At 44.9% G+C, this 144,179-nt stretch overlaps 1 protein-coding gene across 1 annotated transcript; it reads left to right on the top strand.

Moving 5' to 3' along the window:
* The first annotated feature begins 66,167 nt into the window (after positions 1–66,167).
* Positions 66,168–116,676, top strand: LOC146184095 (uncharacterized). The gene is made up of 5 exons (XM_084608787.1): positions 66,168–66,353; positions 85,181–85,242; positions 90,424–90,537; positions 106,557–106,664; positions 116,298–116,676. The coding sequence occupies exons 1-5, from the start codon at positions 66,265–66,267 to the stop codon at positions 116,405–116,407; spliced, it is 483 nt and encodes a 160-aa protein (XP_084464913.1). The 5' UTR covers positions 66,168–66,264; the 3' UTR covers positions 116,408–116,676.
* Positions 116,677–144,179: the final 27,503 nt, after the last annotated feature.

Raw genomic sequence — 144,179 nt, 5'->3', positions numbered from 1 at the left:
TGATCAAAGCAGTCGATCGATACTAGCATATCTGTGGCGGGCGAGAGTGGGTAAAAAGTTGGTCTCAGTGGTTTAAAAGTTACTCTTCTAAAATTCGTTCATATGGTTCAACAGTTAATCTTAAGGCAGTAATATTTGTCCACCCAAGAATAATTTCTCAGGAATAACTGTTAATTCCGAGGGAGTAACATGTGCTCTCCTTAGGATCATTTTCAAGGATCACCTGTTAGTCACTTGGAGAGCCTCTGCAAGAAGCTACCTGTAAGGCCCGAGCTCTGTTTGGCCTCCGCGGTTGTTGGGTTGTCTGTGAAAGTTTCTATGCCAGACCCTCATGTATGTGTTGATGCATATCTGTACTTGTGTTTTGGGAGAATTACTCAGCTGGGTGTCTTGTGTTGAACTGCGCGTCGCGTTCTGGTTCCTAGAAGGAGAGAATTAGCTCTAAAATGCGAGCTCTTCCTTCGGACCTTCTCTGAGTTTACTTTCCCTTTGCTATTGGAGACGGGAGAAGCGCCCCTTTTGCCTCGTCTCGGACCTCATTAGCGCGGTCCCCCGCTGTCCCGTCGCACGAGTGGGAGAGACCAGAGGCCATAAAACCCGCGTAGGGGGGTCAGGCTTTCTTCGCGCTGCACTGCGATGTGCAGCGCATCTGGTGCGCTTTGCGAAGGTTGCCGAGGAGACAGCTTGCAGTGATTGTTTTATTTTGACTTATGGAAAGGGGGAATGCTCTCGACTCATCTCAGGAGCGCGGGAATGCGCTCGAGCCTCTTTTACTGGAGCTACTCCTTGCGATAGGGCGCTCGCGCTGGCGAGCGCTGGGAGTAGCGGTTGCTTTGGAGCTGGGGCAAGAGGAGCCAGCTCGACTGCGGGGACGCGGAGTCCCTTGTTGCTCTGCTTTAGCGGTCGGCGCAGCCGGCACGGCTGTTGCCGTTCGTCTCTGATTATTGCTCTCTTGGGGAAGCAAATCCGGCTTGACTTTTGTATCATCTCTTGTATATAGTCTGTATAAAGTTATCCGGTGCATTAAGAAGCTGCTCCACCAAGTGTCAATAATCTCGGACGGATTCACTGCTGGGAAGCCCGTTTTATCTTTACTCTACCGTTCTTCCTCCTACAGGTTGTCCTTTGGAGACGAAGTGTTTATCTCCTTGATGTTGGTCCCCAAAACGATTAATGGTTGTGGCAAGCCAGTTGGTCCTCGAGAGCACTAATCTCCCTACCCCTTTTATTCCTGATATTGCGAAAGCAATACTACGCCAGATTTCGGCCCCTCGCGTAGTCCGTGGTCGCAGTCACGAATGACCTTGAACAGCCGCGAATAAGACTAAGATGAAGAAGACGAAGAAGGAGAAGAAGTACAAGAAGAGAAGAAAACACTCGGTCACCCGCAGCTAATGTTTTCGCTCTATATTCGGTTTAGCAGCGTTGAAACCTTCTCATTTTTTTTAGAGTGTGAAACACGTCTCAAAAGCAATACATGAATTGCGCAGTGTATAGAGTGCCGAAATTGTGCTAACTGCGCAAAATAGTAGGACAGCAGGAAGAAACACATACCCTAAATACCCCTTCCCTTCTTAGCAGTAACATTTGTGATGCTCGTTGTGCAGCTACGTCTGGCCCCAGCCGCATCATGTAAGTAGACTATAAGCTCATGAGGCTTAGGGGTTTTAGCAAACCTTTCTAACACGGGCGTAAGGGATAAGTCGTATCGCTGCAGCATCGCTGACAGGACGAAGTGCTGCCGGCGCGGAGGTGTTTACGGTGGTTGGTGCAATGCTGTCATCGGACAATGACAGCGGATGCTCCGAAAATGGACGTATGGGCAACTGGTAAATTGCGTTACACTGCAGTGCGTGGTTTGTTTTCAGAAACATGCCGAGTACGGTCATTGCGCTGTTTTTTTTTTGAGTAACTGCGAACACAGTAGTGGGTATCGGACATTTACAGGAGCCGTCCGACGATGCTTTAGTACAGTCTGAGTACCACCCGACGGTGCAGTAGCATAGTGCGGCGCACTGCAAATCACACCAATGAACCTAAATACCCCGTCCCGTATTAGCAGTATCATTTTTAATGCTCGATGTGCAGACGCACGCCTGGGCCGAGCCACATCATGTAAGTAAACTATAAGTTCATGAGGCGTAGAGCACCGGATGCCGCAAGCTTACCGCAATGGTGCAGCCTGCGAATGCGGTAGACGACGGTGCGGTGGCTGTGTCTCCTTATCGTCGCTAGGTTTAGATTGGATCGCATCGAAGTCACGGCGGAGGGCAGTTTGTAATTGATAAGAAAGGCGTTATAGTAAATTTCCCACTCCATCATGAAACTGCCTTACTTTCAACCGCATGTTTCATAGAAAAAGAAATCATTATTTTCGGCGACGCCTAAGCGTATAAGAATATGGGTCGCGCACCACAGGAAGTTGTTATGGGGCTGGGAGGAAAACTTCCCGCCGTATGCGTAGGCATTTCTCAAGAAGCATTTGTTTTTGAAATTCCTTTCTGCAAGGCCTATTGTTACTGCGAGAGAAACAGGTTTTAGCAAACTTTTCTAATACGGACGCAAGAGATCCATCGTATCGCTGGCATCGCTGACACGACGGAGTGCGGCCGGCGCGGAGGTGTTTACGGTGGTTGGTGCAATGCTGCCATCGGACAATGACGGCGGGTGCTCCGAAAATGGACGTGTGGGCAACAGCTAAATTGCGTTACACTGCAGTGCTTGTTTTGTTTTCAGAAACATGTCGAGTACGGTCATTGTGAACCATGCTGTTTTTCTAGTAACCGTGAACACAGTAGTAGGTATCGGCCTTTTACCGGAGCCGGCATAGCAGGAGACGATGCGGTGGCCGGTGCCTGTCTATAAGAGCGAGTTGGCGGGCTAGTTGGTTTTGCATGGGAAAGGAACAGCACAAGGGACGGGACAAAGTGGCACGAGGAACTGTGTCCCGTGAACCGTGACATCGTGACACTGTGTCCCGTCCGTTGTGCGGTTCCTTCACGGTGTCTGTCTGTGACGTCACCAATTATTTCATAATGGCGATCGATGTTGGTGGGAGCAGCTTTGCAGTCTCAACTTTAGTCATTTATTTTGAAGTAAATGATGCGTCTAGGGCGCTCAAATTTCGGAAATGATATAACAGGGCCTACTACCCTAGTGAATAATCCCGTATCACGACAAACGAGTTTGAACAAGTCCTGTATTATCCCGTATAAAATTCATACCGGTGTGACCAGTCCTGTAAGAAGCTTAAACGGGTTTATATCGGACAGGTCATGTCCGGTATGAATCTCAAATCGGACGGTCCAGTCCAGTATAGAGTAAATGAGGGCAGACCATTTCCAGTATGCATCTTATACATGACATCCCAGTCCGGTATGGATATGAAACAGGGCGGACCAGTCCTGTATTGAGCTCATATACAGGACAGGTCATGTCCGGTTTAACAGAAACCGGACAAACTCGATATGAATGAAACTGATAAGGCACAGAGTATTTCCGCTTCTCAATACAGTTCTGGCGGATCGTGAAGCTCAACCAGGTTGACCACATCGGAACATGCCTTCGTGCTAAATAAGCATGAAAGCATGCATATTATGCGCTACAACGTTTCTGTATATCTGGAGTACGCGCTGTTTCGCAGATACCTAGAAGATATGAAGCCGTGGATGTGTGCGCTAGCAAGTACAGGTGCCCCAAAAGTAATACGGAGCACGCGAGCGGTGGCCGAAATGAAAACAACTGCATATCAGCGCGCTCTACCAGCAGATGCGCGGCAAAGAGCAAGGGGGCGTCGGCCCACCCGGCTGACCCATCTCGATAACTTGATGCTCGCGTTATTGCCAGGCGTTATCGCCTCAAAGTGCGAAGCTGCGCTTCTACCATCCCTGCCCACCAGAGGCGCTTTCAATACCGCATGGTTTGTTGTTCGTCCGGGCCGTGCAGAAATGTTTGCCATCGGCACTGTGCGCTTTATGCTTCGTCGAGAACTGCATTATCTTTGTCTATGTAACTGCCAATCTTTGCGCCTCACTTGGCTGCTAGTTTGTGCGCTGACGAGTATAAAGGTTCGTGGAATGCTTTAGGAAGTGCGGTGAAATTTTGTTTCGTTTTAGGCAACGCATGAAAAACAAAACATAATAGCATGCATTTGCGGTCTTTAATACAAATATGTCATCAACGGCATAGCAAGTGCGCTTATATTTCAAGACGAATTTCTTCAACGCAAATTCATTTTGTTACACTGGAGAATAAAAAGTCAAGCATGTAAAGGTAGAAATGAGGAGCAGAAAGGAAACAGTTTTAAAAATACCATTGAAATGTGTCATTTTATGCAAACTCAACTTTCATAACCGGTAAAGCCCCCAATGGGTTTACGACATAAACGAAGAGCCTAAAAGGAGATTCCCAAGAGAAGTCGACGTAGCTTTCGGAGGTTGTTCTACATCCTCTTGATAACCTCCCACCCAAAGGTCATATGGACGAGTTCTACGGCTGATACGAGGTAGATTGCTTGCCAAAGTTCACCAAATGACCTCACTTATGTTCATATCGGCGTCCTTTGGCGTTCACTCCAACAGCATCACAGCCCGTTCTTCCAGCAAAACTTTGATGACTCGCGCAATGTGGACGGGACCGCAGTGTTACTGCTAGAAGAATACATCATCGGTGAACGGGTCATCCAAGTCATATGGGATGAGATAGCAGACGAGCGCCTCGCAGTAGCTGGTTTCGTTCAGGTGTCACCTTGATAATTGATGAGAAGGCTAGACGCCTTTTGCAAAAAACGCCCACACGCACGTATTTATAAACGAACGTTGTGGAAATTCCCATTCCACGAAAACTGTCGCCCAGAGTTCCACTGAATAATAGACGCGAAATTGTTCTATACGCTCGGGATGTACCGCAACGAGAAATATGCCGCAGGACTTGAAGGTCGATGACTACAATGAATTGGATAATCCACGCTTACAGGGATGAAGGCGGCCGCCTTGGCGATGCTTTACGTCCAGGTCACGAGTGGTGCACTTCGGCTGAGGCTGACCAACTGATCGTTGCTGCTGCCGTGCGGATCCTTTTCAGAGCGCAAACAAAATTCTAGATGTCCTCGGCCTAGACAACAGTCTGGGCCCATTCATAACTGTCTCCAGCAAGCCGGATTAAGTAGATGTGTGGTGGCGCAGAAGCCGTATTGGACGGCAAGACAGAAGGCACAGCACCTAGCATTTGCTCGCGCCCACGAGCAGTGAACTGTGGATGACTGGCGACAAATCATATTTACAGATGAACGAACTTCTTAAGATGGGACCAGCAGCGGCGCGTTTGGTGTCCTTCTTATTGCAGGCATGCCCGAATAAGATTGATTTGTGTGAAGTAAAGAGCACAGCGTTCTAAAGAACAGTAATGCATGGACAAGTAAAAGTACAGAAATGAAACTGTTTTTCTTCGCTGGTCCTCTTGCAGCAATTACTTATGTTCTATAAGCCGAAACGTTTTTTTTCCTATCTGGCCTGACAATCATGGTTTTGAGGAAAATGCGTTTTTTTTTATATCACGATACGTAGGAGCTGATCAATGCATTATGATTTCGCACATAGATACCTGTCCGACTTCGCGACGCAAATAATCAGCAGTGGTCGTTATGCCGTGAACGTCTTGGGAGCTGTCAGTGGAGAAAGTATCCGCCCTCTTATTAGATTGCTATCAAAGTTTAACGGAGCCAGCTACTCCGATCTCCTCGACCACTGTCTCGTCCCGTGATAGCTAGACAGGCCATTTAAAAATGGACCTATCCTGCTGCAACAAGACTATAGCCCCATCCACACTGAGCGAGTTATGAAAGCCTTGCTTGAAAAATAGGCTGCGCAGCTATTCGAGTGGATTCTAAAATGTGCCAATATGAACACCATTGACAACGTTTGGGGAACTTTGAAAAGTAATCTGTCTCGTGTCAATCACCACATGGGTCCAGATGACCTCTGGGAGGTGAGAGTAACGGGTACGTCGACTCTTTATGTGAGTCCCTTCCTTGGCGTATGACCGATGTCATTAACGTTAGCGAGAACTTCACGTGTTATTAAACTTTGAGTTTGCATAAAAAGTGCCTGTAGAAGTTTTTTAATCGTCTCCACCCTGTTGCCCTATTCTCCTTGCATGTTTGCAGATTATAGCCGATCGCAGACGACTAAAAGAGAGAGAACTTCGTTTTTTGTTTGTCTTCTTTTCCTCCAATGTAATAAAGCAAATTTGTGCCGAGGGAAGTGATCCTTAATTAACTCCTATCTTTAAAGGCGACACCGGCATGCTATTTTTTTAATGCGCTTCCTTGAGCCAAGGAAACGTTGACATCACTTGCCAAAGCGGTGGATGAGCGTTTGTATTCTATAGCTCACGCACAAACTCGCATAACACATCATGAGCTAGTTGATTGTTCATCAGAATAAAAAAGCGCGAACTCCATGACGGACGCAGAAAGGGAAGACGATCAGAGGACGAAGACCCGTTGTTGGATCAACGCCTGTGTCTCGTTTTCCCATTCTGCATCCTTCGTGAATTTTACTCGGTTTTATTGTCACAAACTCGTCGAGAAGTGAAGAGCGAACCACGGCAGTTACGCAGGCTACAAATCATGGCATTCCTGAGAAAGCAAAAAGCGCGAGCTGTCGAATGCCAACTTTCTGCACGTCGCGGACAAGCAAACAAACCCATGCATGATGTATTGAATGTGCCCCTGGCGAGCATTGATGGTAGCAGCGCAGCTTCGCTTGTGGCGGCGATAACGCGAGCATCAAGTTATCGAGATGGGTCAGCCGGATGTGCCGGCGTAGCCTCGCTCTTTGCCGCGCATCTGCTGATAGAGGGTGTTGGCATGCAGTTTTTTCCAGTTCGGCCACAGCTCGCGTGCTCCGTATTACATTTAGGGCATCCGTACATATACACGCATCGTGGTTTGCTTTTACGTGTGCAACAGTCGCTGCAGCTTGTTCGATCTTGCGGTGCATCTTCATATCTGCGACTGAAGATATGTCACCTTCAACGTGAAAGTGCAAGCAAGAACGTAGCGTTTCGTTAGCGAGGATAACATATGCTCGAGAATAAATGGAACACATCGCTGACCATCGAAATATGCACAGGTCAGCCGGACATCGGGAGTCGTTTCCTCGAATGTTTACGTATGCAAAACACTTATTCCGAAGTAAATTCATTGACGTCGCGGCTCCGTTGGCAGCAGGTGAAGCTAAAACAAGCAGTATTACAAGCGTTGGTGCACCGCATATATCTATATGTAGCAAAAATTGCATGCGTTCGAAGACGATGACAAAACACATCACACTAGTAAATTGTGGCATTCTGAGGTTTGTCTGCAAGAAAACGATACATTGTAAAGATGCGAGACACTGATAACCCTTTGTGATAGCCAGGAAAACGATTCAGCGTGTTTAAAGGGCGATCCTTCAATTACGGCCACAAATTCTACACCCTACAGAAATACAGAAACTACAAAAGCGCAATGTCAACTACATGAGCAAAATATAACCTCTCCAACCGTATCCTGCAGTGGTGTAGTGTCAGAGTGTACACATATAGAAGTACAGCACCTTATGCTGTCAAGGCCCAGGGAAAGACGTGCTCAGCGAGTCAAAAACATGACTGTTGCACCGGGCGTAAAAACATTCTTTTTTTAAATTGCATACAGGCACCCTCCCAATCAAAACATGGATGGAAAAAAAGGGCCTTTTTGTACCTTGGGGCTCAAACTGTCTGCTGTGTAGGAAACCTGAAACAGTTGAGCACGTGTTCCTGGATTGTTGGGAGGCGGTGTTTTACTGGGATGTGTTACAAAGGACACTTAAAAAAGACCTGCCATTGACGCCACGGTGAATTCGGTACTTGACAACTGTTAATGATGATTTTCAGTATGACCTCATCATGCTATTTGGCCTTCACAGTACTTGGAGGAGTAGGATGGCTTATAGACACTGTGATGTCGATGCACGATCTGTATGTGATTATCTTGTTGAACAAGTGTATAAACTAAAAGAAATTATGAAGCAGCAAGACGCTGCGGAGGAGGTCTTGAGTCTGATGGGCGAACTTGTGGTAATGAAAGTCTATTAGACACGGTTTTCAGCCAAGGAGCATGGCAACCACGATCTTTTACTGATGTATTTGTACCAATTCATGCAATAATGAAAAAAATGGAAGTGGTGTAGTCACTGCATAGGCCTTCCGGGAACGACGACGAGGGCCAGCTCATCTGCTACCCTTATTTGATGGGGCAGGTCGTCCGCCTTCATCCCGGCCTTCAACTTGAGAAGTACTGACCTCGTTGTCGAGCCTTTCTCGCTGGCGCCCTGGACGCGCCACCGTTCTCGAGTGACCTCCGTCACCTTCCCGAATGCGGCGAAAGCCGTGCGAATGTCCTCATCTGCGACACCGTGTATCATCCAATGTAGTCTGACTCGGACTTGCTGGTCTTGAGGGTCGATAAAAACACACCGTGGTCCCTTCACTTTCAGCTCTTTCAAAGCCACAACACGCTTCGTGGCTTCAGCAGTCTTGAAGGTGACAGCCCACACGTGATTAACTTGATACGCCCCCAAGGCTACAACCTCGGCGAGCGCGTCGGTCTCGGCGAGTGCATCCCGAAAGTCTTCTACGCGGTAGGGCCTAGCTCGAACGTCACCATGCAAAACAACCGTGTTTAAAGCAACAAGTCCTGTGGGCAGCTGCGGCAAAACAATCTCATATTCACTATCTTCACTTACATCGGACCTGTTACCGCGGCCAGCCTGGGCCGCTATCGCTGCTCCGGTGGAGCCCATGATCCTGCGTCCGAACACGCCGGTGGCCGGAAGTAGAACGGCCATGGTTGTGGCCATGTACGACGCGAGTGCAAAGTACCGCGTTGTTCTCGCTGCCGACGCTTTGGACACACGGAAGTTGATTGTGTCCGCACCTACGCTGCGGCAGCAGTGCCCGCTCTCAGAGAGGAGACGCCTGAAGAAGTAATGGATGTTGTCGAGGCTGAGGAAGCAGCAAAGGGAAGCGAAGACGTGGGAACCTCTGCGGCATCGGTCAACGTGGAAGCACCGACCATCACCGTCAAAGAGGCGGGTGATGACACAGGAAAACAACAAGAGTCGGCAACCTGGGTGCCAGCGGCGTCTGCGAACGAGAAAGCACCCGTTCAAAACGCAGGTTCTTTGGAGCCTGCAACGAAGGTGACCATTGTTTCGGGAAACGGCGTTCGGTCAACGAGCGCCGGCAGCGCACCTAAACGCTAGCATACAAAGGAAGGAGAAGGGAGCGAACAGCAGACCCTTACGAACGACGATGAGCCGCCTATGAAAGCGGCCCTGAACCGGCGACCTCCTTTCAAGCCACAGCCCAACATCGCGGCGGACAGGAGGGCCGAGGAAAAGCCACCCTCGCAGCAAGTCGATCCCGTAAAAGATAATGGAGGTGGGCATTCTGGAAACGTAGCGCCATGCTAGACGTGAAAGGTAAGCGTCATGCTCCCGGCCTCCTTCTAATGCATGACTGCGCGACCGCGATGGCTGTGCGACCGCGCTCAACAATTACTTTACGTCAGTTTTTTCCGCTGCTAACGTTACTGCTAATGAACACATTCCAGAAATCTCACTCTCAAAAATGCCTAAAATCGAAATTAACCCTGATGGTGTATCAAAGCTTATTGCCTCCCTGAAAATATCTACATCTGCCGGCTGCGATCAAATTAACAGCAAGCTACTAAAAAATACCATTTCATTGTCTAGCCAGGTACTGCATCTAATTTTTACGCAATCCTTAGATACCGGGGTTGTCCCTGACGATTGGAAAAAAGCTCAAATTACACCCATATTTAAAGCGGATGACCGCACGAGCCCTAACAACTATCGTCCCATTTCCCTCACTAGTATACCGTCTAAACTACTTGAGCACATTATTTTTTCCAATCTTATGACCCACCTAGAATCAATGAACGTTTTCTATCCGAATCAACACGGCTTCCGGAAGCAGCTGTCATGTGAGACTCAGCTCGCCGAATTCACCCACGACATTTTACAATACTTAGATAACCTTGTCCAGATCGACGCTATCTTTCTCGACTTTTCAAAAGCATTTGATCGTGTTTCCCATAACCTTCTTCTTTTTAAGTTGTCATCGCTCGGCATTCCACAAACCTTGCTCTCCTGGCTAGAGCTGTTCCTTAAACGACGTAAGCAGTTCACCTGTGTTAATAACTGTCGCTCAGCTTTTTCCGACGTAACATCCGGCGTACCTCAAGGTGCAGGCTTATCACCTCTTTTATTCCTCATCTACATCAATGACCTACCGATCAACATAAAATCAACGCTACGTTTATTCGCAGATGACTGCGTAATTTACAGCCCCATCCACGGCGCTAGCGACATTGCCGCTCTTCAACAGGATCTAACCACTATCTCAGCGTGGTGTGACAAATGGCACATGCCTCTTAATCTAAATAAATGCCAATACATATCATTCTCCCGCAAAAACACAGTTATTGATAGCACTTACAACATAAAATCGGTCGCCGTCACGAGAACATCATCTTATAAATACCTAGGAGTACACATCACATCATCGCTGTCATGGACAACACACATTCAGACCATCTGTTCCAAAGCATCATGCACACTTGGTTTTCTCCGGCGCAATCTAAAATCTGCATCACCTGAAGTAAAAAAGCTGGCATACATAACATTCGTACGTCCTAAATTGGAGTACGCATCAGCTGTCTGGCATCCATCACAATCGTATCTCATCTCAGACCTTGAAGCCATTCAAAACCGCGCCGCCCGTTTTATTACATCGCAGTACTCAAGAAATACCAGCGTGACATTACTAAAATAATCCCTCGGCCTTCAAACACTAGCAACTCGCCGTGTTAATTCCCGGCTATGCCTCTTTCACTCTTTCTTTTATCGCTCACCAAGACATTTGTTGCTGCAGCCACCCCCACGTACGTCATCCCGCCTAAACCCCAGTAACCCAATCACACGCATTAAAACCCGCACCTCCGCAATGAGCAGTTCATTTTTTCCCGACGCCATAGTGCTCTGGAATGGCCTTCCCGACAACGTAATTACATGCTCCGATCGCCGCCTTTTCCGCGAGAAACTGGCTAATCACTTCTCATAAACATATTCATACTGCGACACCAAAGTGCCAACTGTTCCTTGTTTTTCTTTTTGTATGTTTATTTCTTGCTTTTAGTTTGTATATTATTTTACACTTTTTTGGTACCCCGTGTATTTTCCCCCTTTCTTTCTTTTGTGTTCTCTGCTACTACCCTCCAACCTGTATGTACGCCCCCCCCCCCCCCCCCCCCCCTTATGTAATGCCTTCGGGCCTTTAAGGGACAAATAAATGAAATGCATGATTATGGCGATGGATCAGTGTCTGAACGTTGCAACGTTCAACGTCCGAGGGTTGGCTGGTAGAAGGAAGCGAAGCCAAGTAATTCGCCTTTTAACAGAGCAAAACATTTACGTTCTAGCAGTACAGGAAACTAAAGTGGAGGGAGAGGAGGAGACAGGGAGCATGGCGCAGCGTTTCACGGCGCGGTACGAAGTGGCTGTTAGTCATGCAGTGGGCACGTCGGCTGGGTGCCTTCTTGTCGAACGGTTGCCAGGACTTATAGTGCAGGCCGTGATTTCGTCTACGTGCAGAAGGTTGATCGTTTGTGACCTGGGTTTGCTTAACAGTGAATGGCGCTTTCTCTTCGTTTATGCACCGAATGCAGCTGAAGACAGGCTCATTTTCTTTAAAAACATCGAACGAGACTTAGATTCAACAAGGCAGCTGATAATTATGGGTGACTTCAACTGTGTTTTAAGCACCCGAGACAAAACCTCTAACCGTCCCTTTAAAGATGCAAGCACCGATTGTTTGTTGCAGATGATTGCAGAGTTTTCATTAGAGGATGTTGCTGAGTGCTTGGAGGGAGCACGCAGCGTGCAATACACCCATTTTCAGAGTTCTAGTCATGCTCGACTTGACCGAATTTATTTATCGTTGGATGTGATACCGAAGTGTTAAAATTATTCTGTTATCCCAATGTCCTTCTCCGATCATTGTCTGGTAAAATGCACTATAGGAGCTAGAAGCCCAAGCAAAAGTTTTGTGTGGGACCTTTGGAAGCTGAATTCCAAACTTTTAGAAGACGATAACTTAATCGAAATTATTGTACAGAAGCTAAATGAAATAAATAAACGACCTACCAGCAGCATTGGGGAGCAATGGGAACTGTGCAAGCAAGAAATTAAAATGAAAGCGATAGAAAGAGCCAGCTGTATTCGCGAGAAGCGAATACAGCGAATACAGAAGGAGCGCTCGTTCGCGCCAGGGCCGAAAGATGGGACGCCGGCGAGACGCCCACTAAGCGCGCTCTGGGTCTTGAAAAAGCCCAGGCTCATCGAAATGACATAACCGAAGTAGAATGGAACGGAAGCCTCGTGACAGATAAAAACGACATTGCACGTGCGTTCTTCGACTATTATCAGGAGCTGTTTGCTTTTCGAGACATGAAGTTGGAGACGTTTAAGCAGGTGTTTCTTTCCTCGTTGCCACGACTGGATGCTACCACAACAGAAAAGTTAGAGCAGCCGATTTCCGAGGACGAGGTTGAATGCGCCATTGATAATCTGAACCCAGGAAAGTCGCCTGGGCCGGATGGTTTGAGCGCAGCCTTTTATAAAGCATTTAAGCTAGATCTGTCCCCATTGTTAGCTGCAGTATTTAACGATGCCTATGAACTTGGTGCACTCCCTCCTTCGTTCGCATCCTCACACACAGTGTTAATTCCTAAGTCAAACCAAACAGAGAAACTAAAATTTGTGACGTCATACAGGCCTATTTCTTTAAGAAATGTGGATTACAAAATACTGATGAAAGTTCTGGCAGCCAGGCTACAGACAGTGATAAAACATATAGTTGGCTCCCACCAGACGTGTGGTATAAAGGGCCGGTCCATTACAACAAATATTCATAAAGCGAGGTGCGTGCTGGAATGTTGTGACGTTGCTTTCGCGAGGGTCGCGCTTCTTCAGCTCGACCTAAAAAAGGCGTTTGACTGTGTTCCACATGATGTATTGTTTGCACTATTGGATTATATCAATGTCGGTTCTATTATCAGAGAGGACGTAGCCCTGGGGTACCGAAACTGCACAACGCGATTGATTGTTAATAAAGTATTAGGGGAACCCATAAATGTGCGGCGTTCGGTACGTCAGGGTTGTCCCCTCAGCCCTCTTCTATTCTGCATTTATATCGAAACTTTATGCCTATCTATTATGCAAAATCCATTTGTTCAGGGCTTTCAACTGTACATGTCTGAGGTCGAACTTGTGGCGTACGCTGATGATGTGGCAGTGTTTTGTGCGAACAAAGAAAGTATTTGCGCCGCAGTTGAAGTTGTGAAAGATTTTAGTGCGACCACAGGAAGTTCAGTAAACTGGGGAAAGTGTCTTGGCTTCTGGCACGGGGCGTGGACATCAACGCCTGACTTTTTTGCCAACGTTACATGGGTTACAACACCCGTGAAGTATTTGGGCGTACCTCTAGAATTCTATGAAGACAGCAAGCCATTTTGGCGCGCCCAAGTTCAGGAAATACGGGAGAAGGCTGACAAGTGGAAAGGAGTGCCGCTGTCTATCTTTGCACGAGCCACTGTGTGTGATCTATTTTTTGTTGCCAAGGTGTGGTACGTCATGCAAGCACTTCATTGCTCTAGGTTGAGTGTTCAAAAGCTACACCGAATCTTTGCTGTGTTTGTATGGGCATCAAGTTGGGAAAGATGTAGTCGGGATAACCTGTTCCGGCCAATTAAAGACGGAGGTCACGGGCTTGCTCACATATTTGTGCGCCAGCTTGTAAACAGATTTATTTTCTTTCGCGATGTTACCGACTCCTTTTTGCGCACTGTGTGCCAAGTGAGGCTCGCGCGGGCGTTGCCCAATTTCGTTGTTGCTACGGAAAGCATTACAGGGTGTCTTTCTAGTTTTTTCAGAGGTTGTCAGCAGTGTTCGAATTCTGTCAGCTCGCTTCTCGACAGAATACTTAAGTTCAGTGAAAAAAAAGAACCTGTATAAAGCTGTTCGTGACGACTTCTTCTCTGTTCCTGTGTACAGAGCCTTGTATAGCGGCCGTCTAGGTCAAGACGTACTGAAGCGTGTCAAAAGAATGCCAGTTTCTCCTGGGGTAAAGACGTTTTTCTTTAAGTTACATACAGGAACGTTATCGGTACAAACGTTTTTTGAAAGCAAGGGCTTTTGTCTGCCATGGGGTTCACTTTGCTTAATATGTAAACAGCCAGAGACAATAGACCATGTATTTCTGCACTGTTGGGAGGGCGTCTATTTTTGGGATGTGCTGCAACGAACTGTTAAAAAAGAATTACCATTAGACTCATTCGGGATTAGATTCCTGCCAACTGAAAATAATGATGGGATTCCACTTGATACGGTTATGCTAATAGGCCTGCACAGTCTATGGCGGTCCAGAATAGCGGGTTTTCACTGTGACCCTGACACCCGCCCTGCAAGGCTCTACTTTCGCGAGAGTACACACGCATTGGTTGAAATGCACAAATTGAAGACCACTGTGCCAGACTGGATTTCAAGAGTCGAACCACTATGCGAACTGAAGGAATTTTAACTTGACAAAGACAACTCGTATAAGCCTGCCGGCTTCTGTATTAAGTGTCATGCTTGTGGTAACCGCTCTGCTGTGAGCATTCTGTTTGTAGCGCGTTTTTTTTGGTTTTGTTTTGTGTTGGTGATGACCGGCAATAAAGAAAAAAAAAGGAAGTGGTGTAGTGGTTAAAGTGCGTGTTTGTTGGCTGAAAGGACCGAAGTTCGAATCACATGTCAAATGTTTTCTTTGTCTTTCTTTCTCTTTTTTTTTCTTTTCTTTTTCTTTTTCAAATGTAGTGGTGTTATTTTATAGCTCTGCATGCTTTTTCCAGCCTGGCGTCCAGTTTTTTTCTGAAACAAGGGCCACGGACCATACACGAATTTCCGGAATGAGAGCTCTGCGCGGTTTCATTTCGGTTGAGCCTGTATCAATTAACCAGAAACCGCACGAACACGTCATTTCTGGAACTGATACCGGGCAGAGTATTCCGCTTCTGAAAAGAAGCCGGGCCGATCGACGAAGCTCCACCAGAAGGACCATGCCGGATACGCCAGCGCACTAAATAAGCATGATACCAAACATATTATACAACTATTCTTTCTATAAAGAGCACGCTTCGTTTCCCAAATACCTCGAAAACACGAAGCCGTCGAAGTGTGCGCTAGCAAGCATATATGCGCTTCGCGTCGCTTTTGCGCGTACAACAGTCGCTGCAGCTCGTACGATCTTGTGGTGCGTCTTCATATCTGCGACTGAAGATTTGCCGCCTTCAACGCGAAAGTGGAAGCACGAACGTTTCGTTTCGCTAGCAATGACAAAAAACTGTTCGAGAAAAAATCAATAAACATCGCTGACCATCGAAAGATGCGCAGATAGCCGCACACCGGGCGACGCGTTCTCGAATGTTTACATATTGAAACCGCTCAGTCGGAAGTGTATTCATTAACATCGATGCTTGTATGTAGGAAAACTTAGAAGCGTTCGTAGACGATGAAAAACAAATCAGCACTAGGAAATTATGATATCTTGAGGTTTGCCTTCAATAAAGCGACGCATTATAAAGATACGGCACATTTGTGAACCCTCGTGATAGCCTGGAAAATATTCAGCGTGTTTAAAGGGCGATAGGTGAATTACGGCCACAAATTCTACAGCTATGAAAAATATACAAAGTACGAAAGAGCAAAAGTAGCTACATATACAGAATAATAACTAGTGCAACCATAACTCTGCGTTGTGTGAAGTTCACACATTTCCAGCGGTCAAGCCATGCGCGGCTGGATCGCATTTATGTGTCTACGGACGTCATATCAAAATGCAGTAGTTAAAATGTAGTACCGATTTCATTTTCTGATCATTGTTTAGTGGAGTGCGGGATAGGGACAAAAAATCGAGGCAGTCAGTTTTCATGGGAGACGTGGAAATTAAATAATAAGCTCATTACAGACGATATCTTTAGTAGGAAAGTAAGCGAAGAAATTGACAAAATAGAGTCTAGGGGGGAGATGAAAATATGGCAGCAGTAGGAACTTTGCAAAGAGCAAATAAAGATAGCAGCAATCGAACGGTCAAGCTGTATACGACAAGAAGAGAAGCGTGAGGAGGACAATTTAAGATCCTTGCTAGCTAGACTACTTGAAAAAGAAAGCGAAGAGCTTGGTAAATGGATGGACGATATTAGGAAAATAAAAAACAGGATTGAACTGTTCGAAGAAGAGCGCTATCGTGGTGCGCTTGTGCGGGCGAAGGCGCAAGATATAGCTGCTGGGGAGACACCGTCGAAACGAGCACGTACTGGAGGGCACAGACTCAAGCCACGCGGGAAAAGGTGGAGAGGTGGAAAGGGTAAGAATTGTCAGTTTTCGCCAGGGCCACAGTGCAATATCTTTTTATGTCGAAGCTGTGGTACGTGATGCAAGTGTTGCATTGTGCATGGATGAACGTACAGAGACTGCACCGGATATTTGCCAGTTTTGTGTGGGCAGCAGAATGGGAACGATGTAGTCGGACCAGTTTGTTTAGGCGGGTGAAGGACGGTGGACTCGGTATGGGGCATTTATTTCTACGACAGATTGTTAGCAGATTTCTTTTTGTTCGCGATGTAAGAGATCCATTTTTGCGTAATGTGTGCCAATTAAGGCTCGGAAATGCACTAATGGACTTTGTTGTCTCGACCGAAAGTGTATCGGGACGCATTTTTGGTTATTTTAGAGAGGTTGTCGCGAGTGTGCGATTCCTGTCTGTTCGATTTTCTTATGAATATTTATGTTGTGTTGGCAGGAAGAAGCTGTACAAGGATTTGTGTGACGTAGTTCTTCCCGTACCAATGTACAGGGTCTTATACAGTAGAGGACCAGGAAGCGACGTACTTAAGCGGGTGAAGGCGATGCAGGTGCCGTCAAATGCAAAAACTTTTTTCTTTAAGTTACACACGGAAACACTGCCAGTAAAGAAGTTCTTGGAAGGAAAGAAGTTATTTTTACCTTGGGGTTCGCATTGCTTAATTTGTAAACAGCCAGACACTATAGACCACGTTTTCTTACATTGTTGGGAAGGGGTATACGTTTGGGATATTTTATAAAGGACTTTAAAAAAGGAATTTCCATTAGACTCGCATGGTATTAGGTACTTGCCAGTAGAGAATGGGGATTGGGTGCCATTTGACCGTATTATGCTAATGGCCCTCCACTGTATTTGGCTCTCGAGAATGGCATTATATCATTGCGATCCTGACGCACGGCCAGCACGGATCTATTTTCGGGAAGGCATGAATCGATATATTGAAATTCAGAAACTTGCTCCTGAAGCTTCCGAGTGGCTCGGCAGATTGGAGCCATTAGTGACACTAAGAGAATTTTTAGCATGACGACGCCGCAACCCACCTGGCTGATTGTTGTATAATTGATTGCTCATTGTGCCCTATAAGTGGTTTTGTGTATTATGGTTCGTGCCGAAGTCAGGCAATAAAGAAAAAAAACCTGCCGTAGAGTAGTGGTTAAGGTGCCCGTCTGAGGACTATGAGAACCGGGGTTCGATTCCATGCGTGGTAGTAAGAGCTGTTTTTTTATTTTATTCATTATTTTTATGTAGTCGTGTTATTTAATACAGTTGCATGCTTTTTCCACCCTGGCGACGCGTTTCTTTCCGGAAACGAGGGCCATCAATCATACAGGCCATTCCGGTATCAGAGCTCCGCACGGTTTTATTCCGGACTTTCCAGGGCAGTACAGGAATTTCCTGAAATAGCCCACAGTCCTGTATCCCAGGTCCTGCACAGTAAACCTGTATACGATTTCCTGTACGAATTTTCTACAGGATTTTTCAGTAGGGTATTATCTGCAACAATACAAAACTGTAATATAATGGTTGATGTGCAGCTTATATATTATTTTCCCTTTTAAGACGTGCCGCATATATTATTTCTGGGCGCACGCATCGCCGTAGGGTGTAATCAGTGGCCATAATGATCCATTTGTCGCCCCTTGAGGAATTCTGGAAAGGACCAAGGATATCCCCTGGTAGCACAAAGTGGGCTATGAAGGTAGGGCCCCGGTGGGTCCGGTGTAGGCAATGCAGGACAGCCCCGGTGGGCTCAGTGTGGGTGCTGCAAGGGTGGCCGACGTAGGCCTGAAGGAGGCTGTCGACAAAGTCCCGATGGGCCCCACAAGGGACCGATGCAGGCAGCCCTTGCGGGGCTGCTCACATTTTTCCCGCATTGCCAAAAGGGCACAACCCGCCAACCCCCTCTGATGGTCCTACTTTGGACAGATTCAGGCAGCCGCTCTGGATGAACATTTATTTTTTATTGTGGTTAGCCCCTCAGATAATGACATAGGACCATGCAGGTTCTATAACGCAAGCCGCACTTGGGCTTGCCCACATTATTCTCATAGGGGACCGACGCAGGTAATTGATGGGAAGCCCCAGTCCAAGTTCTCCCAATCAATATGTATGCACATAATTAAGTAATTATTTTATAGATGTTCACCCTTTCTAAACAGCCACAATATTAAATTTTACAATAAATTATAACATTATTTTAGCCTAAACGACGTCATGTACATCTTGTTCAGGCTATAGAGATGTGTGTTCTGAACAGCGATATTGTGCTGAGATTTGCAGGCTGTCCACAGCAACCGCATAAAGAGCAGCAGTTAGCAATCAGCATCTTTTATTATTTTTAGCGCAACTTGCATGATCGCGAGAACAAAAGCCATGTAATAACTTTAACGACAAAAATGGCAACAACTCTTATACAAATCATCTATAATAGTAACTTAGGGAAGCATCTATTACAAATAAAGGTTAGAAAGAATGATTGCAGAATTGCACGCACGCCTTTTAGCCCCATTACGGCCAATGTGGGACCTACAGTGGTTTTGTGTGGGCAGCCCTAATTTGGCTGGGTGTTTTTGTTTTTGAAAATTAAGCCCACTTGCTGTTGCACGTGCCTTCAATTTGCCCACAAGGAACCGATTTTGGCACCATGAGGGCACGCCCGCCTTCTTGCCCCATTACAGGTGATGTGGGGCCTAAAGCGGTTTAGCTAAGGCTGCCTCATTTGGGCTTCACGAGGGCTTGCAACAATTCAGCTCTTATTTATATTTCACCTGCCCTCAAGTAAACTGCAATGGGCCGTTTGGGGCAGTATGTGGTCACGTCCGTATTTTTGCCCCACTACGGCCAATGTAGGTCCCAAAAAGATTTATTGGGGGCGGCCTCATTAAGGATATATGAGGGCTTTTCCATAAAGAGCCCACATTTAGGTTGGATTGCCCTCAAATATCCTACAAGGGACCCTTGTGGTCTGGATGCAGGATGTGCTCTGCATTTGCCCGCGCAACGCCGCTATGGGACGCACGCAGCAGGAACAGGGGCAAGCCCAAATGGAGCTTGCCCCACTTTTGCCCCGTCGCGAACCGATGCAGGTTTTTGTGATGGCTGCCCCAGACCCACTTGCCTATATCGGACTTACTAGGACCCCACATTCCGTGCTACCTGGGTCCATCCCAATTTGTAGCTGGGGCTGTATGAGTTTCAGTAGGCCAGCTGATCGGAAGGCGCTTTGCGTCGCTGATATTCAATGCACGTTTTCACGTGACTTGCAACTTCGATATCTGAAGGCGACCAATGAGACTTCTCTTGAATACGGCGCAATGTGTGTGCAAACCCGAGATGCCCTGCTGTAGGTTCATCGTGGAATGCTTGCAGAATTTCCTCTCTGAGGTATTTAGGAACTACAAGATGCTTAGTGGCCCTATTCGGTGCAAAGTTCTTCTAAACGAGGATGTCATTGTAACACGCGAAGGAAGACAGCTGACGCCTGAAGAAAGGCGGAGGTAGAACGGTCTTGCTTTCAAGGCAATCTACTGGATTTTCCAATTCATGATCCTAGCGCTGTTGTTGCGAGAAAGTACCGGCGCTTACCGGTCCTGAGAAGGCGTCGTTGTCATTTTCCTCTGAGGCACGTTGCAAGATATATAGGTGAGGACAAAGCGGGACACGGCGGTGTCAGATAAAGACCCCTAGTTCGCCTAAGCCCTACGGGATGACAGTTCACACAGCGGCCCCACACAGCGGCCCACGACATAGAAAGCGCCAATGCTTTACTTTGGGGAATAGGCGCTTTTTGAAGACCCTTATCTCAGATACTGGGTGCGATGATGGGAGAACAATATTTTGCCGCCTTGTTTTTGTATAGGTCCATTATTAAACGCAGGTTTGTAAATCAGCAGCTTTGTACATGCCTAAATAAGGACGCAAAATGTGACGAATGTCTCGTGCGTGAATTGAAGCTGCTGCAGAAATAAGCAGTAGGACATTGTCTCAAAGCTTTAACCATCGCCCGTTTTCTTGCCTCATTTGTTGTTTGAATTCGCATCTTTATTCGCGCATCTGTGTGTCAGCTCATCCGTTCACCCTCTCCATGCACACTCGTTTGATCCCTAAGTTCGATCGCTACTTTATTCCTTCTTTAAGGAAGCTGAAGGGGTTATTTGACGTTTGGAGGACGTACTGCGATTCAAACGTAAGAACTTCGTAGTTAAAGCCACTGAACTGGTTTCGCGCTAGCATTTAAAATAATGAAGCAATCACAGATTACAAATAACTTCTTCTCAATGCACCGAAGCCGTGCTAGAAAACTTGTAGCGACGTCGATGTTGCTGAATTTTTTTGATTTCGCCTCGCTTCGCCCACAAGCTACTAAAAAAACTCTTAACGATCTATTTATTCACCGATTACATCGACAATTCACATGCTCGCACAGAAATGACTTAGCATTGTTTGCCCGCATGTTTCGTACATTCCCTCAATTAGGCCTCTCGAAATCTGAAACCTCTTAAGCTGCCCTTTAAATTAGAGGTTCTCTAACTGGATTCCGCTAGTTCCCACTGAAGACACTGAAGATTTTCCCTCCTCCGGCTAATTTCCTATATACTAATTATTTCTCTTGCTTTCCTTCTTTAGCCCCTCTATATTTTGTTCTTTCCTTCCCTTATCCTCAGAGTACACATTGCATTACAGAGCTATAGAGAAATTTACAACAATGGAAACGAACACCAAGCATTAATAATACAAAGCAGATCAGTAGCAGTGTGGATAGCAATTTTCTTTAACCTAATTAAATATTTGACCAACAATCTGTAGCACTACCCCGCTCCTCCACCAAGATGATACGTGGCAAGGTAAGACCAAGAGATTAGTCCAAGATTACTGCGGACACAGCACACCGAAAACACAGCAGCGTTAACCGGGCACCAACCGACACTGCTCGCACGTCGTCTTCACCAAAACTCACGAGCTTCTTCTTTCGTCTTTATGCAGATACCAGTGCATGCACCGCCTAATGTAGCAATATGAAGGGGTTTACCAAAACATGACTACTCACTGGGGTTCACGACTGTCGACTTCCAGAGGATCGAAGTGCCCTGGCCATGCTTAAAGGGCGGGGCACAGGCTGCGCTGACATTTAAACACAGCAGTGGTTGTTGGCAGTAGGCGGCGATCTGCTCTTGTGATTTGCTCTAACTACTGTGCAATATCCTTGCAGAAAACGCTTGTTTTGCTCTAGTCTCCATCGATCTGAATCAACTTGATTTTCTCTCCATCCACCAGATAAGGACTGCTCCCTTGGCTACACGACAGTCGACTTCCGGAGAATCGAAGTGCCCTGTCTATGTTTAAAAGGTGGAGACCCACAGGGTGCACTGACATTTTCACACAGAATCGGTGGCTGGCAGCACGCGGTCATCTGCTGCGGTAACCTGCTCTTACTACTACGCTATATTCTTAAAAAAAAACGCCTGTCTTGCTCTCCTCTCCTCCCACCAGGATTACCTTGATTTTTACACCGTCCCCCTGATCAGGACTGCTCACATGTATGCACGATTGTCGACTTCCTGAGCAGCGAAGTGCCCTCTCCGTGCCTAAAAGGCGGGACCCACAGAGTGTGCTGACATTTGCACACATCAGCGGTGGCAGGCAGCACGCGGTGATGTGCTCCGGGGATCTGCTCTTACTGCGTAATATTCTTGCAGAAAACACCTGTCTTGCTCCGTGTCCACCGATCTGGGTCAACTTGATTTTCCCACCATCCGCCTGATAAGGACTAGCTATACGACTGTCGACTTCTGGAGCATCGAAGTGTCCTGGCCGTGCTTAAAAGGCGGGACCCACAGGCTGAGCTGACATTTGCCACCGCAGCGGTGGCTGGCAGAATTCAGTGATCTACTCTACTATGCAATATTCTTGCAGACAGCGGCTGTCTTGCTCTGGTCTCCGTTGATCTGGATCAACTTGATTTTCCTATTGATTTTTGATTTTCCTATCATCCACTTAATAAGGACTGCTCAATCGGGTACATGACTGTCGACTGCCGGAGCATCAAAGTGGTCTGGCAGTTCTTAAAAAGCAGGATCCGCAGGCGGCGCTGACAATTGCACACCGCAGCTGTGGCAGGCAGCCCGCGGTGATCTGCTCCGGTGATCTGCTTTAACTACTACGTCATATAAAAATAATAGTTCATGGGGTTTAGATGGTATTACATCGGTATCAATTAGAGCGGTTTCTGATATTCTATCTGGAGTGTTATGCTACTTAACTAATCAGGTGCTATCTGTAGGAATATTTCCAGATAAAATGAAAATTGCTAAAGTCATAGTTCTGTACAAGGAGGTGCCGTCAATAGTATCAGTAACTATCGCCTAATATCAGTCCTCCCACTTTTTTCCAAGACAATATAAAAATGTATTATTCTAAGGCAAAGTAAGCACTTGACTGAAAATGCGTTGCTCTCTGCTGCCCAGTATGATTTCCAGAGAGGTTTGTCAACTTAATCGGCTCTAATATTGATTAAAATTAGCACATAACATAGAAATGCAGTTGTGTACTCTAGGAATTCCTTTATATGGTTAAGAAAGCTTTAGAGTTAAATAAAAATGCCTTTTTTTTTAAAACCTACCACACAATGGCACAAGTGGCGTCGCACTTTAACTGCTTCTAAGCTATTTGTCAAACAGTTATCAGTTTGTCGTTATAAATGATTTTGCCTTGGATCCTGAATTCATAAAATACGGTGTTTCTCAAGGTCCCATCCTAGGCCCTTATTATTTCTTAAATATATTAATGACGTCACTGCTATTCCTGGAACTTCCAATATCTTGCTCTATGCCGATGACACGAGTGCCTTTTTTTCCTCAGAAAGCTTGCCCTCTCTAGTGTCTGCAGCTAACAAATGGCTTGAAAATGTATCGAGATGGCTTTGTGCCAACCAGCAGATGCTAGATATGAATAAAACGAAATGTATAATTTTTCAGATGTCAATAAACACACAAATAAAAGTATGACACTTTCGTTCCAATCTAGATCCTCAGAACGTGTTTCAGTGCACAAGTCTTTAGGTACTCTATTTCACGAAACTCTCCGGTGGTCTTCACATGTAGACTTTATATCCATCAAAACCGCCCGATGCATAGGCATAGTGAATAAATTTTGCCCGCTTCTCCCAATGCACTTGAAGAAAGCAACTGTATTTTTCACTGCCCAGTCTCGTGTTTATTACTGCCTATTGGTATCGAAAGAGGGTACGAAAACAAGCATGTAAAAATTTATGTTTTGCAAAATAAAGGCGTTAGGTTCATTTACAAACTCTCTAGATATGATTCGGTGTCATCTTACTTTAAAACTAGTCATATATAAAGAATTACAGCACTCTATATACAACGACTATCCTAATTTATATACTGAGTATACAAAACTGATTGTAATGCGTTTTTAAGTACGTTTATCAATACACAGATCCACATTACATCTTTAGAAATGTAAACTTCAGAAAATCTCTCATAAGGACCGGGTATGGAATGCAAATAATTCACTGGCAAACCCTTAACCTTTTGAACTGTTACCCTGACATATTTGACCTACTTGAACAACCATGGTTCTTGTTAAAGTTAAAAAATTAAGGTGTACTTTTTTAAACATACGCGACTATTTGTTTCCTATTTCCGTTGTGTTATAGTAATTACTGTTCGTGAAACTGTTCCTTTGATGCAAGTTAAAGCTTGCATTTTATGTGTTTTTCTACTGGTTTGTATTCGTATTGCATCACGACATCTGACTATTTTGGTGCTGCTCTGCGCCTGCAGCGTTGTATCGCACGTGCCAACTGGGGTGCCGAAGGCCCAGCCAGGTGGCTTGAATGTCGCCTTTAGCCTCGGCCCGACGGCAAAACGGTATTTTGCTACAAACTAAAAAAATTAATTGAGTTCGCACAATCGGTTTTTGTGGAAATTTTGATGATGTTTGGGCTTCCTTGAGGAAATGTGTTTGAGCAGCCCTGCCTCAAATCACAGTAGGTTTTGCTCCGGTTTCCGTACAATAATGATAATTGGCTGTTTATATTTTCTCCCGCTCACCTCATAGAACGCAGGAGTGCTTTTCCTTGCCTGTTTACGCTACTGAAGTAAGGAAACTATTTTCCGACCGACTGCCACGGAATAATCATGACTCAGTGGTCGGGTGCCGTGCTCCTCACTCCGCCAAATTACTAAAAGTGAAACTGCAACCTGTTCTTCACTGTATTGCTAAGAACGAAATGCATAAATATTATTAACAAGCCAATCAATTATTCTCGACTAGTGCAATGGGCACGGTTTAAGTATAACGCGGTACGGTGATGCTTCTGGCGATAACGAAGAAACAGTTCAAGCCACGCGAAAGGCTTGCGCGGCAGAAAGGCGTCATGCGATATCGGCTAGTTGCTGTCGCAGTGGCGTCGTTTATGCGTGTTTTTATCTATCTCCCAGCGAAGATTTAACGCTACAACGAGGCAGACGCTGCGATCAGTGGCCCGGTTCACGGGAGCCTGGCTGGTACTTTGTCTGGTTACTTGCGTCCAGTGCCTCGCCCGTGATGTGTCCTCAACGTCCTCAACTAAATGTTTTTACACCATGACGCGGGGGAACGTCGATGGTCGGCCAGCTCTTCACTCACTACTCTGCGGATCAATGCGGCAAGATCGTCGTGGATAGCGTAGTCAACGCTGACCACAGTTTGAGCGTTCGAAAGGCGTCCAGATTTGGGTGAAACGTGCCATTTGTTTAAAGCTTCATACGTGCAGCAGTACTGGATAACATCTGACATAATGGCGAGGGTTTCCTTCATAATCAAGAAATGGTAAACATCGCCAGCGAACCTGTTTAAACGAGGGCGAAAGTCTTCTTCTTCGGACATGTGTCAATTCACAATGCGGCAAAATTTCAACATTTCCTCGATTTAAGTCGTGCAGGTCTCTCCAGGCAACTGCGCTTGTTGGGAAAGGGTCTATTGGCGAAACTAGCTTCTGCATCAAAAGCGTTTAGGGGACCATGCCCGAAATGTATCAGATTTTAAGGACGAGTACCCATATTTCACCAGGCATGTTACCCTCAGGCATTTTTCACGCTGTGAACTCTATGAGCACATGTGTCTGATTATGCATTTTATCATTTCATTTTATACCATTACTCCACGATGCACCTAAAAACGCATTTAATGGCCGCATTTCATCTTCTCTTTCATTTCTTTTATTTTCCATATCATACTTTTTCAATCTTTTCCTCCCCAATTCCCCTTCCTGCACAAAGTGGCATGCCAGTAAAACCTAAACGCCGGCTAAATTCTCGGTTTTTCATTAAAAGGTCTCTCTCTCTTTCTCTGGTTGCGCATGTAATCAAGTGCAACGGATGCGATGCGCGGTTGGAATAGACGAAAATTCTTCAAAAGAGTAAGTATAAAACGGCACTTGTTGGCTTGGAGGCTTTCCAATTAAGGAGTTTGGCAGTAGGAGAATCAGCACCCCTTTTTTATCTGTTTTTGCCTCCGAATTAATATTTTTAGGTGCTGCCATCTACCACCCTATATTTGTTTTCGTTTTTTGTTGTTATTTATTGATTTATTTGTACAAAATACTTCCAAGGGCGTTCAGATCGAGGGTATTACATGGGGAGGGGGTGGGGTTCAGGGAGGTAATGTAAAGTAAACGGATAGACCACAATTTCATGAATTCCAATAAAACAGATAAAACATATGAATCTTTGCAAAAATACAAAACACAAAATTAAACATTGAAGCTTAAAGAAGAACAACAAAAACATGAACATAGCAGCAGATAGTAACGTTAATACAAGTTACACAATGTCTCACAAACGACGGCATGAAAATAAAACGACAATCGTCTATAACAGAAATACATGACAGGAACCTAATGCACTAGTAAGTTAACAATGTACCCAAAAACTTTAAGCAGAGGTAGTGGCAGCCAATAGATTATAAACTCTATCCGGATCAGTGACGGTAGCAACATGTGTGGGCAGAGCGCTCTAGACAGTTATGGGACGTGGTAGGAATGAATGTGCGTAGTTATATGTACGACATGACAATTGCGCTTAACATGGGCGGTCGCGACGGTCAAAAATGAAAGAAGGTAAAGAAAAAAAATCAATGTAAAACGTTGAGCGACGATTCAGTTTATGAAAAAGTGATAAACGTGCAACTTTACGCTGGAGACAAATCCTGAATATCAGCGCGTTTCTTCAAGGCTATGATGCTGGTATGATGCGAATAATCAGGGAAGATAAAATGAGCTTTGCGATTCTGCGAAATTCGATGTTATTTATTTAGTATGTTTGATGAGCGTCCTAAATAGCCGAAACGTATTCAATTTTAGGTCGACTAAGAGTGGTGTAAGTGCGTAATCGGTGGTGAGAGGGAGCATGCTTCACGTTATGTTTTAAGAGACCTAAAGACCGACAAGCGGATGCAAAAATAAGGTTAATATGGTGTTTCCATGTTATCTCTGGAAGAAGTTGAAGACCGAGGTATTGATACGTGGTTACTAGCCCAACTGGAGTGTTATTTAAAGAATACGCTGTTTGAAATCTAGACATACGATTAGTAAAAGACGTAAATTTTACTTTAGAAAGGTTAAGTTGCATGAGCCAAGCAAAGCACCATGCTGTTACTGTGTCGAGGTCAGATTGAAGGACTAGACAATTTCCGTTAGTATAAATTTTGCGAAAAATCAAGCAATCGTCAGCGAAAAGTCTGATTTGGAAAAGAATTGTTAGGTTAGTCATAAATAAATATCAAGACAAGCAATGGGTAAGTATGCTTCCTCGTGAAATGACGGAGTGAACTTGGCTGAGAGACTAATTATGGTTATTGACAGCGGGAAACTGGAACCTAGAAAAGGAAAAATCTTGGCTCTGCGTACCTGATGGTCGTTTTTGTTCACGCTTTCTTTCACTCCACCCTTCTTTCCCCTTAAAACTTCAGCTTGTTAAAAGTGCTTCCTAGTTTTAATAACATTTAGTTTCGAGTAGCGCCTGTTTCTCGTTTTATTTCTTGTGGTTCGCGAGGTTCGGCGCAGTGTTTTCATATATTCAGGCGGGAGCCCGGCCAAGCGTCTGCTTCGTCGATGTTCTGCAATATACCAGGACTACCCCGCCCGCACCACCAAGTCGTTATGAGGCGGGGGGGGGGGGGGGAGTGGGGGTGTTTATCATTTGAAAAGTAGACAGGAAAAGCATGAAAGCAAGGAACAGTTAGAGTCAGGGTTGACCCAGTCCACACGCTTCCACCACGTCCTTCTCTTCTTGCTGCGCAGCACCACGCGGCGCAGCGTAATTGGCGTAAAATATTGTTACGGACTTGTTCTCAAACAGAGCACGGAGGAAGAAAGAAGGAGGAGGAAGAAGTGTGCGCGTCCGTTCGACCTTTGTCTTGTGGCACCTGTATCGTTCCCGCTGGCCGTGTGTACCTAGCGTACTGAACCGACTAGAACGTCTCGGTCGTGACGCTAAGGGCGTAACATTGTGGCGGAGGTGCTGGGTGCGTGTCACGGGAATGCACCGTGAGTTGCTAGGCTCCGAAAAATCAAAGATGGAAGAATACTTGACCAGTAAGGCCTCAAAAGCATCACGCTGGTCCCTCGTTAGAGAGCGGCTGATCATCCGATGTAGTTGTGAGTCAGGGGTTGGAGCGGCAGCACTTTCGCCAGGTGCGTCAGTAACCAAAGCCACCGACGGGGCGTCGTCTTGGCTGCATGTCGCAATCTTCATATTCACAGGCAAAACTACTGGTTGCGAAGAACAATTAATGACCCACAGCCGGCAGCAGCCCTTGACCACCGACAGTAGGCAATGAGGAACCAGAATGTATTTGTTTGCACAGTTAGAATGAAGCGGTGCCACTGTAGAGTCGAAGGTGTCGGAAGCACGGCTGGGACACAAAACTGGGACGCACACAATAGACAGGGCTGGCACATTGGTATCCTCTGTTACGCAGAACACATCCTCACGCACGTGTGGCTTCTCTAAGAGTCCAGAAGGAAGAGAACCATCAACGCAGAGTTCCCCTGAGCGGCAGTAGACCGTAACGCCACACATTCTCAAAAAGTCAATACCTAGAATTATGTCATGCGTGCATTGCGAAAGCACTGCAAACTCCGCTGCGAATACCGTTCCACCCAGGGACACCGAAGCCCTACACATTCCCAGGGGACACAACACCGCACCACCCGCGCCATGAAAATTCACATTTCTGTCCTAAGCAAACATAACTTTGTGTCCTAACCGCTTCTTAGACGATAAACTCATTATTGAAATGGTTTCCCCGGTATCCACTAAAGCCATTGTCGCCACACCATCCACAAGCACATAGACCGTGTTCTTTAACATAAAAACCGATGGAGGAATTTATTCAGGTAGCGCACAGTCTCCAGCGACCTGACCACCAGCGGCCGCGCTGACTAGTTTTCGGGCGAAGGTGATGCCGACCGCCGCCGTGGCCGTGGTGACGGAAAGCGGCGCGCAGAAGAGGCAGGTGGTGGTGAGACACTGCGGTCGGAAGCAGGGGAGTGGCTGCGCGGTCCGTTGGTCTGGGGATATTCATAGAAAGATGGGAGCCATTGCCAATTATAGTCGTAGAAAGGGTTACGTGGCGGAGAATTTTGGACGGGCCGATCGTAAAGGGTGAGTGGGTGGCTGCGGCAGTATCGAGCTATGTGCCCCTCAATGCCGCAGCGTCGGCACACGGGGGCTGTGCGACGAAAAACTTGTTTCTGGAGGGCTCCGAGGAGACAGGCTGCATTGGGTAGCGAAACTTATCTTCAGGTCTTCGGGTTGGACGCCGGAAATAGCGAGCAGGTGGTGGTTGAGAATGGTACTCATAGTGCTGATCATAGTGCGACAAGTTAGTCGGGCGCGAGTCGTAGCGAGGCGGGTGACCAGGCCTATCGAACCTTGGCGTCGGGCTGTTGAAGCGAGCGTCCGCGTGTGTCGTATTGATAGAATTCAACAACGGGCATCGAAGGGAGCAAGGAGGGAGGCCCTCGAGAGCCGACAACGTCAGAGGGCAAAGATGATGGAGACGGTACAGGGGGCTCAAACCGCTGTAGTTCCTCGCGAACTATTTGCCAGATCGTCGACGACAAGTCCATGAAGTTGCCTGCAATGCTCGGCACAGATAGAACGTTGGCCAGCCACCCAAATTTTGGCGTTATGCGACGAGTCTTCCATGTCTCAAATGTGCGAACATGCCGAATTACATCACAGACGGTGTTCAGGTCACCTTTGGCAATTAGAAAATTATAAACATCATCTGCGACGCCCTTCAGAAGATGTCCTACTTTATCTTCCTCGGTCATATTAGCACTTGCTGTTTTGCATAGCTTCAGGACCTCCTCTATGTAAGTTGGACATGTTGCCCCAGGTAGCTGAGCTCTGTGCGTAAGCGTGTGTTCAGCTCGCTTCCTTCGTGCAAGGCAGTCGCCGAAGCACTGGCGCAATTCGGTAACGAAACGGTCCCAGGTGGTAAGAGAGTCTTCGTGGTTTTCGAACCAAACAAGAGCGGTATGTGTTAGGAAGAAAACCACGTTTGCGAGCTTATCGGCGTCGTCCCATCGATTGTAGCGGCTCACCCGTTGACAGTGGGTCAACCACTCGTCAACGTCCACGCCTGCCGCTCCCGGAAAGTACGAGGCTCCCGATAGTGATGCGAGAAACTGTTCGCTGCGCCCGCAGGCCGGTCTTCAGCCTGGATCACCGCGTCACCACGGGCTGCTTGCGGGTCATTGGCCAACTGCATGGCGCTGGTTTGCGGTTCGAGGCCCGCAAGGCGACGATTCCGGCGAGGCTCCGGTTGTATCGGTGCTGTGTGTAGCACCAGGGATTGTTACCCGGCTTCTCAAGGCTTCTGCCAAACTCCTTAATGGGAAACGCCTCCAAACCAACAAGTGCCGTTTTATACTTACTCTTTCGAAGAATTTTCGTCTCTTTCAACCGCGCATCGCATCCGTTGCACTTGATTACATGGGCGAACTCTCAATAAGGTGCAAGCTGTATGCTATGCATCTTTTGATATAACGCGTCCTATAATAATGGCATAATTTATGAAAGCAGTCACCCCGAGAATAGCACAATGCATGAAGGGAAGCATTTATAAGAAAGGGCATCCAAAAACAGCATCCATTAAAGAGGTTCGGTTTGGTTTGGTTTGTGGGGTTTAACGTCCCAAAGCAACTCAGGCTCTGAGAGACGCCGTAGTGGAGGACTCCGGAAATTTCAACCACCTGGGGTTTTTTAACGTGCACTGACATCGCACAGCACACGGGCGCCGTGCTTTTCGCCTCCATCGAAAAGCTGCCGCCGAGGCCTGGATTCGATCCCGAGTCCTTGGGAACAGTAGTCGAGCGCCGTAACCACTGCGCTACCCCGGCGGTTGCATCATTCCACTAAAGGCGGAGGTTAAGGCGTGCGAAAACCATCCACGGAGAAATGTTTCTGCGGAAGGAAAACTCGCTGACGTCGCCCACTTGCAGCTCATGACGAGGTCATGCGAAGACGGCCGCGGTGTCAACTGATGTCATGAAAGCGCTTCTTTTATAACAATCAGGAACTGATCTGACAGGATTGAGGTCAGATGATGAATAATTATGTGAGAGACAATATGAAGTATGCACCAAAAACTGCACATTTATAGAAATGGCTGTGCTCTAATGTTCTATGAGTAATACAAAAGCATTGCATGGTTATGTTCGCGAATCGTATCCCCAAAATGTATCACCGGATGTTCATATCAGGTGATGTCGTCCCCTATCTGAGGATGTCATCAGTCACAGGATAGGAGGTAAGTCATAAGACATTAGGAAGAGTTGAATCATTATAGTCACAGTGATAGACTATGGGCTATGTGACGTCATAAGCCAATGACGTAAAAAGTTATGTGTCATCATCAGTGTGCGTGACATCACTTCCAATGTCGTTAGTGATTTGATGACGTCCATACTCAAACTGCACCCTCAATTCCATGAGGCACCGACGTCCGACTTCAGAAAGTAAAACATCGTCGAGTTGTAGCCTCGTAGGGTAAAGAGTCACGGTCGGATCTTAACGGAGTGGGTGAGTAGATGCAGAAAGTCATCGATTAGGAGTGAACAACGCCGTGGCAGCGCTAATGCATTTGAATCCTCCCCAACGCGGGTTTTGCAGTGACCGCTAAGCTTTGACAAAGGCGATTAACATTATTTTTTGTAGACATTAGTAACTTCTTGTTTCCTACTGTCCAGGAGTTCTGTTCAGACAAATACTTGTACTCATCACCGAAATGACTCCAAGCAGAGTGTTCAGTGAGGAGAACGTTAGGGTGATCGTTGCCGAGATTACCCCATACTATGTTACTGCTGATGGTTCCTCATCCTAGACAGTGTAAACAACTTGTAAGAAAATGTCGCCACTGCCTAAATTCTTGATTTTGTATCTTTGTCATCTGTGCAATGTTCTCAGCCTGTTCACTTTGAATCACATGGAAGCGCTGGAAGATAGTCGCGTATTTCTATTGCAGTTACTCATAATGAAAGCGAACCCATTTTGAATGCCGCTCGAATGAGCTTCATTGATTTGAAAAAGGTGTACATATTTTGCCTTTTTTTAGTCTTGCGGGAATGACTGTCCACAGCTTTCAAACGTCAATTGTGCAGTGTGACATTTCAATAAAAACTTGCCGCAGATTCCTGGCTTGTTAGAACTCTCTTAGCTGAGTGTATGAAACAAGCACCATACAAGTGCTCCAGACCACAAAATGCCTGCCTTCCGAAAGACTTCGCGTGCGTCGCATTCTAAGTTCGCCTATCTTGAACGGGGAATGCGGCCGTCCGGAGGGGCCAATGCTGCATCACTAGCTTTCACATTGATGCTTCACATTGTAATAGCATTGCAGCTTGATGAATTCAACGATATTTCTTCCGGCGATTCGTTCAGCTAGGATAGTTTACCCGATGTTTTATTCTTCATCGGCCGTTGAAGTGCTTTCCCTGGAAAGGCCGCTATTTTGAAAAAGATCTACGAGAACATTAATGGGATCCCCGAAAGGCATAAAATTGTTCCGCTTCACGATAGAGCTCTACTCATTTCGCAGAACTGCCTCAGTTAGGCGATAGTTTCTGCTCTACCTTCTGTGCGTGAAGGACAGTTATTGAACGCCTCTGATGAGGCATATCGCCTTCTCCCTGCCAGTGAGAACGAGGCCTGTTTTCCATTCAGTAGAACCAGCCAGCTAAGAATGTCGCAAAAGGTATAAGTTGCAGATGACCTTATAACTGTGTAGCCTTATGCAGCGAGAAAGAATTTGACTATATGTTGTCCCCTAAAAGGGACACAGGGACAAAGGTAGCAGACAGTTATACTCTCAGCCTCATTTTGTCGAAGGAGGCATTTCTCTTCTCAAATCATTTCGATGGAACAAACAGCTTCAAAAGAAAGTGAAACGATAGCTGGGCTCTATACCACAGAGCACAGTTATTAAATATTCCTTACAGTTAGTTGTGAGCTTAAGGAGTTAGTTACGCAGATAACTGTAAGCATTTGTGCGCTGGAAAACATAGCTAAGAGCTGTTTCCTTATGCGAAAAATTTGGTTCGGCTTCAAGAGACTAAGAGGCTTACGGTGTATGAAATGTATTTTGGGCAGTTGCATTAATTGATTATACAAGTATGTCAAGGTCGTGTGTGCTACCCAAGTACCTTGACAACCCCTCAGTGTCTAAGCACAGAGACTTATTTTTGGAAACAGCCCTTTCCTCTTTTATAGCGCTGCTCTAATATTTACATTCGGCCTAATTTGTTTAGTTTTTGCAGGCATATCACCTGTAACCATATCACGGTCACTTAAATTTATTTCATTGAGCATACAGTTATTCACAAACATTTATAACCTGAGTCTTAAGAGGGATTTCGTGTCTTTTTGTTCCTGCAGTAGAACTTTTTGTTGGGCTAGTTGGTACATGTTACAAAATAAAAAGCGCCAACAATAACAGAACACAGTAATGTAACCCCACCGACAGCAGTACGCCTTCAGGCTCATGATCGGGGCTGAGTTTAGCTTAGCCAAATTTGTATCGTATCTATGGAAGCCTGTTTTGAGTTTTATATTGATTTGAGGCACTGTACCCCTGTGAGTGAGTGCACTCTTGCTAGTGTTTTTCAATGTTGTACCGTGAGTCATTACTTCTACAAATGTTTACTTTCATGGGTGTTTAAGAGATTTATGAATTACTGGGGCCCTGCTATTCGTTTTTTCATGGCATGTTCTGCAGCCTGCCTTTCGTTTTTAATGTCCCGAAAACAATTATATGAAAACTGTTAACCTTGCAGGGCTCTTTTCTCTGCTTATGAACCACTGTATATTACCGCCCGACAGGACACGGAATGCCACTTTTCTCACGTGGAGAGACTTTCTTCTGAAAGCTGTATAACTGAGGTCGTGCGAGTAGGAGTGCTGCCGCAGGCAAATCGTCTTTCATGACACCTGTGAATGGCCCGCTATTTTACTGAAGATAGTTCTGTACATGACTGTTAAAACTAAGACCATTTTAAAGGGAACTGTGAGCATTTTCCCGCGCAATATATACACTTTCCACACAGTGTGCTACATTAGGTACTTCATTAGTCTGCAGATGAACCATTTAATGTATACTTTCTTTAAGTGAACACTACATGGAAAGCCTGTTATGTGAAAGCCCATTTTAGTGTCTTTATTCGTCGCTATCGTACTTTTGCGAAGCTATTGCTTGCCTAAAAGAGATTATAATTAAAGTAAGCAAAAACATATGCATGTGTCCAATATTCATTGCTTACTCAGGACCGCTGGCTCCCTTAAAGTCTGTTGCTATCGCTGCGTGCTTGCGTTTTTAGGCTTGTTTGGAGCAGCTTCCTGCATTCTTTGTAAGCGCATGTTTTTATATAGCAATATTCTACCTGAAATATCGCACAAAAATATTATTAGATAGTTATTTGAAGTATCGGGAAGCAAAACTTGGCAATTTTCACCAGCGCTAACAGAAATTATACAAATAGTGCGGATAAATTTATTTTGCTTAGAGAAGCGATTAGCGGAAAAATTGGTATTTTAGATCACCATTTTCATCGTCAACATCACCGTGACTTTGGGATGATGTTGAAGTAAGTTTGCTGAAAAATGAATCAAAAGAACTTGATGTGAAATAAAATGAAAACCTGTCCATGTGTCCCTCGTGCAAAGGTTAATGTGATACGAATTTAAATTTTGAGCGGCACGCTTCAGGCATGCAATAGGCCCTCACTTTAAATATGGAGCTTGGTCGCGTACATTAATTGACATACTACAAGATGCACAAGGGGACCAGAAACAGCCTTTTCTGTGCGGATCAATGACACCTCTGGAATGGAACACTTTGCTCTCCATGAAATGGTAGTAGTAATTGTTGGGTATTCTTAAATGTAGAAGATTGTGCCAACAAGGAAAGCTCTAGAATCTTGCAGCTCTATGTATTAACACACCACAGTACCTGAAGACAAACTCCCCGTTATGCGTTAGGAAGCTATTTGCTTCAAAATACAATTTTGGTCAGGAGCCGCTGGCTCAATCTTCAATGCTATGAACTGAAATTGCAGTTCTGGTCTGATTTCGTTTGGTTTGTGGTTTCTAACGTCTCAAAGCAACACTGGCTATGGAGACGCCGTAGGGCAGGTCTTCAGACATTTTGACCACCTGGGTTTTTTGTTTTGTTTTTTTAACGTGCACTGACATCGCAAAGCACACGGGCGCCTTGCTTTTTGCCTCCATCGAAAACCCGCCGCGGCGGCAGGGATTTGATCCCGGATACCTGGCCACGGTATTCGAGTGCCCTATCCACTTTAGCCCCACAACGGGGGTGAAATCACAGTTCTGAAGAACGCGAAGAAATAACAGGCAATACAGAATGAACAATGTTGCATTTTGCGTTCAATTACATTCTCGTTCTTTGAAGCTGCGTTTTTCGTTAACAACTACTAGTTTCCTTGATTAAAAAAATATAAAAATACAAGACATCGTTAGCGGCCACAAAAAGCGCCTTCTTCAATTTGTTTCAGGGAACTGTGAGCATTCAAACCTCTTCCAAAACTATTTTCCACATCAGGTTTAAGCCCACACTTATTCAGGAACTCTGCAGAAAATATCCCCACTGACACTTTTTTGCTCTTTTGAAAATGAACATGCGTTAATATCCACAACAATCGACTTCTTACTGGCACCTGATATTCAGGCAAACGGGGGTATAGGTCATGTCGAGTACTAAAGAAATAAATTCGTAAAATGCAGATAGTAGGCATTTTTTGTTTACATCATCCATAGCTTGACAAGAGAGGCACTCAAGTGCGATCACGGGATGCTAAAGTTCTCAGAAGACTCATAAAAACTATATGAAGAGCTGAACAAGGGTAAATGGGGTACGCCTCAGTTTGTAGATGAGCCAACGTCTCGACAAGTGGACTTGTCTTCGTCTGGGCAAAGCAATCATCCCTGGCAGGGGTTTAAATACGTTTTTGCTTCCGAAGAAGAAAAGCTGGAGAGGGGAAAGTGAGTGCGAAGAAAGTAGGTGTGAAGGAGTGGGGAGGAGAGGATGGATGAGAAGAAAGTGGGTCATGAAGTGAAAGACAAAAAAAGAGAAAAATTAAAATGGCAAAAACATCTTCAGTATATATTTATCAGCCTGGAACCAGGGATTATGTGGCATGCAAAAGAAGTAAAAGTGGCAGTACCAGGAAAAACTACAACACCGGGTAGTGATTAGTCACCACTTAAGCGGGTTTGGTGCAGATACACCTTACAAAGGGACAGGCTATGCAAAGGGCCCTTATAAGGCATATATCTAGGCGGACAGTTCTTAAAAGGTAGGGGAGGGGGGAGGGGGGGAGTACAAAATCACAGGATAATAACCGCACAGTGAACCACAACTGACAAAAAAAATAAAAATAATAATCTTAAGTATGTATCTCAACCTGGAACCAGAGATCCAGTGGCCTGCAAAAGAAGTAAGAGCGGCAGTACCAGGAGAAGCCACAGTACCGGGTAGATGACTGGTTACCGCTTAGGCGGGTTTGGTGCAGGTACAGCTTACAAAGGGACAGGCTTTGCGAAGGGCCCTGATAAGGCATATATATAAGGGGGACAATTCTTAAAACCTTCTGCAAAGATGGGGGAGGGGGGAGAGAAGTACAATGTCACCCGATAATGACCGCACAGGGAACCCTAACTGACATGAAAAAAAAATAATTAATAATAAAAAATAAAAAAATGTTTGAGCACAAATTCAAGCAACAAGTGATAAGGAGTAAATGTGTTTAGAGGAACATTTAAGGTTATGCTATTGAGGAAGGGAATAGAGTGTCCATGCGTTGTGAATAAACCGTACAATAACGCTATATGGGATTGTTTTCCTGAATAGTTATGATGCAGAAGGAATATACTTAAGGGATTTTAACATTCCCTTAGATATATTTATTCCCGCTTGTTTTCCAATGTTCTAAATTTATGAATTTACCCCGCTGGTGGCACCATTGCGATGTCCTTTTTTTTTTTTGGAGGGAGAATAATGCCACGCAGCGTTGCCAGGTGGTGGCGTACGGTTCTCCGAAAAAAAAAGATGATGACGTCGGACTCGTGCTAGAGTTCTGCGGCCGCGTTCGCTGACTGGGCTCGACTGTGCTTGCTGGATTTAGGGGTTTGGACCGTTCCTCTCTGATGACTGTGTGACTTTCCTTGAGAATTACGTGACAGTTGTGTGACTTTTCCTGAGAACTGCATGACAGTTTTGTTACTTTCCTTGAGAACTATGTGACAATATATACAAATAATCGGCTGATGAGTTACAGCGTTGTGTATTCTAGTCAATCGCAGAAGCTAGACCTGCTTACTGATGCAGCATTGCAGTGAAAAACAGTTTTGGCGCAATATTCATAAAAAGACCACAGATCTTGCACTACTGTTTTACTGTGAAAAGAAAAAGAAATCTAAGTGATGTTGTCGAGCAAACATGCTGCACTTCTTCTTTATAATTGTCAGTATAGGACAGTATGGAAAATCCCATTGTATTTGTATTTCGTACTTGCATGTATAACTGTTGTGGGCGCCACTGACGACAGCGCCCCAAGCGGCAAGCTAACCAGGCGGACCGCCGGGAGACCCCGGCACGGGCGACGGCGCTATAGTGCTCTAGAATATTGGGCAGTGGGACGACCGGCGCCGGAGAGCGGGCTGCTTTTGCGATGACAGGAACCGACTACCGCGAGAGGGCGCGACGTGCAACAGTGGTGCCAAGTTCGCCGCTCGGCACGTAGCGGCCGCGGGGATAGCGGGGGTACAGAGGAGGGGCGCGGTTCTCTTTGGAGCTATTTTGACACGCTACGCAAATGGTGCGATATTTAATAAAGGGGCGACTTATTACAAGTGCTTAAACTCATCCCTGCCATTCCAGTACGTTAATCTGGAGACGCCGGGCTCGCTTGGGCAGTCCTACGGAGCTGCGCGCGATGTTTGAATCGCTATTTCAAACTCTTTCAACATTTCTTCCTGCGGACAGCTATAAATCGTTCAGATGAGATTGTACTTAATGTTTTCAACGAAGCATGGTGTTTTGCATTCGTTCTTCCAGTAAGGGAATAAAGGCTACTGCCGAGGAGCGCTATTAACACGCGGAGAAAAACAGTATACATGCAAATCAAAGCTTGTGCTTCGTAAGGTCTCTTAGGAACCGCTTATTATTACGAACCTTATTTACGAACACCTGCTTACATTTTGCAGCTTGTGCTTATTATACATAACAACGTTTATCTTAAATCGTCAGTAATCTGTAATATATCTCTTTAACAGGTGTTCTTTATGTGCCCTAATCACCGCGTATAGAAATTACAAATACAGTGTGCGAGCAAAACACATTTATTTATTACCGTTCTAACATAAAGCACTGCAGTATTTATCGGCAAAAAGAACAAAAAGCAACATATACACGACTCAAGCATTTATTCTCTGTTCGTAATTAACAAATACATATATCGCGGACATTTGTTAACGTGCCGCTCACCAAAGGGTGAATTAGCTGTTTAGATTTAAAAAATGTCAAGTACAGCTAGGGCAATACTTCAGATAAAATATGAAAATTAAGCCTGTCACTTATGTATACGAGGGAATGCGTTCATAGTGGGCACTTGAGAGCGGACGCTTTGCTGGCATCAAATGGTACAGAGCAAAAAAAAAAAAAACACTTATAATTGCGCGTCGTATTGGCAGATATGATGCAGTTCTTGGCGCGCACCACAAGAAAACGAAAAATGCGAAAACGGTGACGGTCACCAAATGCACATGCAATTAATATAAGGCCTAATTCAGATGCGGACACTAATGCGTGTTTATTCTTCGAGTGTGTGGTATGAAATGTGAGTAGTCAACTGGATATACTCGCCAACTACTGCTTGCCGGACTATAATCGGGCTACTTGCCGCGGGTACTCTTTGCGGAACTAATCAGGCTATAATTGTTAACAAGGTTGATATTACGCGTGGAATACTTCCAAGGGAATTCAATAATTTTTCCTTTGAGAACTCTTGTCGTGGTTCGCTTACTTCGCAAAGAGCGAAGCCGCAAAAACACATGAGATTTCATTACTTCAAGTGTGAGCTTTCTGGTGCTCTACGTAGGTAAAGTTTTTGAACCTCCACATTTTAGATGAAGGTTGCAAAATCTGAAGTGCAAAGACGTCCAAAAGGATCGTACACCCGAGCCAAATTTTTGGGTAAATTGCGACTATAGCTTGGAGCCTTTGGAGCAGTTTTTGTTCGTGGCGAAAAACCGTGCCGGCCTCACAACCTCTCTTTCGCTGAAGGATTATGTAGCGGAAGCGAATTAGGCGTACACTATAGCCTCTGCGTCCTATAGTTTCCATCGTTCTTTTTCAAAGCTATTCTTTTTTTTTTCATTTTATATGTGCACCAAAACAGGACTAGAGCGATCTTCTGGGGTCAATGACTTACATATTACCGGTTGCTTGAGCACGCAGAATAAAAACTATCTAGAATGAAAACATTTTCTGGACCAATTAAGTCATTCAAACAATAATGCATTGAGATTAAATGTCTTAAGTAAAGCGCGCATCTCTGGGTACTTAAAGCTACCCGTTACTACAATGTTCCAACTTATGGAACAAAAATAAATGGTTTGTTCTTATATTAGTTTACAGTTTTACGAAGTTGTTGACTTAAATTTCGACGCTTATATGTACGCGTTCGATTGCAGCCTTTTTGTGCACTGCTTTCTTCTTAATTCCCAGGCCTCCATTTGGTCCTTAACCTCGATTGTTTCCCCCTTTTTGTTATTGCCTGTCATATTTCTCAATTTTTTTTCGTCTTTAGCTGTCTGCTTTCTTCTCCGTCGTGCGTTTGCCGTGCCGCACGACAATTCCAAACCTTTGTTCACATTCGCGGTCGCTCTTTTCACGGTGCTGCGGGCCTCCGTTCTCCCTCCCTTGTAGGCGACACGTTTCTTTTCTTTTTTTCTCTGCATCCTTTACTTCCCACTTCTTCCACCTTTCCTGACCCACTGTGTTTAGTTATTTAGTAGCCGTTTACTTAGTGTAGTGTCGTTCGTTCGTAGTGTAGTCTCTACCTCTATGCGGGATAGTCCATATTTAATTCATTCGAACTGAATGCCAACTTTTCTTGTGGCTTCAGGTGACTTACTGTAGTCGGCATAGTCTGCGCGTGAAATAACGGAATATACGATTTTTTATTGTTTTGATAATGGGGTTACTGTGGCCAGCTTTAGTAAGCGCTCGAACGCACATGTTGCATGTTTGACTTCTTCATACATCCTGTCTCCGCACTGCGCTCTTTTTAAAACGAGCGCATTTCTGGACGTCAATTAGGTGCTTCAGGAATGCTAATGCAAGCTGTACGGCGAGTGAAGCGTGGTGTGCGAGTCTGAATTTGTACGCCCTCTCCAAGCTGTTTTCTTCAGAGCCCAGCTCCTGTCATGTTGCTTCCGCGAGGTGTTGCCGATGGCCAAAAGTGAAAATAAATTAGCTGATTGCTAACAGTACTGAGCCCCATTATCCGGCATATTTATAAAATCTTGTCGCGAACAGCTCGAGATGACGCACCAGCAAACAAGAACGTACAGTGCGCGCGCTATCCACCCTGCTGCACAGCGCGCATACGCGGGCGCCCGGACCATAGAGAAAGAGATTGGTAAAGAGCGGACACTCCCATAGGGCCCAGCGGCCCATTTGACTGTAGTGCACCAAGCGGCCGGCGGCAACTACTTCCGGTCTTGCTGAAAGGCGCGCGATTTGAATGCTAGCCATGCGCTGCGCCCTTCCCTGCCCTTTTGGCGCATTATTTTGGTTTTAAATAATCTGCTAGTGTTTCTATCTATTTTCAGCATGCATAACAACAGGAAAAATAGATTCCCAGTTCTCTAAACTGGCCATCAACGCAGCTGCGCCACAGCCTTTGCAAAACAGTATTGCAGAAAAGACGCCAAGTGCTTTGTGAAATGAATTTATTTTGCTGCATATAAAACACGAGATGCAACAGATGTAGACGGATGCATTGAAAATACTTGACACACATTAGGCAATGTGCACAATAAGGAAAAATAAAAATACACAAGGTGAAAAACAGCACTTGGGTAGAGTAAAAAAATAGCATAACGTTGATTTCCGAATTATTGCAAATGATATTTAACAAAACGGGCATTATACATAAACTACACAGTTCCAGTAGTGGCTACCTTAGCAAGGGTAACTTGTATTGTCCAGGGCAGAGAGGAGTACTGACGCTTGAGGGAAGGCCACACGATTCACTCGTCGCATCTGCCGCGCTTCGGCTGCAGTCCGTGGGTCCATGCAGTGCTGTTGGAAAAGAAATGAACATGATGCAGAAGGTTGCAATGAAATGTAAGGCCACTGCACAGCGCACTCATCTGTGCATGTGGGTGGGTACTGAAAACTTAGTGAGCAGCAGTTATGGTCCAGAACAGAAACGCTGTCATTCGTAAAATTGATACAAAAGCTACTCTTGCAACGTAGATGTCAGGAAATGCAGGCTAACCTAACCTATCTGAAAATGCATTTCTACAGAGCGTGAAATAACAGCCACTAATCTAACAATATTCCTCAAGAGCTCTGAACAGCTGAAGCTTGCCGCATAAAACATTTTTCACTTTAACGTTGTCCCGTTAAATGTAACGCGACACCACGCAAAAGTAGCCGTTCGCAAAACCGCGGCCTGGCCTCACCGCGGCCGGCGAGCACGTCATGTTGGCTTGCCTTTCATACGAGACTTTGTGAAGCGCCGACCACCGCGCCGAGCTAAACTGCCCGAAATGCCTCGCAGTTTTACAAGGATGAAACATTTGTCACCTTGCGGTTGCCCTGTTAAACGCGACACCACGCAAAACTAGCCGTTCGCAAAACCTCACGCCAGGTCACATGTCATCGCGGCCGGCGAGCCATATTGGCGAGCGCCTTGTCATGCCTGTTGTCTGCCCTTCACGTGCGTCTTTGTGAAGCGCAGACCGCCGCACTGAGCTACACTGCCTGAAATACTGCGTAGTTTATCAAGAAAGTCAAGAATGAAACGTTTCTCACTTTACCGTTGCTCTGCTAAACGCGACACTTAGCAAAACTATAGCCGTTCGGCAAACTGCGTCAGCATGGCCGCACCGGCCGGCGAACACGCCATTTTGGCGCAACGGCGTGCCTTGGTGCCTTCACATGCCACTTTGTCAAGCGTGACGAGCTAAACTGTTCGAAAGGAAGCTGCTTCCCGGGAACACAACATATTACACCTCGCCGTGGTTGGGAACCGCCAGAGTTACGGCGTAATGAACTGCGCCTGAACAGCCGGCGCGCCTGTTCACGAGCTGCGAAACTTATTGGCACCGGCCGACATGGTCAGCGTAAACTGTTCGAAACGCAGCGTAGTTAAGCAAAAAACGTTGCTCACCTTGCCGTCGTTTCCAACCGCTGTCGTTCTGCGCAGCAGTTCACGAGAGGTCTGTGCCGCACAAGCGCGGCGAGGCACGAGCACACAACGGCGCCCTTTGACAACTTCTTGTCGTCTGCTCCGGCGGGCTATCGCTGCAGCGAGTGCCGTCGCGCGCGCGTCCGCGCATGCGCACGTTGGTGCCGCCATCCATCAATCGGCGGCAGCGCAAAAAGTCGCGCGTCATTTCCTGGGGCCAGTTTTCGCCGAGTGACCGCTCTTGGACGGCTGATACACCAGCTGCTGGTGGCGCCCTGTGCGCTGCGGCGCCTCCGTCATCGCAAAAGCGGCCCCCCCGCTCCCATGCATTTCGCGGCGCGGTCGACACACTGCCCAATCTTCTGGAGCACTATAACCGCGCCAAGCAGAGCGAAAATGGGCGCCATTACCTGATGTATAAATAAACAGGTTTACTTGTAATACAGGCTACGTCTACCACATGGCGGTAGCGGCGGGATAACCAACGCAGCGTGACACCTGCAGAAGGACGGCGAGCCCAACGTAAGCGGCCGCAGCGTCATGCCAGACACTCGCGGCGCGAACGAAGAGCGCGCGAGCGGCACTCCGAGAATGACGTTCAACCTGCTCACCGTGGAACTGCCGACAAAGCTCGATTTCCGCAAGCCCGAAGATTGGACACGATGGCACCGCAGGTGGGAACACTACCGACTCATCTCCAGTCTGATAGGACAGGACGAGACGACGCAAATCAACACATTAATCTACGCCATGGGCGAAGAAGCGGAGGACTTGCTTGCTGCTTTGAAACTGACAGACGAACAGATGGCATCATACTCCGCCGCGGTGAGCGCTTTGAAAAGCATTTCCTAGCTCGAAAGAATGTCATCTATGAGAGAGCGCGATTTAACTCTCGGAAACAAGAGCAGCATGAAAACGTCGACGCATTTGCGACTGAACTGTTCAAGATGGCCGAAAGATGCGATTACGGAACTCTCAAAGACGAACTGATTCGGGACAGGCTCGTGGTCGGCTTGCGAGACGTAAAACTTAGCGAGAGCCTGCAGCTTGACGCAGAACTCACTCTCGAAAAAGCAATCACAGCTGCCCGCAATTCAGAAAGCGTGAAACTTCAACACAAAGAAATTCGCTCCATCGAACAGCCAGCTCTCGACATGGGAGAAGTTCGCGGCCAGACAAACGTTGAAACTCACCGGAACGAAGCGAAGGTGCCTTTCAAGTCGCGCCCTCAACGTACACACAAGACGGGAGACGAACGATGCAAGTGGTGTGCTGGTGTGCGTGACCACACGAAGACACAGTGTCCCGCGATAGACAAGACGTGCAACCAGTGTGGGGAAAAAGGCCACTACGCCCGCGTCTGCATGTCTAAGCCGAAGGACGAGACCTCGAGTATCCGACAACGACCAAAAAATCTCGGAGAGGTATATCTAGGCGAAATCAAAGTGGGAGTGAACACGCCGTGGAGGATTACTGCTACCGTGAACAACTTGCCTTTTACCTTCAAGGTCGACCCCGGCGCGGAAGAGACTGCAATCGCGAACGACCAGTACGACAAAACCATCATAGGACCCATCAAGTCAACACAACAGCTGTTGATAGGCCCAGGCCAGACAGCGATAGCCACTGTTGGCTACATCGATGCAACAGTCACCTGGCGCAACACTGAAATCCAAGAACCAGTCTTCATCATCAAAGGGTTAAAAGAACCGCTGCTCATTCGACCAGCTTTAGAATCACTTGGGATTCTACAGCGCCCTCTTGAGTAAGACGAAACCCTCGCACAATCAACTGATGTCCCCAACTTCTTGGCGTCATACCCAAAGCTAACGTCTGGGCTTGAAGTAATGAAGACTGAGCGACTGAGTACCGCATCAAAGTAAAAAAGGATGCTGAGCCATACGCAGTCAGTTATCCTAGGCGCGTGCATCTTCCACTGCTTCCACTTGTGAAGAAAGAACTAGATAGAACTAGAGAGCACAGAAATCCAGAAACACAACCCCTGCTTCTAACCCCATTGCCAGCACACCCTTGGGACACAGTTGGCATGGATCTCTTCACCCTGGAGAGGAAAGAGTATGTTGTAGTAGCAGACTACTCCTCCCGATTTTTCGAGCTAGAGCAGCTGCCGAGGACAGCTACAAAAACATAGCCCTTGGCTTGTAGCCAATGTTTGCACGGCACGGTGTTCCATGGACAATACGCACAGACAACGGGCCGCAGTTCACTAACACAGAGTTCAAAGAACTAGTGCATCACTGGGGAGCCACACACACAACCTCAAGCCCTTACTACCCGCAGAGCAACGGTATGGCTGAGAGGGCTGTGTAGACAGCAAAGCAGCTTTTGAGGAAGTCTTCCAACATACACGGAGCGCTGCTTGTCTACAGGGCCGCACCCAGCGTGGAAGGGTTTTCACCAAGAGAACTCTTAATGGGTCGTCGTCTGAACACAACAGTACCAACCACTTCGAAGCTGCTAGCCCCGAAGTGGGACGACAGCGAATTCAGATAAAATAATGAAGCCTACAGAGCTCGTGCAAAACGATCATACGACACCCGGCACAAGGTACGGCGTCGAGAGTGCTTACCACCAGGGGCACAGTGGTGCGCATCCTCGCTGGAGCTGCATCACACGGCGTGGTAACACAGCCAACGTCAGAACCAAGGTCCTACGTTGTACAAACCGACAGAGGACAAGCAAGACGTACAGCAAGACACCTGCGACCATTGCAGGACAGGAGCACCACAAGAAGTGGACGTGTTTGTAAGTGACCAGAACGCCTGGACCTGTGAGATGAAACCTTTCAAGAAAGGGGGTGTTGTGGGCGCCACTGATTACAGCGCCCCAAGCGGCAAGCTAACCAGGCGGACCGCCGGGAGACCCCGGAACGGGCGACCGCGCCAAGCAGAGCGAAAACGGGCGCCATTACCTGATGTATAAATGAACAGTTTTGATTGTTATACCGGCTACGTCTACTACAATAACCAAGCTGCCTTAGTATTAAAATATCTTGCAGTCTCAACCCTCACATTTATATTCTTTTGTTTCTTCACTTCATTATGGGTTTCTTACTCGGCTATGGGAACTTGCTGTTATGTGCGGATGTGTAGAAAGTTTTTTCTGTGAAGTTCTATTTGCATTGCCTACCCCTTAAATTTATCATTGGTTAACAAATGCCACAAATGTGGGCCGTGAGCCTGCCAAACAACATCAAAGTGAAAACTACAAAAAACTCCTATAGAATACAAATTACCTCTGCTCATTCATTGCCTGTTTTCAAGGAGCGCATGCAGGAATTTGCTGTATGGTCCATCGTGACCATCATGCTTATCGCATATGTAGCTTAATAGGCTGCACCACATGCTAATGATCAGGTCCCCTTCACCCTGGCCCTGAGTACCAACTTAGTAAACATGAGTTGTGATTGTCTGGATTCATAATTATATTGCTTCACAGCCCTTTGACCTGCTCGTAGCTTTCAACTTCTTAAATCCAGTGAAGAATAGTGTTATGACCATGTGTTTGCACTAATTATTAAAGCAAGAACTGAAAGCATCTTTGATAATGTGCCAGGCATCAAAGTAGTGCTGCATGTGCGATTTGCTTTTCTTGCAATATGTCCGGATAGCTGGGTCGTGGTCTGTAGATAGATAGGAAAACTTGCTACATAATAATATATGTCAGCAAATGTGCCTCTTCCCCAGTGGTTTACAACCGTGAAACATATTTGTAATTCAATTGTTTGTATTGTATATTGATGAATTTGATTCAATTTATGTATAGACATGCAAGCAACACTTGCCAAGGGCACTCTTGGTGAGGTTGAAAATAACTTCCTCGAATAATATGCAGAAGTTGATAATTTCTTCTAATAACATGCAGAAATTGTCACCTGTTGTTAAAAACTCCACTGAGACTTGTTAAGTTGAGGCCAAGCCTTCCTTCTCTATGCTCACGCTATTGGGCACTGCCGTTGACTGCACACAGTTAATATGAATTGCAGTTTGAAAATTTTCGTATCGCAACATTGCCTTACCTCTCCTATTCTTACCTGTTCGCACTGTAGGATATGGTCAGTCTGATGACAGCAACGCTGTACGTGCAGTACTTGGCGCTGTAGCCGGGTGAATCGCAACTCCCATCGCCTGCGAGGTCCATGTCCATTCCATCTAGCTTTCTGATGGTCCGCCCCAGCTGTTCCTGGAAAAGCTGGGACACAAATAAATGTGCATTTGTGGGCCACTTGTAGTATTGCGCCGAACTGTCACTCATTGCACTGCTGCATTTGCGCGCAATGTTTTTTTTTTCAGTTTATCTCCCCTCCCCCCTTTCCGCCGGAAAAATCTAGCTGTGTCTCACTCCTTTCAAGCAATACTTTCGATTACCAGCCGATCGCTCATGGATTAACAGGCACAACTTTGAGCGACTGAGCGAGTTCACGCGAGTGACAACGTTTCATTCGCGACGCACCCTTTCCCCCCTTTCTGCTGAAGGGTAAAGCCCCTTGGCACTTTTTTTTTCTGTTTCCATCTCTTCATTCCTGACAGTGTCCCTCCGTTGTTCTCCTTGTTCCCTCTTTTATCAACCGCTCATCTCTGTTTTCATGTGTTTCTTTCCTGGCCGCCTCGGTCGGTGAACTTGGACGCTGCTTCATCCGCATGACATTTCAGGGTGCTCTCTGTACAAACACCGCACGGCTTAAAAAAATCTACAGGGCGGGAGTCATGCTGCGATCATAATCGGGCACCGTACAGAGTTTGTTTACTTCCTGTCGGCGCGCGCGTTCTCCGTTTAGTCGCTGTCAGCTGACGCCGAACCGCGCCTGACTAGCTACACCACTGCGCACAACTACGCACTCTCCTCCTCATCTCTTTTCTTTTTTTCTTTATTATCGATCGTTATTTTTTACGAAGGGGAATCGTATACAGTCAAACTCAAGAGGAGCCTAAACAGGAAGGTTTCAAGGTTCGAGTGAGGTGGACGAGAGCAACGTTGCACGAGAGTGTTTCCCTCCGCAACGCCCGGAAGACCGCTCACTGCGATCTCGATTCTGAATTTCTAGTCTTTCGCTGACATCTCATACCCTCGCTGTGGCCCGGATATTATGGACTCCGAGCTCGAAAAGTGACTTCAGCAAGTGAGTGCTGAGATGGGACTCGAGCCCCATAAGTACATGCCGTTAAAGAAGCCGGTGCTGAACCCCGTGGGGTTGACTAGCATATCTGTAAAGAAATACGGAAAACCCATCGTAAGCTCACCACTGGCTTATTTTGAGCAGTGTAATTCACAGTGATCATGACAAATTCAGCTTATGCGCGCCACAACGCCGACGAGCAAGATCGCCCGAAATAAAAAAAAATTCCACACTGTACAGTGATAACGCGTCTAAAGCTAATATTATCAGTCTTTTCATTTTACACTGTGGCATGTAATCGTCGTCTCGGTGAAGAAGAAGACGACAGCTTCAGCACGCCTGCTAACCACGCGCAGTTCGTTCTAAGTGGCAGCAGCCGGCGGTTCGCTGTCCCGTTCCCGCCTGGCACAGCGGGACTTGCCAAAATATATTTGTGGAGACCCGACGGCAAGTGCGTCCGTGGTTCATCTCCACAACATCTAATGGTAGTGTTGGAAGAAACAGCATTGGCACCGCTCCTTGACCTAGACGAAGTCTTGTTGGGATCCCCAAATTGCGAACCACAAAGTTTGCGCATCGGGAGAGACATTTTGTCCACAAACGTTGATAAATGCTTTCATCACCGATGCTCACTATCCAATGAGCTGTAACCTCTGTTTCTGGAGATTGGTATCTTGAAGGAACTTTATGCAGAACGCTTTTCCTGCCGTCACTAGCAATACCTTCGCAGCCAGGGACTGCACACTGTAGCAACCTCCCGCTCATGTCCCGTCAAAATGACAATTCAAAGCTTCGATAACTGCCTTCGTGAACTTAGAAAGTGGGCATCCAGTCCAGAGCTGTCCTGCACCCGTCGCGCACATAACGTAACACAAAATCGAGATTGAGGTCAACGTGAGCAATGTATAGCGTGGTAACCGAACTTCAGAGTTGCACTGAAAGGCGATAACAAGCAGACGACGAGATACCCCCGGCGGCGTATCGGCAAGCAAGCATGCCAAAACGGAAGTTACGGCGGCCGGCGCTAAATAAAACAGTAAAAGCGCAAATGTGTTAGTTGTGACGTGTCAGTGGACGAGGCCCGTGAAGGAGGGGCGGCCTTTGCGCGTGCTAAAAAGTTGAAAGGAGGAGGAAAGCTGCGAAGGCGCAGATATTCATATTTTGATTGCAAATAACTCTGCTTCCAAATGTCGCATTTCAAAAATTCTTGCGGGAAGGTTATCTTACATCGACATTCTTTCCATAGGAAAACTGTATCGCTAGCTGTTTAGAACCCCTTTAATGTGTTCGTGGAGAATTGTGACAGATACTGCGCCTTTTCTTTCCTCTAAAAAATTGAAAAATCAATGATGCCGGCTGCATTGAGTCTGCTTCCAGATATGCTGTGCGGGGCAGCGTTCGAGGAAATGCCAAATGAATGGCGTCGCATGGACGCCTGGATCGCACGCCCGACGGGGTAACTTCGCCTGGGGACGTCATCACAAGTCATGACGCGGTGACCGGATGTGAAGTCATTATGGCATCACTTCTGGTTATTAGACATGAATAGATGTGTCGTCGACGTCACATCTGGTCATGACGTCACACTGTGATGACGTCATAACCAGTCAAGTTAGTACTGCGGAGCCGCTGGGGAAGAATTAAGATTTATTACCGTCGTTCCCGTGCGCGGCGCAGTTGGTACAACTCTCGACTTGGTATCCAAGGGATGGAGGATCGATTCCCAGTGGAGACGTTTTGTTTTAGAGCGCAGCTCTTTGGCGTCCGTTCCTGGGTTTCGCGTCGGCGTCGGCGTTGGCCTCGTAACCAGCTCCGCCCCCCTTTCATCCCCCCAGCGCTAGCAGCGACCGACTCATACCGCTGGATGCCGCTGACGCCGCTAGAGAGTCAAGATAACGTGACTGCATAGAACACCGTCGCCGCCATGCAGAAAGAGGAGGGGAGGGTCCCCCCCCCCTGTTCCTGTGTGGCGGATAGGGTGCTCTTCAGTTGCCGACGCGCCGGTTATTTCACGTAGGCCCCGGCACGTCGACGAATACGTGACCACCTTCCCACGGCTAGACCTTGTTCTTGGCGCTGCGGAAGCGAGGGTATCATATTATTTGCGTCGGCATCGGCGGCGTTGTCACTGAAACCAACTCCGCAGCTGGGGTTGACTCACTATCGGCGTCAGCAACATCAGTCAGTCGCTGCTATCTCTTCCCTCCTCCCTTTATCGCGTTGTCCGCTTGCTGCGCGCGCTTCTGCCCCCATCGTTTGCCGCTGGGTGCACACGCCGCCCCCCTCCCCCCTCTTCCTGCGAGTCTCCGGTTGTCAAAGCGCAGGCTCGAACTTAATTCCTTTCTTCGCTCCTCCTCCAATGCAACCCCTGTGCGGTGGCAATCAGAGAGCCAGATCGGTGGCGGCGGATCTGTATATGTGCACCGCCCGAGTGGACACCGATGTTAGTAGTGGTGGACTTTAATGTTGACATAAAGACAAATAGGAATTTCTTCACACTTATGCGGGAGAACATCCCCTTCCTCTCGCTCGTAACACGTCCCACGGCTGTGACAACCTGGCGAGGCACTTGTATAGATCTCGTCTTTGAGAATCAAGCATTGGTGTACCAAGTCGAATATATATCAGTCTATTTCTCCGACCACAAAGCTTCCTTCATGACTGTCAAGAACTGTTAGTGGAGTCTTTGTTAAAAAAATACGTGTGAAAAATAAAAAAAATTCTGTGATAGCGCATACATGTGTTGCTCGATTTCTTTGCCTCAATCTATCGAAAAGGTGCAACAGCTTATTTGCTGCGCTCAAATTTCGCATTAGGAAGTAACGTAATCGTCGGTAATGTTTCCTTAGCAGACCGGCCCATCGGCGCCGCCAGCTGTGGCGGTTGCTAGGCAACGACTCCAACGTCAGTGCGACCACGACGAAAGTGTGATTAAGACTAAGAGGCAAAGTGGGTGGCGTAGTGTAGCTTTCGCTACAAAATGTACGAGTGCGGAAGAGGCGACAGTATCGCCCACGAGCGAAACTGCTGGTGAAACCGCTGGTGTCGCTACGCCACCATTACAACTGAAGTGTAGAGCGCTATGTGAAGGCCTTCTTGTAAAAATATCAAGGCTTGAACCGTACCTGGTTGCAGAATATAAGAAAAGAACACAACGCCTGTTTTCACTCTTCTTCAGTTTTCTTCGTTTTTGAATTTTTAACATTATCCAATCGAGCTACCTCTACTGAACGCCTCTTTTAATGTTTACACCGTAAATTACTCGAGAGTCATCATCGAGGCTGCTGTGAAGGTCGCTTGTGAGGTTGAAGTACACATTGTGATACAAACTGACGTGCCAGATAACTCTATTTGTGCTGATGAGATCGGGGTTCGGAGGCTTATACTTCACCGCAGACTGGTTAGGTGTAGAGGAGACATCGAGGCAGGAGCAGCCAGGTAGGACAGCGGAGAAAAGACGTTTATGCACACTTTCTACATGGTGAAGTATCTTCAGGTCGAGAAGAGAACAGAGCTGCTGAGCTGATCTCATTGAGCTTAGGTGAGTAAACTGATGGGGGATACAACGCCCCTTAAATACACCTTGATGTCCCCAGCTGTCAATGTCCCCAGATGTCACACTTGCGAACATCCGACGTGCCGCCCACGGCCGCAAGTCTTAAGCCTCCTCTCATGCCTTCATGTGGTATGGGTGAACTTCCTTGGTGGCTATGGCAATCTTGAGCTTAGAATGGAAATACAACACCAAGTTCAGACAGTCCGGGATTCCGAAAGTCTGCACCTGGCAAGGGTAACGTTGCCACGACACTTAATTCTTAGAATATCGCGAGCACTCCCGTTCGGCGAAAAGCTGCCTGCTTTTGCTTTCGCCAGCAATAGAGAAAAGTTCCCCACGGTCACTACTGCGAGCGTTAGGCGAGTAATTACACACGAATCGGCCGCTTCCCGGACCTTCTGTCCTGGCGACGCTGGCGATGGAAACCATCGTGGTCGCCACGGGCCGGGTGTCTTCCATGGCTGCCGCTCCTAGATTCGCTTAGTTTCTTTGTTCCCGCGGCGTAAGCCTGGGCTAGAATCCCAGTCATAACAGTGCGCAATCAAACAACGACGGAAAAGTGAACATAGAGAAATTGAGTTCTCCTGGTATACATCGGCAAACTTCGGTACTTATTTTAGATGCGAGACATTGTGAAACCACCTAAAATCCACTAAGAAGGTTCAGCACGCTTAGGGGCAAGCGGCGATAGCGATTTCAACGCTTTAGAATAAAAACATGGCGGTATTTAGGTATGGCTTGAATTTAGTTATGCAAGCGAAAGCCCCGTAAGAATTATTTGGCATATGTCTTAGAAAGGTTGTACACAGTTTGGCAGTGTGAGTTAGGGGGTACTTAGCGCCTTTTTATTCCGATATTTTTTATATATCTTGTTCAAGATGCCTTAGCGGGAAAGGAAGGGACAGTATCTGTCTTCACGTAGACCCAATTGGGCCCAGATTAAGATCGTTCGGACCCTGCTCAAGATCACTGGGGACCAGCGAGGAGAAATCTTAAATTACAACCCGAGTCATATAGCACTTCCACTTTAAATAATCTGTAAAAGGGCGCACTTACACTACGACCCAAATTATAATGCGAAGCGACTCAGCGGTCGCCGTAGTGCAAAAGTTGAGGCACTCGCGTATAGATATCAGAAGGGCTAAGGTTGCAATCCTCAATGGTAAAGTTTTCTGGTTTTCGTTTTTTAATTTCCTGCCAAATACTCAAGACATTATAATTCTTCTACTGTTTTTCAAGCCTTCCACTTTGTCTCCCAGTAACCATGCATGGTTGCGAATAATATAGGGAAAGGCGATATGACAGCTCCGCACGGTTTCTTTCATGTTTATTTTGCGCCATGAACCGGTATACACCGTGTCCGTAGACATTTCACACCACATTTTGCAATAGCAAATCAATTGCCGAGGCATGAGCTTTGTCATAGCCTACCCCTGCTGCTCGGGGCTTCTGAACCATGGCACGTCAACGGCGAAACCACGTGGCCGTATTTGCAATTCCGAAGAGCCTGAACCGCGGCATACGGAAACGAAACTGGCTTCCTGTCTCACCGCAGAGCTGAAGTTTTCTTTGTTTCCCAACATATAGACTGTATTTTTTCCATCTTCTTTTTAAAATTAAAGCGCCCACGAAGTTTGGAGAAGTATTTACATAAAAATTAAGACATATAACCATAACACAAATTAGGCAGCATTCGGGATCACTTGCATGTCATGAAGCTCGCACTTGCGAGAACTATCTTTTCTACCTTACTGTAAAACAATTTTGTCGTCAGTACGAGTTTAGTTTTGTTTGTTTTCTTAGAGCTGGCATTTTACTAAGGCAAGCAAACTTCACTTTCCTCTTTAGTCTCCCTTAATAAGGGCAGACGTTCAAGATCATAGGCTGGTCGGCATTCTTCCACTGGGCTTTCAACGAGAATCGCGGAATTACGTTGAACCGCTCTTTTCTTTACAGAAAGTGTGAACACTGCTGCCTATTGGCCTTGTACGACGATGTTTTGAGTTTTCACAGAGCATCCTGTGCAACGAACAATAGCAAATAGCTTAGTCACTCACCGGGCTATCTGCAGGGCCTCTTATTGTGCATGGAACTGCGACCGTGAGTGTCAGGTGAAACAAGCTTCGTTTCATGTATCGGTGAGTCCGTACAGCAGTCAAAACAGTATCTCCAGTAGTGTCTAAAGGTTCAATATCATAAATTTCCTGGAAAGCTAAGATAAGAAGTACAAACCGAATTTTAGGCAAATCCATATTTGTTTTCAGCGCATCGTAGGTACTCCATCGTTATACATGTGCAGAAATTAAGATTTAACAGTGTGTTTATTATTCGTGCTATTGCGCCCCAGAAATGCCTTTTTAAGGGAGTCAGTGCCGAAAGTGACACTCAAATACAATGTCCGTCCCGTGACCAAAAAATACCGCACCATCCATTTATAGCTTTCCTGAAGTTCGAACCAATACAGCGAAAAGAAACTGCCTCCAGCATCTATCTGTATGAAGAAATCCTCCCGGGCAAGATATGAAGTGAGCTGGGAGACTCCTTCATATATGTCACCGGGGATGACACGACAGATATGAAGGGACGGTTTGTTGGTAATTTCCAAGAGAAAAAGCTTTAAGCCGATGATAAGACCAGGCCTCTCCTTATGTACTCTAAGCCTCTAAGAAGAAAACGAGCTTACCTTGATTAAGCAATCCTTGAAAGCAGTCTTGGCTTTCCTTCTATATTAGAATTGCGTCTATCACATGTTTTCAGCAACCCGCCTAGGCAGGGCGCTACTTCTTCTGATAGCATTCTACCCACAGATGGTCCATGTCACCTGCCTAACTTATCTATGCCACCGTACATGCCAAGAACTTGAAGTACATTTCAAGGACTATAATAAATCCATTGCTTTAGTCAATGGTGTGTCTGAAAGAGCGTTGTCACTTATGCTCGTCGAGAGAGCAGCAGCCGGGAGTCATTATACCACCACTGAATCCTGTTAGCACATGTTGGAAGGCGTGGCTGGAAGTTGTTTAATGTTTCACGTTTACTTAAAGACGGTCGCAATCAGGAAGCTACAGTCAGAAGGGCTCAAGCTAATGTCTCAACCTCATAGGATGCCCCACGTACTTGTGCGACAACTCCACTTTTCTCGCAGCAATCTGAACTATTTGGCGCGTGGGAACACTTATGCTCCGCCTTTAAGTTCACAGATTGTGTTTGTCGGTTCTCCTTCTGGATTCTCGTTCGTGTTCATGAACTTTGCTGTTTACCTAACGATTAATTATTGAATTTCTGTTTCTAGTATCCCACGCATACTTTCTGACACACAGTCGCACGTGAAAGGCCACTATATATAGATATAATTCGCGTTTAACCAGATCATCCGAACATGACTGTGTGGGGTAGTAATAGCATGTAAGACGAAAACTTCGAGGGTCCTGGAAAGCTGCATTCTGATCTCTTCCTCCAACCTGAAAGGAAAGGTTCAAGTTGGCAGCTTCTGTCAAGTAAGCTAGGTCATGTGGCCTCGGGGCTTGAATAGCCATCTTCCGGCCATGCCATCGATAACACCTACCACAGCAATACCCGTGATTTTTAGCTCACAACGCTGCTACCGACAACTGCGACCCCGGATTTCCCAGAGACCGGGATCTTTAACGTTATCGCGAGAAAACTTAGAAGCGGAGGTGAAATCATCACTGCCAACAGTGTACTAATTGTGAATGCACACCAACGAATCGCTACTTTTCCTAGCGGAGAATTCGCTGGAAAGACCTGTGCCAAGCTGCACTAAGTCTTGGACAAAAATGTACGGTTTTCATTGGTCACACAATTTTCAAGAGTACTTGGCGGCAAACAGAATTAGAACAGCTAAGAGTGTGAAGTCATCAGTAGTTTTGGAAGAGTTTTAAATGTGTCCTAGAGGGATTGGTAGCACACTCATAAAAATATCTGACGTCGGAAAGCGACCTTTCCTTTTGCTCTGTTGAAGCATGTGAATCGCACATTATGTGTCCGGGCAGCCTTAAAGAACTCCTAGGGTTCGCACGTTTCTTATAATTGCAGGTTATCCCTCCTGTTTGTTCGTTATTTCGCAAGAGGTATGGTGCTCTGATGTTCAGAACTTATATGATGGGGAGTTTTGATAAACGTTATACTTCCTGTTTTTCTCCTTTCGTTTACTAGAATGTAATAATTGCCTATTTTCGGAGACAAAAATCTGCATATTTAGTTCCTACAAATCCGGCCGCAGTTAATGAGGAAAGAAAACGTTGGATCATAGCAGTACAACGTGCAAGGTTAGCAGCCGCTTAAAATACATGCTTTACTACGCACATAGAAGGAACACAAAAAAAAGGAAGCCACAAAGTGGGTGTAGCGTCTTCGTTGTTATTTTTTAAAATTTTCCCCAAGCGGTGATATGCGTGTCTCATAGAATTGGGGTTTGCCCCAAACATGTACTGCCTACAATCGCTGCCTTACTTTGCAAGCGTTCAGTTTTCACTTGCCACTGTCTGCCAGCTCAGAAGCTGGCCAAAAGCACAGGCCGATGGTGGCTGAAGCGATAGTGGCTTAAGGCAGATATTCGTATTGGCGCCATATCTCTGAGTGCGAGCAATCTCTCCTGATCTTGTAGGCGCAGTCGTAGGTGTAGACACAAACCTTCCGCTAATTCTGATGTTGTAGACCTGATTTACGTTTGTTTAGCGTCTGGTGCCTCAATATAGCGCCCACTGTCGCTTCACAACGCGACGTTTACACGGTGAATCTTAAGCGTCCTTCTTTATTATTTTTTTTCGTTTCTTGGTCCTGAGTGTAACAGAGCGGTAGTGCTATTATACCAGTGCACCATCCTTCTAGGCCACCTTCGCACAGCAAGAGGAAATCATTGGCTGCAAGCGAAACTTTTTTAGTTTTTAAAGGCTGAGCAGTACGCCTTCACTTCTCCATCGACAGCGCTTCGTAAACAACTGAACCTGCGGCGCCCAGTTCGCACACAAGATGTAAAAACAAAAACAATGTGAGTCTTCGTAAGCACTCGAGTATTGCGATGGCATCTGAACAAGCATGAATCAACTCTTCCTCGAATGTTCTAGGATCCTCTATGGGATCATATAGACGAACTATAACTCTTTGATTCCTCTCAATGTCCACATTTTCTGTTACGTTTAGATAATACTACTTCGAAAAAACCCTAGTCTGTGCTGATTCCACAATTTATGTACGGCCCACCTTATTTTGTAGGTGAAATTCCGATTATTTTATTCTAGGCCAAATTTTTAACCGAGGGGGCCACCTACCAAACTTTGGGTGACCTCCAGCGTCCTGAGAGCCTTTTGCATGCTTTAAAGTTTGGCACCATTAAGTGATTGGTTCCTTGATGTAATATGGCATTGATGACTTTATGTTTCTCTACAAATCATGGGATTTCCTGACACAGAACACGAGTTTTTGCAATCGACGACATATTATAGGCTCTCGTATCAAAAGTTTGCTGTCTAAAAAAGAACACGAGTGAATATTGAGGCGACTTACGCACCCTTTTGTGCGAGTGTGTGACATCCTACTCGGCGTAATGAGGTCGTTGTATATAGAGTCTTAAAATTATTCCTCTCGAGATATGTTCTTCATTTCTTTAGAGACAGCGCGTCCGGCTTGCTAATTAAAGGACAGATATTTCGTTCAACGCTTAATTAGCTTTTTATTTTCACGAACCTATAGACCAATGAGAACTTGTGTAATGATGTAACAACTTTGCTACTATCTGACTTTAACAAGTGTTTGAATGACCCGCGCGGGATTATGTGGTTGGGATGTCACAACCCTCTTGGCCAAAGAGAGAATTTCATCAAACACAACGCTATATTTCCCGCTGATGACGACGTAAAGACTATTTCGTTAAAACATTTATATCACCAACAATATATAATTTGCGAAAACGCGCCCTAGTTTTATGCATCATGGTTGATCGCCTCGCTGAGAGGGGATGCAGCACGCATACAGGGGGGTTCAAAAGTTCCCAGGCCACAGGGTCTGTTTCTAAGCAGTATGGTCAGGCAACTACGACGGCCCCAAATGTCAGAACACATGTGGAGGGTAGAAGAACCATTATGCTGACCTCTGAGATTATTTATAGCTTTAATGGGGTCTCACATATCAGAATATGCTGACCAGAAGAAAACCTGCGGCCTGGGAATTTTCGACCTCGCCCTGTACGTAATCCAGTCAAACAAACATGTTCAAAGCCAAAAAAGTGAACAAAATAGACGAGCTAGAGGCCTCTATATTTTCTACAGGAAACTTCTTTACCTGTAGGAAGGCGTGATTTCCACTTGTTGCACCGACTTCAGATGAAAGCTGTTTGGAAGCCCCATTGCAGTGCTATTTAACAGGTGCCAAGCGGTTTACCCAAAACGTGCATAAAAGGGCCTCCCCCCACAGAGACGTAAGTACCACAAAGACCAGTGCTCAGGGTATAATTTGATGACGCCACGTCTAACTATTTCTATGCATAACATCTGCACGCATGATCTGTCTTTTCCAGTCCCAAGTTCATTTAGGCCCTACACTGCATAGCAGTCTGGCTTGACCCACTTACAACGAAACTGTATTGTGGAACTATTACTCAATGGCATATTGTTGACGTATGACCACCAAAAGAACCTTATCAAATATTACGCACTACAGACGAATAACTTTACAGTATAGACTGCGATAAGTTCACGAAACCACTGCCACATATTTTAGAGAGGGACCACTGCTTCAATAGTTCAAATGGTTCAAATTTGTCTCAGCACTTTCTTGGGCCTGCTAGCCTTCCTAGTACGATCAGCTGGTACAGCGACCGCAAGGTGAAGGCGGTGGCCCCGAGTTCGAACCTCACACTAATACAAATGTTTCTTCTACTGTTTTATATAAAAGCTGCGTAGATTTACCTTGTAGTCGTATTCTGGCTGCGCTTGGTTAGACGTAAACGAGTAAGGACCGCTTTTTTATAAACTCTATTTTTCGCTGGGGTATTCCGCTAAACGTTAAGTAAATCGAATACTACTCCAGTATGGTTACAACTGATCCGATTGCTGCCGCTACTGATTGTTCTCGTTACTTCGGCACTCCTCCCAAATTAGAACGCGCATAGGGAGAGAATGTGATGTTTCGTTTGAGACAGCTCAAAGTGGGAGAAATACAGGAGGGCACACAACACGTAAAACGCAGGGGACCTGACCGGCAAATCACCAGTCAGACCAGGAGCTGTTTCTGTGAACTTCCATTTTCAATTCCGGATCTATTTCTACTTGTGGCATTCATCATCATCAGCCTGACTATATACCCACTGCAGGGCGAAGGCCTCCCCCACATTTCTCCAATTAACCCGGTTCTGTGCTAACTGCATCCCCTTGACCCTTCGAACTTCTTAGCCTCACCCGCCCACCTAACTTTCTGCCGCCCCCTGCTATGCTTTCCTTCCCTTGGAATCCAGTTTGTTACCCTAAGCAACCATCGGTTATCCTCTCTTCGCAATACATGTCCTGCACATGCCCATTCCGGCTTAATAATTTCAACTGGAATGTGGGTAACTTGAGTTATTTCTATGACCCACTCAGCACGCTTCCTATCTCTTAATGTTACCCCTACCATTTTTCGTTCCATAGCCCTCTGGGTTGTCCTCAACTTGAATAGAACCCTCTTGATTACCCTCCACGTTTCAGCCCCATAGGTGAGTACAGGTATGAAGCAACTGTTGTATACTTTCCTCTTGCGCGATACCGGTAACCTGCTAGTCATAATCTGCGAGTGCTTGCCAAATGCGCTCCATCCCAATCTTATTCTTCTTGTTATTTCCTTTTCATGGTCCGGATCTGCGGTTACTACCTGTCCTAAGTAGACATATTCGCCTACTACTTCCAGTACTTCGCTACATAATGTAAACTGCTGTTCCTTCCCGAGGCTGTTGAACATTACCTTAGTCTTCTGCATATTGATTTTCAAGCCTACCTTTCTACTTTTCCTGTCTAGGTCATCATTCATTATTTGCAGTTCATCCCCCGAGTTGCTTAGCAAGGCAATGTCATCAGCAAATCGCAGATTACTGAGGTATTCTCCATCGACCCTTATCCCTAACTGCTCCCATTTCAAGTCTCTGAATACTTCCTCTAAGCAAGCTGTGAATAGTACTGGGGAGATTGTGTCTCCTTACCTAACGCCTTTTTTATGGGAATTTTGTGGCATTCGCTGGGTGACAAAGCCGTGGATTTCAAGCTTGCGTGTAAGCGATCGGACTATGGACTTATTGGTGGCCACACCTGGGCCAATAGTTATCCGGCGGGTGCGGCGAAAAGTGATTACTTTCACAGATGGCGGCACATCCTATCTGATTTCTGTGATTGGCCGCTGTGAATGGCTTCTAATGCTAACGACGTCCGGCAAAATGTAGTGGTGAATGGAAGCTTAAATAATTCGGCTCCAGGCCTGTCTTCTCTCGGCCGTGCAATGAAACTTCGCCGTCAGATACAAAAGCGAACTATTTAACTGTCTTCACAAAGGATACTATTGCGCGAAGCTTATTTAAAGGGGTTTGGCCTGCCAGCCACCATTGAAGGCAACTGCATCATGCACTAAGGACCTAATGTAAGCGTGTGTTTGTTTCTCTCTTTCTTTTGCAATTGTGGCACCGGAATGGGCGCTCAGTTATTGTTCAACAGACTGTCACCGTCGAGATCTTGACAAGGCCAGCGTGCCCCAGCAGCCTATGTCACGACTACGGATTGGCGATAAAGGGCCAGCAAATAAAGCTGCGAGCGCGGATCTGACTGGAGCAGCGTGATTTTCCCTCGCCATTTTACGCAAGCTCGTGCGCGCAGATTCAGGTGCGGAAGCTTTCTCTTGAATCCGCTGTCGTGGAGAGAGTCATGCACCGGCCTTGTTTGATTTTCGGTGGTTACGAACGGGCGACTTTGAAGGAAGGAGTCAATGGAGTGAACAAACGAAAAAGTGAGAACCTCGGGCGACAGTAAATGCATGATGATAAAGGCGTTGGTTATTACACGTGTGACATTGCTAATACACAAGGATTGGCTGCTTGCGTAAAGTCATAGAGTCATCTCTTTGCGCCTAGAGGAACTAGAATACTTTACCTTACAACCGCCAGGAACACTGTATTTCCACCTGTATACTTTACACTCGGCGCAGAACTATTGGTGCCTCTAAACCATCGGAGGCGTTACTGTCGCTAACGTTTTTGACCAGCTTCTCTCGATGGATCACATTTAGGTAAACTACATCCGAGCTTTTCCGTGTTGGAGCTGTCCACGCCTCTGACCAATGGCGTTGGACATAACAGAAAAAAAAGAACTGGCTGCCGGCATGGCTTGGCCTTCGAGATTTGGTGAATCAAGGCAGCAATCTCTGAGGGTAGTTTGCCTTCTTGACTCTGCAGGTGCGCTGAGAACGGAAGTCGGCCATATGAGCCGACCAGAGTGCGCTTTCCTATTACTGTTCATTGTGGCTTCCACATAGTTCGGATGTTGATGTCGTAAAGGCAGAAAGGCGACGCAGGGTAAGCACTTTGAGTGGTCAAAAACGGCTAGATCTTTTTGGCAGGCAGTGAGTTCTAGTTGTGATCTATCGGTAAACACTATTCCACGCCCCCAGCTATAGCATAAAGGAACAAGACTATAAAGCTCTGCCTACATCAATCAATGAATAAATCAATCAATCAAAGTGATCTTTATTTATAGACTTGTAAATACATAAATATATTTTGCATCGATAGCCGCGGTGCTAGTAGACGATTCAGTACAAAATGAACGTGAACTGGCAGCACTACTGAGCAAAAACAAAAATAAACTATCAAACAAACAAAAAATAAATGCATTGACTATACGCATCGCAGGCGACTGCTACAAAACAGAAGCACAAAAAAAAAGAAAAAATAAACAGGACACAGAAAAATTTCAAAGCAAAAAGAAAATAAAGGCAGCGGGTCAGGGCTCCTCCTGGCTTTTAATGAAGAGTATCTTCCAATCCAGCTTAAAGGTATTTGTAAGCTTCGCATTAATAGGCACTGTATCCCAAATGTTTGCTCTGGAAAATTGAGCAAAGCGTTCTCCGTACATTAGGACTTCCAAGCAGGTTCAAGTTGACATTTAATGCATATGTTCTATTAACTTATGGCAACGAGAATATACTGAATGGTGAAGAAAAACTTGTTTTAATGATTTACCAGTGTGCGAACTTTGTAGTTAAAGGTGGATTCAAATGATAGTACTCGATTTTCCTTATATAAATGAACATTGCTTTAATTTGAAGACGCATAACCTATCACTCGAAATTCTCAGTTCTATAGTCTCTGCAAGGGAAGTAAATGAGCTTTGTACTTCTGGCCCATGTTTCGCAGCACAATATAATATAAATAACATCACGTAAATAATGTGACATTTAAATAGGAAAAAATGCAGGGATGATGTACGTTGCACGAAAAATACTTCTTTGTCTTAACAAGTGCACAGCAGCATAAAGCTAGCTTTTGGCATAATTTATTTATATCTTCTTACCAGTACAATTGTGTTGGTCAAAAACGACATGAAGATATTTGAATGAAGAAACCTTCTGAATACTAATGTTATTTAGTGATATGTGAATCGTATAAGTGACAAAGTTGTGTCTCGATCCTGAAGTGAAATGCCATATATTTAGTTTTATCTAATATAATGTTAGTTTGTCAGCACGAAATTATTCTGAATTATTAAACAGTTCGGAATGATATTGTGCTTTGTAGTCCCGAGAGTGGTTCAGATGCGAACAAAAGAGCAATGTTTTCTGCGTACATAAAGACCTTTAAAAATTGACTTCATACAAGAGGTCATTTACCAAAATAGTATACATAACGTTATCTAGTACATATCCTTGCCGTACCCCGCAAATCACTGGCCGAAATGTGGAATGTCTGTTACTCGAAACTAATTTTTGCTTTCTGGCGGAAAGGTAGCCATCAAAGAACTGAAGAGACTCGCTATTATTACAGCATGTTCGTAATCGTTTCAACATCTTGAAAGACAAATGCACTCAAAAGCCTTTTTCTGGTTTTTGTTGAGAAAGTGATGTAAAGACAGTAGTTGTTGATTTAGCTGAGGCAAAGTCATGCTGCCCAGCACAGATTACATTATTATCAAGCATAAACTTGCTAACTTGTAGAGCTATTAGTTTTTCGAAAACAGTCTAGGTTGCACCGAGCACAGGTATAGGTCTGTAACTATTGGGTCATGTCTCCTGCCTCGTATACTGGCCACGGTGTCTTACATCGTGATACTGCCACAACATTCGCAACCTTCACACTTATTAGATATTTGCATCCACCTAACCAATGCATGGTTGATTATTTTGCATAAGGGGAAGCAAGAATCTCAGTGTTATCTATAACGCCTTCATTGGTATGCTGTCAAAACCACAAGCTTTGTTTTCCCGCATACCTTAAATTACTGACGTCATTTCATCTTCAGTTATCTCCCCGAAAGCACAAATAATCATTGTTACAATAGAGGTCCTTAAGCAAGACGTTGAAGAGAATACATCGACCAAGTTCCTTCGGCGATTGACGAAATGATTATTAAAAATATTAATAACCTCCTCTAAGATCACGTCAGGGACAATACGTTTTTTTTATCCAAAAATATCCCTCATAATCCTCACATCTTCTTTAGGATTCCCTTCCTTGTGCGTAGCAATATTTGTGTGGTATTGTTTGCTTGAGGGCCCCATCACTGCAGCTGATTCATTTCGGTAGCGCCGAAACTGTTGGCGGTAATACCTATTAGTCCAATTATTTTTCCACTTCTGATATCAAGAATCTTCCTTTTTCAGAACTTTAAGTCCATATTTCGTCACCAAACTGCATATAAAGTGTTCGTAATTACGCATAGGTTTGGTTTGTGGGGTTTAACGTCCCAAAGCGACTCAGGGTATGAGAGACGCCGTAGTGGAGGGCTCCGGAAATTTCGACCACCTGGGGTTCTTTAACGTGCACTGACATCGCACAGCACACGGGTGCCTTGCTTTTTGCCTCCATCGAAAAGCGGCCACCGAGGCCGGAATTCAATCCCGCGGCCTTGGGAACAGTAGTCGAGCGTAGTAACTCTGCGCCACCCCGGCGGGGTCGTAACTACGCATAGTATGTGTGCGAGCGGATAGGTCATTGACATTTGTGATTGGGACCATGGGGTTCTGATATTAAGTGTCTATGTCGCTGTCACACACGCCTTCGAAACGTTGCACTGAATTAAAGATCGCATGTATTCGTAATCAATTGGAGTGGCATATTTTCTTGGCTGTTCAGAATTGCAGCGCGAAGGGTCAAGAGACCAAGCACAAAAGTGGTATTGTGGTCTGATATGACAGTGCTGCAAAAAGCTGCAAACACATGTATGCCCTTATTGCAGAGGACGTGGTCAATCTGGGACGCGGATTGTTTGGTGAGTCGAGTTGGCACAGCTATAATAGTCGTCAAGTTAAAAGGTTGTATCAGCAAAGGTAATCAAGCAGTCATCTTTCAACAAATCAATGTTGAAATAGCCCCAGAAAATTAAAGACAATTTACGTGTCGCAAGTGATTACAGGGTAGTTTCCATTACTGAATAAAACCTATATAGACAAGCGCTAGTTATGCGGTAAACGACACCTATAATGGTGGCGCACTTCAGTTAGATGAACACGGACTCAGCAATACTTCCCCCATGACGACCATCAAAGTGGCAATAGTAATCGTGCTCTTTTTGAAAAAACAAAAAGTCCAGCACCCCCAACATGGAATATACTGTCCCGCGGTCACGAAAAAAACTTGTACATATGAATTTCAGCAGTTTCACCTTGTCTAAGTCAAATGTCTGTGAGCGCAGTAACATGATAACGGTAATGGGACATTAAGCAACCAAGTGACCAGTGTTCTTCCTAGCACTCCAGATGTACAGGGTGTTGTGTTTTCCTTTGGGAAGGAGAGCGCGTTGCACCCGTCGACTGACCTGTCAGTGTGTGGGGGTGTTACCTCCATCTGTTCACGGCTTGGGAATGAGACGATGCTTCACAACTGACACTTCTGCTGCCTTCCTCGTCGTCTGACGCATGCAAGGCTAGACATAAGGTAAAGTAACTCCCCCACCGAGACAGCGAGGGAGAGACAGTCAGGCTTGCCTGCAGATCCCATTTACTTTGCTTCTCAAATTGAGAGAACGTACGCGCGTGTGGTACTTTTGGTCGACCGCTTCTTTTGAAATGTAAAAGTTCATTACAGTTTCGTGCTCCGCCTGAGTGGCTTTGGCGTTAGTGCTCTCGACTGCTGAACCCAAGGAGGCGGGATCGAATCCCGGCCGCGGCGTCCGCTTTTCGACAGAGGCGAAAAGCACGGCACCCGTGTGCTGTGCGATGTCAGTGCATGTTAAAGAGCCCGACGTGGTCGAAATTCCAGGAGCATCCACTATGGCGTCTCTCATAACCCGAGTCGTTTTGGAGCACTGAACTCCAAAATCAAACCAAAATAGTTTCGTGTTTCGTTTTAAAGACCGTGCCTCCTTGCCCTTACTGCCTTTTCGGAGAACAAAGGTTACGCCTGTATTTATGACAAAGCTTGGCCAAAGTCAGCCATGCGTCTTACCTTCAATACGTGCGTGTTGTGCGTTTTGCGGGTCAAAGTTTGCGTTATGACCTAAACATGCGTTCAGCCGTTCTTTTTTTGCCTTCAGAGTGTCGACGAGCAGCACATTCCTTGCCGGACACAAACGCTCGTTTGCATAAACTGGTGCATTTTTTTTTTTTTCATCTGAATGGATGAAACCCAACTCAAATATATTTAGTCTTTACTTGCTGGCAACTTGGTTGGGCTGCGCGGTTGCAAAGCATGCTAATTTGCACCCAACATCAGAAATATAGCAGGCATCGGTGACTACGGTTAAAGGCTACACTAAAGGCTAATTAGGAACGACAGGCGTACAAACAGTACACGAACAGTCTGTAGCTAAAAAAGAAATTTTTCGGGAGGCTCAATTTTCTTGAAAACCTCCAGAACAAAACTACAGCGACGTGGCACCAAATGTGTCGAGTATATTTCCTAATGCTAGCGCTGCTTTTGAACACACACAGCCATTCACACGTAATGTTAGTTGTCACGTTTATTCGTCATAACGCACAAAAGGCCGTCAAAAAATAAACGCAACACACTCTTGACAACTCTACTTAATGTGACTACTGACAACATAAAGCTACTACCATAAAACTAAAAACGTAAAGCCCTCTACGAGTATGAGAAATGTCTTCAGAAAGCGAAAACAACTCCTATTTTCACACAAATAATGAATACACAAAACAATATATATTTTAAAACACTCTACCAGCCTCAGCCAACGCTTCCTTTGAGTTAGAGAAGCAATGGTTTCCACCACACAGCGGCTTATTCAACTCAGTCCCTCCTCCTATATTGATGTATTCTGTGACAGTACTGTGCCTCCTAGACAGCACCGTCCTTGACAAAAGCCGAGCGTAACAACACGCCGTTTCATTCTCCCCGGGGAAACGCAACTGCGCGCGTATTGCTCACGTCGCCGCGTGAGAAGCGGTCGTGTGCGCAGCAGCCATATCAGGTATCCGTGATCGACGGAGAACGCCTATAGGCTTCACGCCGGCGTCATCTCTTTTTTCCCGCACTGTCGCCACACAGAACGCAGTAGAAATCGCAGCTGGGTTGTCGTGACAATATTCACTCGGCACCACGAGCGTCCCTGTTCCACAGAAACGGAGCAGCACCTAACGCCGTGCGTCGCTCAGGCGACAAAAGCAATTCGTGCTTCAAGACAGCCGCTTGCGGCCAGCCTTTTGTACTATTTCTTCCGCTTTATCGAGCACATTTGCACCGCAGTGCCACTCGCGAGCGCGAGCTGGACCCTTCAAAAACGCCTGCGACACCTATATCCAGCTGTGCGCGCTGGAGACAGTACGCATATGCTGCAGGCGGGAGCGGCGGCACGTGCGCGCACATACGAATACAGCTGACGCGGCCGCAACGGCCAGCACGTAGTGATAGCAATGCGGCGGCCGGGCGCCAGCGGTGCGATCCAGGCTACTTGCATCCTCATTTTTCTGTCGGTTTCGCTAACGAGTGTCTACGGAACCGGGTGAGTGTTCCCTTATTGACGCGGAGATTACACGGGGATGGCGGCTTCATAAGGTTGGAAGCTGGTGCCTCGGATCTAGTCACGAGCCCAGCGAAGTAGCGCACGCAATGGTAGACGACGCACATTAAGAAGCACTGACGCGCCAACCGCTGCATAGGATGCTACTCTACACAGCGTGAGCCGTGAGGCTTCATGCATCAGAGCGCCTACTCACACTGCAGAGCAAGGGCCTCGCCAATATAACATCACTTAGCCCTCTTTGGCGACACCTGCGACACCTGTGGTCAGGCTAATACCGCAATCTCTTTTGATCTGCTCCACTCTACCGTCTTGCTGACGCCCCCTGCTGCGCTTGGTTTCTCACGGAAACCAGACTGTACACCTTAGTGACTCTCGGTTATGTTCCCTTCCGGTTGTGCCTTCGCACGTTATCAATTCGCGTTTGTTCCTTAACCCACTCTCCACGCTTGCTGTTTCGTAACGTAATTATACTACTTTCCACACTTCTCTTTGGGGACTACGTCTGGATTACGCTGCAGTGTATGGAGATAACGCGAAAGTTTCTGAAGCACTCGCAAAATGTTTGCCCTTTTTCTTGCTTGTTTGTTTAGTATAGTGTAAAGCAGTTGATGCGCCTTTTTTCGCCTGCACGTGGTGGAAGGATAAAGGCGATGTGCAGGCCTTACAAACATTTCTTTGTAATGTCGATTCGTTCTGCTGGACTCTGGATGGCGATTCATCATTAAGATAGAATTTGCAATAAAACGCTCAATCCATTACTCTGGCACTAATAAGTGGTTTAATGATCAGGTCAATGGCTGACAAAATAATCAGAGTCGCAACTCAGAATTAAGTTTATGAGGTGAAATTTCATGCATTTTTGAAACGGCACCTCTTGTGTGCACTAAATAATTAAAGAAATCACAAAACATCGCCCACAAATAAAGAAAATAAAGATAGAGCCGTGCGCTTTTGTAAGAATTATATTGAAAGCTTTAACATTTTCTCGAATAATGAAACATCCATAACGATGCTTATCTTCGACAGAGCGCGTAGTGCCACCGGGTATGCGAATATATATCGGCACCTTTATATTACGAATGAAAGGGTTGTGTCTTTAAATATTTCCTTACTGCAAGCATTCACCAGGTTTACCTGCATGTCTTTGTGAATGTGAAAACCGCACCAGATTACTGTCTCGAATCAAATGAATTGCTTTTTTTTTCTTTTTGCGCTAGTTTAGAGTAATCCTCTCCTCTACTAGGAATAAGTATATATATTGGAAGTTTCTTTTTATTGTGCACACATTTTTCAATGAAACCACCTCAATTTCCAACAGTTCCAACAAATTAACTCATTGTGGTCTAAATTTATCGGTATATTGTAGAATGTGGTGGACAATTCGTCGCGGTAGGTAGATAAAATTCGATGTGTATGGTAACGACGAAATTGACTTTCTGCTTTTTTTTTCTAGTATTTAGAGCACAATCTTGCGGAATGCAAGGCGTACAACGTTTTAGTCGAAAGCAGCTTTCCGAATTACTTAATCCACATTTTGATGCGAGATACCGCACGCAGCACGACCCGATACTAGAAAAGACGAGTAATGCGCGTCATAACTTTTACAGCTCCACTTCATCGGGGAGAAATCACGTCTACATTCCCACAACAAAAACAACGCCTACATTGTTTATGCACAGGAGTGTAACCCTTACTCGACGCTTTCCTCGTTAGTTGCTCCCTACTCGGACACTTTACTCGAGGTATTTATTCACCGAGACATGCGTCTACGGCTGCGTTCACGGTGAGGGGCGAACAAAAAACAGCAGTTGCCAGTCTCGTTTCTTCCACCTTCAACCAACCTGGGGTGCCAATTCATTTTGCCTCGTTGCCCTTTTGCGCTGAACACTCTTAGCAAAAATCAGCAGCGTCCATTTGGCGTCACGGCTGGGCTGTGAAAGCGTAGAGTCCCACGTGGGGTTAACCATTGCCTCAAACGGCGCAGGAAAGAGGCGACTGGTCGGCTCGACGTCCAAAACATTCTTGTTCATGTTTTGGTCTGTAATCGCCTTGCCCCACTCCTATGTTCGACTGTGCTTGTTTCGGCTAATTTCAACAAGTATTACGGTATCCGTTCATTTAGCCGCATAAATCTACGTCGGGTAACGCTAACCAGAATATCCCTTTAGCAGTTTTAAAACTGCGTGCGCTCGTTGATGTGAATGCGCCAGATGCCGCCACATACGATGTGGGATAAAATATAAAACGTAAACAGGTAAACCTTGTCGACAATACTTTATAAAAACTTCCGCGACCGGCACATAGTTCGCCGTGCCGATCATTCCACCTCCAAAGATCGAATTAACTTATGACAATGACTTTCGGTATGAAATGCTTTTTGGTGTCGTAGTCGGGGAATTTGATGTGCCGTTGAGCCAAAACCGAGTGGTAAAATCCGGGCACCGAATTCCAGTCATTCAGGAACCGAAGCAGGTACAGGGTCGTCCACTGTTAGGATGAACATGCGAGAACGTAGCCGCTTACATCGGAGCGCCAATGCGTCTCCCTCGATTGCCCACAGAAGCGAAATGACCCGCTTACGAAGCATCATCTCCAGGTTTATCCGCCATTTTACTTTGATGCGCAGTCGTGCTACTCGCAACCACGCTTTAAAAAGGGCGAACACCTCCTAAAGTGTTCACTGAGACTGGACGACCTGCCCGGCACTGAAGAAGATATAACGAGACGCGTTCGCCGCTCGCTAAACCCCCTACAGTACCACATGGGTCCCAGATTATCAACACAGTCATGATTTGGCTTGTTACCCCCAAATTTTGACAAGGTTGATATTTGACATTAGTGGAAATTAGGAAGAAGACATGGACATGGGCAGGACATGTAGTGCGAAGAGAGGATAACCGATGGTCGCTTAGGGTAACAAACTGGATTCCAAGGGAAGAAAAGCGTAGCAGGTGGCTGCAGAAAGTTAGGTGGGTGGATGAGATTGAGAAGTTCACAGGGGTCAAGTGGATACAGCTAGCACAGAACCGGGTTAAGTGGAAAAATATGGGAGAGGCCTTCGCCCTGCAGTGGGTATAGTCAGGCTGATGATGATGATGATGAGTATCCAGTCTAATGTGAACCCAGCCAATCTAGTGGTAACCTCCAAATTCAGGCGGCCTGCTTCTGGAGTTTCTGTCGTATCGGCGAAACTTGACTCCGCCCATTTTTAGCAAAATTAGTGTCCAACCTACTTACACTATGGCCAACTCAGTGCTGACATTCAAATTAAATTTGGCTTCTCCAGAATGTTTCGTGCTTAGGCATTCTCCATCCGCGAGAGCATGAAGCGAAATGAAAGGAAAGATCGGGAGGGTCCTACAGAAAGCAATCGGTTTGCAAGTTATACGCCACAAGATTGGCCTTGCAGACCACTTGATTATCCTCGCGGCTAGAAATACTAGGGGCGTTGTTTGATGTGCTTTCATGGCTTTTAAGGCAAAAAACTTGCTAGGCTACGTTGGCACCAAAGATATCCACAAAAAAGTAGAAGCAAATGTGGAGGCAAAATTCAACTGGTGATGTCGTTATCAGATGTTGAAATTAGTAGTCTTGTCTGAATATGTGATACGTGGTACAAAAACGGTATCTCATGTCATTGTCACGGTCTTATGAGACATCGTAGTTTAAGTAACGTGTGATGGTCATTGTTGGGCATCATAGTCATTTCTAGGAATCATGACTAAACACATGTTTATAGGTTTGAGTTATTCATACAAAAGTCATGAGCCTTAATTCCGATTTGAGGTAACAAAATGTGCTGAGACATGGGCCACGAAAAGCGCTGAGCCATGGATCCCAAACTGGGTCAGGAAAATGATTGACTGGTTTAGTTTTTAAGGTTTAACATACCAAAGCGACTAAGGTTATGAGAGACGTTGTAGTGGAGGGCTACGGAAATTTCGGCCACCTGGGGTTTTTAATTGTGCATTGACATCTTACAGCTCACGGGCGCCACTCCGTTTCGGCTTCATTGAAACGCAACCGCAAGCGATCGCGATAAAACCCGAATACTCCGGCACAGTAATCGATCATCTTAACCGCTGCAACACCGCGGTGGGGCCACAGAAAGGGTTGAGACAAGGGTCCAAGATTGAATCACAAAAAGTGCGTAGACATGGGTCCCAAATGTCACGGTACTGTATGAAAGTATCACGTGACCTTGTCACGTGACAGCCAAATTGGCTGTGAATTTCATGCAGCTATAAGAATATCACGTTACAAAGTCACGTGGCAGTCAAGTTGCATCAAAATGTCTCGTGTCTTTGAGAACGATTCGCGATAGGAGCGGCGGCATACAGTCCAATCCTACACTTGCAGCAGTACAGCAACGAACGTTCGCAACTGAAAGGAAATTTCTACTGTGGCGGCACAAGCCTTAGCGTTGCTAGCAAAACCTATATGAGGGGCCCACTATGTACCGCGTCCAGCAGAAACGCTCAGGCTTTCCCATTTCTCAAATGCAGCCTGCAGTGCTCTCAAAGTTTTTACCATTCTTTGCGAGACGAATAAAGCGTCTTAAGTTGTTTCGTTCGCTCGCTTCGCGATCAAAAACATCGCTCGCGCAGTTCTTTCCGTCAGTCTAGTTCTTCATTTGTCTATATATTTGCTTCTTTTTCGTCCGCATCTCGCTCCAGCCCTTTTTTCTTTGCGTCTATTATGAACCAACTAGCACGACCAGACCACAAAGAAATCTTCTCAGTGGAGCAGTTACAAAAGCAATGAATAGGCAATAACTTAATTGGCAACCAGTATGTGCTTTGGCAATAGGTACCCCGCATGCATTCTATAATGTAGTTCTTTCCGCTTCTTAAAACAATCGTAGCTACAGTTACCTGAGACAGAGAAAATTTGTCACCTTAATGATCCCAGCTTACGCTGACGAAAGTAGAGCTACGACATGAAAGCGATTGATGCCTGGTAGCTTCGAAAAATGCCTTCTCTGGAAAATTTACCATGGCTTCTCAAAATTATCCTATTCTCCTTATTGCACTTGATTCATTTTAATCCAATGTAGCTTAACATTACTTGACATTTTTTTTCCGATTACATTTAATGCACCGCACGCTAAGTGCCATAGCCGAAAGGTCTCAGGTTTTAGCTAAAAGACACATGATTTAAAAAAGCCACCTCTACCCATGGTAGAAGCATCAAATGGTAGCGAAACTCCCCTAGAAGCAAGCTTGTCGATTGTGAGTGAGGCTTTAGTTTCTTGGCGCCCTTGTGAACTGTGAGGCAAAGCAAGTACGTGACGTCACATTGACGTACCATTGGTGGGGAATTTGATATCTTTCTTACTTTTGAACGAAGAACAAGGCTAACGGCGACGAAGGCAGAACGGTTTTCGGGTAAGGCGGAAAAATGAACACCGAAACAGTTCAGCCAACTTTGCTTGACATGAATTTCTAAGTTTTACGTTTACTGTAATAATACGGCTTCCTCAACCACCTTATCATAGCATGTTTCTGGCTCCGTCATCGTTAGCCTAGTCTTTCGTGTCCGTATTGTAAACCCATTTTGTGGTTTGTTTCTAAGGACACGTTTCTGATATAAGTAGTCTTCATTTTAATTGGGCAAGCGCATGAATAAGAATCACGATGCTTGATTGATTTCTCTAAGGGCATAAATGATTGAAGCTGTGCTGAATCGAAAGCCAGGCTTTATTAAGTCACGATTACATAAAAAAAAGCGTCACGAAAATGCAAGTATTGAACTGTCGGAAAGCGACCGCCTTTCACTCGTCTGTTATGGTCTTACGTAATACTCGTGATAACAAAATGACATCAGCGTAGGTCTGCAAACGTGACCCTGTGAGATTATAAAAATGTAAAACTTTGCGAACAAGCAAAGTACCATCAGTGTCAAAGCCTCAAAGGACAAAGAAGAGCGAACGGGATATCTTTAACGCTAGCGTTAGAATACGTAAGAGTTTAAGTAAGCAATTCAAACGGGAATCGTTACTGTTTAGACGTTAATGCGTCAACGAAGTGAAAATAACAACGAAGTGAAAATGACTCTAACAATTTCTTCCATCCATCCCAACACGCTTTCCGCAAGGGGTATTCATGCGAAACACAACTAGCCATGTTCCTCAACGACTTGCATGCTGACCTGGATGCTAACCTTCAAGTTGACGCCATCTTTCTGGATTACGCTAAAGCATTTGATAAAGTTCCACGTCAGCGATTAATACAAAAACTTTCTATTCTAAACTTACATCCTAATGTGCTAAACTGGATCGAGGCCTTCCTAAAAAATCGTTTTCAGTCAGTCATTGTGAACACTCTTCCAACCCTCTCCCTGTAACATCCGGCGTCCCACAAGGCTCCGTTCTTGCGCCCCTACTGTTTTTAATTTATATTAACGATCTCCCACAGCATGTATCCTGCCAAATTCGAATGTTTGCTGACGACTGCGTAATTTACCGCCAAATAACAAACACAACTGATCAAGAAGCCCTCCAGCAGGACCTTAACCAAATTGAACAGTGGTGCAAAAATTGGCTTATGATCCTGAACCCTAGCAAATGCAAGCTTCTTTCCATTACCCGTCGCAAAACGAGTCATGCCTTCCATTACAAAATCGCTAACGAGTCCATAGAATCTGTATCATCTTTCAAGTACTTAGGCGTCACATTATCTAATGACCTAACATGGAATGCACATGTTGCTAACGTGATATCATCTGCCAACAAAACTCTGGGATTTCTTAAACGTCACCTTCGCCTCGCCTCGTATCACGTGAAATTGCTCGCCTACAAGTCACTCATTAGACCTAAACTTGAATATGCATCCGCCATATGGGACCCACATCATATTAACCTCATAAACGATCTAGAAGCCGTTCAAAACCGCGCTACAAGGTTCATTCATTCTTCTTACTCGTACGACGTCAGTGTTTCAGCCCTAAAAGCTAAATCAGCACTGTCGCCTCTTTCCGTTCGTCGTCGCATAGCCACGCTATCACTGTACCACAAATTCTTTCACTCAACACTTAACCGTGCCCCTACATCACGCCAGCATCTTACATTTCCCACCGCACTAGCCACACGCTTCAAGTGTTTCGCCCACGTGCCCGAACTGTTACTTTTCCAGCCTCCTTCTTCCCACGTGCAGCTAAAGATTGGAACGGCCTTCCCCAGCACATCGGCGACATCACCGGCCCTTCATCGTTTGCTAGCAATCTAAACAACATTTTTTGCATATGATCACATATATTGCATTGTCTTGCACCTTTTCATCTCATCCCACCCCTTATGTAATACCCCGCGAGGGGTCTTTAAGGTAATAAAATGAAATGAAATGAAATACACTTTTGCTCCTACAACTAAAATTTCGCTTTGTTTGCGATTCCATTGCTTCGCCCGCGCTTCATTTGCCGTTGAGAGGAATCAATTTGGGGCAATAAATTTACAACTTCAGCGTTTAATATATCTAAGCAAAAGGTCCCACTGATAACACGAACCTCCCTGTGATACCAGCTAAAGCACATTCAGTGAACGTTTGTGTGGTAATGCCACACAGCAAGCAAACACGAGCAATTAGAGCGGACCAAAGGCTTTGACAATGCGACACGCGTCTTGACGGCAATAAAATTCCATTTTCACCATTCAACTAAACGAATACAGCGAGACCCCGTTCATGCAGATATGTACAAGCCGCCACTTTTGCGACCTGTCTGGGAGGCCGAATTGGCCGAGCCGCCGAGCGGTGACACAAGATTGTCGCATAGTCCGAAAATGGGCACACGCAGCGGCAATAAGTTCCTCAATAACGCCCAATCTTCGTCTTGCTGTAAAGCTCTATCACGACCAGCAAAACGAAATACTGACGGTTTGACAGAGATACCCCCCTTTGAGCGCAGACGCTTGCAAAAGGCAGCACGCAAACTTGAACCGGGGCCACTGACGCCATGGGTATGGTCTTCGGTTTGAGCCATGTCTGATCTGAGCTTCGTGCAATTACGCAGCGGATACTAAATGGCCTTAAGATGTCGCTTAAAACAAGTTAAAATAATATTCTGTATATGGCATGTTTTTCTTAGGGACAAAACATAAACTGCAATCGCTTGCGCGCGTGAATATTATATTCACTTTCTGGTTCTTTGAAGTAATGATATTTCTTTGCTTTAATATTTGGCCTCACGGTTCACAGGGTCCCTTTTCATCGTTCATCATCATCATCATCGAGTGGATTCCGCTTGCAATCGGCAGCTGCGACCGTTTTCTTCCAAGTAGCGCGACTTGTTGCATTGACTTTGCACAGCCATTCATATCGATGTCAACGCCGCTGCACGCCCAGTGCTGTAGCCGCTCCACAATAAGCGGCGCCCCGAGTGCCGCTCTCTATGATGCCTCAATACCTGACAGGCAGCCAGATGTCCATGAGGGATGCAAAGTGCCGTCCCACAAAGAAAGAGAAAACGTTCCAAAAATTGTTTATCCCGCTTTCATCTGTGTGGCATCGTTAAGCTGGTTCTCTCCCCAAAAACTGGAGTAAGCGCGAATACTAGCCAACGGAGAAGCGTAGGAAACGAGCACAGGGGAGGGCTATGGTCGGAACGTCCGTATTCGGCAGGCATTCTAAACATAGAGGAAGAGCGGGAATAGCCAGCAGTGGAAAAACTGCAGTTCTTTGTCAGTTAGTCATAGTGGTAATCACGGAACGATATTTCCCTCCATGCGTGCCAGCTGTGGCGATAAGCATTAGCTGCTCGATAACCGCACGAGCCATATTGTCGTGCATTGTCTCTGCGGTCATATATTCCTGGCGGAGCCACATGAAGCCAGATTTCTTTCCTCGCCGCTCCGAGCAGAATTGTTTTTCGACTTAAAGCTGAGCGTGCAGATGCACGGTGTCGGGCAGCAAACTTTCACTTGACGCGGCACAAAGAGGCGCTATAATTTCGATATCTCAGAAATAATAAAAATGGCTGGCTTCGTAATGGCAAAGAGAAGTTTTCTCGACAGAGAGCATGAAGAATGACGAAAAACCAGCAATGGCACTGCTTGGACGTCAGGAGCCGCCACCGCTGGACAGCGACTGAGTGGTCCGTATAGAACCAGTACTTTGTGACTTTCTTTTCGCCACCAGCCTCACCACTGCATGGACGGCCGATACCGATGGCTAGCACATATGATAACGAGCAACAAACATTCTATGCCGGAAAGAAGGGTGCTAAGGAACTACATACGTCTTTCCTAGCAAAGAAGACGCTCATCCCGTCTTGCTTGCAGTTTGTAAGCGAGAACTGCAAGTATATTTCGTGCGTTCCTACGACAGACTGTTTAGTAGATCAAGCGCATTCAAAACTTGACCCGGTGTCGACATGCTACCCTTGCCGACACATTTGGACGACGGGAACGCTTTTTACGGTTAGCAGAATCTCCTGAATTCAGGCTTATAAATCTCCCGTTTTGCACCGCGCAGTTTGGCAAAAGCGGGAGGAAGTTTGTCCACGATGTTACGGATTGCTCGCAGTGAAGAGATTTTTTTTTTGCGTTTTGAACAAAATAGACCAATTTTACACAAAACGTTTGTTAAATCTGAACAGATAGTGAAATTGGTTTCGTTATTTCGAGTTACTCAAAGCATTGGACCACATGGGCGTCTAACGGGGGATCGGAATATATTCGTTAAATCAAGGCTTTCTTTAAATCGGGTTTCACTAAATCGAATTTTGACTATACTTGTTTCATTATTTTTGCCAGCACGTTCCTGCGGCGACAAATGAAGCTGATAAATTTGCATAGTTTCGATATTGCATCATTGATATGTCGATTCATTGCATGGGTTAGGAAGAAAGCAAGCCTAATTATCCGAGTGATTTGAATATATTCGCTCAGACGTACGGAAATGTTCTTCTAGGTAGCGCATATCTTGTTTTCGGCTCAAGATCGCAATGAGAACCTTTGATTTGTCCAGACTAATGGTGAGTAAATTTTCGTTAACGAGGCTTCTCATTTCTCACCATATTTCGTACACGTACATGCTACCAGATCAGAACTGCTGCGACAAATAAATATCCTTGTGTCGTGTGCATAAGTGATGAACGACAGGTTAGGTTAAAACGTGGAGACATATCCTTACTATATTAAAAATAACTTGCTTTTCAAACTTATTCAAGATGCTCCGCTGTTAACATATTCTAGTGCTGATGTAAAACGATTAATTTGGATGTTCGGTTCGCGATGTGACAAGCAAGATTAAATTAACTCAAGGGATTGCACTCGTATTTCATAACAGTCAGTTTATGAATATTATATTGTGATTTATTCGAGCAGACGCTTTTGGGAAATCTCCAAATATTCCGCATGTAACGTTTTTCGAAGCCGTTTCGTATGATTGTTTTTTTATAATGTAGAGCGGAGTTCGGTAGACGTCCTTTCTGAATTCATACTGAGAATTTTCGAACTAGTTGTGGACTTCTGAACATTTTCTGTGACGGTTGTCACTTTTTAAGGCCTTTTGAGAAAATTAGTTGAATACTAATTAGTCGGTAATTAACCAACTCGTTTTGTTCCCTTTTTAATGAACAGCTGTGACCTTTTCAATTTACATATCTAGGTGAAATGAGGAAATAAAATGCACATCTAGTGGAATATGTTGAAGTGTAGCGATTACATATGCTTGAGCAGTCATATCTGAATTCCATTATTGTCACAGTAGGTGTTGTTTTTTTCCTATAATATACAAATGTTTTCTTATTTTTAGAAACAGAACGACAAAATAATGTTGGCAGGTGTGTGTCAGCATCAAAGTATGATGGATCTCTATGAGAGCTGTGTTGCAATGTCAAACGTTTCTTAAATGTCACTAAAACGGGTTCCAATGTACGAAGTGCCATTGCGTAAAATTCTGTTGACCGGTTTACTTTCGAAAGAAAAACAATCTAGCGAGCGAACTGTCCCCGGATATCAGTCGTACGACAGCATGAATCAAAAGGCTTTTTATATAAATGTTTCGCACGTAGCGTATCGGCAGACAACTGTAGGGAAAATGAGGAGCTCATTACGAGATACATACGAAGGGAGCGTACCGCCACTGACACCAAAGAAAACGCTGGATGGTTTCGCTGGATGCTTTTCTTGGTGTTGATGCAACCAGTGGTTTCGAAACAGCAACGTCCGAACTTTGCATTTGGTACTCTACCAACTAAGCAACAGCGACGCTGTTCCGCTACTCTACCTTTCACTTTCTTAGGTGTTTATATTGTGTATAACCTATCCTTAATAATATTCAGCAGCGCCACCTTCGTCCACAGTGGCAGACGTGAAGTGTCTTGTGTTGCCCAAGTTGCCATGAATAATGCTTGATCGGCTGTCTGCCGAGAAAGGGTCTGAAAATCGGGCTCTAGTTACTTATCTGCCAGAGCGAAAGTATGTAATTCAACGGATTTTTTTTTTTTACTTTTATTGAGTCTTCTACGGCGTGCACTGCAGAGGGAAATATTCAAACACCGACGCCTCAGAACCAAACATACAGGTGGTCCGGTAGATTTTGTTTGGTTTGGTTTGTAAGGTTTAACGTCCCAAAGCGACTCTGGCTATGAGAGACGCCGTAGTGGAGGACTCCGAAAATTTCGACCATCTGGGGTTCTTTAACCTGCACTGACATCGCAGAGCACACGGGCGCCTTGCTTTTTGCTTCCATCGAAAAGCGACAGCCGAGCCCTGGAATCGATCCCGCATTCTTCGGAACAGTAGTCGAGCGCCGTAACCACAGCGCCACCCCGGCGGGGAAATGGCCGGGAAGAGTAACCGGCAACCGATTTTACTTCGCATTGGTGAATTAACTATGAATTTTTCCTGTGTCTTTATACTCGCAGTGCCATGCTGCGGACTGCCTAATGTGCTTCATAGCAAAAACAGTTATACAGTTGGATTCTTCGTTGCCATGACCTCTGTAAAAGAGGAAATGTGTTGGGAAGAAATTCATACACGCAGCGTGCCGTTATGGGCGGACGTCGATCAACGGCCGCATGAGTCATGTGTCATGTATTATGTGTGCGTGTCATACATCCGTGGCGGAGCTGCATAAAAGTAGTTTTCTTTTTTGACGTTTCGTTCCGTCTCTGCGCCGAACACTGAAATGCACGTTGTCGGGCGACGTGAAGTTATCGCGCGCCGCCACTTCAAGAGGAGATGCAAGTGATTGGTAGCTTTGGGTTTCAATAATGTTCAAGATACTTGCTGTCCGATGTATTTGTGAGGAATGAAGCGAGTGAAATAATTCTAAATCAGACAAAGTGAGTTTGGTTGTCAGGGCTTCGTCTCTACAGTAGAGGCGTGCTTGAATTTACGGCGAGTTAGCATTTTGTAAAAGCTGAAGCAGCAAGAAGATTCGAAAATATAAGAGTGGTGTTTTTAGTGTTTCCTTCAGAAGCATATCTATTGTCATTGTATTTCATAAACGTCAGTCGTGACGTTCTTCTCTTCGTACTGCTATCTCTTTGATTCTAGTGGCTGCGGTGAACATTTCTTTCACATCCTATCTGTGTTGTTCCGTCGTAAATTCTCGCGTTGGGCTTGTGAAACCCGGCTTCTATGCGCCGCTGGATTGAGGGTGACAATGAGGGTCCGCCCTGTCGGCGTGCGCAGCTTCGTAGCGTGGTCGAACACCTGCGCCAAACACGATTTCTAAACATGATCATCCGGGTTTTTGCTTCGACTGCCATCATATATGCACAAACCATAACATAAGATTGCATCTCAAGTGTTGTGATCAGATCCAAAGAATACAGCCAGCCCATTCTCTTTCAAGCACTTTGTAAGCTTGTTTAATTACACGTGGTACACACTTCCCAGCTGCCTTATGGTAATTTTGCAAACTGTTTTGCGTAAATTCGGCCACAAATGATTTCGCCTTTGCCGCGAGGAAAACACCCGATGCCCCACCAACCATCATCATGATCAGCCTGACTATACATACTGCAGGGTGAAGGCCTCTCCCATATTTCTCCAATTACCCGGTTCTGTGCTAGCTTCACCCACTTGACCCCTGCGAACTTCTTAACCTCATCCGTCCACCTAACTTTCTGCCTCGCCCTGCTACGCTTTCCTTCCCTTGGAATCCAGTTTGTTACCCTAAGCGAGCATCGGTTATCCTCTCTTCGCACTATACATGTCCTGCCGATGTCCATTCCTTCTTAATTTCCTCTAGAATGTGGGTAACTTGAGTTAATTCTCTGACCCACTCTGCACGCTTCCTATCTCTTAATGTTACCCCTACCATTTTTCGTTCCATAGCCCTCTGGGTTGTTCTCAACTTAAGTAGAACTCTCTTGGTTAGCCTCCACGTTTCAGCCCCATAGGTGAGTACAGGTAAGATGCAACTGTTGTATACTTTCCTCTTGAGCGATACCGGTAAGTTGCTAGTCATAATCTGCGATTGCGTGCCAAATGCGCTCCATCCAATCTTATTCTTTGTGTTAATTCCTTTTTATGGTCCGGATCGGCGGTTACTACCAGTCCTAAGTAGACATATTCGCCTACTACTTCCAGTACTTCGCTACCTAACTTAAACTGCTGTTCCTTCCCGAGGCTGTTGAACATTACCTTAGTCTTCTGCATATTGATTTTCAAGCCTACCATTCTACTTTTCCTGTCTAGGTCATCAATCATTATTTGTTGTTCATCCCCCGAGTTGCTTAGCAAGGCAATGTCATCAGCAAATCGCAAATTACTGATGTATTCTCCATCTACCGTTATCCTTAACTGCTCCCATTCCAAGTCTCTGAATACTTCCTCTAAGCAAGCTGTGAATAGTACTGGGGAGATTGTGTCTCCTTGCCTAACACCTTACTTTATGGGAATTTTGTTACTTTCTTTATGCATAACTATGGTTGCTGTGCAGCCACTATATATATCTTCCAGCACTTTCACGTACGGCTCGTCTTCCCCCTGATTTCGCAATGCCTGCGTCACCGCCGAGGTTTCAACTGAGTCACAGGCTTTTTCGTAATCAATGAATACTATGTGTAATGGCTGGTTATATTCCCAGCATTTTTCTATCACCTGGTTGATGGTATGGATATATCGATAGTAGAGTGCCATTTCCGAAAACCTGCTTTCCGAAAACCACCACGTAGAATCAACTCTTCGTCTCATTTCATCGGTTCGAACGCAGGACGAACTTTAAACGAATTAATTTATTGTGCGTCCGAAAGCTATGCCATTCATATGAATATGGCCACAAACAATACACACAATACGTCACCATAATCATAGATGCTTCAAAAGGAAAGTGAGATTCTAGAAAGCAGGATTGCTAAACTTGCGCGAAGGTGTGAGACTAACTGACTAGATTAAATCAGGGGTGTTACTGGAAGCGAAGGTAAATCTTGCGTGCCGTTTCATGCGTGAAGCTACAGGTTAGTCGTGTGAGACATAGTAATAGGGTGTTCTGGATCCTTTCCGGTTATTTCGTGTGATTTAGCTTACCTGCGGAATCGCGCATTTAAGGGCGCCTTTAAAATTCACCTCTATTGAAATACGACCGCAGTGGCTGGAATTAAATCCAGAGATCTGGGTTTCAGCGGCTAAACGCTAGCGCAACCGGGGTGGGCTACTGCAGAGGGCTACGGCAGACATCTTTGGGAAGAAGGGTAGCCAAAAATATTTTATCAGATGCTATTTTGCGTTGATAAATGTAGTATATTCAGAAGCTTTGCGGAGATTTTTATATATGCGGAGATATGCGTTTATCGAAGATTTTTGAAAGTGGCTAGGATTGGTTCTTACTTATTAAGCGCTCTTCGCAAAAATGCATTGGTTATCAGTTGCTTGCGATTGAGTGGGGTGGTTTTATTTGATAGTGCAGAAATTTCGCCTTGCGGATTTCGTTCTAAGGTGTTTAGTATTGCAATGAAAAATTAATATGCAAGGATCTCCTTTCTCCTTCCTCTTCAACTTTAACTTTTCTCCTGATAACCAGGACCCCTTTAATTACAGAATGCAGAATTTATTTACAATTATACACGAAATGCAGCACTTCTTTCCTGTCGAAGTGAGACCTCTCTTCTTGGCACCCGACTCCAGTCTCCTCTTTTCTCTTGCGTTGATTGGCTCGCTTCAAAGTTTCTCTCTCTCTCGAAGTCCTCCTTACCGCGATCCTAGGGGATCCTTCTCGTTTCGCCGCGGTTGTTTGTGGCCGCCGCACAACTGCTGCCCACGAGCGCCCGTCAAAGTCTCAGAAACCGACTAGCTGGCCTGGTTGCGGGAGGATCGGGTGTTTTTTGGGTGAGCTGCGCTTTTTTTCGGCCAACATCGATATTCTTCCGCTCACCGTTCGTGCGGCGCTAGCCCGCAGACCTCGTCCCATATCGGGAACCGTTCAGACGGAGGAGGCTCCTTCTAGGGCCGCTGCGTTTGCACGCAAACGCACAAATGCAGACAAACATGCACGCAGACATAGCAGTCCTTCAACCGTGCGTTCTGTCCGCAATCAGGACGATGCAACCACGCCCTTACCATGAGGCCTCTCAATTTTCTTTATTTCATTTAGGCTGGCGTCGAGCAATGGAGACGTCAGTCTTTTAGTTTTAATCATGAAGGAAATGTGGTTTATAAATTTGTGGAAATTTATTTTTGAAATGACCATTTAGTTTAACCCTTACTGTCTCATCTCAGATAGATGCACCAAAACAAAAATGCAGCAGGCCTTGTGCTGACGTATACAGGATCTCTGTTTCAACACAGGACTAACGCGTTTTTAGTTGACTTGCTTTATGACAACTGGGATTGCAATGAGGCAGGCATTAATTATTCATCGTAACGTCTGCTAAGTAAACAACCAATTACGAGTTTTAATGCTTTGTCGTTAGTGCAAGCATGACTGCGTTAATTACAACGGTGACAAAACCAGGTCATTTTGTGTGGTCAGGTTTCATGAATGTGCGTAAGAGTGGCTATGGAAGCGAGTTTTCATATTTTTGTTCTGATGACAGTTACGCGCATACGGTGAAAGAAGAGTTGAAATCACCCCGCCGCGGTGTTGCTTGGTTACAATGCTCGACGTTTGCGCCCAAGGAGAAAGAACCAAAACACGGCTGCGGCAGCCGCAATTTGGTACAGGCAAAAAGCAAGGCGTCCATGTGCTGTGTGATGTCAATCCAAGTTAGCCCTACGGGTGGTTGAAATTTCCGGAGCCCTCCAGTAGAGGCTTGTCGGCATTGAGGTATTCGCGCGGTGAAGGGTGAACGGCACGTATACGATGGATGTTTGAATAACAGCCGTAACAGTGTCTAACGAATGGTGAGTCAAAGTTTGGAACGACGAAGCCCGTGTATGAGAAAATAGAGATGCACCTGCTTGGGTGGGGCTCGCTGCGTGTCGTCTTTTCAACAACGCGCTTGCAAAGGCTCGCTGATGGTGCAGATTTTGGGAAAATCTACGGACCAAGACGAAGCCCACTTATCGCGGTGCATGGAGCCAAAAAGTACTGGAAGGATGCGTCAAAACGAGAACGCCAAATTAGCATTGACAACCGTGGCGTTGAGGTGACCAGGTGCGGTGTCGATGCGTTGCGAGACGGGGCGAAAAAAAAGTTGCCAACGGAAACGTTGGAAGAATCTTGCGTTGTTTCGTTGTTCATTTTTTGTCCTCTCTCTCTAAGAGAGGACAGGTTAAGGTTGTGGGGCAGAGACTGGGATTTGGCAGTATAAATGTGGTCGCTCGGGTCATTGCTTTAGCAGGCTTTTGCTGTTTTGTTGCTTTTTTTGCCTGCATATGTGTCTCGAGAGAGAGAGAGTTTTAGTGCTAGCAAAGTCAAGAGGGTGTGATAGGTAGCAAGTGACCAATCGTGCTGCTGCTGCTCCAAATGTCTACCACGTTTCTTGAAGAACCACACCAGATTCGAAAATGTACCACCGCCTTTATCAAGTTCTAACTGGGCACACACTCGCTGTGTGCAATGAACATCGCTGTTTTTATGAAGTTCAGTCTGCTCCGCTCCTTAATTTAATCTTAGTGAATACGTCATAGATATACGCCACCTGGCCGCATACGGCCGCGGACTACCAGCATAGTGTCGGGGGGATTCACCATGCGGCATGACAGAACTTGCAATGATTTCGTATTACCTCAACTAGATGCCTGAAGTACACCCCTGGAATCTTATCTAATAAGTAAATCTCATAAGCCTGGAAACGAAAACAATACGCATTTGTGCTATCATAATCATAGGCTTAAATTTGCAATGCTCGATGAATATATTTCAGACGACGCGAGTGTTTCCATTCATTTCCACTTATTATCGAAAATTCGGAGGTTTGATCAGTGAGGCGTAGTATCGCGCGGTTAGAGTCCGGTTTTATGCATGATATCTTAGCTTCGGCTATTGGCGAATTCAGATAAACATTGTCCTCGAACTGCTGCCAACCTGGGTTTGAAGTTGAAGGGGAAACTAAAACTTGAACTTCAAGGTAAGCTTTTTCGGGAACTGTCTAAAATTTCCTCCGAGTAACACTGATAGTCTTAAAAGATCTCGAGCACCTTGCGACTTCCGAAAGGCTGCGACTCTAGGCAAAGTATCAGTATTTCACGCATCTGAGGAATCGATGAATTATTTGAGGTTAGAGTACTTAACTTTTAGTCACTCCAGATGCGAGTTTTACGTCACTATTTTACTTATTTTTCATCTGTTTTCGCTATGCCGCTAATGGTTCTTTTCGATTAGAAAACATTCCAGAGTACAACTCTCACTTCTCTATGGACACCAAAACTATAAAGTAAGGGAATGGAATAGCACGTGCTGCAGAAGAGGAGGCACCAGCGCATCTAATCATATGAAGAGAGCGTCTTAGCTTTTTATTTATATGCTGCATTCTGGCGCAACACACAGGCAGAGGTGAAGCTATGTACTCTGTTCAGCTAAAGCGGCAATGGCTCCTTAAGACCCCGTCGCAGCTACCAACATTCATGAGACACACTAGAAAGCAATGCGCCTTTTGTGCAATGCATTTCATGCTTGCATTCTCTAGCGATGAAGAGGTTGTATATCAAATTTCCAATTTTTTCCTTTGCGTTCGAGAAAACTCATGACGTTATCCACGTGTCTACTTACAGCTTGAATGTCTGTGCAATAGTTTCTGACTTCAGTTGTCAAGTGCCTAACAATTTTCAATATTTTAGAGTACTTCATTTTCTTTCGCTTGATGCATACAGTGTCCACACTAGTCAGACACTTTAGCTAGAGTAGGAATGTACGGTAGGATGAGTACAATATTGAGTGGTGCATAAGAGGGTAACGCAAACTCTCTACACGTAGAGTTTGCAACGTGGTCCATGTAATCAAGTAATACCAGTCTGTACATTGAGCCAATAAATAAAAACTGGAACCAGTATTTACGTCTTAATATCTCTCTTTGCTTCCTCAGCGCATGCATTCCACTAAATTGCATATTAAAGTCCATGTGGTAAACATGCTGAGACTACTGCTCCTCAACCTATGCGTGAAAATTATGTAAGTCCGGACATAGGCATCGCCTAGTCATCCACACCCTGCTCCCGCTAGGTGAAACCTACTCACCGACTAAGCCTAGCCATCGGCCACACCCAATGCCCATGAGGTAGCACTCTTGACTACCTCACTTAAGGGTTTCAAGTTTGTTACAGAGGTCGCGCGCATGTGCCGTGACGAATTTGTATTCAAGCAGCAATCAAATATGAAACAGCGCCATTAATACGTGTACCATTCGTATGAGCCTTATCGTGTAAGTAACGTTAAATTCGTGTTTTGTTCTTTTTTTTTACTTCTTACTTATTTCAGGTCATCTAGGAAACGGCTTATCTTCAAGGACGACCGGCAATGGGAGTCTCATCCATTGAAATGTGAGGACTGTTTCACATTTTCCGGCCTTTTGACTGAATAAAGCTATTGCACGCGGCTTCTCACTTGTATTATACAGTAGGGAAGAAAAAGGCTTCTTTCACTTTTTTGGGGGCTGTAAATCATGCGCATGAGCTCGGTAGCAAAACAAAATTTTCGCACGACAGCAAACAAAATTTACTACACTATTACCCGACAATTCGTACCGGCGAGAAAAGTAGCCAATCAGTTAGTAAGTCTGTTTCTTTACAGCTTGAAGGTGTAAGCCATATTATCTGTTTTTAATAATAAATAGGGTTCCGATTTAAAACGTATAGTGCATCTTATGATAACATAACACCGCCAGAACTTCGCACAGCTGCCACTTTTGTCGATTACAGCTTGACAACGTCGAGGCATAGAGATCAGAAAGGTGTGAATTAACTTCTTATTTATGTCTTCCCACTCGTGCTCCATTTGGTCAAAATTGTTCGTGGTGCTTCAAGTCCAGCCTGAAGTTCTGATGGATTAACGCATGGTAGGATATACTTCTTCAAATCTTCAAGCTTGTAAACCTCCGCTTTAAAGCAAACTGAAGTGGTAGTCACGAAAGATCACTCTCGGCTAAGAGAACGCTGGCATTAGACTTGCTTTTACTGAGAGCCGCCTTCAGCGCAGATAAGCGTAACGGAGATCGGCAAACAGACCAGTGTGAAGTTTTTTCATGAGAGCGGTTTAGTGTGCATTTCATTTTAGACATCAAAAAGACTAAGCTGCATTTAGCAAGCATTCAGTACCACTGCTTTCGTGATCTGCTCATGCATTTTAGTACTGTCACACATAAAATTGTCCCATATATTTTACGTGCAGTTACGAGATGGCGTTTTATACCATTCCATATGCTTTCAGCATTCATGTCTACAAGCGAAAACGTAGGAAACAAAGAAATCTCCTAAGCTCCGCGTTTAAGCGTATATCGCGAAAACGTTAATCCCTCTCAACTTCAGCTTCCTTTGCCCCTTCCCTTTCGCGTACATGAAACTTACTACTCGCTTAATGACTAATCAATATATTTGTGCTTCTGTAAGTTCACACGTGTTCATTAGCGTGCAGCTGTAAGTGGAAAGACCAGTCGACAAATTATAAAATACACCCTGCTTCAATCACGCCATGCGAAAGTTAATATGACTTAGGTGTAGCGTTTCTGACACGGGTTCCAAGAGCCCCTGAGAGTTTGGTTTATACTCACCCTCCCATCGCAAAAAAGCCACCTGAGTTGGGCAGGAGGTTGTGGTGTCACACAGCAAGACCACCAATCAGGACCCTACCATGCCATCTGCGAACATATTTTTTGCTTACTATACCGACGCCAACATCACCGACGCCGTCCAAACCGACGAAACATTTTCTGGGGAATATATACCTTAACACTATAGCGCTAAGAGCGTGCAACAACCTATTTAAAACTATGCGGGCCATGGTCCTACATGTTGCGCCGCCGTCCGGCTTGGCCGGACGATAGCGCAACGCATAGGCTCCCTATGTCTCGGGAAAGCCCTTTGATCTAAACGAGGGCTTCGCAAAAGCTTTTTGACCTAAGAAGCTCAAACGGCTATCAAAATGTGGCAAGGAGCCCCCCCCCCCCCCCATTTAACCTTCCTGTCAAATTCAAATGAGCATGACCACTTCTGTTTTTATTTTGAATGCTTTTGTAAGCATTTTTGTCTTGGTCACCTTGGCAATCAGCTTTTTTTATTTAAACACTCGCTCGTGACTGATGTTCAGGCTTCAAAATCGAGAACGCAAAACAAAAGAATTTCGAGATCACTGAAGCATCTGCACTGGAGAAATGGGTAAGTCGGTGAGATACTTTGTTGTCTGCGAGATACGAGTGACAGGTACTGCGTCTTTCCTTTCCTTTAAAGTAATTAGACAACACCGGTGAACTTTGAACTGCTCAAAGTAAAGCTGGATGTTTTGAACATGCAGCGCGCGATGTACTGTGTAAGCAGCGTTGCTGCTGCACACGGTCCTGCGGTTCTAGCAGGGCTCTAGGAATTTTTCAGACTACAGTTTATTGATTACCTCTTTTTACACACTTTCTTCTAATCATTCCCACCCATTTGTGCACACAAATTACGTCCGTTCCCGCTCGGTCACGTTCAGAAATTTCAAAATTCCCAACACCGGAAGTTAGGCCTAACTCACCCGGAAGTCGAGTACCACTTGACCCCATTTGGACGTCGAGGTTACACCTCCTGGCTATTTCGACATCGGACTGACTTAGTTGGCTCTAATTGTTTACATAATTACCTACATCAACTATGTTGCACTTGCCCCTTTTCGTGACACTCCATCCGATGGTACCATCCTTTTTTCGATAACCAAGTAGTTCTGTACAGTGCTGACAAGGTCATACTCACACGAAACCCGCCTACATATCCATGCAATGCTTACGCAATTAAAAAATAAGACTCACGATACCGTCATTATTTCTCATTTGCGCACTCGGCGAAGGCTGGATCAGCTGGACTGCGCCCATAATCACGTGATGGTCTGCCTGGCTTTATTTCTGTACTGGCGCCCTCCACAGGGGCGGCTGCGCGACATAGGCGTATTGGTCTGTCTCATCACACGGGCTTGACTCGGTCAACCCGGCCGTCATCACCGAGAATCTAACAAGTACGGTGCATGACCTCTTCTCTCGGCAACGAAAGTCACGACAGCGGATGGGCGTAAAGGTTCCGCAAATGAATCTGGGCACACGGACTTGGGTAAAGTGGCAAGGGGACACCCCATGTTTAGACGAAGATCCACGCTCGCATCTTCATTCGCAGGCACTCTAACACCTTAACAAGAGGCATCGCCTCCTGAGCCTCCCCCCCTCCCCTTACACGTTTCATCCGGCGTTCTATGCGTATAATGACGCAGTAACTTAACACGCTTGCAAGTTTTCAGGGTGGGACGCGACCACCGGAGTTCTATTTGCTAATAAACAGGCAGAGCGCAGCATTTTGGCGGGATGCCAAGGTCAGTGCTGCAGACCATGCTTCAGGCGGGGCCTATACTGGAGACACGAAATTGAGGAATGAGCTAGGATAAGAAATGTAATGCTTTAAAACGCGTAGCAGTGGGAGAGAGGTAGTAGGGGAACGCAGCCTACTGGGAGCTCGTACAACCCACGAAAGCAGCCCGCGGAACCCCTGGGTTTTACAGAACCCAGTTTGAGAGCGCCAGTTCCCGCATTTCCTTCTCGCTCCTCGCCCGCCTTCTAATCGGCACTTTCATATATGATGACTCCATAGCTATCTTCATAGAGATAGGAGCGTGGCGCCAGCTTTTGTTGCGAAAGCAACATTACTCGAAGTTTTGCCTCGTCGCATACATGGCGGACACAAATGGCCTTTAATAGCCGTTGCCTAGCTACCATTTCAGCCAACCTCAGCCAGATGGCGCCGCAGTCAGCGCCGCGCTAAGGCCCCGCCGCTGCCGCTTGCTGCCGTCAAATGTTTTGCCTTGTTTTGTTGCAAGAGCAACACTCCGACAGCCAAAGCTAGACCTCGGGTGGCCACAGCTATGCCGTGCACGTGAAGAGACATAGCTACGGTCTCCTAAAAAAAATAAAAAATTCTCTACCAGGAATTGAACCCCCATTTTTCCGATCCCCAGCCGAGTAATTTAACCAACTGAGCCAATCCTGAGAATTCTTGTTTTTTGTTGTTGCATGGGAAAAGAACAAGAAAACCTCCACTTAAGCTTGTCCATGTCCGAACTATTAGATTTTTGCCTCTTGACAAAACTTTGTCGGGCCTTACGATCTATTTGCGTTGATGGGAATGTTCACTTTTTAGAAAAGCCAAATGATGGACAGACATGCCGAGCCACCAAGATCGTCCAAATCCATGTTTCGGGAGCAGTGTGCTTTGGTGAGGAGTGTATATGTTGCACGCGAACAACCTCCAAACTTGATGCCGTACCTACATGTATTTGTGTACCTCTCAAAATTTTGATGTTTTGACGGTGGTGCATTGTCGGACTAGGGATATGGCGGACTCGTATTGAGCCACGCCTGGGACTGTGAATAGCGCATCTTAATTTTCTTTCTCTAGCGTGAGGATGATAGCAGTGATTATGACGATAGGCTAATCCGCAGCGTATTTCGGGCGAGCGTGTACTCAGAAAGAGGGCTCCCTCGGTCATCTCTTTTCATGTGAGAGGGGGACATTAGAATCAGCCTGCCATGACATTTGAATTCACGTCAGCCCTATGCCACGAGCAGGAGCTGCCAACTCGGGTCGCTCCTTTGATATGGAAGGGTGATGGCAGAATCAACCTGCCAGAACCGTTTGCATTCTCGTTACCCCTACGACGCGCAGGCACGTACATACAGCTTCTTTGAAGCGTGACTTTATATGTGGGCTGGTAGCTTAAGCTCTCACGTCATACCTTTAAAGCGTGAGCCTAAGTGTCCTCAATGATGTAGCACCTTACACTGGGCGTGACAGTGGAATAATGTAGCAAGGAAAAGAAGCTTCCACCGTTGCTTTTGCAATTCAACTTGGGTTAACCAGAGCTAAAAGATAGCCAACGTTTTTATTGCTTTTGTTTTCGGCATGGCATCATTTGGCGGCCAGGTGGCTGTCTGCTGCTGCTGTGCAGCTGGCAAACCGCTGCATGACAGGCCAGAGCGCTTGACCTACAAAGCATGCCGTGTGCAGCTCGCACAACAAGCGCACTACAAAGCGTGGCGACTGCAGCGTGCACACCATAACTACAAATGACCGGCCAGCCCGCCTGGCCAGCACAGGCGCCGTCTTCAGCATGCCAGACACGATGTCATTGAGGTACCACTTCTGCCACGGCCCTTGATCCTAAAAGTTATGACACTCCCATTCGCGCTTCCGGTCTCCTCCTCGCGTGCTGCAGACGGCACCTATGTAGGCCAGCGCGCATGGCCTACACACACAGGGCCGTCTACAGTGTCGTTACTTTCACGATCAATGGCTTTTAATTTGTCAATTAATGCAGTGTCCTCTGATGACAGATGTGGTAGTTCAATGCATCGTGTCCGGCAGTTATCCGCTAACTGGAGAGGAATTGTTCATTGGTGTCGGCAAGTATTTGGCCTTGCTGTCTTTTCTTAAACAGAAGTTATTACTTTAACTGCGCAACATTTCCTTTTGCATTTTCTTTTCAATCCATAGATTGCAACCCGGAACGATGCAAACTTACCTGCGAAAGACACACACAACAGGATGAAGTCGGCTTAGAGAGTGCCGGCTGCATAGGTACCAAGTGTATATGTCATTACAAAAAAGGTAAGACATTTACGCTTCAGCATCGGGCGCAAGATGATCACGCGACAGATAAAAAGGTCTATCCTTTGTTTATGTGCCTGCATCAAACTTTGCATCATTACAAATTTCGAGAACTTTTTGCATCTTCCATTCTGCGAGTTTACCCTAATTGATTATGTATTTTTAATTCTGTAGTAATTATTTATGTACCATTTTCCAAACCGGCTTATTCTTGCGTTTTGTTTCAGCGCACGCCCCCGCATAAAGGAACGCTTTTAAAAGAGCCGCCAAAATCTATGCCCTCCACTCAAAGAACCCTGCCACTCTCAAGCAAAAACTATTTGATACCTCCAAATTCTATTTGAAGTGCTGCCAAAGGTTTAATTACCGTGAAGGATTTTCTTGAATGCCAACAAGCCTTCATCAGTGCAATCACTATTATTCTGTTGTGTATTAACGAGAGTAGGACATGTCTGGCTGGGTGGCGTGGTTTTTGAGGCACGCTAAGGTTGCCCGAAAAGAATACGCAAAAGACGGAATGCGGGATGAACGCGAACGGACAGCCTATTTTATTTAATTTATGCAATGCACATTTTCCAACAAGTTCGTTGTTTATCGTAGACACCTCCGGCACATTGTTCCATTGTGGCTTGGCGTGCTTTTTGTCACAACTGCTCCTCTCTGATTTTTCTTTCCTTATGCGCTGTCACAGTTTCGAAGTCATAGCTTTGCTTGAGCACCATGACGATATCAAACTGAGCCGAGACTTTCTGTGGGATATATGACACCTTGTGCACAATGAAATCACTCAGGTTTCGCTTAGTTGTCAGCCATTCATCGTGAGTTTCCTTTCGTCTTCTCGAGCGTATTTCAGCTACCGTAGCTCCGACCCCACACGATCAGCGGGCAGCACACAGGACTGATAATCCAACGCGAACAGTCAATAAGAGTTTTCTTCGTGCAGTCGAGACACGGCTTCATTAAAGCAAACCCTGGGCACAGAGGGGCCATTCTCCATCTTACCAGTTTTTGAATGGCTGCATCTTGAAATAATAGATATTTTCGGACTTCGCGGCAGTATAGTGCCAGCAAAAAAGCGAGTACTGTCGTTCATGATCATCACGAGCATGTCAATACATACAAAGGGAGCCAGCAGTCAATGACACCAAAGAAAGCGTATAATATTTTTGTTTACCAATATTAACTGCCAATATAATTTAGGACATAATAAATTAGAACAATGAAAAAATAACAGAAAACACAAGCACATGCCGCGCCTAGGATCTGTACTCATCGCTTCCGATTCACGTCTGCTGCTCTACCGACTGAGCTACGACGATGTCTTTTCTATTTCTTGGGGACTTAACAATAAAAAGGTATAAGGTTAAACAGCTGTTAACCTAACTCAGTCGAAAAAGCACAGGAAGCCACATTCTGTGGTCGTGGGTTCCAAACCAGCGGCGCCATGTGGAAATTTTTTTCTTCGACTGTTTAATCGATTACCTTCATGCTCTGCGCGATGGTGCAGTGGTTAGGGCGCTTAACAGCTGTGCCCAAAGATGCGAGAGCAAATGCTGGCCGCAGCGGCCGCTTTTCGATACAGGTGAAATCAAGGTGCTCGTGTGCTGTATGATTTCAGCGCGTGTTAAAGAACTACAGGTGGTCGAATTTTCCGGAGCCCTCCACCACTGCGTATCTCGTAGCCGGAGTCGTTTTTGGTATACCTTAAAAACGAAACTTCAACAAAGTATTACATACCTGATTGCACTATAATTTCATAATCGACACAAAAATCCTGTATGCCTTCCTTGGCTTCAGTGCTTGTTGGCTGTCATCGTATGTGTCTTATCAAAAATCCCTCGTTTTCCTCACATTTCATTGCTGATGCGGGTGTCAGAGAACTGTCATGCTTAAAGTATGAATGTTAAACCTTCACCTTGCTTCCTAAGCTGATTCATATTCTGATCATCATATTGCAACGGAGCATTCTATTCGTAATTTACTGCTTCTAAAAATCACTGGCTCGTGGCCTTAGGACTTGGCTTGTAGCGAGGAGAACAATCTTACGCGCTCTGTTTGTTTGCACTCAATGTCGCAGAGACGCGGGTTATCACTTTCTTTGTTGCGCATGAGGCGCTTAAGTTTATTTCGATGACTGCAGTCACTCGCGTCTCCTTCGACATTATTCCCATTTTTTTCATTCACTTTCCGCAGTTTTATGTGATATTTCTTCGCCCACATTAATTCAGCGCCCAAGAGTGCAATGAACATTACTACTTCGACGATAGACGATCAAACTTGTTGGCAACTCGCCACCGCCGAGTTGCTTAATTCTTTGCGAGCGTAAGTCTGCCAGTAAAGAGTTCATCTCTATGCAGCCATAGTCTGTTCGATTTCCCTCAGCATTCTCACCAAGACGTCATCTTTGACGTCGGCTGAGGACGTGCTTGCTGCCTTCTCCGCTTAGAAGCACTACCGAAGCCGTCCAGACAAAAAGAGAACTGGGAAGCAACAGCTGTGTTCAGGCCTAGGGGCTACCGGCTAAGCGTGGACTGCTACCGTAACATACCTGACCCCAAAATACCATCTCAGCGGCAACGTCAAACATTATTGCGACACCAGACTCTATTGTTCTGAGAAGGCCAGCTTGCCGGCCACGTTCTACGGCTCAGTAGGCGAGGATCCCGAATAAGGGTTTGAGCTGTTCGACCACTTCGCTTCATTCAAAATCTTTGACGACACTATGAAAATGCGGGACGTATTTATCTTAGACGGGTTGGCCAGTCTTGTAGAAAAAACATGTCCTGCCCATCCACTTGGGAATCGTTCATATAAAAGCTATAGAAGTGTCTTTCAAAAATAACGGGGTGAAATGCTACTGCACTCATGTACTCGGCAGCCCACTGCCTCAGCCGTTGTACGGGAGTATTGAAACGTCCCTTCAGAAGTGCCTATGCTGAAATTGCAGGTTACAAAAGACTAAGCCCGCTAATGGGAGCAGTCAAAGAGGAATGATTTGCAAACCAACCTCCGAAAACAGTCCACATGTGTGTCCGAGACCGCCGACACAACCGGTTCAATCTTATTTATCTGTTCCAAAGCAGCCCAGGTATCACAGAATGTGGGGTCCCAGTAGGTCCGATGTAGGCAAGTGGGGTTGGGCAACCATCATAAAACCTGCATCGGTCCCCGATGGGGCAAAAGTGGGCAAGCCCCATTTGGGCTTGCCCCTGCTCCTCCTGCATGGGTCCCTTAGTGGCGTTTCTTGGGCTAATGCAGAGCACATTCCTGCATCCAGACCACCCTTGCCGGATATTTGAGGGCAATCCAACCTAAATGTGGGCTTTTTATGGGAAAGCCCTCATAGATCCGAAATGAGGCCGCCTCCATTAAATCTTTGTGCGACCAACATCGGCCATAGTGGGGCAAGAAAACGGGCATACCCACATGCTGCCCCAATCGGCCCCTTGTCGGTTACTTGAGGGCAGGTGAAATATGAATAAGGGCTCAATTTGGGCAAGCCCTCGTGAAGCCCAAATGAGGCAGCCTTAGTTAAATCGCTTTAGGTCCCACATAGGCTGTAATGGGGCTGGAAGGCGGGCGTGCCCGCATGGTACCAAAATCGGTCCTTTGTGGGGACTTTGAAGGCCCGTGCAACAGCAAGTGGGCTGTAGGTTCAAAACCAACACCCAGCCCAATTCGGGCTGCCCACATAAAACTGCTTTATATCCCACATGGGCCGTAATGGGGCTGGAAGGCGGGAGGGCCCGCATGATACCAAAATTGGTCCCTTGTGGGGAATTTGAAGGCACGTGCAACAGCAAGTGGGCTTTAGGTTCAAAACCAACAACCAGTCCAATTGGGGCTGCCCACACAAAACCGCTGTAGGTTCCATATCTGCCGCAATGGGGCTAGAAGGCGTGTGTGCAATTGCGTAATCATTGTTTCCAACCTTTATTTGCATTAGATGTTGCCCTAAATTACTATTATAGATTATTTGTATAATAGTTGTTGCCATGTTTAGTTGATTAGAAATTTACATGGCTTTAGTTCTCGCGCTCATGCAAATTGCGCTACAAATACTAAAACAAACTGATTGCTAACTGTTGCCTCTTATGTGGTTGCTTTGGACAGCCTGCAACTCCCAGCACAATATTACTGTTCAGAAAACAAATCTCCATAGCCTGAACAAGATGTACATGAAGTCATTTCGGCTAGGTGAATTATTATGAATTATTGTAAAATTTATATCGTGGCTGTTCAGAAAGTGCAGACATGTATAAAATATTTACTTAAATATGTGCATAAATATTGATTGGGAAAACTTGGACTAGGGCTTTCCATCAATTTCCTGCGTCGGACCCCTATGAGAATAATGTGGGCAAGCCCAAGTGCGGCTAGCGCTATAGAACCCGCATTGGTTCTATGTCATTATCTGAGGGGCTAACTGAAATAAAAAAAATTGTTCCTCCAAAGCGGCTTCCCAAATCGGTCCAAAGTAGGACCATCGCGGGGAGTTGGCAGGATGTGCCCTTTTAACAATGCCGGAAAATGTGGGCAGCCCCGCAAGGGCTGCCTGCATCGGCCCCTAGTGGGGCCCATTGGGGCTTTGTCGACAGCCCCCTTCGGGCCTACGTCGGCCCCACTTGCAGCACTCACATTGAGCCCACCGGGGCTGTCCTTCATTGCCTACATCGGGCCCACCGGGGCCCACCCTTCATAGACCACTTTGTGCTACCTGGGAGCATCTATGATCAGCAGAAACCTGAGGGAAATAATTCGGCAACGGCGCCGACCGCTGCAGTCCTCACTACAGCCCCAAGTAGCGACACCCACGGAGAGCGTCCGCGAAGTGCGGTAGGTGCTTGGTGTAATTCCGACTAGTGCCTCTCCTTAAGAAGCAGACGTCGTACAGAAAAACCGCTACTCTTGGATCAAGAACTGGGCATTGCAAGATGCATCATCTATTTCCAGAATGGGCATGCGCAGGTGCTTGTGACGAACTTGGGCGAAAAATTCCGGAATCTGAATAAAAGCACGGTGGTTGCCTTCCTCGACGAACTAGCAGACATCCGAGACATATTCGTTCTCCCCGACCAACCCGCAGGAGATGCACGTACGATAGCCATTAGCACAATTTCAACATCAGCCTAGCACTACACCGGAGCAAACAAGAACAGATGCGCATTCTTCAAAATTACAGCGTGTGCTTTTCGTCAGCATGTAATGTGGGACAAACGCTTTTTACCAAGCACCATATTTTCGCTGACGAACATGTCTGGCCTCTACACTGAAGCTCCTATCGTGTATCGCCGCGAGAACACTAAGCCGTCCGCATTCAGGTGGAGAAAATGTTTCGAGGTGATGTCTTCCAGTCATCGAACGGCCCTTGAGTGGCATCAGTCATTTGGTTCAAGAAGACAGCCCAGACAGCCCCCCCGTTTCGACCACATAAGGAAGGGGGATGCCTACCCACTCCCCTGCATTGACGACACACTGAACAGCCTCTACAACTATGAATACTTCTGATCCGTGGACCTGATGAGCGGCTACATGTGGATCCAGTTCGACCCAAAAGACTGCGAGAAGACGGCGTTAGTCACACAGGAGGGCTTCTTCGAGCGTAACGTTATGCCATTTGGCCTCTTCTCCCCATCAGCGACGTTCCAGCGAGTAATGAATACTCTACTACCAGGATTAAAACTCCATATTTGTGTGGTGTAATTGGATTACGTGGTGAACCTCTCTTTAAACTTTGAAGGCCATCTGAAAACTCTTTCGAACTTGCCCGGCACTATCAAGCCCTCAGAGCTAACAGAAATGAATAGCTCGTTCTTTGCCAATCTTCGGAGGGGCTCCAAACGTAGTCATTCGGCAGGGAAGAAGCAGTAGACGATAATCAGATGATGGTCAAGGGGAGAATTATATTTACACAAGAAAAATAGTATACATTGGCAAACTGTAAATTACAGCAAAAAGAGTCACACAGACCACTGCGACTTAAAAGAAAATCGACTCTAAGACAGAAAAGTCACTCTACAAACCCTTACTTTCCTACCGAGCGTTTCGGTTAAAGGCCTAGGGCCTGTAGATACGTCCTAAGCCCAAAGCCTCAATCTTGACTGCCAAGCCTGGTCCGAGGACCGCTTTTTGATGACAAGCGTCAACAAACACCCAAGGGCGGTCACATTTGGTGATCCGCCCCGAAAATGCAGCAGCCGTTCAACTTATTGAAAACATGCCACAACCCCGGTCGGTTGGGAATAATCTTAGACCCAGGTCCTTAATTACATCAAATAAAAATACAACATTGATGACACACCCTCCACTCGCCGGTCCCCAACCCTCTCACACAGTGCCTGTCCTTCCTTTCCCTCCGCTGCGTGTTTGCGACGCGACCTTGCACCTGGAGCCTTTCTGGAAGAAACGCCGCTGGGGGTCTGAGGACTAGGTCACCCAGCAGTCCCGTTCGAGAAAGGGGGGGGGGGGGGGGTGGCGCTGTCCTGGAGAAGTGTACCGTCATCGTTGCTCGCTCCCATGAGTCGCTGCGGAAACACCACAACAACTTAGCTGTGGTGTTTCCATGGCCTACCTCTTAGCTTCCATTCGCGGTTCATTTAGACGTACTGGCGCTCCTAAGGAAGGGGTCACGCGGGCGCATGTACATCAGAGGAATGGGCGATCCTGGGCGGGGTTGCTCATCCCTCCGTAGTCTTCGTAGCTCACGTATGGTAATCTTCGCAATTCACTCGCGTATCAGCGCTTCAGTTCGAAGGAATTTATAAAAGTCAATGATGCTGCACATAAGAAAAACTTTAGTTCCTATTAGAATCCTTGGCCAGCAGTTTGCAAACTGAGCGAACAACCGCAACTGCGGAATCTAGTCAATACATGCGTCGGAAGAATCCCTTAAACAATTGATCACATTGGACTGGTAGCGTGTAATGGACATATGTAAATGCTTACCGGCAGTCTCACCGATTCATATAAGAAGAGGAAACAAAGGACTTGCCATTCGACTCTGCGGGATTTAGGCCCGCCATATGGTCTGCCCAGACGTGAATCACTATCTAGCTCGTTGCAGTTGCAAGCGCAACATTTTCCACAGGTGCAAATAACGCTGAAACTTTACAGTAGTCGAATTAACGTTTGCCGCAGATCGCAGATGTGCCACGATGTGCTGCCCCCGTCATGGAAGTGCCGAGTTGAACTCGCAAGCCTTCTCAGTGACTAGTTTTGCCCAAGTCGCCTGTCAGCCAAAACCAGGACCCACGTTCCAGGCGTGGTGTGTCTATACGCGTACATGCTACGTTCGAACCACGCACCACGAGCTACGACAGTCGTGCTCATGGTCGCCAATAATACTGACCATGTAGGCACATCAGGTGCAATTGATGTCATCGCAAATGAATCTGAGTACCGGTGTTGAAAACACATCAAACGACTACTAACGCTGGTTTGTAATCTCCTAATGCAAGGGTATAACAGCGCTATGACCCGCATTGTAACCGTGTGGAACACCGCAAAAAACTGTTGACGTGTCGCTGTAGTCGTTTCCAAAGCGTCAGCCACTTAGGACGACAACGAAGAAGTAGTGCTATGCAGCATACGCAATTAAACGAAATCATGTCACAATGTCACTGTCCTTGGTGGTCCTGTCAGCGGTTACAAATCTGAGTGCAGTGAAACATTCCTGTCGCTACCTGGCGAATGTATTTTATTCTGCAACCCCACTGGATGACGCTACAACCCTATTAGTGCGAGATCACTAACCCGGTGTTTCAAAGCCTAGCAAAGTCTTTTAAAGCTTATATGTCCGCTTCGTGTAGGTCTCCACCGAAGAATTGGGGCAGATACTGCGATTTTCCAAAGCGACTCGGGCTATGAGAGACGCGGTAGGGAAGGACTCCGAAAATTTCGACTGCGCGAGTTATTTAGCGTACACTGACATCGCGCAGGACACGGGCGCCTTGCTATCTACCCGTAAATGGCAAACTGGTGTATACACCATGCGCAGCGCCTATAGGGGCGCCACTGAAAGCCCCGTAGCGGCGGCCGCCGGAACCTGAGGCGGGCCTCATGCAGCAAGCGCGGCCGTGGTGCGCGCGTGCGATCTGCCGTTTCTGCGCGTCTCGCGGGCATTTCCGCGTTGACAGGGTGCGCAAGGAGATCGTACTGTATAATAGCGGACATGTGTTGGTTATCAAGGCTCCTCGGACAACATCGCCTCCATATGCAGCAAGTGTTTGCTGCAGACGAGCGTCAACAAGGTTGCGTGCGAAGTGGAATTCATATTGAGTGCCCCGCTTTCATTACAGCACCACGCTAATTAGATCATTCCTTGACCTATGAACCAATGTTCTTTTTTTGCCTAATGGTACACGCTTGCTTCGTTTACATGCAATACATTACTACAGTAAACTAGGCAGCGTAGTCGAAACTGCGAGCGGTTTCATATCGGTGTGACCGCAGGAAAATCCAGCGAGCTTGCAAACCAGCATTCTGAATATCAGAAAAATAGCGCATATTGGGCTCCTGTAGCAAGAGTTCAAATTTTTAATGCTGGCGCTTTACCACTGCCTGTACAGCATGGATTTCACGTATTCCGTCGTCAAAAAGGCAGAGCGGGTAGATAATTTCATGGAAGAGTGAGATATCAGCACAGGCGATATCTGAAAAGCTGCATCGCAGGTTAGCCAAGAGCATATAAGATTAAAATTTTATATCCTATGTTATTATTGTAGTATCATCTTCATTTTATTTGTATCACCATCGCGCCAAACTGCAGAACTGCAGCGCGCTTTATAACCACCTCTAGAGCCCTAGTCTGAATAGCAAGTGCAGCGACATGTTATGCTTTCGTAATCTTGGCAGACAACAGAAACACTGGCTCTGGTCTTAAAAGTAATTGCATGGCAAATTTCAAAATTGGCAAATGTCTGCTCAATAACCCGCCGCAGTGGCTCAGGCTACTGAGGAGGATCGAGTTATGGGGACCGAAGTCGACAGCGCCCCCCGCGTTTAGGTGGAGGCGAAACGCTAAATGCCACCGTGTGCTCTGCGATGTCAATGCACGATAAATATCGTCTGGCTAAGCGTTTCACAAATCTAATGCGTATTGTATCTTCCCCGCTAGCGGAGGCGACCAAGGTTAAACAAAAAGTGTTCACCGAAGGTGCAATGACAAGCGGAAAACACTGAAAGCAGTTGTCACTCAGCCCCGCCACACGGCAAATTTAATGTCAAATCCATCGAATGACATTCGTTCAAAATTATATTTGTTTGCTGCTACACGAGAAAATATAATGACATTACATGAAAACGAAATTAGGTATCGAATGTGTTTGAGGTACTCTACCAAATGCGGTCAACGAGGGAATGTGTTATCTCGACAGCAGAGAATTGGTGAGAAGATGCACCCAAAATAAACTACAAAAGTGCCACCTGCATTAAATACTATACTGTGCATCTATAATTTTGCACCCAGTCAGCTATGTGAAAAATGCCAAATAGCATCGTAAAAAAAAAAAAAACGAGAAAAAGAAACTGGCACCCATCGCTGCCAGCCAACCCGTAGCCAACACACCCTGCGCGGGCGAAACAGGTCGTTTCGTCTGCCGCGGTCCGTCGGCGCCGAGCCACTAGCACGGCAGATTTCTTTCGCCCCCTTCAGAAAAGCATGTCTGTTGATTTTAAATAATACGCGCTTAACTTGAACAAATATCATTTGGTGGGATTGCTTGCTTTCTGCGTCGAACAGTCGCGATTCACGGCCGCCGTCGTTCTCGTGAAGCATAACTGGAAACTTATACAGACGTGTTCCTGGCAAGGTTTTATGAGAGTTCGAAAAACTAACTACGCAGCAATTCTTCCCGGACATTGCTAAATGTTGAGAACAGCGTTATATCTGTTAAACCGCGACCGAAGACGAAACCACGACGCGCGCGCATAGACGTTGACATGAACAGCGCCCGACCGAGCCCGCCTACGCTTTGCGGCTTTGGCGGCAAGCGGCATTGTCGGCGTTTTGCGCATCCGTATAGTAAAGCAATGGCGCAGTATCTTTCATACTTCTCGCTCGGCACTCGAGCCAGAGTGAAAGAGCGAAAGAGATGCCGTTGCAGAGAGCTACAGAAAAACTGCCATCACATAGCGACTTTTTTGCGCCCTGTGAATTCTGTGAATTTCATTGAGCATATTACCCTCCTAAATGTCAACGCAAGAAGCATTGCTAATAAATCTTCATATCTATTGGCTCTCATTTCTGTTTATTCTCCTCACGTGGTTTGCATTACCGAAACCTGGTTGCATGATGGGGTTCTAGACGCGGAAGTTACTTCTCCCGGTTATGTCACATTTAGAGCAGATAGGCAAAGTTGCAAAGGCGGCGCCGTGGCCTTAGTTATCCGAGCTGACCTAAGGGTAACCCCTTTACACAGTCCTGATAATACTGAGTCTGTGTGGTGCAGACTCATTTTGGCTAAATTCTCTGTAGTAAGTTGTGCATTTTATCGACCTCCTCCGTCCAGTATTGATAACCTATACAGCTTCAATCAATTCATGTTTGAGAATAACTTCGGTTTATCTAATTTCATCTGCATGGGCTATGTTAATGCACCGAACATTCACTGGCCACCTATGCAGTTTTCTGGCAACAAAACAGGTGTTTATATGGAGCTCTATATTTTTCGTTAACCTTCGGACTTACTCAGCTTATCAATGATGCTACTAGGAATGATGCTATTTTAGACTTGGTGTTCATGTCTTCTGATTTGTTTAGGAAAGGTTACAAATATGATATTACCAAAGGCATGTCTGATCATAAAGTCATTCTTGTATAAATTACGTGTGAAGTTAATAAACCTCAGTATCATCTTACATCTTTTCGCTTTTTTTAACAGCGCAGATGAAGTTTCAATTACCGACTATATGGCTGATTGCTTTGATAAATTCTTGACGATGAGTGCTGCAAATAATGTTAATGCCCTCTTCAATTCCTTCGTGAAATTCGTTAAAACATGTATCGATCGTTTTGTCCCCCTTAAAACAAAATAGAAAAATAGAAAGTTACCTTGGGTAAATTGTGATATTTTACACTTGTCCCGTCGTGTGAGAAGACTTAGACGTAAAAAATCGTTAAATAATCTAGAAAGTATGATTCGTTTTAGTAAAGCAAAGCTACAACTTAGTGCCCCAACAAAGTCTGCGAAAGACTTCTTTTTTCGTGTTGAGCTAAAAAATCTTTTATCCTCAATGCCCAAAAATTTTTTTCCTGCAGTTTTGCCCAGGTCTGCTCTATCTAACATATTTCAGAACAATAATGAAGTACTTCAATGCCCTAACAAAATTTCTAACGCCTTCAACGCTTTTTTTCAGTCATTGTTTATGAATGATAATCAGATTTTGCCATAGTTTGTCAGCACTTCGTCTCCAATCGCTAATGTCGATGGTTCTATACAAGGCGTCCTGAATCTTATACTAGACTTGGATATTAAGAAGTCTGCTGGTCCTGATGACATTCCAAATGTGTTTCTAGTCCGATATTCTCAATGGACAGCTCGCTACTTACATAATATATTCAGTAAATCTCTCAATTCTAGTAATGTTCCTGCCTCTTGGAAGCTGGTGAAAGTGCTTCCTTTATTCAAATCTGGTGACAAACATCTTCTTTGCAATTACAGGCCCATTTCGCTAACGTCCTCATCGTGCAAAATGTTAAAACATATTATTTGCAAGCATATTACAGAGTTTGTGGAAACAAATAACATCTTAGCTAACGTTGAGCATCAATTTCGAAGGGGGGTTAGCACGTTAACCCAATTATCTGAACTTGTGCATGACATTTCTTCTAGCCTTGATTGTGGTAACCAAACTGATCTCCTATTTATTGACTTCTCTAAAGCTTTTGACACCGTAATCTATTCAAAGCTCCTGCACAAACTAAACCTTATATTAAAAAATCCAACCTTGGTTAACTGGATATCTAACTTTCTTTCTGGCCGCTCTTAGTATGTAGCATACAATTCTGGTGAATCCAGAGTCGTCCAAGTCTCTTCTGGTGTGCCACAAGGATCCGTCTTAGGCCCCTTACTTTTCTTGCTTTATATTAACGACCTTCTGAATAACGTCAAATCTAAAATCCGCATGCATGCCAACGATTGTGTCTAGCTATACAGCACCATCCATTCCTTTGAGTATCATTATCGTCTTAACAAATCACTTGTTGCATTTTCTGAAGGGTGCGAAAAATGGCAAACGCGTATCAATTTTCGTAAGTCTGTATTATGTCATTTTATAACACTTCATCACCCTCCGTTTTTGCCTATTCAATTAACAGCATATCACTGGAAAGGGTTTCTGAATATAAGTATCTGGGTACTACTCTCACTACTAACTTATCTTGGTCAAAACACATTGATTTAATTTGCGGTAAAGCCCTTAAGAAATTAGGTTATCTGAGACGCAACTTAGCTGAAGCTCCATGTGACGTAAAGATATTGAAGTACAATCGTTAATCCTTCCCATACTTGATTATGCTTGCGTTATATGGAATCCTCATAAACTAACAGATATCTAAAGTGTTCAAAAAAAAAGCTGTTCGTTTCATTTGTCACCAGTATCACCGGAAGTTTTCGCCCACTTCCGCCCTTCCTTGATTGCACCTAACAACATTATGAAGTTGCCGGCAAGCGGAATACTTGAAATTTATTTGCTGCATCGTACATGGTCGTTATCGGCTGTCGTCTACCAGTTATATTAATTCAGCTCATTGCACATCCACAAGGAATTATCATGAACTACACCTTAGCACCTATTTTGTCAGAAGCGATACATTTAAACACGGTTTTTTCCCTCGTACGATCGAGGTATGGAACAGAAGACCTGGATCACATCGTTCCCTCCCATTGCGTGAATTTGTTAGGGCAATAAGCCACTGTTAATTACTGTCTTTATAACCTGAATTGAATGATTAGTTTGTTTCTGCGTTTGTCTGATTGTTTGCTCGATTTTGTTGATATTGTACTGTATGATTACCTTACATTTTTTTTATTTTCCTTTTGTCGTTTTTTAAAATATGCACTCCCCCCCCCCCCCCCAACTCCTGCTATAGCTCCAGATGGAGCTGCAGTATATACAAATAAAATAAATAAATGTGCCAGTTTTGCAATGATTAACGATCAAGCAAAACCATGCAAAAAATGTTTTCGCACGTCTTAATCAGTTTAAACGGTGTTAAACACCAGCTAATTTTTACTGAGAAAATTTAGAAAGTTTGTTTTGCTTCGGTAGTGACGCGGGATAATTGGCTTTATTGTGAAACGCTTTCGCAAGTATGTAATGCATAAAACACTTTGTATAACAATTGAACTACACCCCAGTGCGTAGTTGTAACGCTGGTGAGTTTAGTCTGGAAGTGTTTTTTGTTTTCGATAGAATGTCTATCGCGCCAAAAGTCCCAACTTGTTTGGTACCCCGACTACTATAATATCATCGCATTGCCGCGTAGACTGGAATATGTACTGCGTTTATCGTACTGATAATAAAAAGGAAACAAGGTAGACGGTAGCAGTCACCTATGTTCTTCTCGATAGAATAAAGCCAAGACAAAATGTCACTGAACGAGGGCTTCTTCGAATTTCTTCCTGAACAGCTTTCCCGACCTCTTTATATGGAGAACATATGTATCCGTATAGTTTCAAATCCATATATGACCAGTCAACTACTTATTCAAGCAACTTTTTATATCTCCATTTTAATCGCCGCGTTGTACTGAGTGCGCCCTAGTTCTCGCCAAGTGAAATGTTATAAGGTAATTTCTGAAAGAAATTTGCTGTTTGAAACGGTAAATAATTCTCAAGGGTAGTTAGCATTTCCCTCAATCGATTAAGGTATTTCAGTATGGTACAGCTTCAGTTCATGAACGGGAAGAAATGCCTAATTTCTGGCATCGCATTTGTATTCAGCTGCTCGGTCACGAGTACCAAGAGCCCTGTGATATTAATAATGTTAGCTTCCCGCTCGGAGACCAATAAACTGAGCAGTTTTTCGTCACGAAGAAATTCCGGGATAATTTCGAGGGCTGCATTCTTTAAACGAAGAGTGCTGAGAGCGAACATACAGATCTGATACGTGAAGTTATGAAATGTTTACATTTTTCTGGGGCTGTAATTTGACATCCTATGCATAACTAAAGGAAACATTTCATAGCTGGCTACATTTGTCATGAAAATGTATGAAGGCGTCTTAAGTTTTTGACCCGTAGATCACGCCAAGCGCTAATATTGATCGACTGTAATATCTTCTTGACAAAATAAAGAATGCACGAATTGTTGTCTAGCCCAGTGTTTGCTTCTCTGGGTAACACTAAGATGACGACTTTCGTGATGAAAGTCATAGCGCGTGTAAAAAGCTAATTTCTTTAGTGCATTGTGATTGGCCAATTTCGTAATCAGAATATAAGCATTCAGAGCGTAGTGCGTGCACTTTCACCCGTTCACCCGTTCACCTGTACATACCCATCCTCTTCATCATTCGCAAGGGTTCTGAAGACCGCGCAGAGCTCCAGGGGCATTCTGTAATAAAGACGTTTTTTCTATTCGCGGCTCACAAGTAGTGGAGGTGTAGGGTTCGACTAAAACACACCGGGGACCAATACGGTGGTAAATGTAGCGGCAGAGCATTCCGTGTTGAAATTGGAAGAGCCGGCTAAGGTTGCCGACGCAAGCGACTGTCGGGTGCCGGTGATTGACCACGGAGACGAGCGATAATTGTGCTGTAGTAAGAATCAGCTTGCTGCAAAGATGGAGAGTCAGAGATGATGTCCAGAAGAAACACACTGATGGGTGCAACATCCAAATGATAATCAGATGGCTGGCTTGAGGAGCACAGTGTAGAGGCCGTTTCTGAAGACGCCGAGTTTTTTTCTGCGGTGATCGTCTTCCGCGGTGGTGCTCCCCGTATCTTCATTCGTGGTTGTGGGAAGACATTTTTTTCCAAAATTCTTGAGGAAGCTTTTCGTGCCGTCAATATCATCCACAAGATATTCTCCAGCTATTATCCTAGCTAAAACCTATGCTCTTATCGAGTGCTTTCACAGCACCTTGTCCGACCTGATTTCCAAGTACGTTAGTTGTGATAATGAGGACTGGGGCAACGTTCTGCCTTTTGTCACTTATTCCTATACTTCCGCCGTTCAGCACAACACTGGCTGAAGTCTTTTTATTTAGTTTATGGCCGTCAACCTACCACTGTATTCGATACAACCTTCTCTGCTCTTGCCTCCCAATCTACTTTGTCGGGCGGACAGTTTGATTCTCATATGGTCCATTGTCCGAAACTTGCCCCCCGCAACAAGGAAGTCGACCAGCAAGAAGGAAAATCCTGCTATGACCTGCACCACTGTGCACTCTGATATTTCCCTGGTGATGAAGTTTTTCTCCGAACGCTAGTCCCCACTCCTGAATTATGCGAGAAGTTTCTTCACTACTACGTCTGGCCTTACACCGGGTTCCAACAAACATCCCCGTGAAACACCACGTCAACTACCTTTTCATACCAACACCGATCGGCTTCGATGCTTAAAAGAAGTCCTTCACGTCTCTCTCATGAAGCCAGATGCCCGCCGGCCCTCTTCTTTCTAAACAGACACAAGGGTGGTAGCTTTGTGGCCGGCGGAATTTGCGTGAACGCGGTGCGCGAACTTTACCCTCTTCGCTTGTTAATCCCCATCATCGTCATCGTCCGCCGGGGTTCCGAAGATCGCGCGCAGTATTTCAAATGCATTCTGGAATGAAGACGTTTATTCCATCGGTGGCTCACAGCATTATATTTAGGTGTATTGAGGCACCACAAATATACGCGCAGCGTTGCATTCGTCCTCTGAGGATAAAAGTGCCATTACTCATAATAGTATATACTGCGTATGCACAAGCGGCTAAATGGTATTTCTCTGCTGACTGAAAAGCTACCGAAGCTATCATCATGGCGTTTTTGTTTCCCTGTTCCTCCAGTGTACAAAGAATTTATTTTTTCTTTTGCAGCGTGCAACGTATCTGACTGCCCTCAGAAATGTGCTCGGGAAAAGTTCGCCAAACTGAGCAACAGAGATAACTGCTACACACGGGAATGCTTTTGTCTCTTCGACGACCGTGAGTCTTGTCTTATTTAGCTTATGTTGTCAATATTTCACTATATCAGAAAGGAAGTGCCTGCAGTTCTCAATTGAAAGCGCCGAACGCATGCATGAAAGAATCGTTGCCAACAGGTGCTGCTTTAAAGAGCCTTGGTAATGATCACAAGTGCTTCCAGGAAGAAAACACACTCGAGACGACAAGGCGTTACTATCACACTTTCTTATACAATATATGTCGCTGTTCATTTCGTCTCCAGCGCTTTACTAGGCGGGACGGAGGATATTTGCCTAATATTCGTCGCGAGATGATGTCTCTTCTCAGCGGCAACCTGCGGTGTCTGCCGCGGAAGCTTCAAGAGAGAAAAATGTTCACGGCATGTGTATCAAACAATGACATCCAATCACGAAAGTTTTTCTGGAAATTCTTCAAGCAAGCTGAACTCAAAGGGGAGAAAATGAGTTCTCGTGTATACACTTAAAACCTTGTTTTTAGAAAACTATAACGAGATAACAAGCATAAGAAATTTGTAGCCAGTGCGACTGTCAAATATATGGTGGCAACATGTCACAATGACATAGCACATAAAAAATCTGCTGTTTGCGTTAAGTTTCTCCTTCCTCGGGCGTACTCAACCTATCAAACTTTTGTTTGAAAAACTTGCGCATCTTTTATTGTTGGTGGTTGCGTGGGGCTTAAGTTTATGTCGACTTACAAGAGCTGCTTTTCGACGATTCAGCTACATTACGGATGTCAAAAAGTGTTCTCTCTTATTTTTCATGCACACCACCTTGTTTTATTACGTTTCACACATTGTCTCTGAATAAGCAAAACATTTTTCAACCCGAAGCGTTATATAGTTCTTACACCTACTAGCATCTGCGTGAGCAGACTCCGTCTTAGAATAGTTATACGTATATACCTCTTCCGAAAACAGACTCAAGACAGCTCTAAATTTAACCTAGTGCTTCGTGTTTGAGCCATAACTTTGATTTCATGCCAATAAATGAATCAAACAGAACTTTTATGACGCTTCAGTGTTTTATAGTCAAGGCGCTTCGAAACATTCCTAGGATGACGCAGATTGTTCATAGCAAGAGGTTCCGTCCAAAATAACGTCAGTATGGTTTCAGTATAGTTCCTTTCTCTCTAGAGGAGAATTAGCCAAATAGTCCTGTCACATGGGCAAGTTTCGTTACACTTTCGTCAAGTGTACTTCCACTGGAAGAATTACACTTTCCGTGCGCGATATGACACCGAAAAAACAAGTGTCATTTTCAAAGGATAGCAGAACCGATATGCATGTTGTAGCACCCTGCGAAAATTGATCTGTCTTCCCGTAAATATTTTAAAAGGCAATGTGTTGTCGCAAGTGCAATTACCACAAACTAATATTCGGAGTTTGTTCATCTGAATACATGTCTTTGACTGCAAAAAGCTCGCGATGTCACACTGGCCTGCTTGGCAGCGCTTTTCGCTTACACGGTTACTGCTGTTCGCATGCAAAAACAAGCGCATTTGGGCTATATATTCAGGTTGTTGTGGTTATCGCGGACCTAGCAATGAGATTGATTTTCATCGTCAACTAAGAAAATGGCAGCGTCTACAGACGGAGAGGGGTCACTGACGTTCAGATGCGAAAAGTGCATGAGGTGGTTTGATTCAAAGCGGCGTGCAAGAAATAAATTTTAAAGACCAAACATAATAATAGGCATGGTCTCAGTGCCTGTTCGACGAAGCTTCTGTGCAGCCTCGACTTTCCAGCGGCGCAGCCACCACGTATACAGCAGCGTATTCGCGTCTTCGCAGCGTTTGTTTGGCGTATCGATGAACACAACGTACAAAAAGGTCCGCGTTCTGCCGCATCACGAACTTAGGAAAGAAGTTCGCAACGTTGATGGCACCGGATGCCACTAGCTAGCTTACCATAGTGGTGCTGCCCTTGAGTGCCCAGGGCCGGCATAGGGCACGGGTTATTAGCGCTTGGCCGACTCGTAGGTCGCCGCTAGGCCTAATTTGTTTCGCATTGAAGCATCAGCGGGCGGCGCTTTCGTATGGACCAGGTTAATAGTATACGGCTTACTCGTAGCACTGCTTTATTGTCAACCTTACTGATAGATAATAAGAAAAATGTACGATTAGATTTGATCGTTAGTAAGCAGTGTAGCTAGCACGTGTACAAAAGGACCGGGGCCCGCATGCTACGTTGGCGCCGCTATCGAAAATATTGCTACCTCCCCCACCTCGAGTAATCTGATTCGTAGAAACACCGGAACCAGAAGTAGCAGGTTCCGTTGTTTCCACCTATCAGATGACTCTAGGTCAGGGCGATAGCAACACTTTTGATAAGGACGCAAAGCGATGTGACGACGCGAACGCGACGTAACATCTGCTGGTCCTCAAGGTAGCGTACTCGGTCCTTTATTTTTATTATACATTATTTACCTCTCATCGTCGCAGGTGACTACATAACTTATCGTAAAATACGTTCTCTCAGTGACCATGTGTACATACAGCAGGACTTGGAGTACTTAACTAGCTGGCGCAGATCACGCCAAATGACACTCAACGCAGAAAAAATGCAAAATACTGAGAGCCAGTCGGAAGCATTCGCTTTCAACCTACGATTATTCACTCAATAGGATTTCACTAACCCGCACATGTTCTTATAAATATCTAGGCGTTCATCTTGCCGCAAATCTTTCATGTGCGACGCATATTGAAAATATAACCGCCAGAGCATCGCGCACGCTCGGCTATCTGAAGCGAAATCTATATAGCGCACCCATGTCTGCTCGCAAGCTCGCATTTTTAATTTCGTTCGCACTAACCTAGAATATGCATATGCCATCTGGTAACCACATCAAGAGTATCTAACCAAATGCCTATTAGCTGTTCAAAACCTTTAAGCACATTTTATTTCCATTTATTACAACCCCCCCCCCCCATTCCAGCGTGACTAACATCAAACTTGTGAGTAATAAGGATTATTACTGACAAGTTTACAATCACGTAGGGATATCGCGCTTATCTTCATACTGCACAAAGTAATCTACAGTCATCATGCATCAACAATGCCACTTACAAGATCGGCTCGCACCTCCCACCACCTGAATAACAATCAAAGTTTTCAACGTCTATTTAACTTTTCTGCCTTGCCACGAGCTATAAAGGGTTGGAATAGTCTTCCAGAATGCATCGCTTACATATCTGACCCACTAAGATACAAAAACGAATTGGGTACCATTTGGCAGCCTGAATAACTCTTTTATATTGCGTTCACTGTCTACAAGTTGATTTCGTCCAATGCCGCTAACTGCTGTATAATGTTATAATTCTTGATTTATTACTTTCCATGCAGACTCTAATAATTATTTTCTGTTCCAATTTTGTATTACTGTTCACTTTTGTATTTTTTACTATGCGCCATTGTTTCTGTGAAGTTGAAGTTTATTGAAGTTTGAAGTTTATTGTATTTCAAAGGTTAACAAAACATGAATACAGAAGGAGGTCCCAAAGTCAAGGACTGCGGTACGGGACCTCCTATAATGATTATTGAAAAGAAATACATATTGAGCAGTTGCAGAAATTATGCAATATTTCCCATCAGTGGGTTGGGGCGAATGAAACATGAATTAGTACAGGCACTATTGATGTAATAACAAAGAATAAACACCTAATCACATAAAGAAAACATAGGAAACAATTCATAAAAAGATATAAAGGATAACACTGGAACAGATTACCTTGAAAATTACGATAAGTGTGATAACAAAAACTGACGAAGAGCGGATTTAAAGGCAAAAATAGTTAATGATTGCTTGATAGTTGAAGGCAATGAATTCTAAAGAGTGGTAGCAGAGGATCGACTGATTGTTTTCCATAATTAGTGTTTGGTTTAGGCAGCAAGAAGTTGTTGTTGATGGCGAAACGTGTGTCCGTACGACGCGAAATTTGATCATTGGTGGTTAGTGAGAATGGAAGTAGCTCTCTAACAGATTTGTACATTAGGATACACAAACTGTAGTCGATTATTTTCTTCACAGAAAGAATATTGTGTGATTGGAGCAAACGAAGGGCATTTTCTGAGCGGTGACTACAAGTAATAATGCGTATAGCTTGATTTTGGATAATTTGCAGGGAAGATAAGTGCCAAGGGTACGTGTTTCCCCAAGATGAAATGCAGTACTGAATGTGAGTGTGGATGAACGATTAATATAGAGAAATGAGCGTGAGAATATCAAAATACGGCCGAACTTTAATTAGCATTCTAATGCCATAAGCCATTTTACGAGAAATAGATGTGATGTGAGTCCGAAATTTAGGTGCTTATCAAGTTCCACACCTAAAAATGACACATGATCAGAAGCAAAGATAGAGTTAGAGCCGATGTTAACAGACGGGGTTTCGCAGATAATTTTATGAGATGAGCTGAAAACTATAAAACTAGATTTGGATGCATTAATGGACAGCATATTACCCGGCACCAGCTTAATACATTGTCTGCATCAGCATTCAGTTTTTCAACCACCATGTTTATGTGTGAACCCGAGGTTAAGATGGTGGTGTCATCTGCATAAAGAAAACAGTTAGAATTATTAAGGCGCACAGGGAGGTCATTAATGTACAATAAAAATAAGAGAGGACCAAGAAGTGAACCTTGAGGAACTCCAATATTTGTGGTCTTGTATTTTGAATATGTCTCTGATATGAATACCGCTTGTTTTCTTTCGAATAAATAGCTTTTGATTAGAGTAAGGGCAGGCCCAGTTATTCCGATAGCGTCAAGCTTATTGAATAGAATAGTATGGTTAAGGGAATCAAATGCTTTGCAGAGATCGATGAATAATGCACCAGCGATGTTACCCGCATCAATGACGGATTTAATTTGATCAGTGAGAGCGATCACAGCTAATTCAGTAGAGAATCCTAATCTAAAACCAAATTGGTTAGGCGAGAGAATGTCAAATTTAGATAAATAGCCATTAAGTCGGACAACAATGGCTTTTTCGATGATTTTACTAAAAAATGACAGAATAGCTATAGGGCGGTAATTGGAAATGTTATGCTTATCTCCCTTTTTGAAGATAGGAATGAGCTTAGTCTTTTTCAACGCAGTAGGAAAAATTCCGGTGAACACCAAGTTAATAATGTGAGCGAGGACATCGCAAATGAGATGAGCAATCATCTTTATGTGAGAAGAATGCATATCATCCAGACCTGGACTGGTGTCCTTCAGATTGTGTATTATTTTGCAGATCTCGTCAGGTGACACAGGAAAAAGGCAAATGCTATGGGGAGATCGTTGTAATGTATTACTTGTAGCAATGTTAGAATTATCTGATAGTAAATCAAATGAGTCACTAAACGCTTCAGCAATGTCTACCGGGTTGCTAAATGTTTTCTCGCCTGAGGAAATTGCAGATATGGGAACTTTTGTGGTGGTTCTGTTTAGGAATGCTTTAATAATTTTCCACTTCTTGTTAGCGTCATTTCCGGCTAGATTTAACTCTCTTTCATAGTATTTTTTCTTAGCTGTTGTGAGGAGCATGCTTAATACATTAGAATAATTCTTATAGCGTGCTAGAAGTCTCATGTTGAATGGTTGTTTTTTGCTCTTTTTATAGAGGTTATCTTTTTTCCTTAAACTGTTTAATAGGCTGGAAGACATCCAGGGATTAATCGGAGCTGAATATTTTTTATTGCGCGTAGATACAGTGGAGCATTGATTAACAGCATTAAAGATAATAAGAAAGAACTGGTTAAATGCATTATCAGCGTCCTCAATGGCCTTGATTACTGACCAGTCAACACTGGCAATCCGTTCAAGGAATAATGCAGCACTCAGTGTTTTTTTAATGCGGAGTGTATGCCTAGCCTGGTTAACACAGTTATCCAGCTGCATAAAAATAGGGCAGTGATCAGTTAAATCAGCCTCTATGACACCTGCGTCGGGGGCGGTTATTAGGTTGGATAAGGCGTGATCTATAAGTTTACTTGAACCACTCGCTGAAACGCGTGTCGGAATGGTAATAAGATTTTCAAAGCCATGAATGTTTAAAACATCCAAGTAATCTTTATGTGAAGGGCAGTTGGCGTCTAATGTGTTAATGTTGATGTCACCCATTATAATTACATTTTTGCGTTCCATAGATAACGCGCTTAAGACTGTGTGTAAAGCTGAACAGAAATCTTTGACAGGAGACGAGAGTGATCGGTATACGCAACCAATGATCAAATTTTTTTTATCTTGTGAAAAGAAAGATTCATCCGGTTCAATCCACACAGATTCACAGTTTATCACTGCAAGAGCTAGATCAAGTCGGCGACGATAATGATAGCTAGAGGAAATAAAGATTGCTGTGCCACCATGAGCGCTATTGTTACGATGGCAGTATTCTGCGCTGTAAGAAGGTAACGAGTATAGTTCTTTATCTGTTTCGGACAGCCAAGTCTCGCTGACGTAGATAACGGAGAACTGGTGTTGAGTAGCTGATAATAAGTTAGCAATGTCGTCCGAATGTTTTCTTAGACTTCATGCATTAAAATGAATTAAAGATCTACAAAAAGGGGAACGATAAGATTTTAGGTTTGAAGGCGTGAAGTACGAGGCAATCCTAATGAACGAGATGGGCAGAAAAAAAGTATCCAATCTTAGGTGAAGATCGACAGATCGGACTCGGATTTGATACGGAAGACATGGCTATTCTCTGACTTACGTGCCAAAATTTGACAGTTTTTCGTCCAGAGATACAGCCATCCCTTTTCTTTCTTGAGTGCGCGTGCCCTAGTGAGAAGTTTTTTGTTTTCCATGGTCAGGTGGTCATTTACGTATATTGGATCCTTTACTTCCCCTGAGAAACCAATGCTACCAGTGTCAAGCCGTGCCTTGCGAGCCCTTTCCAAGAAGTCATTTCTTTTGGAGCGGGAAATGAATCTAGCAATAATGTTCTGCCCTGACTGTGCAGGGACCCGGTGAACGATATCCAAGTCAGAAGTGTCAACAAGGCAGCTAATTATCTCTCCAATTGACGCTACAATTGCAGCGCAGTCTTCGCCCTGTGTGCACGGGACACCTTTAATTTCTATGTTATTGATTCTGGAGTACTGATCTTGATTAGCGATGCGATTTTTAACCATTTTAAGCGATTTTAAGCATTTTAAGTTTTCGAGTTTGAGAGCTTTGTTAGCAGCCCAAAGTTCAGCTTGAGTGTCCTGAACTTTTTCCACCATATCATTCAAGAGCGTGAGGCTAGAATCCATGTCAGAAACTTCCTTATTCAATCCACTCATGTCAACTCCAGATTCCTGAAGCTTGATAGTTACCTTTGCAACCAGTTGATTAACTAGTTCACTCATTCTGGCCTCAAACATAGCTTCCAAGTTCTCTATTTTTTTGTTGCTAGTTCGGCATTGGTTGGCATCATGAAAAAAGGTGCATAAAGTACACAGCGACGCAAACAGAGTTAGCAGCAGCAGTGGTTGCAAGTCTAGGTTGACTAATGAACAAGAGAGTAAAGGCACCAACCTGGGTGAACAGTAAAATATGCTTAGCGGTAGAAATACTGTAACCCCTCCCCCTAAGACAATGTTTCTTGTTTGGAACCTGTGGAGTATTTGTATAAATAAATAAAAATAAATACGGACCCGGAACCAGCAACGGCCGCTATGAGGTTGAGAGCAGAAATATGCTTGTATCGCAAGTATTACTCCTACTAGCGACTCGGTACGGGCCAGCGATCACCAACAAGGATTCATTCTTGACATTATTTTACCCCATGGCGTATTACTTTCCAGAAAAAAACAAACTCTAGAATACTTTGTTTTTACAACAGCAAAGATGCGCCGTAAAGATGCTGACTTGGCGCTGACGGCTTGCAGGAGGTAAAGCGGTAAAGCGCTTGAGCGCTGTGTTCTTGTGTCGTCGGACAAATTTATAGACACTGATTTACAAATACCTTCAACTTCTCAGATGCCGCTTGACACTGAGCCTTAATATACGACTCATCAGCCATCAAAGAGTAGAAACTGACGAACGCCTACCCATTAGCGCAAACACTGAGAACGAGAGTAGCTGCACAAGTGTGTCCACATTGTTTTTAGTTGATGATGCCTTAGCTCTGGTGCCTATTGAAAGACACACTCATGAAATTAGGATAGAATTCTCAAAACAATGTAATTCTAAAAAAGAACGCATATATGATATGTGGATGCCCTGCTGTTGAGACTACACACTAAGCTGCACACTTCGCCAAACTCGTTACGAAGCAAGTGCTTTCTGGTGCGAGTGTCACTAAAGGTCGCCGTGTGATACAAAGCGAATGATACTAAAGCTGAAGGTTATTTTTTGAAAGTGACATTAAATCTACTCGTGTGACAGGAGTATAACTCGCTATGATAACGGTTAAAACGTGTTATACCGATTTCCAACAAATCATAGCCCATACGTAATGTAAACGTGTAGCGAACATTATTCGGCGCAGTTTACGCCACCTTGATGAAAATTAGCAGTGTGTATGCAGGTAGTGCCTGGAACAGAATAAAAGTGACCGGACGCAAACGACACTATAATTTTACATTGCGGAATATGAAGTGCAGGGATAACCAAAACTTCTCAGGCCATGGATTCTGCTTTTGATGGGCATATTCTTGCACTTCAGATCCCATTAAAGCTATCGATTATTTCAGAGGAAATAATAATGTCTCTTCTATCCTCCACATATATTTTGAGATTTGACGACATCGTAGCTGCCTGACACCCCTGCTCAGAAGCAAACCCTGTGGCCTCGGAAATTTTTGCTACGCTTATACCTGAACGGCATTGGGAAAAAGGAGATCGCGCTAAACCGATTTCGGATTAAAAAAAAATGATTAAGTGCGAAACAGCAGAGCCTGCCCCGCGAGCAGGCAAGAAAGATTCTTTAGTATAGGCAGAAAACTGGCTTTCGAATGCCTTAGGCACCTTTCGAAACCAACGTAAATGCATACTCAAAAGATTGACACCAAAGGAGTTTAACAGGCCGACGGAGAAATTCAAGACAGCCAGGGCTCTACTGCGCGAGCATTAAAGAGCAACCTGAATGCACCCAAGCAAGCGGTTCGATGTATGGGCAGCCTATCAAGAGCGGCATTCCTTTTTTTAATACTGAGACTGCAGTTTATTCTACGTGATTAATGCACGCATCTATCTGTCCAGTGACAACTGAGCCGGTCATGAAAGCGAAAGTCTATTCGCAAGAACGCATTTAGTCTCCCCGTCTCATATCTCTGGCATACTGAGCGTGATGCGGGGACTGTTGCATCGCATCAACTTTTTTAAATCACCCTGCTCTCGCCGTCACACATGGCGGCTTTGCTTCTGGTTTCCTTGCCGCCGTTGTACCCAGCTTCTAATGGCAGGTCGTTCAATCTTTATGGCGGTTCGATGAGAAGCGGCGTCATGCTTTCATTCACCATACCCGAGCGACTGCTATACCATCGACCCGGAAGTAAATCCTCGTTGTGACACACGAGGACGCAGCTAGCTTTTTGTTCAGTAGTCATGCCACCTGGGCAGCACAGAAAGCGTCCTCAAAGTCGAGGAGCGCTGCGATAATGTCACGCTCTAGAATGCGCATGCCAATTTTATATGATATCGTTTCTGGCGAACAGGATGCGAGAAACGCAACTGTGTCGAGGGCTGTCGAGGAAGAGGCCGGGAGGGCGACGGCGTCAAGGGAGTCTGCATCGGCAGCGCCTGCAGTTGCAAGGGGAGGTGGTGACATCTGACGCCCTTGAAGACTTCGGCTCTCCCTGGCCTGACCAGAGGAAATGTCGCCACTCGTACTACGAGTATCGGTTTCTGCTGTGCGCTACATAAAAAAAAAGGTGGCTGAAAGTGCCAGTTCATTTAAACACTGGTCGTTTCAAATAGCACTCCTGCGTATGGTCGGTTGCTGTAAAAGAAATTAAAATTTTTGTGCCAGAGCTTCAGGAAAATGCAAAATGTGAGATACATGCGGGAGACAACCAACATTACCCAGCGTTTTTAATCGCCCCAATAATGTCACATTGGCATGTGGTTTTCAATGTCTTAAAATCACAGATATAAGTTTCAAACAAAAATGCTGTGTTTTTACAAGGTCTTAGAAGGCGGTTGCTACGAGCATGCTGCGTTGTGGTATTTAATCCGCCAGTACAGTTGCATGCCGCAGGGACATAGGGCATAGGGTTTCCACTTTCCAGGAACTTAGCGGGTAGTGCTGTGGGTCTATCTACCCATGTTAACCCCGTGCGGAAATTTAAAGATGTTCATATCGCAGTGAATGTATAATTACCGCCTCTGGCAGGCGCACTGCGGCTCGACCATTCTCTATATGCTGACGTGAGCCTAAAAACCACTCTTTCTAAGGTCGTGTTATCATATTCATATATCTTCTGTTGCTAGAGCAATAATCAAAGAATACTAAAAGGATTCGTAGAGGTGTGCAGGATACAAAAGCAAATATTCTGATTAAAGAAACACAACAATACGCAGGAACCCTTCCTAGCGGATAACTCAGCGCTTCAGCACAATCCGGCAGGCATAGCAGCATGTCAGTGATGCTTTATAACAATATTTCAAGCATAAAATAAAATGTGCGGGAGTGAAACTGATATCTATCTAGCATTTTTTTCAACACCTTAAAAAGTACATAACTGCACTCAGTTTTGTTATTGACATTACGCCCCACGTGGCCCTACTACTACAAGCGTTTCGAATTAAATAAGACCAATTACATTATTTGAGAGCTGAGATCTCACACGGCAAGTATTCTTTGTTATCTGCTCTCACTGCGCCGCATATGGGTACAAATTCGGTGCGGACTTTTTATAATAGGTGCGCCTATTAATGGAACAGAGGAAAACATCATGAATAACTGGGACACTCCAGAGAATATCCCTTTGCCGATAATCGCACACGTATTTATTTTAATCTCTGCTTATAGGGATACACCACATCGTGTAAAAGAGAATCTTGTAATTCTGGTATAGACGATCTTTTCAGTCCATTATATGTGCCTTTCAGGACGAGTGTGATTCTGTCAGGTTATTTGAATGAGCGGCCGGCGAGTCTCATCATAAGGCGAAAGTATCCAGTATCTGGGGAGATAGGCTCTTGACTGTCGCCAGAAGCTGCTAGACGCTGACTCTAAGTTGATCCAGTTTTGACAAACGTACGTCGCCGACTGCACCCGTTAATAAGTTAATAACGATGAGCCACTATTGATTCGCACACTCCCAGACACACTTATAGTGTGTGTGTAGGGGGGGGGGGGATGGGGGGCGCTGCTTCGGTATCAAAGGAGATGCCAGCCCTCGACCTGCGTGGCAAGCTCAGCCGGAAGTCAATTACTTGTAGTGACAGAAGGGGGCGGCCGTTCAGTGCCTACCTTTCGCCGCTTCGAGCCATAGAAAGAGTCAGAGTTAACAAACAAAACAAGTTTTATGCACAGCAAAATGCGATGCAGATAGATTGAAATTAATAAGAATATTCATACAAGAGGTTCACAGAAAGGCAATGCAAAGCATGAAACTTAAGAGGTTCTAATGCAACACAAAGGTTTCAAATCAATTAACAATGAACGAGAAAGTCAGAACGAACACCAAATTGTTCACCGGGCACTGTCGCAGACCAACGTCTAGAGAGTAACAATGTGGCCGTCCCGTAGACGATCTCACCTCCCTAACAGATCAGTGAGCTTTCCGAGCAGCGGGTTGACCCCGGGAGCCAACCAGTAGCACTGGAATACCGTCTGCAACTCTCTAACACTGGCTGGCTGGCTAGCTTGCCGAAGTGACGCGATCGCAATTAATAAGCCATGCCGCGTCTGTCTGTGACAACGCGCCAAGGCAGGTGCGCACATACACGCTTCCACTTTACAAGCATCCGGTCAGCTTCAGCCGAATCTTCTGGAGACATCCAGTTGCTTCTCAGGCCGGGTGTCTCGTCATCGCAAAGTAATGAGGACGCCGATGCACGCATGGCTGCGCGCTCTCTCCAGGCGGAAAGGAGACATTTCTCCAATCATCTTTAACCCTCTACGCGACGCTACGTGCACGCTCTCTTTGCGCTGCGCTGACTCAACGAAAATGTGCACCGATTTGATGGCACTGGCATGACTGCCACAATATATACCGAAGTGCCATATGGATAATGTGTGACTGAGCTGATGTGGCGAACATAAGCAATGCAATTCCTTAAGTGAGCAGTTGACATGCACGCAGCGTTTAGAAACCACCTGGCGGGAAGATTTGCTTCTTCTCGGGGAAGTTTTCCTTATGTAGATAACAGCAGTTCAGAACACTGAGGGCTGTTTTTTGCGATTTTTAGTTCTGATAGCAGGTATATGGTTTGATTCAAATATACAAATGTGTCCAAGGAATACAAGGAAAGACTGAAGTTGGAGTGGCTAAGCAAATATTGTAAAATCTAGAAGTTTTTCAGTTTTGTTAGGGCAATAGCAACACCGTACCACGCCACTGCAATTAGAGAATCTCATCTTTCACTAGATGCAGCCGCTAATTGGTGTTGCGTCCTGACAACCGACAACAGCAATAGTGGGAAATATCAGGCTTCGGCTGTGGCTCTCCAGCAAAAAAGATTGCTTTGGAAAGTCAAGCTAACACGGTATTAGCGGTTGCATGTCTTCCTGTTGCTAGAAGATAGCCGTTATAAAGCTATTACTGAATAACGCTGTGTGTCATCGTCGTTTACTTTGTGAAGAAGTACCTGTGAGTGGCAGTTGCTGTGCCTGTCACTTGCTTCAAGGTTTGTAACACTCCAAAATTTTTCACTCATAACCTCATTGATACCAAGAAGGGCTTCCCTAATTCGAAATTCCCAAATGCCTCTCAGCTTGAAACAAATGGAAACGGGAATACCCCAAGCATCGCCTAATATCAATATCCGCGAAATTCTTTTCATCTGACTCGAACACTTGAAGGTGCCACGCAGATCGCAATGGTGAGTAAGTAATGCCCATTTATACGGCAGCCATGTAGTTTAGAGCAAACTGACATACACCTTAGCGTCAACAACGCGCGGTAAATTCAGTTTATTTTTCAAGCGAGAAACGGTTGTAATAAACAGCCCCCTCTTCTCCGCCCTCTGGCGTTGCACATCTTTGACGTCTCAGCAATTCTCCCTCTGTAGTTATCACAATTTGCTACCAGGGCATCGATATAATGCAGGCGAGCCCACTAAGCAGCTTCAGTTATAACGTACGCTAATTTGCTATCAGCAAGTGTGGGGCAGCCGTCAAATGTTTTTTAGATCTAAGGCACAGCGTCTCTAGTAAATGAAAGAACTGCGGCCCAGCGCATGGCTATAATAAAGGAGAAGCCTCTACAAACTTCTCCCAGAGCCAAAAAATAAAGTATAGCTAAGCTTCGTGGCCTAGCGGATCCGGAAGTGTAAAATAATTATCCTGCACCAAATGACCTGCATCCTCAGAAGGCTGCGGCCCGATCGTCGCATTGTTCTACACATCTAGGCAGGAAATGAAGGTTGACAGAGTAAACTTTAATATTATAAAGTAATAACGCGGGTGGTTCACTCAGGTGCGGGAAACCATAGGCGATTACGGCCCTCCTAAAGGGTACAGTTTACAGGAATACAGCCTTGAAGATCGAGGCGAAGCTGCCTCACAAAGAGCTGGTTGCCGCTTATGGGAATGAAGACGGCTGCTTTGCAGTCTATGTTCCGCTCTTTCCCACAGCAACGGCAAGGACGCAGCGCCCTTCGGAAAGAAGTAAGCGCCCTCATGGCCTACCTTGGCAGCTCGGGTTACGGGTACAACCGACGGTTCCAAACTTTTCAGTGCAACTGAATGCCGCCACTCTCAGGCTTGCGAGGCAGAAATGGTCAGAGGCCGGAGGTAGCGAGAAAGAAGGCGCGCTTCGAAACGCGGCAGCAAGGTTGGTAAGAGATAGGTCCGTCTGAAACTCAGTTTTTTAGAAGGAAGCAAAAATAGTACGCGCCTCGCGTAACTTGCACAGGGGGCATATGCATGTCGTGTAGCTATGCTATATAAAGCATGTTTTTAGAGCATGCTTAGAGTATGTTTAGAATAGTTGGCGCTTTCACGCATTACCGCTAGAAAGCCATGCTAGATTGGAAGGATTCACGTCTTAGCTGTCAGCTATTGAACTGTGTTCACTCTCGACACATTTCTCACAACACTTACTTGACTGGGTAGAGCCCGTGACATTTAACTATGCACGAAGTCAGGAAAAGATGCTTGACCTGAGCAGCAGTAACGACCAGGTGATCGTTCTATATACAGGGCGAATCTCATTAAATGAACCAGTTGTTAAAGAGGACCCTATTAAAAATGCAGAGCCACTGGGAGACACTGGGCCAGTATCATACCTGCTTATCGGACCAGTGTGGCACTGTATACTGGGATACTGGACACTGGCTGACACTACGTACTGGTGCACTGGTCACTGGCTAACACTGGACACTGGCTAACACTGTGCACTGGCTAACACTGCGCACTGGCACACTGGGTGACACTGCGCGGGCGCACTGGGTGGCACTGTGCTCGCACAGCGGCACACTGGCAGCAGCTTGCCAGCATACTAGACCACACGTGATACTAGTGTGGAGGACAGGGTACATCCTGCAGAAAAGAAGCAGGTGATGCCCTGTCCCAATGAACTGCAACAAACAGCTTCGCACAATTTATGCTGCTTTATTTTCACACTTCCTTGGGACGGCCGATGCGACCAACTTCTGCAAATATATCCCTAATGGCCTTTCGGCCCGCAGCCATCCTTTTGGCAGCTGGCACATCGCTTGCATTTTCGGTGATGACCTTTTGTATTACAACTAAAAAAAGAAGATATATGTAAGCAATGGAAGAAAAATGGTGTTTTAGGTCAGGTTCAAAATTTGTCTGTTCATCTGCCACGACTAATTTTCAAGGATTTATTTCAGCAACAAGCATATAATAAAGCTTACTCATGACTGCCGTCACTTTCTCAGGTGTTGCTGGCATCTTTGAAGCACTGCCTGCGAACCGCCTGCACGGTTGGCCCGTGAGGCTCCTCTCCCTCAATTCTTTAGGGGTCCAGAAAAAACGCACCATCTCGCGTCCCACTTTTGCTTAATTTTTTTACTTGTTATGAAATGAAGTTTCCCCTCGTCGATGTAGAGGTCAGACCCTAAGTGAACCTGCAAACACAAAATTGGCACGCATATGTAACTTGTAAATACAGAGGATGGAGGAAAGAGGCCCAGTCATCCACAAAAAAAAATGCAACACTAAGATGCTTTCAAAAGGTACTTTAGTAGTGTTTTATGGGGTTTGACGTCACAAAGCGACTCAAGGGCTCCAGAAATTTATACCACCTAGTGTTCTTTTACATGCATGGGTATCGCAGAGCACATGGGCGCCTTGCTTTTTTTCCCCTCCAAAAAGTGCCCACTGCAGCCGGAATTCGATTCTGCATCTTCGGGCTCAGCAGTCGAGCACCCTAACCACCGAGTCACTGCAACGGGGCTTCTTGAGCATTCAATGCCATTATTCTTCCAAAATACTTTCTTTAAGCGCTAACTGCATGAGGCGACAATTCGCAGTGGCATGCCGTGCGACAATATAGCGCGGGGGCCGCGAAAATAATGCCACTCGTTGCTGTCACTCAGGTTAGGGTTTTTAGAAAATTTTTCGTATCACCCAAAAGCAGCTCACGGCAGCCAATCGCAGAGGGCTTTGGGGTAATCAACTTCTATTCTGACTTTTTTTTGCTAGTGAAGTTTGTTTTCCTATAATCTGGTTTGGGTGAAGGAAAAACCTGCCGATGATCACTTCATCTAATCTATATATATACGAGTGCTATAGTCAGAAGATAAACATGCCGTGACATTATTGCTGCACAGCATCTCGGCACGCTGACAATAAATGACCTGTGGATGCAGCAGCCAAAATGGAGGGACGTGCCACTAACACTCTTTTTTTCAAACCTTTGGCAGCAAAAATGAAGTGCAGGTTTATTATGTAAGTAGGCTGATTACACAAGAAACACAAAATAATTTTTCATTATCGCAAACGGCGTCTGCAGCCGGTTTTTGTATATCGAACTATTTCGCTGTCCCCTTAGAGTTCAATATATCTGGGTTCGACTGTATCTATATTTGGAGGAGCTTCAAAAAAAAAAAAACAAAAAAAAACGATTTGCAGCACGAATTCAATTTTGGAGCGGTTAAGCAAGGAGAGAACCTTGCTCTCGGCACAATAATTGGGGATGTGAATATCAGAAGGTGCAGCGGTGGCGTAGCGGTAGAACATCCGCCTGGCATGCAAGAGGAGCAGGGCTCAAATCCCGGTGCCGCGCAATTCTCCACCGGATGAAAAAAAAATAAATCCGCGTGTCGATGGAATTGCATACACAAGTTTGGGGTGCGACCTGATGCCGGTGAACACCTCCGGCAACGCACTCCCTCACCAGAACAGGAGTTGGCCACCCTGGTGCAGTGATTGGCCGCAACCTCCTATGATAAGCTCCATAAAACCCCGGCCCTCAGTCACCAGCGGCTGCGGAACAACTGACCACGGCGGCGGTCAGACCTGTGACGCAGCAGGGGGTGCTAAGAAAGCCTGGCTCCGCTGGACAGGCCGCCATTGGAAACTGACCCTGGCAACGATTAGTGCTAGAACCCTAGCCAGTGAAGCTAGTTTAGCAGTGCTGTTAGAGGAACTAGAGGGCATGAAATGGGATGTCATAGGGCTTAGTGAGGTTAGGAGGCCGAATGAGGCATATACTGTACTGAAGGATGGGCATGTACTGTGTTATCGAGGTTTACCAGAGAGGCGACAACTAGGAGTAGGTTTCCTTGTCAGAAAGTATATAGCGGGTAATATAGATGAATTCTATAGTATTAATGAGAGGGTTGCAGGCATCGTAGTTAGGCTTAATAAGCGGTATAAACTGAAGGTTGTACAGGCCTATGCACCTACATGTAGTTATGATGACCAGGCAGTTGAAAGCTTCTATGAAGATGTAGAATCGGCAATGCGAAAAGTAAACACGCAGTATACTATACTAATGAGCGACTTCAATGCCAAGGTAGGGAAAAATCAGGCAGGAGACAAGGCAGTAGGTGACTATGGCATTGGTTCTAGGAATAGTAGGGGGGAGTTACTAGTTGAGTTTGCAGAGCGCAATAACTTACGAATCATGAATACCTTCTTCAGCAAACGGAAGAACCGGAAATGGACATGGAAAAGTCCTAACGGAGAGACTAAAAATGAAATCGACTTCATAAGGTATTCAACCCCCGCCATTATGCAAGATGTAGAGGTAATCGGGAAAGTGCGATGCTGTGACCACAGGATGGTGAGGTCCCGAATTGGCCTAAAATTGAAGGAACGCAACAGATTAGTAAGAAACAAACCCATCAACGAGTTAGCGATGAGGGAGAGGGCAGAAGGGTTCAGGATCTCGCTACAGAATAGGTATTCAGCTCTAATTGAGGATGGCGACATTACCCTAGAGGCAAGGAACAATAATTTCAGAGATATCATTACTGAGTGCGCGGTATAAGTAGGCGCTAGGATAGTTAGAGAGGATACCGGTAAGCTGTCTAAGGAGACGAAAGATTTGATTAAGAAACGCCAGAGCATGAAAGCTTCCAATCCAACAGACCAGATTGAATTAGCCGAGATATCAAAGCTAACCAATAAGCGCAAGGTGGCCGATATAAGGAAGTATAACATGGAGAAAATTGAGCAAGCTGTAAAGAACCGGGGAAGCCTTAAAGCGGTAAAGAGGAAATTGGGCATAGGCAAAAACCAGACGTATGCGATAAGGGACAAGGCGGGCAAAGTCATCACTAATATGGAAAAGATAGTCAAAGTAGCCGAGGAGTTCTATACAGATCTCTACAGTAGCCAAAGTAGTCAGGACCGTAATGAGATTGGCGGTAAGAAAAAACAGTCAGACGTTCCACCAGTGACGAAGGACGAGGTCAAGAAAGCACTAGAAACTATGAAAAGGGGGAAATCAGCTGGAGAGGATCAGATAACCACAGATTTTCTGAAGGACGGGGGGGATATCGTGCTAGAAACACTGGCCACCCTGTATACGCAGTGCCTGGTGTCATCGACCGTACCGGAACCATGGAAGAATGCAAACATCATCCTCATTCACAAGAAAGGGGACTCTAACTACCTTAAAAATTACAGACTAATCAGCTTACTGTCTGTTACCTATAAGGTATTTACTAAGGTAATCGCTAATAGAATCAGGACAAACTTAGACTGCAATCAAGCAAACGATCAAGCAGGGCTTCGGAAACGGTACTCTACTATCGATCATATCCATACCATCAATCAGGTGATAGAAAAATGCTCGGAATATAACCAGCCCTTATACATATATCCTTCATTGATTACGAAAAAGCATTTGACTCAGTTGAAACCTCGGCGGTGATGCAGGCATTGCAAAATCAGGGGGTAGACGAACCGTACGTGAAAGTGCTGGAAGATATATATACCGGCTGCACAGCAACCATTGTTCTGCATAAAGAAAGTAACAAAATTCCCATAAAAAAGGTGTTAGGCAAGGAGACCCAATCTCCCCAGTACTATCCACAGCTTGTTTAGAGGAAGTATTCAAAGACTTGGAGTGGGAGCAGTTAGGGATAAGGGTAGATGGAGAATACCTCAGTAATCTGCGCTTTGCTGATGACATTGCCTTGCTAAGCAACTCGGGGGATGAACTGCAAATAATGATTAAAGACATAGACAGGAAAAGTAGAAAGCTTGGCTTGAAAATCAATATGCAGAAAACTAAGGTAATGTTCAACAGCCTCGGGAAGGAACAGCAGTTTACATTAGGTAGCGAAATACTGGAAGTAGTAGGCGAATATGTCTACTTAGGACAGGTAGTAACCGCAGATCCGGACCATGAAAATGAAATAACAAGAAGAATAGGATTGGGATGGAGCGCATTTGGCAAGCACTCACAGATTATGACTGGCAGCTTACCGGTATCGCTCAAAAGGAAAGTATACAACAGTTGCATCTTGCCTGTACTCACCTATGGGGCTGAAACGTAGAGGCTAACCAAGAGAGTTCTAATTAAGTTGAGGACAAGCCAGAGGGCTATGGAACGAAAAATGGTAGGGGTAACACTTAGAGATAGAAAGCGTGCAGAGTGGGTCAGAGAAATAACACAAGTTACCGACATTCTAGTAGAAATTAGGAAGAAGAAATGGACATGGGCAGGACATGTAGTGCCAAGAGAGGACAACCGATGGTCGCTGAGGGTAACAAACTGGATTCCAAGGGAAGGAAAGCGTAGCAGGGGGCGGCAGAAAGTTAGGTGGGCGGACGAGATTAAGAAGTTCGCAGGGGTCAAATGGATGCAGCTAGCACAGAACCGGGTTAAGTGGAGAAATATAGGAGAGGCCTTCGCCCTGCAGTGGGTATAATCAGGCTGATGATGATGATGATGATGATGATGATGATGATGATGATGATGATATCAGACCGTATGAATGTGATCCAAAAGAAATTTTTAAAGGGCCACCGATCACCGGTGCTTTTTCTCTAGGAATTTGGCACGTATCTGTTTTTGTAAATAAGCGTTTGGTATTGCAATGCATGCTATCACACAAGAAAAAGCAAGTGAGCCACGAAACCGAGGAGGGTAATTTTTCGAACTTCATGGATTGAATAAAAATGAAAAAGCTTCATTTTTTTGTGCATCTAGTGTGGTTTGACAATCTTGATCACAGGATCTTATCTTGTTTCCAATTGGCTCACAAAACAATGTTTTATTGTCTATGAAATCCACAGCTTGTGTCATGCGAGGGTAGCTCCAAAAGTCCAATTGGAAGGCTGTGCCCAAAAGCGATCGCAGTGCGAAAAACAAAACAAAAAACAATGTTAATTTGAAAGTAAACACAAAAAATGCAAAACAAAAAGAAAAACAGCGACCAAATGGCAAGCAGATAAGCAAGTATGTCATAAGCAATAAAACCGACAAGCGAGCGTGTCTTCGACCTGTTACTGACTCTAGAGGCTGGCGATGACTCTGAGGATTTGACTGGATATATTTACTAAAGGAAAGGAGGGTAATGACTCGGGATACTAGGCTATATATTTGATGCACAAAGTAGACCACAGAAAAGGCTAACGGGCAGAGTTCAAAGCCAATTGAGAGCACTAATTATGAAATTCATGACAAAATGTAGATTTCACTTTGAAGGCAAACAGCTACCTGTCATAAGGGCGATTCAGGCTTTCATGCCATTTACATCACTGCGAGAGTTGAGCAGCTGAAATAAAACTGGTTGTTCCAAGTGAGAAGATTCATGCTTTCATTTAAGTAAAGTGAAATCTCTCTACTACAAACACCACATTAACAAATTTTTCGACCCAGTAGGTTCCCAATGTTTACAATGTAAAAATATCTCAAAGCTGGGAATTTCAAAACAGCTCTAATTCCTCGGGTTTCGTACCCTCTCCCCCGTAATTTCACTTGGGAGGAGGAGGTATCTGTGCGCCGGATTCGGGCAGGAGCAGCTCTGACCCCTTCCCTGCATCATTGGTGGCGTGACGAACGCTTACAAGTGACTGAAAAATGCCTGCATTGTGGTGCTTCACTGGAACTGTGCAATGTGAAGCATCTATTGTGGGCCTGCCTAGCTACGGCATCCGTGAGACAGTGCTAACTATAGAAAGTAAGCCTGCGGTGGGACCATGAATGCGATTGCTGGAAGTGGACGCTGAACAATCAGTTTATCAGCAACCTATGTGATGTGATTATTTAAAGGAGACCTGTTTGCACTTTTTCTTCCAGCTTCCTCCTACTCCCCGCTCCCTTTTCACTATGCCTGATGGCAAACTCCTAAAAAAAAAGTGCGCATCGAATAAGGAGTTGCACAGAGTGGAAGGTAGAGGTGTTTTTATTCAGCTGCATGCTGCATGTGGCAGAAGGAAATAACTGATTTCTTCAAATAAAGCAGCTTTGAATTTAATGCAACATTTTCATTTGAGGTTCTGCTTGTCTGCACACGTGTCTACTGTCAAGGTACTAGTGCCCTCAAAATAAAACGGAGCACACGAACAAAGAAGATTTCCGTTTTGTAGCGCGCCTTACAAGCTTATGCGCATGTGTATAGCTTGGGTACGTGTGGGACATCCAGACGTTCACCTTGACACTCCTAGTGTTCGCCTCATCAACAGCCTGGACGAAGGAGAGAACTATTTTCCACAGTTCTGTGCTCCGTCTTATTTTGAGGGCACTAGTACATCATTTTCATACCTAGGTTTGACCACCGGCTTAATTATAATCACCAGTTTTTCATTATATGGTAATTCAAAATAATGAACAACTTAGCAGCCCAGCATGATTCATGATATCGAAGTCCGACTGTATGAAAATCCAGTGCCCATTAAAATTGAAGACATTCCAATTTTTTTCTCATCATGATACATGGATGCATATTACAACTGAGTAAGCAGGATACTTCTAGATAGCTTCCTGCACGAATGCACTAAAAGCCATGTAGCTGTCAAGATATATGAAGTCACTGAAGTAAAACTTGTTGCTTGGCTAGTCGGTTCATGATCGTACGGGACAGATGTAAGCGCAAAGGAGATGAGCACAAGGGAGGAAGAGACAGGACAACGCGCTACTGGCAACTGAGTCTTTTATTGCAATAGCAGCACAACTCATGCTCTTGTTTTTTGTTCAGCCAAATTTTTCCAAAAACTTTCCTCACTCGGCATCGCTTACACAATTTTGGCCCTTTTTTTCTAATCCAAAAAGCTTCCTTCGGATCACGGGCAACAGGTTCACGGCTTCGGTCTAAAACCACCGTCCTTTCTAGAATGGGCTTGCACTGGCGGAGATCACAGTTTTTGCTGTGCTATTGAGCACTGGAACGGGTTCTAATCTCCCGCTGCATTGCAAAAACTGTGATCTCCGCCAGTGCAAGCCCATTCTAGAAAGGACGGTGGTTTTAGACCGAAGCCGCGAACCTGTTGCCCGTGAACGGAAGGAAGCTTTTTGGATTAAAAAAGGGCCAAAATTGTGTAAGCGATGCCGAGTGAGGAAAGTTTTTGGAAAAATTTGGCTGAACAAAAAACAAGAGTACGAGTTGTACTGCTATATACTGTGTGTATTCAGAAGACGAAACCGTTGGTGAATGCTTACGCTGTTACATTTATTTATTTATTTATTCAGATACCCTAAAGGCCCGCTGGGGGCATTACATAGGGGGGGAACATAAGCCAGAATACAATTCATTGTTAAAGAAACAATCAATCAAGCAAACAAACAACAAAAAAAAAAGAACAAACAGAGCAATGGAGATGGTGAAGTAGCACTCATATAACAACACACCCAGAGATAACATAGCATTATATCATAGAAACTGAGTCTAGTGCAATCGCGGGGAAAATTCATGCAAAAAAAAAAAAAGACAGCGGTAGGAAAAGAGACGGCAGAGTGGTCCAAAACATTTACCGTGAGTGTAATGATTCAAGGTAGGTTTTCAATGCTGACTGAAATAAAGATGATTCTGTTATCGTGGCGATTCTGGGTGGCAGTTCATTCTATTCTTTTATTGATAAGAATAATGGTGAATGTTTGTACTTTTCCGTCCGGGCAAAAATGGGTTTAACTTTATGGGCATGATCAACGCGATGTGACGTATGAGGGGCTGGAGAAATATGAGACCGGGTGAACTGAGTGCTATTATGATAAAGTGTATGAAAATACAATAAACGGGTGATTTTTCTGCGCACTGATAGGGATGGCATGTTGAGTGTTTCCTTCAGAGATGAAACGCTTTGATATCGTGAATAGGATGACAAGATGAATCGAGCAGCTTTATTTTGGACGGATTCAAGAATGTTAGTTAGAGTGATTTGATAAGGGTGCCAAATTATTGATGCATATTCCAGAGAAGGACGTACAAGGAAATTATAAGCTTCAAGTCTGGTGTCCCTGTCGGCGAGATATAAGCGACGCTTGAGATAGCCAAGTTTCTTTTGTGCTTTAGACGTAATTTGCTCTATGTGGTCAGTCCATGTTAATGTAGAATTTAGGTAGACGCCAAGGTATTTAATCGAGGAGACCGAGTCTATTAAACCATTATTTATAGTGTAGATATTGGGAGAAGACTTTGAACCTATGGAAAACTTTATATGTTTAGTCTTTTCTGCGTTAATTTGCATCTGCCAGTTGCAGCACCATGCCGTTAGCTTGTCTAAGTCAGATTGCAAAGTAGTTGTGTCGTTAGGGCTGCTTATATCTCTGTAGATTATACAATCATCGGCAAAAAGCCGAACTGTAGAAGTAATATTATCAGTTATATCATTAATGTATATTAAGAATAAAAGCGGGCCTATTACCGAACCTTGAGGGACACCAGACCTGACTGGTGCTGGACTGGAAATAGTACTGTTCAGTTTAACGGCCTGAAGACGATTGGTGAGGAATGCTTCAAGCCATCTTATTGTCTTATTATCTAACTCGAGATTGCGTATTTTCATTAGTAATCGTTTATGAGGTACACGGTCAAAAGCCTTTGAAAAATCGATAAAGATGCCATCCACATAATGAATCAGATGCAGTGAAGTGTGAATGTCTGTTACTAGTTCGTAAAGTTGAGTCTGGCATGAAAGCTTCGGACAGAAACCGTGCTGATTGTTTATCAGCAAATTGTTTTGGTTCAGGTGGGCCATAATGTGGGAGTAAAGAATGTGCTCGAGCAGTTTACAACTGATTGAAGTTAGCGAAATAGGCCGGTAGTTGCTGAAAAGTGTATTATCGCCAGATTTAGGTATTGGTAGAACATAGGCTAATCTCCAGTCATCAGGTACACATCCAGAATCAATTGATTGTTGAAATATAAGGGAAAGTATAACAGCTGAAAACTCACTTGTTAGCCTTAAAAGTTTAGCACTCACGCCGTCGGGCCCTGGGCTAGTCTTGAACGGTAGACGGTCTATAGCGCACTTCACGCCATGGGCGGTGATGATAATGGACGGGTATGCGAACGGGATGCTTAGCCTGGGGAGCGTAAGGGAATCGGAGATTGGATGTTCTTGTGTGAATACGCTGGCAAAGTGCCTGTTAAAGTGTTCGGCGCACTCCTCTGGTGGTAGTATGTTGCCATCTGTCCCTGTCATGGCTGGAATGGATTGATTTTGCTTAGGATTTACCATATTCCAGAACTTCTTAGGATCTGTTTTTAAAAGATTTGGGAGAGTGCAATTAAAATATTTCTTTTTCGCATCAGCAACTGTTTTTTCGGCAAGCCTGGAAATTTCCTTGTATTTCTGCCAATCTTCATGGGCATTTGACCGACTAGCTTTTCTATACACTCTCTTCTTCCTGTTTAGGTGTCTTCCAACATCCCGAGAGAACCATGGGTCGCTTTTACGAGATGTTATTGTACATTTGGGCACACATGAATTTTCTATATATTTTAGCTGATCTCGAAATAAGCACCAGTTTTCATTAGTTGAACGGCTCGCGAAGCTGGAGTGAAACTCGGTTAAAAAACTATCTAACATGATATTTATTCTTTCGGTATCTGCGCGCGCATAGTTTAGTATTTGTTTTTTTATTTTTGTTTTTTCAGTGCGAGGTAGAGACAATGAGCAATGAACGGCTTTGTGATCGCTGATGTTTTCCATGACTTGAGTACATGCAAGGTCAGGACTGTTTGTCAGGATGAGGTCTAATATGTGATTTCCGCGAGTTGGTTTATCGACTACCTGGGTGAGGTGATGGTAGTGAAGGCAGTGAAGAAACCGAAGATTTTCTGCGCGATCATGCTGTGTGTTAATAGATGAGGTGCTCCAATCTATGGCTGGATAGTTAAAATCACCGCATATGACTAGAAAACAGCGTGGAAATTTGATCGAGATTTGATCAATTGCGTCACTGAACAGTTCAGAGAAATTAGAGCGGCAGTCTGGCGGTCGGTAGCAAGCACCAAGGACACAATGAATGTGCGAAAAGTGAACAGAGACCCAGATTATTTCTAGAGGCGATTCAATATCTATGAGCGATGGTTGGAACTGTTCCTTTACCGCAATAAGCACTCCTCCTCCTCTAGCCCCGATCCTATCTCGACGGAAAAGTACAAACGACGATGGGAACATTAGTTCGCTGCTGGCGATGTCATTAGAAAGCCAAGTTTCAGTTCCCACAAGGATGTCGGCAGAACAAGTGTGAATTATTGTTTTTAAAACATCAAGTTTACGAAATATGCTGCGGAAATTTGCCAAGAGCAGAGAAATCGGTTTTGGTGTGGCCGTTTTCTTACGTGGTTTTACATACTGTCATTCAGTGGTTTCCTCTTGATTTTGAGAGTCAGAAGTATCGATTACAGTAGCAGAGGCGCTTTGTTCTTGCACATGATGTGCTTGGTATGGTTTTATGTTTTCGCATGCTTTTTATCTGGTCGTCACTTCTCAACATATCACTGGGTCCCAATCACAATAGAAGTTTTCTATGCCTGTTTTGCGGTGGCACAACGTGCTTAATGCTTAAAACATTCAAGAACGTCTAGGATGTTAAATGATTTTTTCGAGGTTTCGGGGTTGGTTTTTATGCCTTTAAGTTCCGCTCTCTGCTTATTCATTCCAACATGTTACTTTGGCCCTTTACACCGTGTGTCATTTTGTTCTTAAAGTTATAGATGTTTTTATCGATTTTAGTTCACCCTATGTTAAATATGTATTTCATTGTTTTATTTTGTTACTTTGGCCCTTTACAGAGCGGCATTTTGTTTTTAAATAGTGATCGGTGTTTTTATCGGTTTTAGGTAACCCTATGTTAAACATTGAATTTATTGTTAGATAATTACATTGCCTTCTGACGTTTCCGCAGCTGATAGGTGGTGTGACGATGTCCCTATATATTGTGTGCGGAAGAATCAGTTGCCAGTAGTGCATTGTCCTGTCTCCTCCTCCCTTGTGCTCATCTCCTTTGCGCTTACATCTCCCTCGTACGATATATGAAGTCTTTGCTAGCACTACACGGCATTAAAGTGCAGTTTTAGTTTTGCAGGCCATGGTAACTGCATTAAATAAGATAAATGAAACAGGTCACGCCATTCAACATTAGCATGTTAAGAAATACTGCTCTTGAACTAATAAAAATCACAGCCTTTTAGCTTTGTTAGGGGCTTACGTTTCCCCCGACGACTTCAAACAGCTCAACACGGGAAGCCTCTGCCCAACTTTCCTCATGGGCCATGTTGATTGAAAGGGAAGGTGAGAAACAGAGATTCAAAATGAGATAACCTGTTTGGACTCTGACATTAGCAAGTGGTGCACAGAATATCTTTTGCGCTGACAAGAACACGTACGGCACCTGCTTCTAACAAGTAGCCAAGTATGTACTAAAGAAGACAAACAGGCGACAAACGACATTTAGGTTTAAAAAGCGTTACGAGGAGTAAGTAATGAGCAGTTATAATGCAACACTAGTAGCAGGTCTGGAAATATTACAGCCCTTGGTTAAAGACCATGGCAAATAATCCAGTAGATTAACTCATTTGCAAGCAAACAATGGTATTCCAAAAACTGTTTTGCTGATTTATAGCCTAATGCAACACATTGGCTATGAAACACAGGAGTGAAACGCTCCGGCTTAAGACCTTTAAAAAAGAAATAGTGACAATTCTTATGAAAAGTGTCCCTATTTTTCTTGCACAATTCACCTATCACTCTCGAGTAATTGTGATGTTTTCGTATAAATGTCGTCCTATGCAATTTGAGCCAAGGCTTTAACTGCCAGGCACTTCATATGAGATTGGAGCCAGATAAATAATGTTGGCACTAAACTTCAGTTACTCTATTTTCTGTTTTCCTCTTGATTGACCATGTATATTTATCAACCTTTAACATATTATTGGCTGCAGACACCAAGTGTGATGTGCAAGCTGCAGCATACTCAGAAACATCTACATAAATTATTTTCTGCAGATATATCACACATGGTGTTTTTATCATGTTCTGAAGAAAGCCCACAAATTATGAAAGAAATGCTATGTGAAGAGGAACTTCTGCACCCCTATTGTGCTGCTCTCAATCGTGCAATGGATGGAACAGTCAAATGGAGTATTACAGGCCACTGGAAAAAGAGAGCATTGTGCTAAGAGTCCTCTATTCATATTTCCTTATATATGCTTTCATGTATTTCATTTCTCACTAATGTTTCTTCACTCAAACTTGCTGAAAAACGCCTGAGGAACTTGACTTGCTCTTCGCTGAGTCACTGTTATTTTCATTTTTACGCTCTTTCTGTGACAGCCACTGCCTGGCCTTCCCCTCATCTCCACTGCATTGGCCTGGGCCCAGACTTTTTGCTCCAATACGCAGAATGAAATGTGAACAAATATTTTATCTCGTTGCCCATTTTATTTTCGCTGGTCCGCTTTGAATTTCATTGCAGTCCATGTTGAAATATGCTAAGTTAATCGTTACTCCTTCATTCTATGCGTCAAGCATACTTTTTTTTTTCAGGGAAACCAATACAGGGAAGCCCAAGTGATCCAATTTCAAAACGTTCTGCTTTTTGCTCATAGTAAACGTGGGCTCAGATTCACGTCACCTTTTATCACATGCTTGTCGCATTTTTCGCAGTGGATTAATGTGGTTACTTCTGTTTTTACATCTCGCACGATGGCAATGCACCATGCAAAGTATGATGTTCGCTTAAAAAGGAAAGCTATTCTGATACAGAAGAAAAAGGAAATCCTACGGCAGCTCAATGGCATCTTTCAGTTTTGAAAATAACATACATCTGTGATTATTAAATTACAAAAAGGCAGGAAATATGAAGAGATTTACCACTGTTCTCTGTATTCCCTGAAGCAGGGGTTGAGACCTCTATGTCATTTGCACTTGCATCTATACATTCAGAAAATACAAAACTGTTAAGTGCTTGCATTAAAAGATTAAGACCATTGCAAATGGTTCTTGTCAGTTTTGTTGAGGCCATTCAATAATTTGAAAATCGAATAATTAACTTTTTCCCGGTCCCATCACATTCGAATTAACTAGCTATAACTATTTCCAATTAAATCCTCTAAATGCCTATATCAAACATCCAGAGACAGACTATGATACTGCATATTTGGATAGCATTTACTACGGGATCAGTGCAAAAGAGAAATGAGTATTAAAGTAGGAAATACTGAGAAATCAAGCAACAGAAGAGGAAGAAACTTACCTGCAAAAGGGGCTTCCGGAACAAGCAACTCAGAATGACACCGTCCCTGTTAGTAACTGGCTCTGCTGCCTCACGGGCTATTTCTGCACAAATAAGACAGTACTAGATGAACAACTCAATTAAAACAAATCACAAGCTGCTTTATACAGCACTCAGAGGAAATATGTAATCCTTATATCTCTAGGAGTAGGTTGATTTGGGCTAGTTAATTCATAGCCATATTTGAAACAGAAAAACAGTGCAAATGGGACAAGGAAACGAAAGAATGTAAACCAACAGGACTGGAAAAGGACTGGTGTTTTACTCTTATCTAATTGGTGATCATATACAAGTTAAGCAATCCCAATACTTTTTTTTTTTGATACAGTTGTCGATCCATCTACATATGAGTCATCAGTAAAAGCATGCGGTGAGCCCCAATCATGACACTACCTTTTTGCACAGTGCGCTTGAAAAGGCGTTTCCACTGTCATGCATTCTAACAACTGTGGCTGTGGACAGCACCCACCCGAAACGCGGCATGATAAAGCGAGCATGCTGAAAACGAGGCTTGCACAACCAGACGAGCACTGGCACTCAACCAAGTTGCTCCCACCTCCCCCTCCTTCCCTCAAGAGCTAACGACAAAATGTAAAGCACACAGTGTTATCTGGTGCTGGTGCTGCGCAGCGCCTTTGCACACTGCCAAGTAATGCACAGTGAAATGCAACAGCAAAAAACAAAAATGCATTAGAGACTAACGCTTTCTACATTTCTTTTCTAGTTCTCAGCAAAAAAACAGGGGGTGGGTTCATAATGCGAGGGGTTCATTATGCGAGTAAATATGGTAAATTTGCCATTGCAAATGGTTCTTGTCAGTTTTGTCGAGGCCATTCAATATTCCTGGTTTACCCGGTTGCTAGGCACCTTGAATAAAGTAGCAAATCCTCAGAAATCAAGCAGCAGAAGAGGAAGGAACATGCCTGAAAAAGGGGCCTCCGGAACAAGCAACTCGGCAATGACACCGTCCCTGTTTAAGGCTGGCTCTGCTACACTCTTAAAAAAAAGGTTGGTGAATTCACGAAGTAACTACTAACCTTTTACTTGTCCCATAGATCACTACCTTCTTAGTAACTCGAGGTAGTAAAAATACAGCTAGTGAAATTTACTACCCCAGGAAGGTAGTGAACAGTACTAGCGCTAGTTAGTAGTAGGTTAGTGAACACCAACACCTTCGTGCATTATAGTTTGTCTTTGAAGGGTAGTGGAATAAGCTACCTTCTAGGTAGTACGCAGTACTACCGCACCTAGAGATTTGTACTACATAGGTCGTAGTACTTATTACAACATACACCTAGTTCTTATTATGGGTTACCATTGAAAAGGTAGTATAATGTGCAACCTTTTCTTTAGTATAAAATACTACATGGCCTAGAGGTTCACACTACATAGGTCCTAGTGCTTACTGCGGCAGAAATCTAGTATCAATTGCTACCTGCATGGAGCCAATATATGCATCGATAGGTAAATTATTTCTGAAAATATTGAATATCTTAATAAAGATTCGGTAAATAAATTACTTGTATTATTCGTAATATGTGGTCAATTGTAATCGGCTTCAAGTTCGGTGCAACATTGAGCTGATCTACAAACAAGATGCTAACTCATTTTACCTTGTTCGCACCAGTCTTCAAGCAATGATGACAAAATTTCCGGACAACAAATACTCACTTTATTCGTATTTAAAGACAGTGTGGCTATGCCCTTTTCAATGGCAGAAATCGCCCTGAGAGCTAATGGGCATAGTGGCGATGAGCTCCTTAGGCTGGAGAAATACTGTAGCGCTGCGCAAACGTTTTCGTTGCGCGTTGAATGCCTGACAATAAATATCCAGTAGCTCTCAATGGCATGCGTGAATCCCACGATGACGTCCAGCATTTGACCTTGATATCTTCAAACCCAGCATATATTGCGTCGACGTCATCAGGGTTCATCCGGACGCGCTCCAATGCCGGGTAGATGTCCTAAAATGCAACATTGAAAGTAATGAAATTAGAAGGCATAAATGAATTTATAGCAAATTTATACTTACTGGCCTCATCCGGAAATGTGGCTTTCAATTCTTTCACAACCATACAGAGGCAAAAGTTCCACCATTCAGTAGCAAAGTGATCTGCAAGAATTACAGAATTGACATATTTTAACACCACTTCTTCAATGACAATAAAAGGAAGCAATAAATACTTAGAACTTATGAAATTGATTTTTTTTTTAAATAATGAAGTCCGTTGTTTATTGAACACGCCTAAATTCCGCAGCAAATTATTACCTTTATATCATATATTCCGGAGCTTTCAGATATACCGGCTGTTTTGTTTTTGCTTTACACAAAGCAACATTCCTAGAATTATGATACCACACACAGATAAAAGTTTTGGGATGGGTATTTTATACAATCAATTCCAGAAAAGAAAAGATTTACAGCGCTAACAAATACACACACATAGGACCTACACCTTGTCGTGAACTGGAAATGATTTAGTCAAGTAAAAACAATTGCTATAGTTGGTTGATTTCACAAAATGAAATTTTTTAAAATAAATATAGATACGCAGATATACATTTTGGGATGGATATTTTATAGAATAATTTCCAGAAAAGGAGAGATTCACAGCACTAACAAATAGACACTCACAAATACACACACACAAGAAAGGCGCTGACTCCATCTTCTGTTTCGAAAGGACACCAAAATGAAACTTGTTAAAAAAAAAAGATCTGTATGCAGTTCAAAAACTTCCTACAACCTTGTCGCAAACTGGAAATGATTTAGTCAAGTAACACCAGATGCTAAGCTAGTAAGTGCCTTTCACCAAAACGAAGCTTCTTCCAAAAAGATAGATATAAACACACAGATATAAATTTTGGGATGGATATTTTATACAATCATTTCCAGAAAAGGGAAGGTTCACAGCGCTAAAAGATACACACTCACAAATAGAAACACACAGGACAGGCGCTGACTCCAAACTTCTTAAAAAAAAAAAAAGAGCACACGTTTCATTTTGATGTCGTTTAGAAAAAAAAAAAAAAGTTGGAGTCAGCGTCTATTCTATGTGTGTCTATTTATGAGTGCGCACTTGCTAGCGCTGTGAATCGTTCCTTTTCTGTGAAATGCACCAACTAGCCCAGCAATTGGTTTCACTAGACTTAATCATTTCCAGTTTGTGACAAGGCTGTAGGAATTTTTTGGACTGCGTACAGATTACAGAAACATATTTCTGAAGACGCGCGTAGCTCGAGCAGATGCACTAGGATCCAATAATTGTATACAAAACAAAGCAGAAAAACTCAGCTCATACGGTCTTGAAGCAAGTTTGTGACAAAGTTATATGTTCCCGACAAATAACAAAAATGTCAGCAAAGTTTGAATTTACTACAAACCTACACTTTGCTACAAAAAATTCTAGGACTGCGGGTGCCAAAAAATAACAAAAATGTCCACAAGGTTTTGGTTTACTACAAACCTACAAATTACTACAAAAACACGATAGAACTGCGATGTAATCACGTGCGAAAAAACATGATTTAGTTAGACTTGTGCAAACCTGATTTAAAAAATAAAAAAAGGACACATTGCTTCCTTCGCACGAGGCATAATTTTTACTGTGTTAGGTTCGTCTTACTTTCAGCGGTGTTTATGCTCACCAAAAGCAGCCTTTTCACAAGACAAAGAAAGGCGACAACAGGACATGTGCTACTGTCCTCTCAAAACATGTTGTTTTCGTTGAGCACAATGTTTGTAGCAAATGGCTCTACAGCTTACTCTGTTCAATTTCACTTCAACAGAGTTCACATTATTTCTACGGCATTTACTTCTTGTCAGGATCAGGAAACACTCGGCAACAATTTACTAACAAAGGCGATAGATAATTACTTTTCCAATACGCAGGTCTTTGCATTCCATGCAATGAAGATGAAAACGGGCAACTTACCTCGAAGCGCACGTTTTCTGCCCCATCCCTAAATCGCCATCCAGCAAAGCATTTATCATATCTTCCTCCTGATGCTGCCCGCTGGCTTGAATAACTCTCTTTCGGTCTTTCCAAATCACTAGACATGGGCGACGAACACAGGGCCTCGGCGTCACTCTTCCCGCCAAAATCAGTATCGGTGGCACACGGCGAACACCTCGAAGCAGAACGAATGAAAATAAGCCAGTATGACAAGTCGATGCTGGCCCAATGCGCGGCAAACGAGCGGCGGCGCTGCTGTCAAAAACGATGGGATCCTGAAGTCGACGTCTGCAAGAGCCACATTTATGTGGTGCTTGATGTGTGGTCTTTCCGATGGTGCTCATAACTTTAATATGTGGACCAGGACACGCAGACATTTACGAAAGTGTGAGACTCGACAACCACCATTCCACCAGCACAACGACGACGCTCCCGTCCACAGCGCGCAGTTTCGCACAGCGGAAAGCATGCGTAAAGTGAGAGGAAAACATGCCCGAGCACGGTGTGCCCGAGTATTAGCCATCGCCCCATTGTTCTTTTTATAGCCGCGCGTGAAACCGTTTCATATTTCGGCGTCTACCGTCCGCCGTACATCGGCTAACAGCAGCGCCGGCACGTTTGGATGCCTGGATCAAATGTCGACGGTACAGCCCCTGCCAGCCGTCTAGACCACGCGCATTCCTCCCGGCGTGTGTGTGTGTGTGTGTGTGTGTGTGTGTGTGTGTGTGTGTGTGTGTGTGTGTGTGTGTGTGTGTGTGTGTGTGTGTGTGTGTGTGTGTGTGTGTGTGTGTGTGTGTGTGTGTGTGTGTGTGTGTGTGTGTGTGTGTGTGTGTGTGTGTGTGTGTGTGTGTGTGTGTGTGTGTGTGTGTGTGTGTGTGTGTGTGTGTGTGTGTGTGTGTGTGTGTGTGTGTGTGTGTGTGTGTGTGTGTGTGTGTGTGTGTGTGTGTGTGTGTGTGTGTGTGTGTGTGTGTGTGTGTGTGTGTGTGTGTGTGTGTGTGTGTGTGTGTGTGTGTGTGTGTGTGTGTGTGTGTGTGTGTGTGTGTGTGTGTGTGTGTGTGTGTGTGTGTGTGTGTGTGTGTGTGTGTGTGTGTGTGTGTGTGTGTGTGTGTGTGTGTGTGTGTGTGTGTGTGTGTGTGTGTGTGTGTGTGTGTGTGTGTGTGTGTGTGTGTGTGTGTGTGTGTGTGTGTGTGTGTGTGTGTGTGTGTGTGTGTGTGTGTGTGTGTGTGTGTGTGTGTGTGTGTGTGTGTGTGTGTGTGTGTGTGTGTGTGTGTGTGTGTGTGTGTGTGTGTGTGTGTGTGTGTGTGTGTGTGTGTGTGTGTGTGTGTGTGTGTGTGTGTGTGTGTGTGTGTGTGTGTGTGTGTGTGTGTGTGTGTGTGTGTGTGTGTGTGTGTGTGTGTGTGTGTGTGTGTGTGTGTGTGTGCGCGCGCGTGTGTGTGTGTGTGTGTGCGCGCGCGCGCGCGCGTGCTTGCTTGCTTACAGGTTGTTGATGCTTTGACCATACGTAGAGAAAATGGAATAAAAGTTTATTGCAGGCAACTACATGCGAGGTGGAAAGGTATTGATTTCGTGTCGTTGTGCTTGAATAACTGGTGGAAAGCACAATGTTAAGATGAACAAAACAACAGCAGTAGACGCAAAAACTTTGTGCTATGCAACGTGAATACAAATTATTTTCAATTTTCTTAAAAAATGTCTTGCTGCTAAAATGACGCCATCCGCACTTGAGCGTTAGTCCGTGACTGACTGCAGGTCGTTCCCACAAAGCGTCCCACTTCACTATACTGCAGGCTTTTCCTGAAAGAGCTAAGTGTCGCTCTGACTTTTTTCTTCCCCGCATTACGCTGTCAGGAGCTCGCATGGGGAAAGAAAACTCAAATTCTGTAATGTTTTTTTTTTCCTTTAGCTTGAAGTGTGCGCAAAAACATAGACTTCAAAAAAAGAAAAAGAAAAAAACGAACGCCATTAAATGATCGAAAGTAATGTATCTCGTTAATTCCGGAATAAGTTTTAATGTATGACTGGCAAGAACAGCCAAAGCATGAATTTCTGAAAATATTGGTAAAGTTACGCTAGCAAGATACCATGGTAAAGTTGCCCAGGGATTCTAGCATTTAACTCGTCAAAACTACTAACAGAAACTCACTTGTTAGTAATGGGAGCCGTTACTACCTCCAAAAGTTTCGAGTTAGTTCAAGGTTAGTAAAAAGGTAGTAAAACTTATTCGAAGTTAGTAATTGCTGCATTTACTAGCTTCTTACTAACCTTTTTTCTAAGAGTGTACACTTCACTTCACTTTATTTCCTTAAAGGCCTCTCTTGGAGGCATTACATAAGGGGTGGGTTTACAAGCATGAGAAAATACAAGCACAGGTCATTGTGTTTGAAAATAAATTTTTAAGGCATCAATAAATGAAGATTGGCATGAGAGGGCGGCGACTTCGCGGGGAAGGGCATTCCAGTCCACAATTGCTCGGGGAAAAAAAGATCCTGAAAAAGTTTTGGTGCGAGCAACAGGTCGAGTTATCTGGAATGGATGCGAAGCGCGATGAGGTATGTGGGTGTGATGCACAATGTAAGGTGCCTGATTTAGTGAACTGTTTAGAATTTTGTGCAGTAAACAAAGACTGGCTGCTTCACGGGCTATTTCTGCACAAAAAAGACAGTACTAGATGAAGCACAAGAACGACTCAATGAAAAGAAATCACAAGCTGCTTTATACAGCACTCAGAGGAAATATGTAATCCTTATATCTCTAGGAGTAGGTTGGGCTAGTTAATTCATAGCCATATTTGAAACAGAAAAACAGTGCAAATGGGACAAGGACAAGAAAGAATGTAAACAAACAGGACTGGAAAAGGACTGGTATTTTGCTCTTATCCAATCGGTAATCATATACAAGTTAAGCAATTCCAATACTTCTTTTCTTTTTTGCTACAGTCGTCGATCCATCTACCCATGAGTCATCAGTAAAAGCACGCGGTGAGCCAGTCATGACACCACCTTTTTGCACCGTGCGCTTGAAAAGGAGTGACTGGTATATGCAGTGTTTTTTCTACCAGATTACACAACCTGCCTCTTCACAGAGTGCCATGTTAAAAAGCACGTGCAAATGGTGATGACTATTACTAAAATGAATAGCCTGTGGATAAGCACATCACAATCTTTGCAGACATCACTACTTTTACACAGTGCTTTTGCACTTGCAGTCTCGAAGTTGATATTTTTCGGTTATAGAATATAAGGGACAACAGAAAACATAAAACAGGTATGTTTGTTCGAGGCTAGTCATCACTTAGCCCTGTTGTACGAGCTACCCAGTGTGTAGCGCATACATGTCAAGGCAAAGGTCCCAGATGGGTGCATCTTGCTATGACATCGCTAAAAGCGCACTTCTCCACTTGAAATAATAGAGCTGAGAAAAGCAAAAATACGTGCTAACTTGAGCATTCAACCAAGCAGCAACAATGAGTCCTTAACACATTCAGCGAAATTACAAAAGCTGAGAACAGAGGGTTCGTCACAGCTAAACAAATTACAAGGTGGCAATTAAAAGTAGCCAATCATCTTCACAGGAAGAATTAGCAAAAAGGCTGCAGACCACGATAAACACACCATATTCATGCAAGTGTTCATGGAAATTAAGACTGGTATGCATTTTCTTTACGAAACAGATCCTCAAGTCTTGACACTCACCAATTTTATCAAGTAAGGCATCACACAGCCTCTTGTTTCGGCTCCTTTCTTCAAGGAGCTCTTTTTCAAGCTCTCCTATCTTGTCGAGGTAGCCCCGAACTTCTGCTTCACACACCTTTTGTTGACTTTCAGTTTTAACCTGAATTTCTTTGTCGAGCATGCGACGCATTGGCTCACAGGCACCTTCGTCTTCAAGCTGTGAATGAAGAATTAGGACATGTCATCCACCATAGGTATCGAGATCTTCGCAATGTGGTGCTGCTTTTGAAGGAAAGATATGTAGTGATACCAGCGGTAACTGAATCCATGACATAGATAAGGGTCACAGCAAGCATGTGAAAGGCATAGACTATTCTTTGTACAAATACTGTCCCTTACTGACTACCAAGGAGACAAGACAAATTGTGAACATAACATACCTTCTCAGGAGTGTCCACATTTCTGAACGCCTTGAGAGTATTTGTCATTTCAAGGCGACTTGCCTGCCGTTTGCGCTTCTTCCTCTCTTTTTCAGTGAGGCCCTGTGGGGCCTTGGAAGAAAGCAAATCACTCACAGATTAGTGTGCATTAGCACAGATGATGCCACACTTGATTAGCTACGGCATATGTTCTGCCACCACCGTTATAGTCAGTTGTCAGCCAATCTATCTACCCTCCTTTCAATCAATTTTGCTCAGTAGCAATGCTGGTTATGCCTAAAGTAGCCAGGTTGCAATGACCCTACAGTGCACAATCGTTAATCAGCAAGCACCTTTATGCATCTCAGGGAAGGCACAACTAAGCATACTACTATAATAAAACGAATCTCAGGAGATATTGCTCATGCACTTACACTTACTCATTAGACAGTCAAATGCATCTAAATACTGCACATGATGGCCTCATCTTGCAGAACCCTTTAATCATGTCCTGCATCCTCATAATCTGAGTGTTGCATGCATGTGCTGCTGCTTTAAAACACACACTGTCCTATTGACCCACATAACAAATAAAACTGCAATCAACAAATGCCCAAACTGTTATGTACAGCCTGAGTACAGTTCTGAGCAAATCTGGTCATATGATGTCATAAAACTCCTTACCTCACTAGACTTCGTAACTTTGCCAAGAATCAGCCTTGGCACTGCGGCCCTTGAGGCCTTAAAGGAAGGCACCAGGTCTCTGAGACTCTCTGCATGACAACACACAAAAGGGGCATTCACAGGGTGCCCGCATGAGCAAGTACCCATAGCAGTTCAACTATCTGGTCAGGGGATGAATAGAATTGAGAATTTTGAAAGCAGGCGTGTGAATTCTGCCTCGTGAAAAATTGCGGAATGCTGCTTTTGAATCAGTAAATATTAGTGTGGCAATAGTTTAGGAGATTGCCAAGGCAACTACGGCTTCCTCTCCTAGCCTGCTTAAAAACAGGTGAGCTGGAAGCCGCGATCACCTTCGCTTGCTTGAGAAAATGCGGAGCTCAGAGCCCAACTACAGAAACAAAACCTCGTGATCGCGAAGCACAAACCACACCTTAAAATAGTACTCAAAAAATATCTTCCTCCCCAAAGGCGTGACTCCCCTGCATGCCCCACCCAGCTAGCAGGTTCTCACAAGCACCTGTTCGACTGCTC

This window comes from Amblyomma maculatum, chromosome 7 (assembly GCF_055883805.1).
Source record: "Amblyomma maculatum isolate TAMU_Amacu chromosome 7, ASM5588380v1, whole genome shotgun sequence".
Taxonomy (NCBI): Eukaryota; Metazoa; Arthropoda; class Arachnida; order Ixodida; family Ixodidae; genus Amblyomma; species Amblyomma maculatum.
This window is presented reverse-complemented; position numbering and strand designations above follow the sequence as displayed.

Excerpts from the sequence above, each read along its gene's own strand:
- LOC146184095 (XM_084608787.1), top strand. The coding sequence starts at position 66,265 with ATGCGGCGGCCGGGCGCCAGCGGTGCGATCCAGGCTACTTGCATCCTC. Across the intron at positions 66,354-85,180 it reads ACGAGTGTCTACGGAACCGG|GTCATCTAGGAAACGGCTTA; the intron begins GTGAGTGTTCCC and ends TACTTATTTCAG. Across the intron at positions 90,538-106,556 it reads TATATGTCATTACAAAAAAG|CGTGCAACGTATCTGACTGC; the intron begins GTAAGACATTTA and ends TTTCTTTTGCAG.